This window comes from Haliotis asinina, chromosome 1 (genome assembly GCF_037392515.1).
Source record: "Haliotis asinina isolate JCU_RB_2024 chromosome 1, JCU_Hal_asi_v2, whole genome shotgun sequence".
Taxonomy (NCBI): Eukaryota; Metazoa; Mollusca; class Gastropoda; order Lepetellida; family Haliotidae; genus Haliotis; species Haliotis asinina.
The window spans coordinates 74379781-74495655 of record NC_090280.1 but is presented as its reverse complement, the minus strand read 5'-3'; the positions used below and the strand labels follow the sequence as shown (position 1 = coordinate 74495655).

At 40.8% G+C, this 115875-nt stretch overlaps 4 protein-coding genes across 6 annotated transcripts; 1 reads left to right on the top strand and 3 right to left on the bottom strand.

Annotated features, from left to right (window-relative positions):
• Positions 1–11074: 11074 nt before the first annotated feature.
• LOC137297085 (uncharacterized) lies at positions 11075–23793 on the bottom strand. Its single transcript, XM_067829070.1, has 20 exons — positions 23525–23793; positions 22844–23049; positions 22410–22748; positions 22141–22198; positions 21711–21969; positions 20989–21116; positions 20193–20401; positions 19801–19977; positions 18991–19205; positions 18059–18409; positions 17349–17454; positions 16825–17033; positions 16197–16278; positions 15382–15804; positions 13792–14120; positions 13601–13700; positions 12904–13085; positions 12506–12703; positions 12016–12206; positions 11075–11606 (listed from the first exon to the last, which is right to left on the bottom strand). The coding sequence occupies exons 1-20, from the start codon at positions 23702–23704 to the stop codon at positions 11334–11336; spliced, it is 4215 nt and encodes a 1404-aa protein (XP_067685171.1). The 5' UTR covers positions 23705–23793; the 3' UTR covers positions 11075–11333.
• Positions 23794–29819: 6026 nt separating this feature from the next.
• LOC137275073 (uncharacterized) lies at positions 29820–77925 on the bottom strand. The gene is made up of 52 exons (XM_067808152.1): positions 77697–77925; positions 72558–72648; positions 72336–72372; positions 71827–71947; positions 71239–71290; positions 71023–71123; positions 70718–70806; positions 70220–70263; positions 69318–69372; positions 68633–68699; positions 68121–68205; positions 63526–63809; positions 63141–63195; positions 62521–62664; positions 62013–62236; positions 61374–61504; positions 60749–60930; positions 59763–59908; positions 58875–59198; positions 58385–58527; positions 58101–58171; positions 57814–57956; positions 57116–57282; positions 56290–56458; positions 55140–55696; positions 54414–54676; positions 53795–53992; positions 52859–53059; positions 51887–52026; positions 50066–50225; positions 49408–49478; positions 48478–48635; positions 46745–47950; positions 46222–46316; positions 45263–45796; positions 44697–44874; positions 44165–44349; positions 43336–44033; positions 41755–43202; positions 38351–41610; positions 37462–37752; positions 36765–36881; positions 36029–36173; positions 35741–35880; positions 35493–35560; positions 34156–34963; positions 33869–33939; positions 33596–33728; positions 32857–32938; positions 32381–32514; positions 31782–31861; positions 29820–31005 (listed from the first exon to the last, which is right to left on the bottom strand). The coding sequence occupies exons 1-52, from the start codon at positions 77841–77843 to the stop codon at positions 30127–30129; spliced, it is 15372 nt and encodes a 5123-aa protein (XP_067664253.1). The 5' UTR covers positions 77844–77925; the 3' UTR covers positions 29820–30126.
• Positions 77926–79725: 1800 nt separating this feature from the next.
• Positions 79726–113637, bottom strand: LOC137282488 (spermatogenesis-associated protein 22-like). Of its 3 annotated transcripts, none has more exons than XM_067814244.1 (10): positions 113584–113637; positions 111469–111545; positions 103879–104026; positions 101192–101320; positions 99579–99738; positions 98061–98451; positions 97720–97864; positions 89890–89990; positions 81947–81987; positions 79726–80682 (listed from the first exon to the last, which is right to left on the bottom strand). In XM_067814244.1, the coding sequence occupies exons 2-10, from the start codon at positions 111472–111474 to the stop codon at positions 80538–80540; spliced, it is 1266 nt and encodes a 421-aa protein (XP_067670345.1). In that variant the 5' UTR covers positions 111475–111545; positions 113584–113637; the 3' UTR covers positions 79726–80537. The 3 variants fall into 3 exon arrangements, with proteins under 3 accessions (XP_067670345.1, XP_067670352.1, XP_067670360.1); XM_067814251.1 differs by lacking the exon at positions 113584–113637 and adding an exon at positions 113409–113457; XM_067814259.1 differs by lacking the exon at positions 113584–113637 and adding an exon at positions 113340–113437.
• On the top strand, positions 92933–94255 carry LOC137258596 (uncharacterized). Its single transcript, XM_067796304.1, has one exon. It carries the CDS (start codon positions 92933–92935, stop codon positions 94253–94255), a length of 1323 nt encoding a protein of 440 aa, XP_067652405.1.
• Positions 113638–115875: the final 2238 nt, after the last annotated feature.

Below are 115875 nucleotides of genomic sequence, written 5' to 3'. Positions count from 1 at the left end.
TTTTGATTGTATGAATATTTACTACAAACGTGTTAGTATAGTAACCGGGGGGATGCCAGGAATAGCTATACCCAGAATCGAACTCAGGTGTCTGGCTTTAGTAGCCAAACATTAAAAAAAACCTGACCGGGTATTAAGTTAAGCACTAAAGTCAATAAATCATTCACTGATTATTGGACAACTAGCTAGAACTTATTTAGGGCACACAAACATGATGTTCATCGAAACAACATCTACACAAAAACACTTTGACGGAATATGTTTTTACACAAGTCCAACTCACCTGGTGTTTATCCATAGAGCTTTTCACCCTTTTAAGTATGCTAACGTATTTCCATAGGCCATCTAAATGGTCCAAACTACAGCTTTACCTACACAGGTAGGCTGAGTTATTTCGGGTCAACGTACATACTTTATCATAGGCGTGAGAGGCTACTGACGGGATCGGGTGGTCAGACTCGTTGACTTGGCGTAGATCCATGCACGATAATTAATTGAAATATTGTGACTGTCAAGGAAATGCACACATCGTTGACATTTTGACATTGCTTGCTCGTGATGCCCTCTTTTCTTGATCTACCACGGTTGTTGGTCTAATTAACGAAAATAACAAGTTAGTGAGTCTTAGGTTTTAGGCACCCGTGGCGAGCCACCTCCTCGTGGTGGGTGCTGGGTAACGGCAAGAGCTCGCCAACACCCCGGAAGTGGACCCGGGGGAATATTTGGTCCACCAACCCCTTTGCCGTGGGTTGCGGCCCTGTGTCAGTGGAGGACGGTCGTCTAGGGGTTGAGGGCACTGGGGACCTGTGAGCGCGTTCCCTTTGCTCAACACACCCCTTCCACCCTTACTGCACCTAGACGGGAGGTTGAATGGGCCTGGTTCAACCAATCGGCTGGTCATGCCAAGCCCTGCATGTATGTCAATGCACAAATCTTATTTTGAATTGTTTGATTTTCGGACGTGGCCTTATTATTACAGTGAAATTATTTGGATTTTGAAATATGATAAAATGTTCTTGAACTTTGCCTAGAGTCTTATGCCCAGAAGGCGGTGGCTCAGGGGCCAATCTGGTGGATTAGTTATTTATAACTCTTCCGCTAGAGTATATCATCCGGGTATCCTTGGTGTGGAAAGTCGGAGAACCACTTGCGTTTAGCATTGTCCTTGTGATACTCCGTTGTGGGTGGGGAGCTCAGATGATGAAATCTAACTAACTAAACATGGCTTACGAAACCCCTCAATAAAGGAGCAAACGTCAGCTTGATACTGACCCCGTTGAAACTGACCACAGACTGCCCAACTCAATTGATTACTGGCCACGTTTTCTTGTTGTTGAGACTATTGACAAAATCCCTTTAAAGTTGAATCCTTTTGCCGTAGCTAAAGCTATACAAGGCATCGCCGGTGATGTTAAAAACATTACGCGATTACGTTCCGGTGCCCTTCTGGTTGAGTGTGCAAAAAGGCAGCAAGCCACGAATCTTATGAGTAATAAATCTTTTGTCGGCATTCCAGTTATTATCTCGGCCCACAAAACACTTAATACGAGTAAAGGAATTGTCAGGGACCGCGAACGTTTGTTTGCTGACATGTCAGAACTTGACGTCGCCTCAGAGATGAAGGATCAAGGTGTCCTTTATGTCAAACGTTTTACAACCCGTAGAAATGATGCTACTGTAAACACAAATACATATTTGTTCTCTTTCTCTTCTCCAAATGTTCCAAAATCACTAAAAGCAGGATACTGTAACATCAACGTTGAAATGTACATTCCAAACCCTCTTCGATGCTTCAAAATGCCAAAAGTTCGGCCATGGAGTTAATCACTGCACATTGTCTGTTTTTTGTGCTCACTGTGGAAAAAAGACACATACAACAAAAGATTGTGACAGTAACGTTAAGAAATGTACAAACTGCACTGGTGCCCATTCATCGTTTTCTAAAGAATGTCCTGTCTGGAAGTATCATATGGAGATCAACAAACTAAAATTCACCCGAAACATTAGTTTTGCAGATGCCAAAAAACTGGTCCGAAGTTCTGAACCTAAAGAAAGCTATAACAAAATCAACCGCAAGCTGTCACACTGACTTGACTTGGATTACATCAGAAGCTCCTCTGATTTTGTCTCCTACAATGTCTACTCAAACGCCAGAGTCACTTTCGTCTCAAATCCAATCAGTAGCATCCTCTGATCATGAGGCATCTTCTCAATCAACTCCAAAATCTTTAGAAACCGTTAAAACTAAACCTAAAAAGCCAAATCCTTTGAAAAAACTAAGTGACAGAGCCCCGAAAGGGTCACAAAACAAAATTCAGTTGTTCAACAAATATGGGTCTCTCGAGGACATGGAAGTTTCTGAAAACGTCCATTCTAGGGCACATAACTTGTCGCCCTCCAAAATAGTGCGGAGTAGATCCCCAATAAATCCCCCCAAAAGATAGTTTATTCCAGTAATATTGTACAGTGGAACTGCAGAGGATTGAGGACTAATTTACGTGATTAGTCCAAGATTTTACACATTCAGCGTTATGTATCCAAGAGACCTATTTAAAACAAACAGATACATTTGACCTTCGTCATTTTAATGCATATCATTGTTTTTCACCTACGGTTGATAGAGCCACTGGCGGGTCATCCGTTCTAGTCAGACAAAACGTTATTCAAAGCCCTGTTTCACTTAATACTAATATGCAGGCTGTTGCTGTGAGAATTACTTTACATGTAGCGTTTACGCTATGCTCACTCTATATTTTGCCATCTTCGACGTTTCCCAAAACTGATCTTCAAGCACTATATGACCAACTCCCGAAGCCCTGTATTATAATGGGAGATTTAAATGGACACAACCCACTCTGGGGTAGTGTAAATACAAACACTAAAGGTAAATTGTTGGAGGACTTTTGTTCTGACAATGATTTATGTATTTATTGTGATGGTTCCGACACATATTTACACCTTGGGACAGGGACTTATTCTGCTCTCGACTTGTCACTCACAAATTCAGAACTACTCAATGAATTCGAATGATCAGTCCACGATGATCTCTGTGGAAGTGACCATTTTCCTACTATACTAAAATCTGTAACTCCATTTGATGTTCCTCCATCATCAAGGCGGAATTTTAAAAAGGGTAATTGGACTTTATATGAAACACTGTGTGATGAAAAACTTAAACCTGAACGTTTTATTGACGTTCCTGATGCTATTAAGTGCTTTTCTGATGAATTGAATTCCATTGCTGATGAGTGTATACCAAATTCCTCTGCAGTTCCACATATTCGAAAACCATGGTTCAACGATGACTGCAAACAAGCTAGGAAGGCAAGGAAAAAAGCAGAACATTATTTCCATCGCCATCCTATGGTGCATAATTTAAATAAATTTAGAATTTTAAATGCTAAAGCACGGCGTACTTTTAAAAAGAACAAACGCCACTCTTGGCAAAATTATGTATGTAAAATATATTCTCGGACACCCATGTCCAAGGTATGGAACATGGTCCAGAAAATTAAAGGTAAAGGTACTAAATCTATTGTCCACCTAAAACATGGAGATCAATTACTTACAGAAAAATCAGATATTGCGAATAAACTGGGCGAAACTCTCGCTAAACATTCTTCCTCTTCTAATTATACACCTAAATTTCAACAATATGAAAAACAACAAGAAAAGAAAACTATTAATTTCATTTATTATTTTCTATTGATGAACTCCATACTGCTCGTCATCAAGCTCATGACACAGCTACAGGAGCTGATAACATGCATTATCAACTCCTGAAGCACTTACCAGAATCCTGTTTAGAGATGCTCTTGTATATATTTGATGATATTTGGACTTCGGGAAATTTCCTTCTTCATGGAGTGATGCTACAGTAGTACCAATACCTAAACCTGGACGTGATCATACAGATCCATCCAATTATCGTCCGATTTCATTAACTAGCTCTGTTTGCAAGACCATGGAACGCATAATAAATAACCGACTTGTTTGGTACTTGGAAACAAATAATCTTATCACAGATATACAATGTGGTTTCCGGAAAAAACAGAAGTACTGTCGATCGCTTAGTGCGTTTAGAATCATTTGTGAAAAACGCGCTGATTAATAAACAACATGCTGTGTCTATCTTTTTTGATCTTGAGAAGGCATATGACACAACCTGGAAATATGGCATTCTGAGAGCTTTTACATGATTTCGGTTTGCGGGGTCGTTTGCCTGAATTCATAGCCAAATTCTTAAATAACAGACAATTTCAAGTCCGCGTGGGTTCTACCCTGTCTGATCATTACAGTCAGGATCAGGGTGTTCCACAAGGCAGTATTTTGTCAGTCACACATTTTAGTATAAAGAAAAACAGTTTGTCAAAAGTTTTAAACGATTCAATGAATGGGTCGTTATTTCTGGATGATTTTAATATTTCTTGTCGTGGTAACATTATGCATACCATTGAACGGCAACTGCAGTTGTGTTTAAACAAGATTAATAAATGATGTCTTGAAAACGGCTTTAAATTTTCTAAATCGAAAACTAACTGCATACATTTTTTACGTAAATATAAACCATATAAGGACCCTGAACTATCTCTAGATGGCACGCCAATTAAAGTTGTTAAGGAAGCTAAGTTCTTGGGTCTAATCTTTAATTCACACTTAACGTTTTCACCGCATATTAAATCCCTTAAAACTAAATGCCTGAAAGCACTTGACTTGTTGAAAGCGGTTTCAAATTCTAAATGAAGCTACCCTTCTCCATCTCTATCGATCACTCGTTCGTTCTAAACTTGATTATGGCTCCATCGTGCATGGTGGAGCCCACAAAAGCAACTTAAAATTGTTAGATTCTGTCCATCATCAAGGTCTAAGACTTTGTCTTGGGTCTTTTAGAACGTCACCTGTTGACAGCCTCTATGTTGAGGCTGATGAACCATCTCCCGAGCAGCGCCGTATAAAGGACATACAATTAAACCCTTTCTTTCTGCTGCCGGCATTGAGCTGGAAAAACATAGCTCCCTCCCGTCTTCTTTCTTCTCCTCCTTGGCAGTTGGCCAGGCCCCAAGTAGACCTAACATTGACCACATTTTAAAAAAATAAGAAACTAATGAATTACAATATAAACAAGAATGTAATCAACTAAATTTACAGATGGGTCCAAGGATGGTGGCGCAGTGGCTTGTGCCACTGTCATTGGATCCAGAACAATATCTTCTAGATTACCAGATAACAGTTCTATTTTCACAGTTGAAGCTAACGCCATGTTAACAGCTCTTAAATATATTCAAAGACACCCTAAACGTAAACAATATATAATCTATTCAGATTTTCTTTCTTGTCTTCAGGCGATTACAAATTTATCATGTAAACATCCACTTTTAATTGATATTATTGAATTGTATAATAATCCTGCTACTGACCAATACGATATCGTCTTCTGTTGGTTACCAAGCCATGTAGGCATTTCCGGTAACACGATGGCCGATCACGATGGTCAAGGCAGCACTCAACAAATCTGTGACACCACTTCTTATTCCATACTCTGATTACAAAGCGAGCATTAGAACCTACATCCGTAGTCTGATGCAGAAGAAGTGGGACACCCAAGTACGTATAAATAAATTACATGAAATAAAACCCTACATTGGTTACACCTACTTGGGTTGTCAGTCCAGATTTGAAGAGGTTATTTTACGACGATGTCGTATTGGCCATACTAGATATACTCATGTGCACCTGTTAAAAGGTGAGGATCCTCCGTTTTGTATCCCTTGTGATGAGAGAGTCACGATCAAGCATATTCTGCTTGACTGTGTTGAATTCTCCATCATAAGGGATAAGTATTGTACAGTTAAAACAATGAAGGATCTTTTTACCAGCGTTAATTCTCATTTAATTATAGGTTTTTTTAAAGAAATTGATTTTTTGGTTGAATTTTGAATAGTATCTGCTGTAAATAGATGTATTTTAACGATTGGTAGTTTGAATTAGTAACTTGAATTGTTGATGGCTGTACCCTCAAAGGAGGTTGAAGTATTGTAAAATTATTGTCCTCCTGAGAGGGTACGTAAGTCCCAAAACATTCGATGTAGATTTAAATCTACCAGGATTTTAATCGTAGTGTCCATGTTGTTTTAATTTTGGCTAGCACTTTGTACACTCGCCAGCAGCTGAAGGGATGATGTAAATCCAGCTAGGGTCCATGCAGGTAGCAAGTCCCCATGGTCCCTAGTGTGGTGATCTACCTTCTGTTGTTGGCGATCTATAGCCTGTTTTTATATTGTATTGTCTAAATAGTGATATTGGTTTTAACTTTTCATGCTGGTTTCAATTAAACTTGTGATATTCTAGTTGTTTTACTGTCCTTCGTTGACAGATTTGTAGAATGTGCATATATTTCATTTAAGTGTTCATTTAAGTGTCCTCGTCACGATATGGCTGAGATATTGCCGATGTGACGTTAAATATTAACTCACTCACTCTCTCTTAGGTTTTAGCCGTTCAGCAATATGCCAGCAAAATACACAAAATACACACACACGTACACGGACACGCAAACACACGCGCACACATGTGGAATGGGCTGACACATAGCCATGTGAAGTATTGAACCATGGTTTTCGCAGTGATGATGAAACCACTGGGCTACCACCCCAGCCACCAGTTATATCAGTGCCCTTACAACAACAACAGCAACTACTACTACTACAACTACTACCACTACCGCTACTACTGCTACTACTACTAGTATTACTACTACTACTACAATTACTGCTGCTACTACTACAAGAACGCTGTTAACGCACAATTCCCCAAACTGCAAAAAGTTCCCTGATGTTGGTTGCGTTTAATCTGTTAATTAAAACAGATAAAATTCTATCTGTAATTACCGAGTTATATATAAGGAAACGCTGCTCCTTGAGCGAATGAATGAGTGAGTATAGCTTACGCCGCTTGAAGGAATATTCACGGCGATGAACACCTGAAATGGGCTTCACACATTATGTTCATTTTAGGAATCGAATCCGGGTCATCGGCACGAGGAGCGAACTCTTTAACCACCCGGCTATTCCACCGCCCTTACTTTATGTCTGTTCCATTAGGGACGGTTCTTACACGGTTATCGAGATAACCTAACAACGGCCAATTACAGTTATATACAAATAACACTCAGCAATTGACCTAGCTGGCATACAGTAAGATTGAATGTTGAACATAGTGTTTGGATAGTATTGAAACAAGCTGATTGGAAGAAAATCTGATTGTTAGACAAGCTGACTAAATGCTAATTAAAAGCGTATATTGATTGATTAGACCAACATAGGCTGACGGAATGCAATATTTCTGATGTCAACGAAGAGAGGGTTTGTGGCATCAGACATAATGCATGTTGGTGAAGATACATAATTTATCAAACTGAATATGATGGCTGGGTTCGTTAAGTGGTGGCGGTATAGGCTGTCTGCGTTGGTTGTTTCAGCCTTTTGCCTGACCGAAGGTCTTAACTCGCTGCTTCTTATCACAACAGACCCGAAAACATCCGGGTTAGCTTTAGTGTTCAGCAACCAAGGCTTGTCGCACAAGGCGATTAACGTGATCAGGTAGTCAGGCACGATCACTTGAATGACACTAGTCATCGTATCCCATTTGTGAAGATCAGTGCTCACGCTGTCGATCCTTGCGTTGTCTGGTCCAGCCGCGATTATTTACAGACCAACACCATATAGCATGAACACTGTTATGTGTGAAGTTAAACACCTCCCCACCCCCATAAAAATCATCTTATCTGTAGCATGATTAACTCTTGTCTTGAAGAGGTTAGCATTCACACACCCACTTTATGATGTTCATACATTCACTGCACCAATACTCCTTGAATCAGACCCATCAAGGTCCCAGAGTAGAATAGGCCTTCAGCAACACATGTTTGTCATAAAAGGCGACTCTGCTTGTCGTAAGACGTGACTAACAAGATCGGGTTGTCAGGCTCGCTTACATGGTTGGCACATGTCATAGGTTACCAATTGCGCAGATCGATGTTCATGCGGTTGATCACTGGACTGTCTGGTCCAGACTCGATTATTTACAAACCACCGCCATATAGGTGGAATATTGCTGAGTGCGGCGTAAAACTACACTCACTCACTCGCCCCTTGAATCAAAAGTGTCATGTCAGGGAAATTGTTTTGTAACTGTGTACAGAACTTGATAAACAAACCAATACATAAAACTTCAAGGAACCTTGGTGTGTCAACTTGGAGTGTTAACAGTGAGGCCCCATTGATTGTAGGGGGCAGGAACAGGGTACAAATACCCCCATGACGATCGATACAAAAGAAGACTTTACGTAAACACACGTCAAAGATAAAAACCCCTGAACTTATAAACACCTGAGCTCTTTGTTCCATTTCTTGACAATTCAAGACTGTAAATTGCCTGGATCTGATCAACCGATAACTAGGGTTGATACCAAGGACATTTCAATGTCTTTTGAACGACCTCTGTGACAATGGCGTGTTTGGACCAGTTACTAGTATATATGGTGCACCGACCTTCTATTTCTGCTACGAGGACAATTGTACGTTTTTCAAACAACAACCTTTGTGGTGCTGGACTTACTCCTTGCTACACAAGGTATCCCTGAAATGATGGTTGGTTGGTTTGTGGGTTAACGCCGCATTCGGCGCTATTACAGCTACACGGTGCCGGTGGTTAAATACCTGCCGACCATTCTGTCATTGATGTGACAAAATAGATAAACAATTTTCAAACCATTCCTTTATATGAATGAGTGAATTTACAATGCGCTCAGCAATATTTCATCTGTATGGCCGTGGTGTTTAAATCATCCAATATAGATCAAACAACCTAGTGATCAACACCATGAGCATCGATTTTCGCAAATGAGATACAATGATATGAGTCAACCAAATGAGCGTGTCTGACCACCTGGTCATGTTAATCGCCTTATTCCACAATCGCTGGTTGCTTTAGACCAATTCTAACCGGACCTTCACTGGACCCTGAACTTATATGGAAAGACATGTGACTGAATAATGGTGCATATATTGAATATCTATATTAAAAATATACATTGTAAAACAATAGCTTATGAAATAATCATTTGAATTTTAGTAATTCTATTAAAACATCTTCTGTTCAAAAATAAGAAATAATCTGAAAACCTTTTAACAAGGATACAAATCGTACACACTAACCATACTATCTGATGGGGAGAAACAAGAAACAGGACTGGATATTATTCATGGAAATGATAAAGTGTGATTGTAATGGATATGTATTGCATTGTATTGTAGGAATTCGTTCATTTTATTGTATTTATCTATGAAGGTACCACAGGGGGTGAGTTAATCTTTAACGTCATATCCGCAATATTTCAGCCATATCGTGACGAGAACAAATACGACGTTTATAAAGAATATGTATATATTATAAAAACAAATGTTGTCAAAGGACAGTAAAACAACTAGAATATTACAGTTCAAATTTAGAACTAGAGCGTGAAGTTAAAACTAACGGCACTATTTGGACAATGCATGATATAAAAGCAGGCTACAGATCGCCCACAACTGAAGGTGATCACCATACGTGGGATCATGGGAACTTACAGTACCACAGGTGTCTGCATGGGTCGAAGCTGGATTTACGCATTCCTTGCAAATGTTTGCAAATAGACAAAGCTAACCATAATTTAAAATAACATATATCCTACGGTTAAATACAATGGTAGACTGAAATTTATTCAAAATTAAAAAGAACAAGAAAATAGGTTCATTTTCGTGTACACGTGCCCTTTAATTTGGTCACGAGTGATCTGTGGCATTAGCGTCCGACACCCTAGAAATGCTCCTGCTGTTATTTAGTGTCAAGGTTGGGTGTGGCGATTAATGATATCAGATATGTTATTTAGTGTCAAGGTTGGGTGTGGCGATTAATGATATCAGATATGTTATTTAGTGTCAAGGTTGGGTGTGGCGATTAATGATATCAGATATGTTATTTAAGATCTACGTTAAAAATTTAAAACTTACCATCGAGCCGAATGAAACTAATGTTTTGAAGGACAATAATTACTACGACCATACCCACAAAAATGACTCTCGAATTATCGCACTTTTAAAAGCGTACAAAGCGAATACATGTTGTTTTGCTCGTTTTATAGCATTCTTCAAAGGGGCATCGCCATACCTGATGCGTAACCGTGGGCGTTATATCTCAATTGCACAGATATTTTGAGAAAATTTCGTCTCTAAATCGTCTCAAAGTACACATTATGTAAACTATTGCTGGAAGTTGAATATTAAAACTGGACGTATGAGAAGTATGATGTTCTACGAAGAGCCAGGTGTCTTGGGTTTGAACGTGTTCGGTTGTAAGTAACCATGGTAATGAAAATCAGATCTGACCTCTAGCTAACCTCCTGGTATGCAAGACGCATGGCATCCCCTCCTGCAAGTGTCTTAGATCGAATTATAGTCCTCTCCACCCAACAGTTAGTGAATACCCGGTAGAATCGTAGATGGCCATAGTAAGGTTGTGTCTGTGTGTGCGTGCGTGCGTGCGTGTGTGTACGCGCGTAGAGTATTCATAAATTATCCTAAGGATAAAGATGGCCGCTACCAACGACTCTCCATATCCCCCTTACATGCTATCCCCCTCACTTGCCCCCAAATACTGCCATGAAAATGAAAAATCTAACTGGTTGACCGGCATTCTTGAAGTTGGCGAGTAAACAGTGAAGTATACACGTTTACGGATAGCAACGCCTTGTTTGTTGCAAACAACAACGTCTGGCCTTATCCACTTATTATCAGTCACTTGTTGTCAACGGTACGGCTGCTTGTGACAGCATACTATGCATATGTACCTCTCATAACTCGGTTGCAGATACGCTTGTTATCTGTGTCATAGTCTAAACCAGAACTTTGCTCTATGCAAGAAACAAGCAGCACAAAACCTGCTAAAGCTACTACGTTAAATAACATACCGTTTTCACGATATATGTTGGATATCGTAAAACAGGAAAGTACTAAAACAACACAGATAACACACCATATTAGGGAATATATTTTATTCAATAAGATATACCTTGCGCACACTGACTGATACATGACAGCATTTCAGATTGGATATCAAAGTAACTCACAGTTCTATAGGTCACTGATCAGAGTCCAGTGTATTTCATTCATTATGTTCACCGTTTTCAAAGAACCAAGAAACAAATCGCACATGTATCACTATCACACAGGAATATCTAAAAAATATTTATTTGCTTAGAATACGTCCTAGCCATTAGCAGGTGTACAATATGTCCATCACATCTTCTTGATCCAGTCCAGCTCCCACTCCTTCATGGCTTTCTTCACCTTGTTCCTGCTTCTGCTCCTTTCAAGACTCCTCCTCCTCCTGTGATGGGGGATGTCGTGGACGCTGTACGCAGCAACAGCAAACCGACTCCACCGAGGACAGGCCGTCCCTGACCAGTACTCCAGCTTCCTCTGCAGGGCGGACATTACGTTGTCCTGGTCCACCGTGTCCGTCAGATGGAACTCCACCTCTGTCACGTCCCGGTTGTAGATCATCAGGATCTGGAACAAAATAACAATCTGCAACAGCGCTCCTTTAGAGAATCTAGCTTTTCTCAGAGCGTCCACTATTGGTATTGATACGTAGTGTGCCCGTTTCCGAAGCTACGTGATTGTACAATGCCAGGTAGTGTCAAATGAAATAAAATAGCATATTTTCGAAGAGTCAAAGGTATCTGAACTGTCAGCAAGAGAGTACCACAATCTAAGTTAGTGAAAGTATCGTGAAGACGTCTTGTATATGACATAGTACAACAGTGTCAACATCAAGATAACATAATGATTCAGGGCACTTTATGACTAATTCAAAGCTCATCAGATGTCAGCCATTTTATTAAATCGGATTCAAGCGCATTAATTTCTTATCCCTGATAACAGTCCAAAACGGAAGCGAAGTACATTTCTTTCATACCTTCAACACGTCCCTCATACTGGCCATGTCTGCCTCCGACTCTATGTACACTTTCACAACACCAGACACTTGTTTTGCAAACTCTTGTTCCACTAGAGATATCAGGGGCAAGGGGTTGTCATCTCCACTGTATAACAACTCCTCTCGGCTCTGCTGAGGGTTAGGTTGGTACTTGGAATTCATCAGAGGCACTGGAAGCACACAGGTAATTATGGTGCACTGTTTCGTACGGATTTGCAACGAATTTCATGAAATACACATCACGCAGAATAGACTACTGTCTCAAAGATAATGCAGATAAAAAAGCGGCAAGTATCCTGTACAGATCGTCAGATATTAATGGCGAATATTTTAGCATGAGGAACACAATTATTTCAAAAGTTGCCATTTCAGTGTCCCGATTTTCTTCCGAAGGTTTAAGACACGAAAACAGACGTCTTTGATATTTTTTAATTGACAGACGACGATGACGTATTTATACATCACTCACTTATTAGGGAATACAGTTGTGTATTCTCCAAACATACATGGCCGTCATGACACGCCAGGGAGTGAACGCTTGATTCGGCGTTGTCGATGTTGAAGAAGGCAGCCTTGTCAACTACGTCTTTGAACTGGTTCTTGGCAAGCCTCAGGAAAGTGTGAACCATTCCCACACATCCACTCACCTTTTTATTCCATATTGTTCCTAAGAATTATACATGTGCAAAACAAATTGAAATGTTTTGAAACATCTTTAAATTATCAGAATATAACGGCAACTCTCTCCCTAGAAGAAGAACATTTGAAATTGCGTTTAAATAGGGCAACAACAAAATTGTGCACTTGATGTGAAGGTGCTTCTTAGGAACCTTGGGGATAGAGTAACAACTTATAAATGTGTCCTACCCTTGCCGGGACAACCGCCACAATTGTCCAGAACACACTTTTGTAGATCCGACTCTATCGCATTCCTGGTCATCGTAGTGCCTGCCACTTTCATCAAGTCATCTCGGAGTTTGTCGGCTTGATGATGTCTGTATTCCCTGGTGTCATGGCAGAACTGACTCTCTCGGTCGTGGAAACAGAACCTAATGAATGTATGAAGAGTACACAGTAACCTGAACATACTAAGTTATGATAACTCACATTTGGATATAAATGTGTGGGGATTGCTCAGACACGACGGCTCAGACACGATGATGCGGTAGGAAGTGAACAAAGCATTCTCACACAGTGAAGGCCGGGGTTAGATTTCCCACATTGCTGTAATATCCGAAAGCCCATTCCTGTTGTCGATAGTTGTGATATCCAGGAATAATGCTAGAGCGGAGTAAAACAATATTCACATACACACATTCCTGTTGTCGATAGTTGTGATATCCAGGAATAATGCTAGAGCGGAGTAAAACAATATTCACACACACACATTCTCTATCGTATATGAATATACCATTCCACACAATGAATTCTTGAAATATTTAGTTTGACACTTATCAAGTTGAAACATATGAAAAAGGAAACCTCAGGAAAATACAAGTACCATAATTTTTAAAAATCATAACAGATAAAAGTGTCCTTTTAGCAATTAAGTTATGAAACGTACCCAAGTGAACGCGTGTTGAAGGAGTAGTGTGCATATTGTTCACCAAGCCGTGGTGTTTTGCATGTTCTCTTCTGGTTCAGAGGATTAATTGCTGGCCCGCCTACAACACACACACACAGGTATATATATGCAGTTGATTTTCCGATTGTCACCAAAGGCATTTGCTGACATATTCCACAAATGTTATTTACCTTTTCTCAGTTCGTCCATGGAACTGTGCAACTTGTCGAAGACAGCCTCATTTCCTGCATTCCACACATCGGCTATGTCTCGAACATCACCAGATGTCATCGGTCGAATGTCAATGTATAAAGAATCACCATGACAACCTATGCCAAGGCCACGTGCTTGCAGTCGAAGCGTTGGAGAACAGCTTCTCAGAAAGGATTGTCCAATGTTTACAAGGTCCTCTGTTGATTTGCCTGCGATGGGCTTGACATGCATTGCTTGTCCTGCTTGATACCTCAACTTTTCCTGGGAATGTCTATGGTCCATGTCTCGCAGGTTGATAGAGTGCGACCTGTTACAACGTGTTACAACGAGGAGATAAATTTGTGGAAAGACACGTAATGTAAAACAACGGGGAAAGGATATCTTCATATCATATTAAGTACCATATTCCACATATCTCTCCATACCGCGTTATAATGTTCTACCAAGTGCTAAATATAATAGTTACTATAAAAAAGGCAAACTACTGCTCATTATACGTAAGTAGATTACCAATCAAAGTTGATTATTAAATCTTTTGCAAATTCTACAATGATGCATCTTCTTTGAAAGACATTTTATATAGATGAAGGAAAACCAAGTTTTGTGAATAGTCAACTCCTTTTACTGCAAGGGGTGCGACATTTTTGTATAGGTACCAAGCAAGTGATACAAACAGTTGTAACATTTAGAATATGTTATGTACATAGCTGCCAGTGTGTATATACAAATAACGAGTTTGATATATTCTGGATTGCTGATTAGTGATTCGAGGGGAGTAGGGTGATGTACAAAGTAATAGTAATTTAAAAATATGCTGAATCAGTTTATGCAATAGATAAGTTGATAGTTGAAGAAAGTAGGTTGATGTACATATTAATTGATTCTGATTACAACACACAAAAGGGAGCATACAAGCCAGTGGACGAGGTATGGGTAAATTACTGGTCACGTTTTATTAGGTGGTGATGAGATAAAATAAACTTGATCCCTGTTCATGGAGGGGTTGAAGCGTTGAATTTTTATGGCTTGTAGAAGTTTCGTAATCGGCTATGGCGGATTTGGAGTCTTTTATTTTTGGGACTGAAGTTTTGTATTCTTTAATTCGTAGTGGGGGAGGGCGGGACGTTTCCCATATGTAAGACTCTCAACATTGGCAATTTATCTGGTAGACTATTCCTGTGGGGTCTTCTTTAGTTGTTGATGAGGGTTTGCCTGTGACTTGGAGGAGGTTTGGATGGACTTGCCTTTCTCGAACAGAACGCCCATACCTACTTGCTGCTGAAGAAGTCGTCTTATCTGATGGCTGACTGCTGGGACATATGGGATACTTATCACAAAGGGAGCTGCTTGTCTACGGGGTGATTCAACCCCACAATGAACTGGGATCAAGGTTTTTTATCATTATGAAGCTATGTACATATTCTAAATGTAACAACTCTATATATCACTCTATGCTTGATAACGGTGTTAGTATCTATATCGAAACGTCGCACCCATTGCAATAAAGAAGTTGACTATCAATAGAACTTGGTTTTCCTTCAAAAATGTACCCGTAAATATATACACACCTGTAAGCAGTATTTGGAACAACTCTGACATCTTGTCCAAGATCATTTACCACCAGCTCCAGACAGTCAACAAGGGATGCATCGAGTCTGAAGAACCTTCTCTCTGAGTGTTTGAAGTCTGATATTTTGAAGTGTTGCGAGAGTGCTATGTCCTTATTAAATCCATCAAACAGTAAAGACTTTCTGGACTCGCCAATCAGTGCTGGGGGATATGCATAATCTTCATCCTGAACCCCAACTGCCAACACTGTAGTTACCGGGAAAGGGACAATTGTTGCCTTGTAGCCGTCTTGGAGCTTGACATAGACGTCAATGTATGAGGACTTGGAGCTGTCTATGTAATCAAAGCCTGCACATGTCGCCAAAGAGTGAAGTTGGGCTGTGGTTGGTGTTGTGCCTGACTGACGAGTAATCTGGAGTTTTCTGTTGGTATAGTATATCCACTGTGACCGTGGGGTAACAAAAATCTATATTGATTGTTGTTTTTGAACCAATCACCTTACATTCACTGCACTCTAGCTAGAAATGCCCCTGATGTAAAGACAAACTTTTAGAACTAATGTTCCAATTACCGGTTAAAATGCCACTTTTGTACCTAAATCTGATCTTTATTTGATCTCCACTGATTAGTTGTTGGCACATAGTTAAGGAAAACTCGTATCATTGGTTACGGTATCAATGGTTTTGCTAAGGGTTTTCTCACTTACAATGTTACATATCTGATTGACATACTTCAAGATTAAATTTGAACTGTACTTCATGTATATGTGACAGTTTATATTATATGCGTGTTCTTTGAATTGCAGCACCTTTACCTCCCATTCATTTCAAGCAGGATATCGTCAGACGATCCTCTGTGAGCTGCTAGGGCTGGCTTTCCCACACTTAGTTTTGCACCTGTTGTGAGAAAACAACATAAATAATGCTGACGTGTATATATACGTACTGGGGCAGTAGAGTAGTCAGTGCGTGGTTCATACAAAATACATGTCTGTACATTAGTGTGTGTTCCTTCCATTTGTGATGTCCCTCAACGCCATAACGTCATACATCTGTGTTTCCGTTCAAGTTTAAGTAAATCTAATTTCAGGATTATTGGTTACACTCCTACATTGGGGGTTGCGTCAGGTAACCTATGATCGACCTATGACCGTCCAATTAAACGAGAGACGGCCGAACAGACTTAACCAAACAACAGCTACTGTCTAGGCTTTGGTGGGACCACCCGACCCCGTTAGTCGCCTCTTACGACAAGCACAGTCGCCTTTTAAGGCAAACATGGGTTGCTGAAGGCCTATTCTACCCTTTCCCTTTACGGGTAAGAAACAACCCAAGAAGAATGCATAAAACACCACAAAACAAAAAGAAGAAAGACAGAAAAGACCTCAGTAAAAAAGCCCCAAAACATTTACCTCATCTTGTACTAATATGAAACACAAATACCTGGATACTGGTGTTTAACAATGGCAGCCAATCGCCGTAGGCGTATTGCCATTCTAGGGGTCATGACCCTCGTCTGACACCAATCCCAGTGTTCCGTACTATCAGACCACTTGCACGTGCTCTTGCATCTCCTGGTCGACTGATAGCATGTGGCTGATGGTGATCCCTCGGGTTTGAAGATAACGTCTTCATAAGGATACTGAATTAATCTGAAGAAATGATTTAATTTCATAATTGTGTAGTAAGTCATACTGCAAAGAATTCACGTCTATCTCAAAAGATATCAAAGTTAATATGGCATCGATGAATAATAGAGTGAGTGAGTTTAGTTTTACGTCGCTTTCAGCAACATTCAAGCAATATCACCGCGGGGAACACCAAAAACGGGTTTCACACATTGTACCCATGCGGTGAATCGACCCGGGACATGGGCGTGAGGAGCGAACGCCTAACCACTGGGCTATCCAATCATCCCGACGATTACTAGAAACGCAACTGACCGGCACACAGAGATACAGACATACCTGTATTGTAAGTCATGTTCCATCAATGGGGGGTTGATGACATGGCCAAGAACATCACTTGGTTTGACACGACCAATCTTGCAAGCAGCAGAAGCCGACTTAAGCACTGAAAACAATTGATCCCCATTGTGACCCCAACATACGTCAACTGGGTTATGTTTAAGAAACGGCATTTCACCTGCGAAATTTGAGTTTGTGAATCCAAACCGAATGGCTTCTGTGATGCATACATCTTTAAATGTGGAGATTAAAGACCCTGTAATTTTTATCTAAAGTTGCTTTCTTGACATCAGTGTTATTATGAATGTGGTAACGAAATGCATACATGTAGCGTAACAAGTCCAGTGTGTAATACAGATGTACATAATATCATCATATCTTTCAGGTACTAATGAGAATCTTGGGAGAGGGACCCATAATTCCCAGTGGAAATCTGCCAAACGGTTTACTATAACCTATAAACGTTGGTTCGACTCTGAGAATCGCCTTCGCATTGCTACTTATTTTTTGTCAACTGGTGAAAGGCTTTTCTTCTAGAATACGCTGAGATATAAATGAAACAATGTTCAAAGTAGCTCTGAAACAACGTCTGAGAGGTTTATGTTCCAACAGCAGACACAAGAGTAACATGCCCTGTCTCATGCGCTTCCCAACTGACAATTATTTCTTTTGAACGTTCTCTTAGTTTTAATAAGCTTCCAGTTTCCTACCAGTTTCATTCATTGTTCTAAGAAACGACCCTTCGTCTACACTGTCTCCAGTTGGTCCGATTGGCGATCGCTTTGACCTTGTTTGGAGTGACGAACCATCATGGACGCAGAACTCAACATGACCGGAAGTGACATCAAAGAATGGGAACCCAGCGCAAGCACCAAGTTCTGCCAATCTCTTCAACAACGGGGCTGACGATTCCAACTGCAGTGATGTAGTTTTGTTAGGGTGTTCAGTTGTCAGCGCCACCTGGAGAGCCCTTCCGGAATAGTGAAGTGAAGAAGCGCCATGATTTCCTTGAGGGTGATCTGACGTTGGTTCATCCCATGCTTCAAGCACCACCAGTTTTCCTGAATTGCATGCAGATTGTAGTTTTACCTTGTGATAAAATGCACAAGTTATTGTTTATGCATTCTAGTTCTCCACTTTCCCAAATATGTGATACCCCTTTCCTGTATGTGTGTATATAAGCAGAAATATACGTTCACATGGTGTACTTCAGGTAGCTATTGTCTAAATGAACAACTGATTAAGAATCTTTATTCTCATGTAGGCACAACATGTCGGTCCGATTCCCTACATGGCTACAATGTGTGAAGTCCATTTCAGGTGTCAACACCGTGATGTTGCTGGAATATTGCTAAAAGCGGCTTAAAGTCATGCTCACTCACAAGACACTCTTTGGTACTTGTAAGTACTTATGCCAGTACTTATAAAACACTGGTGACCATTGTTATAAACCTCCTTTCGCCATCCCATCGATTTGAAGGGGCCTTCGTATCTTCAAGTTCGAATGTATTGAATATCATTGGCGTTCAGTCCATCATTGGCGTTTCCGTTTTTTTTTTCACTTCTTGCTGAAAACCTTACACCGACACCTTTGCACCTAACAATAAACGATGACGCAAGTGTTTCTAATACGAATTCTTACGGTTTGGCCATTCCTGTGCGGCAAACAGTCCAAGGGTAGTCAACGATGCTGCTGCTGTAGACGTCATTAATCTGTCGGCGCAGACATCGGCCTCACTGTCTCCGTGATCACTCCACACACATGTACGACATGGTCGTTTTGACGTTCCGCACCAGCTTGCACTGTCTTTTTCTTCAGACCGAAACAGGATGAAGTCTCCGCCAATCAAGGTTAATCTGAGAAGTATTGCCTTTTTAATTGCCAGAAATTCCACGACTACCTGCGCTCATTGATACTCAAGTTATCGAAATTTAATTGATGTATTCTATCAATCGCATTCCGTTAAAAAACTTTGATATAATGTACAGTTGCTGGACTGTTCCCAGGAAATAGGTGAGGTAAAGGGTTTAACGTCTTACTTAAGAATATGTCGCTCGCATGACGACGTGCATGCGTGTGTATTTGTGACTGCATGTACTACCTAGACGTAAGCCGGATTTATAGTGCTAGTTCACAGAGATCAGACTTTGTTTTACCTATTAATGCCGAGCTGCAGGAGCCAACAAGTTCCATATTGGAACATATTTTGGCATGACGCGGCCGTACTTCGGACCCTAGACCTCCCGCTCTACCACAAGACCGTGGAGGGGGTCCCCAGGAAACAAGTTACCCCAAGTTACAATAGGTCACACTGATACTCCAACCTACAACGTTGAAGTTGAATTTGAAAGCCCGCAACGAAATGTAAAGAGCCACAAAAAACATATCAGACATCTGCCAAGACCATACTGTAAGCTTATGGTAAAATGGCGAAATAGAACGTGATCTTACTTATTAAAATTGCCATCTCCTCTGACGATCGCTTGTCCCACTGCACCACAGACGGCTTCCATTGTCTTCCCATGGACATCGGCGACTGGAGCAGCACAGTTCGCAGAGCAAATAGTAGACAGTGTGTCTTCTATCAAAGACTTATGGATGACGTTGGTGTCTACTAATCCCAGATCCCTGAAATATAAGAAAATATATAAGACGTCAGATCAGTACAATAAGCATATTACCAGATGATGTCCAGCTGTCTGGATTTATTAATTCCTGTAAACAGCAACAATTGAATTATTAGATGTTCTATCGTACAAACATTACGTCTGGCAATGGCTAACATTAGGGATCATGTCGTGACATGATATGACAAAGTTAATGAATCAAGTTAATTAAATTACCATACGGTTTTGTGGAAAGCTTTAGCCACAAAATCCGACTTGTCGTAGGTAAACATCCCATCAACTATAAGGGAAGCCTTTTCGCATCGACTGTACTCATCCTCGGTAGTGCGAGCGTACAGAACAGGCCTGAAACTTGCAATTTCCGGTGGCGTGAACACTAGGGACACGTCATGCTGAGACCACTGAACTGAAGTTTGTAGAGTAACCTGACAGATAAGACAAGACACGTTATATAAAGTGAAACATGAGAGATAATTTATTCTATTCTCATTATTGCAAGTTAAAGAATGACGAAATGGTTCGCGTTCAATATTCTGTCATTTATGTAGCGACGTACATGTGCTCTGTTATGTGTGACTGTTGGTGCAAACTCCATTGGGCATTTGCTCCTGTTACATTGCCAGCCGACGGAGATATAACGCCGCACATACCATGGCTACACTGCTCGGACACAAACCCATGCTTAATCCGCTTAATGACACTGGTCATTGAGGGTGAAAGCTAAAACATATTTTAAAGTCGTTTGACGTAGCCGTGGATCGAACCATGAACCTTCTGCCCCCCTGTTACTGTAGAGATAGAGTTGCTACTGACACATACGGTCGGGGTTCATGTTATCACTGGTGTCCAGCATGTTGGCACCAACATTAACAGTGACTACCTTCTGCTGCCCTATTATTGTAAGTTTAGAACGATATGGAGTTGATACTGGCACTTACATTCGGGCTTCATGTTATCATATTGACTCCAATATTATTACATATGTCATAGTCGTAACAGCTTATGTGCTCACCTCTTGATAAAGAGCCATGGAAAAGTTATATCTTGTTACAGAATGGCTATTGAATGATTTGTCTGAAGATGACCAGTCGGCTGTGGTCAAGTCTGTCCTAGGAATATGTCCGGATGTTTCTGTCGAGGCTGAAAGGAAAACATGATTTGTTCAATCATGATATTACAAGGTTTTCGGTAGAAAATGAAAACCTAGTCTGAATTATAACAAGGTGCGTTATGGGGTGATAATTACATTTCTCTGATATCAAAATGGAAACTTTTAAAATTTATAGGATTGTAATGGCACAATTCGACTTCGGTAATCCATGATTGCACAATGCCATTCAGAAAGTGGTCAAATGTGACATATGTCATATTGGGGATTACACTTTCTCAGTTAAGTACTAATTCTAGTACTTTTTCGGTTGAGACCCATCCGGGATTCGAACCCGCACCCTCAGAGTCAGGCACCTAATCGCCAGCACACAAAGTCTGCCGTATAACCCGCTCAGCCACGGTTCAGCGACTGAGGATGAGGGTTCGAATCCCGGATGGATTCAAGCACAAGTACTAGAATCTGCACTTTGGAAAGTGTAATCACAAATATGACATATGTTCGGTAATCAAGTGCAAAGCTATAGCAATTGCCTGCTTCAAATATTCGTGAATATTTGTCTTGAAATATCTTTTTGCAAGGGTGCAGAAAAATGGTATACGGTAATGAAACTACAGTTTTCATACTCGCAGTATAATTCCCTTGCACATGGAATTTGCCATCAAAGTTGATTGGCCCATCAGATGTTGCGTTGACTTCCAAATACACAGTTCTGTCATATGAGATGACAAGTTGTATGGGTGGTAGTTTCTCGTTTACTTTTGCAACTGGAATAGTCCGTAAAACTGTTGCAGGTGTCTTGTCCAATATAAGTCTTTCCTTAACGCCAAGAGCTTTTCTGAAGTCCACGTCGAAATCAACGTTGTGGATGGTATTGACGTCACTCTGTTACATTTTTGAGAATTACTATAAACATCTTTACATGATTGTTTAACCCCTGAGAAAGTATTATTGCAAAACGTTAGCTTTAGGTCTTAAGTATTCATTTACGAATGACACATATTTCAGAATTCCTGAACAGCGATTTAAAATTATCTAAAAATAATCGCATACAACCTGCATAAGGAACATTTTAACAACAGCTGTCGTGTTTCGTCTCTCTACGTTGAGGTCCCTGTAACAATAGATAAATAATTTTAAAACAGTGAAATATCCGTAGGTGGTGTGCTATTTCTATATTTTCTGAATAAATGCATTCTGTACTTCTGCACTTATATATGTCCATTGTAAGATGGATAATACACAGTCCTCAATATGCCTATATTGTATCAGCATATGTGATTATTGAATATTGATATAATGATCTATTGCTTAATAACACTTACATTGTATGCCCAATATGTCGAACTTCGAAACAATCCTTGCAGGTCAGTCGAAAGTCAACATCTCGTGGAATGGTACTGGTTTTACCTTTGACGACTTTTTCAACCTTGACCTCCTTTTTGCCTTGCTCCTTATATACATTGTACGCATGGATTGCCTTACCAGTCTTTGGGTCAAAATTGAAATTGATGGACTCGTCAGCATCAATGGCATGGAAGCTGATTTTGTCCAAGACGTCAGAGAGAAGATTGGACACATATCTCTTCTGGCGATGACTATGTTTGTTGGTTATGTGGGGATATCTGAGAAACACCTGTGCTTCCTGAAGTAAATCCAAGGCGCTGAAAAATTGATAGACAAAAATCGCTAAATGAACATCAACTGAAATAACATTAAAACACATTGGTTTGCTTTATGACATTTATGGGTTGGTTACCTGATGTCGATGCCCTCAACCTTGACCTTTGTATGACTGACGACATTCACACGTTGTATTTTCCTCACAATGGCCACGTGTTTGACGTCCAATCCATGTCTTTGTCTGACGTTGGTACTTATCACATACCATCCTTTCTGCCATCTGTAAGCAACCGAAGTGTCTCGAAGATTCACGATTATCTCCCCTTTGCTGTTTTCGGCAACCTTTGAACAGTGAGAAAATACTTTTAAATTGTCAGATTGGTGTACTGTTTCATGGCTTCAAAACTGGAAACATTGTTAGCCATATGCGTTGATTCATGAAAACCGATGACATGAACATGTGGGTGAATGAATTTAGTTTTACGCCGCCTTTAGCAGTATGTCCGCAACATCATGACGGAGAACTCCAGAAATGGGCTTCACACATTGTGACCATATGAGGAATCGAACCCAGGTCTTCTGTGTGACGAGCGAACACTTTAACCACTAGGCTCCCAATTAATATATGATCAATTAAAAGTAGTGTATATCTTACGGCATAGAAATTTGTGAAACATAAAATGCTCCTAATCACACAAAGAATCATCAACTCCGTGAACCGTTTCTTTATGCAATATGAATGAGCTATTGACGATGTGACGTTCAACATTTACTCACTCACTCACACACTAGATATGATACATGAAAGAATACATACACTGACGTCAGGCAGGACATCGAGATTGACGATGTGTGACACGAGCCCTCTAGAGTTCAGTTCCCATTCAGCATCGTCGTCAACGTCGCTGCTTCGACTTTGGTGTTTAAATCGACGCCCGCCATTGGTAGTGCTAACAGAAACTACACAGAATACAATCCATACCGGTACAATCTTCATGATGTTCCTCCCTGTATGTGTTGTGGCTGTGGTTTTTCTGTTGACATCAATCTGGTTCTGTTTACCGGTTAAGGATTGTACAGCCCAACCAAACTGAGTTAGACACGCACCCATCAAAAGATAAGCTATTAAAGGGAGGTATAGAAGACTAGCGCAATGCTGTATACATTTGTGTTATAGTATAGTATATACATTTGATACATGTTTATTGGCAATACGAATGTGTGAAAACATTCTGGTTGAAACTGAAAGTGTATATTGAAGGTAAATCATCAGAAACTGTTACCATGACAAACGTAAGTCTTAAGTGGTGGAATGTCACATTATCGCCCTATCGAATCATATACGTCTTACCGGTAAACAGTACATCCATACATCATGTATTTAAAAAGGTTATCACTGGGTACATTATTCATAAAAGCATTTTTTGCATTATTAGTAAAAGACATTTTTACAACACAGAAAAGTTTATTGCCAATAAAGGTAAAGAAATATTACAATTTAACAGAAAACGGTTGTCACTGTTGCACATACCCGTATGAACTTTTGCCAGTTTCTGTACTAATTCTTCTGATTAAAGTATTGTTTATATTTGTACCTACTGATTTGAATTAATAAAAACAATAGGAAAATATGTCTCTCCGGACTGCTGTGATTTCCGACCTGAATTGTTGTGGTCAGGGTTTCTAGACTGGGGTCCTAACCAATAAAAATCGATGTAAATGTTTCTGAGTGGGACTGGAGTCAAATAGCCGATGTCACAACAGTCTGTCTTGCCTGGAATCTTATCAACATATACTCTGTTGTAGGTGCATTTTAAATTTGGTGTTCTGTATTTCAATAAAGACTGGCATGGGCTTCATGAAATCCCTGATCCAAAGATTTCAGTAATTTTATGAAATTTTAGGGAATATGTGAAATAACTGAGGGTTACAGTGATTTCAGGAAATAACTGACTATTTTAGGGATTACACGAAATCGCTGATTTCATGCATCCCCGGTAACATATGGTGTATGATGCACTGTAACATATGGTGTATGATGCACTGTAACATATGGTGTATGATGCACTGTAACATGGTGTATGATGCACTGAAACATATGGTGTATGATGCACTGTAACATATGGTGTATGATGCACTGTAACATGGTGTATGATGCACTGTAGCATGGCGTATGATGCACTGAAACATATGGTGTATGATGCACTGTAACATGGTGTATGATGCACTGAAACATATGGTGTATGATGCACTGTAACATATGGTGTATGATTCACTGTAACATGGTGTATGATGCACTGTAGCATGGCGTATGATGCACTGAAACATATGGTGTATGACGCACTGTAACATGGCGTATGATGCACTGTAACATATGGTGTATGATGCACTGTAACATGGAGTATGATGCACTGTAACATATGATGTATGATGCACTGTAACATGGTGTATGATGCACTGTAACATGGTGTATGATGCACTGTAACATGGTGTATGATGCACTGTAACATATGGTGTATGATTCACTGTAACATGGTGTATGATGCACTGTAACATGGTGTATGATGCACTGTAACATGGTGTATGATGCACTGAACATACGTAGAAGCTAATAAATGTTTCCTTGAAGCTGTATTTTCAGCATTATTCAAAATCTGATTGAAGATGGGCATCTTCTTTAGTTATCACATCCATGTTTATAGAATGTTTACTTGTGAAAATTGTCTGGAAGATTCGGGAGTATTTCATTGTGGGTTCATATAGGTACATGAGGGACTTCGTACCCATGGGTCTTACCGCATGCTTGAGGCCAGCACGTGTTTTCAAGGTGACTTTTATTCGTAAAGAGATAAAGAAACCGGTTAGCTCGGATCTAAGTCTTTAAGTCCCAGCCTGATTATCACATCGAACGACCTTGGCTCATTTGGTTCAAATCTTTAAGAGACAAATGACCCAGTTGGGCCGGCTGCGTTTCAGGGACGCATTGCTTAGTTTGAAATCAACCCTTTAAGATCCAGGTTAAAACTGATCGTCGGACTGGCGACTGACGGTCCCGAGAGGCCATTCTCACTGACTTGGTTGGCATACGTCATTTTTTTGTTGTTGTTTTGTTTTGTTGGGGTTTTTTTCTGTTGTTTTGTTTGTTTGGGTATTTTTGTTTGGTTTTTTATCATGGTTTTGATCATGGTTTTGGTCCTGACTCGAATATTCACAGGCAGCCGCCTTACAGCTGGAATACTGTGTGGCGTTAAACAAAAAACATAAAACTTCGAAATCATTAAGCACTAGTCTGTGTGTTCCTGCCATACACGGTTCACACGTGTATTTTACGTCCAGTGAAATATGTTTTTCCGAGATTGATGATTTTCTTGCGGTGACGTTTAATACATACTTGAACTTGGTGTACTAGTTTCATCATGATGCATATAAGAGATAAATTCGTAAGTACATCCATAAGAAATCTTTGCTGAAAGCAAAGTCGTTTTGGAACGCAAACTCCATAAAGAGGATGTGTTTTTATGAGTCAACATGAAATAGTGATGGCATCAGGTGTTTGCGAAAGGATGAGCATATCCTGACTCACCTGTACAGGAGTACAGTTACACTGAAGCAAGAACAAAGGGAACATATAGATGGGAGACTGTGTGTTACAAAGCGAACATCCTTGAAGATCTACGTTAGAACTGATCTTCAGCCCATGCTTGTCGTGAGAGGCGACTAATGGGATCAGATGGTCAGGCTCCCTGACTTGGTTGACATGTGTCACCGTTTCTCAATTGCGTAGATCGACACTCATGCAGTTGATTATTGGATTGTCTGGTCCGAACTCGATTGTATCACCTTATGACTGGAATATTGTTGAGAGTCACGTTAAACAACAAGCACACAAAACATCGATTTCTTGGTGTTGATATTTGGGCGCAATCATGGCCACTTTTAATTATATATTGCTAAAGTGACATATCAAACTAGCATTGCCATAAACAGTAAGATGTAGCAGGACAATGCCATCATTTCGATCTATTCTCTTTGTACATGTTGACGTTTGTGGCGAGTCGACAGTGGTTAATGTACAGATACCCATATTCAGTTGTCCTGACGGCCTCTAAATATTCGAATCAGGGCAAGGTCTTTTCGGGATTGAAACCAATTTAAGCTGTATCAGGTGATGCCATTATTTTTCCAGCAACCATTGAATGTGATAGTAGTGGTGTGATTTAATGTTGAAAAGGAACTTGTTTCTTGAACCCCAAACCTAGTCTGCAATGCAGGGTAGCTATGTGGTGAACAGCAGTGAAGGGCTTTTACAAGGTGATAAAGAAATAACAAGTGAGGTGAATTAATGTACCTGCTGTCACAGTTTATTCGGTAATCCAGGCAAAGAAATAAATTGAGAACAGACTATCAGTGGCGATTGCACTGTTGTTGGGATCACTTTGCAAGTCACGTCATTTGAAGTGCTTTTGTAGCAAAGATAGAAGTTAAACAAACACTTGGAGCCATAGATATTATCGGTATTGTCTGACACAGTGTAATTTGATCACTTATGTCCTGATCTAAGAAATGTAGGACAACGTCAAGGTTGTTTGATGGGAACATGATCACGCCGAGTAAGCTCCTATGTGCCAACCAGTCCACCAGCGCATACAGAGCAGTCTTTATTCTACTACCACCGATTCTGGACGAGGGCAAATCACGCCTACAGTGCTTGACCTTATGTGTCCACTCGTTCACTTCCAAAGCAAAGCAACTGGTTTAACAACAGTGTCACAAAGAAATACGTCAGTTCAGCCAAGTATTAGTCATGCCAGTGCAAGAACAAAAACGGTCACGGTAGTCTGGAGGTAGAATGCATTATTCGACACATATATATATGCAGAATATTTGCGAGAATAATATGGGTTACTGATATTGGGGAAAATACGGTCACGGTGGTCTTGAACTGCGGAACGAGTTTAGCTCTCGGTAATTGGATGGTTTCTTCAACACTGATTTTAAGATTCGATCGTGTTATAGTCCTTTATTTGTCAGGAATATTCTCGTCTTTGCATTTGTCAAAGTGGTGACCTGGACGCGTCCCGGTATATCATAGAATTAGCTTGGTGAGAGATAAAAGCACACTAATAATGAAATTGCTATAGCATCATTACAGTGCCATAAACTGAAAACTAATATAATTTAAACAGAACGTCTATTTTGTGGGGCTGTGGTCTATATATTACATATTATATGAATATATTAAACATTTAAATAATAGTGTTGTTTTTTTTACTTGTGCATCAAGGGCATCATAATGTACACTGTAGTTTCACGGTCAAATGGGAAATATACAGACTGCGATGTTAATTTACAAGGCATAATCTTAATATTTCGTTCATGTATTGCATGGTACTTCTGCACGTGCTATATGACTGCACCAGTTTATTACTAAACTTCGTGTACGTGTGCGATCAGCATGATGTTAGCGGGCGCAAGAGCGTATTCTGAACAAAGTCTGACTTTCATTTCTGCTGTCCCGTCAGTCGAATCCGAAACATATTACGGCAATGGGTAGAGAAGATACGGAGTATAGAGCCACCTTTAGATCACTGTAATGTTTTGTGAATATGAAGGTAGGTCCAGTTAAACGTCAGTTAATGTAGACTTCCAATGCTCAAAGAAACTAAAACTGATGTCAGTGAAACCTCAGTTTTGGATCAGCCAGATATTCAGTCATCTACAAAACCATCGCCATCATAATTAAGATGAAAATTAAATCACTTGATTTTTGTCCTCTTGTTTATTATTTAATAAGGATGTACATAACAACGTTTAGAACGAAAGTTTTGAAGAGATTACCTCGTGTAACCACCGTGTCTCCAACTTCATGCTTTGCTTCTGAACCTGAAGAAATATACTTTCAAAGAAACTTTCGTGTTGACTGATACAAACGCTTGCAGGGATTGACGGTATGAAATTATAACGCATATGTCGAGTGTTAGTAATGTACTGAAGGTACCGGGATAGAATAGGCGACCCTTCAGCAACCCATGCTTGCCATAAAAGGCGACCATGCTTGTCGTAAGAGGCGACTAACGGGATCGGGTGGTCAGGCTCGCTGACTTGGTTGACACATGTAATCGGTTCCCAGTTGTGCAGATCGATGCTCATGTTGTTGGTCACTGGATTGTCTGGTTCAGACTCGATTATTTACATTTACATATGGCTGGAACATTGCTGAGTGCGGCGTAAAACTAAACTCACTCACTCACTAGTAATGTACTGTAAGTTGGTCTTTTCAGTTTTCGTTCGTGTGTTGGTGGTGGTCACATCGACTCGGCTGACACATGTAGTCTTATCCCAGTTGCATAGAATGTTGTACATAAGTGAACCATCTGGACCGATCTGGTCAAGGCTCGAGTATGTGCAGACCGCCGCCATCTAGCTGGAATACTGCTGATTGTTCCGTAAAACTAAACTCAGTCAGGATATGATTGTCTTATATTGCTGGGTTGTTTTGTGCCTATCTCTGCTTCCCATCCTTTATGTAAAAACTTGATTCCTAACTATTCAAAGCAAAGGTTGATGGTATGAACACATATCCAGGGAGTTTAGGCACGATGACCTGCAATCAACCCCACGTTAATGAATCGGGCGTATGAGTGAGGTTTTACGCTTTATGTTTTACAATATGAGTATGATTTCATGCCAGGAATGAGCTTAATACAATGTACCCATGCAGGGAAAGAGCCACCGTCGGTCAATAGTATGCATGTGGGTTCATTCAGTTTGTGCGACACAAAGTTCATTCATTTCTCATTTGGGACATTGGAGAAGACATTATCTGCAAAATTATTCAAACCAGTACCACTTGTACGATCGTTGTTATACCAATGAGGGCTATGGAAACCACAAACCCATACACATATGCACAAAGAGTGAGCGGGTATGGATTTTCGCTTCGTTTAGCAATATTCAAGCATTATCACGGCGGGGAGCACAAGCAATGGGCTTCACACATTGTACCCATGTGAGGAATCGAACTCTGATCTTCACGCTAACCCGCTAACAGGCTAATGACTAGGTTAACCCGCCGCACCAGATCTATAAGAACAAATGCAAACTTCGAAACCTTTCACATGCAGAGAAAGCTTTTATTCGCATTGGTTATTCAGTCACATTCAGCATATCGATGAACATTTGCAAATCATTTTCACAATAAGAAAACGTGCTGATATATTTGAATATGTAACACTCTTCATTAAACAGGACAACAGTGTTGCGAGTTTGCATGGGCAGATTCCCGCCGCTTTATTCATTGGAGTGACCAGTTTCAACTAACTGCACACTGCTATTACTTCAGGCATAGACTACACATCTAAAAATATTGCATGCCATCCTTTATAATCAATGCAAAATACACCCAGGCGAATGTGATCTTTAAGAATGGGGTTCGTTGTGGAGGGTAGGAAGTTTCTTAGCGCTGACATGATCAACGCAGACTGTGTCAGGCTGACAGAACTCGTAGGAAACCCTGGCATACAGAACAACTTGCACGCCCTCTGCAGCCTTGCCCTTGACCTTAATCTTGTACATGAGAGTCCCCTTGAACTCAGACAGGAAGTGCATGGTAATTTGGGAGACCTTCTTCTGCGGAATTTCCCTGATTTCAGACAACTGGGTGCTCCATATCGAATCTGGTAACGCTGCTGGTTTGGCGGCAAAGAAATGAAGCGTTGTGTTCAGGGGCGTCAGTTCCAGTCCGATATCGTCTCCGTTGTTCCAGTATGCTGCGACAACGTAGCCGAGATCAACAACTGCTGTCTGGTAGGGCATTGGTCTTGTGATGTCGAGCTCCACGTGGTCATTGTTGTCAACCCGGAACATGTCACTGTCAGGAGGAAGGTAGTACAGGACTGGTGGTCCGTCCACTGCAGTGATCATGATGGTGAGCGTGTAGCTCTGAGAATTCGGCTTGAACCCTTTTACACTGGCTTCCACCAGCTCTATCTCAACATGATCAACACCACTGAAGTGAGGTCTTGGTGTGTAGTCAAGGACGCCTGTGGCAAGTAGGTGAACAGTACCACGAGTGCGGTTGGTATTTACCAGATGGAATACAAATGCATCTCCTTCAGCATCTTTAGCTTTGATCTGATGGTGAAGCTTCTGTCCTTCCTGAATGTATATCACCTTGTCCTCCAAGTACGGCGCGGTGTTCACTAGATTGTTCTCCATGGCAAGCATCACCAGTTTTGTCGACAGGTCACCGTTCCTGGTTTGGGTCAGATTCATCTTCCCGAATAGATCTGGGCATATCTGAAATAGAAACATAGTCCATTGTACAAATACGTCTAGATGTGAAAGTGGTTGTAGTCAAAATGTATCAATACTGGCCATACAGCGTTAAAGAAATATAAAAATAATATGTAAAGAAAGTGTAATTTTATGCTAATATTTGGTGATGTTTAGTGATGTTACAATAAAACCTTTAAGCAATACACATATTATGTAATGATCATTATTATGTGACTCTTCTTTGACAGCTCTCCCCTCTATATGGGTACAATGTGTGAAGCCAATTTCGTGTATCCACCGCGACTGCAGGAATATTGCTAAAAGTTGGTTAAAGTTAATTTTCCTCGTGGAGTACGTCAGGGCACAGTCCGTGACTATACACGGCGTACTGATATCATGGTTGCCGTTGGCAGCCGTGTACGATTAAAGTTTCTTGTTTCTGGTGAGATTGGCATTCCACATACACACAAGGAAGCCAACAGCATCAGTGTTAACGCAGTGTCATTTATACTGGCTACTGTTTAAAACGTACGAAAGTACTCTTCAGTATTCCAACTATGTGGCGACAGTCTGTCAATAAACAAGGTCTGGGCCAGTGATCAACAGCATGAGCATCGATAATCGATCTACGCATATGGGATGCGATGAGAAGTGCTAACTAAGTCAGCGAGGATGACCACTCGACCCCGTTACTCGTCTCTTACTTCAAGCATGGGATGATGACGTCCAATTCTAAACCGGATCTTCACAGGTCGTATGAAAGCAGGAAGCAAGAGCAGGCTATGTTCTATACTTACAGGTACAATGTACTGGTCCTCACTCAGTAGCAGTGTCTGCGATTTGTTACAAATGTCCGGTAACTCATGCCATACACCATCTGTGGAAAAAGGACAAGGTGTCGAGGAATTGATTAATGGTGGTTGTTTACAACACCACGTGCAACCACTGATGCTCTATTCAAAGACAGTTGTACCTTATTTTGTAGGCAATACGCCACTCACTCCCGACAAGTACTACTTATATTACGGGTCACTGATTTTCAAGAACCTACGGTCTAAAAAATGCATTAGTCTGTTTTCAAGGTGCTTTAAACAACATTACATGAAAGTGTGCCAGCTAATGCTGTTTACCACCTTGGTTAAATGCTCACCCGATGGGATTTGTACAGAGAAGCAGACGAATAGCTTCTGGAGTGCCCTCAGGATACTCCAATTGGGCAAGTGGGAAGCCCATGACTCACCATTTCCAGTTCCCGTCAAATGTTGCTTTGACTCAAACATGTTTATGCATATAGTATAATGACTGCAAATAGTGGCCTGTACGTTATTCCCAAAGGCAATGACAACAATACGTATATGAAAAATAAGACATTGGAAGGACGTTGAAATGTTCTTACGGCTGTCATTAAAGAACACTTTGATGCTGGTGTTCCTGTCGTGATCTGATTTCACTTTTATATCAACATGCACGGTTTTGAGGTCTTGCGGCTTGACGCTGATGGACAAAGGCTGGCCGAGCTGGTCCACCAATCTGTAACACAAGGTGTGAATAATAAACACCGAACAGATCGCTTTGTGCTCTTCGTAGAAATAAGCATGCAATATAATTTTTATCGCATCCCAATGGTTTTAAATTATACACAGTGAAACCTGAAATATATGTAACGCAGGCTACAATTTGCTTTGCGTTTATGGATGTATGAACGTCCAATCGGTGTCCACACTTTGTAGAATACAACATAACTTCGTTAGCCACTCCACCGCTACGGGTATACTTGTTTGATAGTTGCTTTTAAAATAGAAACATTAACGTTAAAGGGTTCACAGTAACACTGATTCTATCATACAAGATCGTATTGACAACTATACCAACCTTCCTCTGTATTGCCTGTCTGATAGAATATTCTTCTGTTCAAAAGGAGTCAATGGTTCGCTTGCTGTTAACTGTAAATTCCCTGAAAGATGTGTGTTATGGTTTCACTATGATGTAGATTGTGTTTCAGTTACTGGAAGGATCCATCTTGATGTTGGAAAACAACGACTGATTGTGTTGGGATCTACGCACTAGTCCATCAATATTACGATGGGGTCGCTTGCAATGTGCTTTATACACTATACTCATATGAGGAATCGAACCCGGGTTCGAAGGCTTTAACCACTAGGTTACCCTACCCTAACATATTATTGTGGATGCAGTCACTGCAAGTTCAGATGGAAGCAATTGTTATATTTGGTCTCCGAAAGGCTGAATGAGGGAGTTGAGTAGTTATATCATGTCGGGATAAAGACCAATGTGAAGCGTGTGTTTGACAATTGCTAATTTCTCTGAAAACAAACGGAGCTATTGCGCTGACCCAAACAGTAACAAAAATAATTACGACTCGATGATCGAGTTCTTAATTACCAAAGGAACGTAGTACCGCACAGCGTGTTCTGTGGTGGCTTATATTACTTGGCCAAGCGTTTACACCACATAAAACAAAACTGCGAAGGAAGACATGCAAATCATGTCCTACACTCCAATTAGAACCGAAAGTGCGAACACAGACCATGTCATCGTCCCTGTATTGCGATCGTTGATTATATAACTACCTTAATAAAGATTTTCAAACCTTTTGGTGTCACGATCATGAACTCCTCTGTGGCGTCAACAGTATCTATAGTGAGGGAGAAGATTCCCTCTCTGCTCAAAGATATGTCCCTCCCCTCCAAGCCTGTAGTCTTGATAGATCCTTTGCCAAGGAACTGTAGAAATGCACCGAGCAGTGTTAGGAATATACATATGTATATGGATTTGTGATGTATTTTAACATGAGTCATGAACTTCATTTTCAAAGGATCAGAATTGCATAAAATGGCATCAAGTGAAATAATTTACAACTCACGTCATTCCTGAACATCTGTGCAGGAGGTGCATTCATCTTGTCATGGTCGTGGTGCTCAACGAATTCTTCAGCTGCAGTAAAACATAAGGGTAATCATGTCATTTAGGAACAAGAAAAGCAACTTTATTCTTTTAAGGTGTGTTAGAACATTGCTTCTTTGCTAAGCCCTAGCTCACCTGCTCCACCCAATAAAATGGTCGGCTGTTGAGTAGCAATAAGCACTAGAAATGGCAAGGGAGTGGACTGATTTACATCGCATACCATGTAATCGGTTGGCCATCACTTACCATGTGCAGCTTTTAGAATGTACGTCTTGATTACATCACATGCTGAGCCTTGGCATGTCGAGTTCACAACAGATATGTTCAAGGATATCATATTACTGTAAGTCATGTTGTTTGTTGCTCGGAAGTTGATGGTGCTTTTGTGCCGTGCATTTGGCGAATTCACGAGCGACACATTATACTTGAACTCCGTCATCGCCTTTTGGTCACTGGACTTGCTCAGTTCAACAAGCTGCATGTGCAGCACCTTCACCGCGTCTGTATCATATACTAGACGAAGTTTGCCAACATCAGGATCAGTGATAACAAAGGTCCCAAGGAAAGGTCTGGTGACTGTATGTGCAGACGATGTGGCCTCAATGCAGATAGTTTCTGCATCGTACTTTTCATTATTAGCAGTGATGAACGTTAGTTCTGGTGGGTCGTCTTGGCAGGTGACCTGGATCAGAATGTCCTTGACAACACTATGTGGATTCGGAACTTTCTGTTCATTCGCTTCAATTGTAACGATGTCCTTTCCACAATAGTTCAGATCTGGTCTGTAGATAAGGTAGCCATCAGTAGTGACGGAAGCATTGCCATATTTTCCTTGAGCCATGATGGAAAAGGAAATAATGTCATCTTCTTTGTCTTGGACATCAATGTATTCGATTAGCGGCTTGTCCTCGACGGCTGTTACTGTCTTCGTCAAGACTACTGGTGGTGTGTTGTGAATCTGTTTGTCCACTTCAAACAGGCTCAGCAGCAGAGGTTCAGTAATCCTGATAAATTCGGTTCCTTGTATGACTTGGTTTTGACCAGAAAGGCAGAGCTGAAAAAAATAATAACTTTCTTTGTGAATACGAGTATTCAATAGCCGTGTTTCAACCACGACATTTACTTTACACCTAAATGTCTTCTAAAAGCCCCATAACATTTTGGATACAGAAAACGTAATCAGTTTATGTAAGAATCTGTGGCTTACGTTGAAAAGAGTTAAAGACAGAATGTTTGTGTCAAAACGTATGTCATTTAGTCTTTGAATCTGAACTGTTAAATGTAGAAACAAACGCTTTATTTTGAAAAAAAATAAACAAAGAGAAATTAGTGAATTTGATATAAAATGAAAATGGAATTGCACCAGAAGCATATCACACAAAACCTTCTGACTGACACATGTAATAAGAAAGGTTGATGTTTCTTACATTTTTTAAAATAGTTTCTTCCCTATTTTGCATAAAAAATACAACTTGTAACCCTCTTGTCTAAACATCTTGTAGACTGACATTTTTTAAAATACAAATACGAATAAAAGACACAAAATACACACATCCGATTAAACAAAACAGTGTATCATTTACCTTTCCCTTCGCGATGTCGATGGGGAGAATCTTCGAACAGCTGTCAGGGAAATGCCATTGCTGTATATCTGTCGACATATGCAAATACATAAAACATTCTTATACCGATATAACTGATGTTTCATTTTTATGACTTTGTCATTAAAATGTACGATGGACAAAGTATTGTAGACAAAGGATAGTAAACAAACAAATTGTGTCAATACTAATGAGAAAGAGTTTCACGTAAAATAGAATCAAATTCAGACCTTTGTTCCACGCCAACAGTGAAATGGAACTGTTGACATTTATAGGAATAAATCCATGAGCACTGATGTTCAGCACTGGTTCCACCAATGCCTCTTTGGCTGGGGAGATGTAGAATGACAGTCCAAGTGGTTTTATCAGCCTGAAGCATCATAGGGGAATACTCAATAACATACTCAAAACCAAATCGTCAAATCTCTACACTAGTCTTTGAGACTTTAAAGAATTAAAGATGGAGGTGACATGCACCTACATAATACGTCCCTACCTTTACTACTATGCGTTCTTACCTCCCATATAATATCCTTGATGTTGACTGCAAAGACTCCTCTGGATCGTGAATGTAAGGGATATATTCAGCCGATGCTGCACTTCCATAGATTTGAGACAGGTCGGTTGTGTTTAAGGCACCAATCAGGAGACTTCCATTGTAGCCTGTGTAAATACCATCAATTAATAGCTGCAAGGCCACGTGAGTAGGTCATCATTTCCTTTCTGTAATATATTTACACGATGAAGCAATACGACAACGATATAATACATAACTTCTTTAAGTAGCAGTTAGAAGGAGGAATTATGAAGAGGAACTCTTTTAATGGATAGACAATTTCTTAACTGCAATATATGTGACGTTTCGGGGTAGGACCTACCACCGTCATCAAGTGAATGATACACAATATGTGAAATATCTGGCTTCAATCAACATTTCAACATACAGTAGATCAACTCTTCAATTGTATAAACTTAAATATATTTTATATATAAATGTCTCCTTGGTGCGCATATTGTGTATCACTTACTCCATAACGGATCTAGACCGAAATGTCGCATCTGTTGCAATGAAGAGATTGTCTATCATAAAAATGTCCCTCTTCATGACGCATAACCCTTTTGTTCAACCGATGCAGTTACTTGTACATATATGTGCAGAAAATTGCATGCATTCACACAACAGTTAATGTAAATAATACTCAGATACCACGATGCCCATGTAGCTGTACACTGTTTCATTCCTTGAATAATTACCTTTAATGGACAGGGACAGAGACCTGTTGTGATTGTCCAGTGTTGGTTCAGCATGTATTACATGTGTTTTCTCGACGTTGTAGTGTTCTTCAAATTCCATCAAAGTATCACCAGTTCCTGACATGAAAATACAATATAATCAGCTTTACAATTATATTACTATATATATATAGCTATTATTCACACCTTGAAAGGAGACCCTCATCTATCATCTTTAAATAATTTCGAAAGATGGACTACCATTCAACGATGCCTGCTGAGAATACTTTATTAGAACAACACAAAGAATCAAGTTCACTGACCCAGTCAAATACCCATTGTCACTGAACAGCTACAATCCTTTTGTTGTTCAATTTTGGTTTCAGAATTCTATATGTTTAACATAGCGATTTTGCCGAAAACTGATATTAAAACAAGTCCTGTCTCTTGATACTGATGGAGTACGGTAAATGATGACTCTATTTTTTCTTATTTTATGGACTATGAAGGGCGGACATATGATAGTACGTGATATGACTTCGCTAACAATAAAGCAAGTCAGATTTTTCAATTACCCCCTTAATGTCGTGAAACAGCTACTATCCTTTGAGTTTTATGCACCTTCCGGATTTGTTTAATCATCAGGAATAATTTTCCCCATTTAAATAATGATACCAAAGTAGCAACAGCCCCTGACATGACATACTGAAATACATACGTCTAACGCAGACTGGTTGTGTGAAAACAGGAACAGAAACATGGGACAGCCCCACACCATGAAGACTGTGGTAGTAACATCTTCCTGGCTCCAGCACCAGGAAGGACCCGGCTGCTTTGCGGGTATTGGTGTCTGTGTCGTTAGTGTTGTAGTCACTTAGTGAGATGTTTGTAATTCGTCCATCGACCATAAGCCGTCCTTCTGTGATAGCAATTTTGGATTCTGATCGTGTTGCCACTTTGATGACGGGAAAGACGTCATCAGTTGAGGGAACAGTGCCAATAGTCCATTCTAAAACAAAACAGGTTGCAGTGTAATACACAACGTCTGCTGTGTTGATCTCTTCTCTATTGTTTTAATGGTCTTTCGTTCATAAAATGTTACAATTATACGCCATATATGGTTTCTATTTGGAAACGTTTGTTTGATGTGTAGGGCCCGTAAACAGGTCACTTCACTTTGCGAGACCTTCGTACTTCCGGTGACAAACAACGTTTTATGCCTTTACGAATGGTCTCATGGTTGTACGTTGACAGGAAGGGACCGATAGTCATTGCTGGAATAACAAATTTGCAATCGAACCATCCCCAAGTTAGCCTTCTAATGCGAATGTCAGCAGCTGTGACAGTCAAGCATGGATGTACACTTGCTCCGGTCTAGTAAAGTCATATTTGGCGGTCGCACAATTTGGAACAATAACTGGTTCTTGATTATTCGTTTGAAATCTGGTACCGGAACTAAGCTGGGCCATGTTTCGCATATCGCAAATTGGCGCTCGCAAAAGGAGAGCCGGGACCCAGCTAAGTATCGGAAGTAGCGTCTCGCGAGACTTCAAGGCCCTATAAGTGTGACTTGTCCATATAACGATAGGATATATTCATTAACTCACCATAGTAATCGATTCCATTTCCACCATGTACATTGAGGCCGATTTTGTGCTGCGAAGGTGTAAGTGCCACACCATGCTTTGTTAAACCTGAGGTGAAGAGACTCTGTGTGTAGACGCTAGAAACAGCAGGTGCGCCCACCAGGACCGTCACATTACATGTCGTCTTGGCAGATATTCCTGCTGAATTTATAGCTGTCACGGTCACATAGTAGGTCTTGCCATCATCCATAATCGCATGCTCCAGTGTCAAACCAACCTTTCTCTTTAATCCAACCGATGTCGCCTTCAAAATATCGTTCCCGCCTTCCTTACTGCCAATCTGCACTGTGTATTCAGCTATCTCACTAACATCTTCATTGCATTCCCAGAATGCCCCAACACTGTTATTGGAGCCTATAAAGGTGGTCGGTTCGTCCAGAGAATGTTGAGGATCAACACACATCATGTATTCGAATTTGGGAGGAGTGATGTCAACTTGGAAAGCATTTGAAATGGCCACTGTTGACTCATCTGCAAAGTTCACAGCCTTCACGCTGATATAGTATGTTGGAGCTTTATACTCCATCAGTTTCGAAGCGTCAGAGTTATTATTCTCAGGTAGTTTTTCACTGTGTTCCAATGCTATATGTTTTAGTTCAAGTGATAATACATCCAGTGTGTCAAGATTTGAAACAGTGCAGTTCGGATCACACACTTCCATACATCTATCATTACAAGGAAGACAAAATGTTGATTTCAGCTGAAATGGGATCACATTGTCCACAGAAGATGCATTCGATCCAACTCCCATCCATATTTCCTTTATTCCGCTCTCGCCATCAAAGAATGGTTTGCCATGTAAACATTCTTTATCTGTTGTGTCTGGTACTGAAACATAGCTTAACAGTGACTGGGCGAAGAATGGATGAAGGGGATCCCGTACTGGAGGCTTGTATTCATTCAGATTATGTACACGGTAGATGATGCTTGGTTTACCAGAAAATGCATAACCCTCAATATCTGCTTTGCGATGACCTTCAAAGAAAAGGGTGGTCCTCCATGTGGTTTTGACATTGTCTATATTTCTTTTGAATCCAAGGGAGATTTCATAAAGGTAGTCTGACGGATCTTGCGGTAAGTCAAACCAGGAATCTGTTTCCTTATTGTCATCCCGTAAACAGATTCGTCCTTTCCATGTATGAGTATCGTCAGCGTAACCATAGAAGAAGACTACAACTCCGGGTGACGACAGGCACTGTAATACGTCGTCAGTTTCATTGGATGTTGCATTGGCTTCTTCGGGCACATCGTTGTCATCAAGACTTGGTATTTCCTTCAGGACTGGGGTTTGATACGTTTCAATGTCGGAGAAATCAATATGTAGGGATGTGATGATGTTCTGTCCCCTGGCACTTACTAACATGAATGTATAATTTCCTTCCGATAGAGAGTCCTCAAGGTTAAGGAAAACACCACCACGTATGATATTTTGCAAGTCCTTATCATACGTGACAGCAACTCTTGCAAACTGATCAATAAGAGCAGAAGAGGGAGACATATCCGACCTTGCAAGGATATTCCAGTGTTCTCTACCTGAGGGTTTAGGGAATATTTCCTTACTCCTTTTGCATTCTGAAGCCCTCTTGTCTCTTGCAAGTGCAGTTTCCGCAACTACCATGTCATGTTCACTTTGGAAGGTCCTTGATGTGTGCCAGTCTCTACCAACTTTCACAGTTCCTGCTTGTGGCCTTGAGACATCGATGAGGATAGGTACTGTTGCAGCTGTGGTATTAAGACCAGCTCCATTGATGGCAGTTATTGTAAATGTATACATCAGAGTAACAGTTAGGTTCAAACGGTAGAGCGTGGTGTGTGTGATGTTGTAAACATCCATTTCTTTGATCAGTTTCTTCTGTTGCTGCAAACAAGGCTGTTCCGAGTACAGTTGTAAGTGATATCTTTGAATACCACTTTCTCTGTCCTTAAAACCATCCCATTGTAGGGTCACCATATCACTGCTGCTGATGTACACAACCTTTGTACTGTGACCCCCTTGTACAGATACATGGCCTTGTGTAGGCGGAGTTGTGTCAATGGTAACTGGACCCTGAGAAACTCCAGTGCAAGAGTCAACCTTGTCATGGGCAATGACTGTCACATAATAGGAGTTACCTTGTTGGAGAGTAAGATTGTGTATATACACTACGGTGTCAAGTCCCGCGGATTGGAACGATGCATTATAGTTGTTGGAAATGGCCGTCATCAGCGATTTACAGGTAGTAGTATTACCCGGAAGAGCAATATTGTCCTTGCTGATTCCAACAGTGTATTCTGTGAGTCCAATATCAGAGTAGAAACCGCTCCATGAGACCTTCAGATCTTCACGGCTATCACTGTACTTGCTTACGTCAATGCTCCCGGGAGATATGTCCAAATCATATCCAACTTTGATGCCGTCAGAGTAAGCTTCTTCAAAACTCCCAGCCTTGCTGTAGGCACGTACCGTGACATAATATGTTATCAGCTTCGCTGTCAGTTTCAGGTTTTTGAATGTGTACGATGTGTTCAGGTGAGCGGTTTCAAAGAAATGGACATTGTACCGTGAAGCTGGGTTCTTAGCATCATCACCAATTGCAACTTCATAGCGTTCGATCTGTTGACTGGCATCTTTACTGTTTAATATACCGAATGGATCCCAGTTAGCTGAAAGTTCAGTTGTGGAAGTCTGGTAGTCCTTGTCTTTCCCCGTCCCATCCCTGACTGCCCCTGGGTGTGGTGGTTGTATGCGAACAGTCACACCATTAGAGTATGCGACGTGAACTCTTCCTATGGCATCTGTTACACGTATCACGTTGATGTAGGTAAATCCGGCTGTGAGCTGGAGTTCATCATTGTAGAAGGTTCCGTGAGATTCTGAGATTGGTATGAAGTCTTGGAATACATCCCAGCTAACTGTCAGAACCTTCCACTCTGCCTTAATAACAGGACAACCACTAGTGTAATGCCAATGTCCTTCTATCGTCGTGAGGCCTGTCAGGAATTCGGCGTCGTTTTCTTCAGGTCCATCAGTAACTGACAGGTGAGGTAATGGACTAACAACTACTGCCTGAGATGTTGCAGATGCAGTGAGACCAGCCATATTCGAGCACTTTGCTGTTGCAAAAACCTTATCTTCAGGTTGAAGAGACAGCCCTCCAATGAATATAATTTTATCTTGCTCAGCTTCCATCATTCCATGAATATCCGTTGATCCTGGCTGCCGACCAAGACCAATTTCACATCTAAAATGAGAGAAGATTGGTTTACTCACAACCCATTACGTCAACAACAGACGATACAAAGCAGTTATTACGGAAATGCGTTGATGATTTAGTTTTAAGTATTTAGGTTAAGTTAAGCAAAACATGTTATTCTAATCATTGTACCTTTCAATACCAGTGTCAGCGTCTTTAAATCCTGTGATGATGACCTCAACAAAAGACTGTGGAACCTGACACTGCTTACTTGTCCTGCTTGCGTGTAGCCTGTCATCAGTAACAATCATGACATTACCACCTGTAGGAATTGTAGTGTCAATGAAGACCTCTCTGGTCAATACGGTCTTCCTCTTCATGACATTTTCAATGTAAGCTGTGACAAAAATCTTCTGACCATGAATTCCTTTGATAACTCTGAAGATATCCGTTTTCCATGACCTCACTTGGAGCACTACGTTTTCAAAGGGGGACAGAGAACATGGATTGTCAGACACACCGATGCACATGCGGATAGACTGTATATGACTCTCATGCTCCCGTGCTTCAGCCCAAGTACATTCTATTCCAGACCTCATGCTGGATATGTCGTTTGTACATGTGAAGTTCACCAGTTCGGGTGGAGTTGAATCAGGAATCAAGGCAATAGATTCCCATGTGACACTGTTCTCAGCATTGTCCGTTGCCTCGATAGTTATGAAGACTGATGCTCCTTGCTCTAGAGATAGTCCCTTGACGCTCTTTTCATTCTGAGGACTACATTTGTGGATGTCATCCTCATATGGGTAGGATCCCAAGCATACATGGCTGACATTGACTCCAGAGGGATCAGTGATATCAGGTGTTACTTCAACTATGTCGGTTTCCTTCTGGAACACAAGACCCCAGGACTTAACATCTGGGATCGTGTGTCCTTTGCTATTGGATGCCTTGATTGTAGGCCCTTGTGTGTCCACAAGGATGCCATCAGATGTGGACACAATGTGTTCTTCATGACCACCATGTCCGGTTCTTGCCCTGACTGTTGTGAAATACTTGACACCTTCAAACAACTGTATGTCAATTTGCCCAAACCCTGATGATTCATTAGTCTTGACAATCCCAAAGCTCGTGAAAGGCACAATGTCTGTCACATAAGGCTCAGTCCCAATACCCCACTCATAGGCCACAATGCCAAAAGCAATACTTTGGAAGCCAGCAAAGGACATTGCAAAGGTAGATTTATCATGGAGGAAGTCTGCATCAACGAAACGCTTCCTCCCATCATATATGATACCAGGAACATTTCCAGGTAGGACATTTATACGCATGGAAACACTCACCGGTGATTCCACACCAGCGCCATTCTTTACCTTGATCTGGAAGTAGTAATATTTTCCACCAGTCTTAAAATCAACAAGGTTCAGATGTTTCAGTGTGACTTCACTTGTATGTTTGAAAGTGAGGAACCCTTTAGTTATGGATTGGTCATGTTCGGAGGTACCCAGAGCTACATAAGCTTCACTGATGCCACTTTCAGGATCAATTGCCCTCCATGAGATGGTCATTTTGGAATGGTCTGTGTGGATAAGTGCCTGATTTTCAATTTCCTCATCTTCTTTCATTGGTCCAAGGTGAATCTGGAACAAATCAAGACGATAAACGTAATTAGATTCACACCTACAAACTACATAAAAGTGAGGATGGATGAATTATTAGAAATATTTACGCAAGAATTACTGTTAATGGTTATTAAACTTATAGTACATCAACCTGTTGTATTTTTGGTGGAGTTGAGTCGATGAGAATGCCAGGGGAATCGACTGTCTTGGACAATCCGGCTTTATTGACAGCTATAACCCTGGCAATGTAGCGTGTACCATCGCGAAGGGCAAGAGGTACATGGTATGACACCTGTGTTGAGGGTAAGTCCGTGGCCTCCTGAGGGTCATATGGCGAGGGCCATATTGTTTTCTTCATACCATTTATCTCCTGAGACACTGAAACCATATACTTTTCAATGCCAGATTCAGAGTCTTCAAACCTCCATGACAGATGAAGTCCTGTCTTATCCAGCTGGTACCCTCCTTGCCCATCACTGTCGTGGACAAAGTAAGCTACTGGTGGGGTCAGATCCACTATGAAGCCATTGGTTGTGGTTTCTACACTCTTCCCTGCTCCATTGAATCCTCTGACCTTAGTGTGCACGTTATCACCGTGCTTCAGTTCTAGTGTCTTCTCGTTCATGTAGTGCAGCTGGTCATCCTGGTTTGCTAAGATTGTGTTAGTCTTCCTGTGCTGATTATTGATATAAATGTCTACTTCATACTTGACAATCCCACTCTCGGGATCAGAGAAACCTCCCCAAACTGCCTGAATCAGCGCTGCTTCTGAGGTGTAAGAGACATCAAGTGTTTCATTGTCACCATCTTTGATCCATCCCTTCACTGGGTCAGTGAGGTCCACCAGGACTGTAACAGAATGGTAGAATTTAACATCGAGTGTTTACAAAACATAAAACTCATAGTTTGTATTTACAGAGGCATACATAGGTCCTGTATATTACCCTCTGTACAAATTAGTGTAATACATGTTCCGGTACCTCCATTAGAAGTAGTGTTGACTCTCATCATGTTCAAGGCTCCATTAAATGCCACGATAGTTGAGTAATAGGTCGTGTTGTGACTTAGAGAAACTGTGGCACAGTCATCATGGATTATCCGGTCCTCATCTCTGAACTTGACAATGTCGTCTCTGCCAGGTTTGGTGCCAACGCCCCACATGTACCTGTGCAAAAAGAAACAATTACATAAGTCGGCTACAAAATAGAAATAAATGTTCATAGTCACGGCGGGATATTCCATTCGAATGAAACAACTGACTTGCAGTATCTTTGAAATATGTTTTCCCTAATAATACTAAGTCAAAATCTGTATGGATAGAAACCAGAAATAGATTAAGACAAAATGTTATGGATGTCAACTTCGTCTATATATAAAGAAGGTGACATCCATAACATTCCTGAATACCAACCTCTATATGCCTTTCAGGAACACAAACAAGTTGATTGTAACGATGCTAGTCCTTTGCCGAAACAAACGTGGACAGCAAATTAGAAACAATATAATACTTGCGTCTTAATGCCCGACTCCGGGTCGAAGAAATCTTTCCATTGCGCGCAAATGGTATCAGCCTGTGCCTGGTAGTCCATATCTGTGCCGACAATAGCCCCATCGCTGATAACGCCAGCTACTGGAGGCGTGTTGTCAACGACGATGGGTTCATTTGCATGGCCACTTGTCGAGAGACCCACTTGAACAGGCGGAAAGAGAAGAAGGACAACGGGTTTTCATTTACGCTAGGTGTGACAAAGTAAGAAAATCAGGTTCTGTCCTCTTATCGGGATTAGGACTGCGATTAGGATATATATTTCAGACAAGTGTGTATTTGTTTATGGTATTGTCCAGATGTTGGACGGTGGCTTGTAAATATTTTGAATCAGACAAAACATGTTTTGTACTATGAGAAGAGCATTGGTGTGTATGCCATGTTAACAGCCAATTCAATCGCCAGACCATACAATCAGCATGGTGACCTCTTACGACGTGGACTGGTTGCTGAGATACAATTCTCATCCAGAATAGCGTTCGGGAAACTAGTACATTTTGTTACAGTTTTTAGACACATTCTGTCTACATACCGTTGTTGGTAAGTCGGATTCTTGGCCAAGCAGCAACTCCAGGTTCCAGGACAAAATCATCCACTAACACATATTGTTTCGGGTTAGCATAGCTTTTATATTCTTCATAGGGTCGCAAGCTGACATCATTTCGAGTTAGCCCAAGGCCAACATGGACGTGAGCAATTTTTGAGAGAGGATCAGATCCATTGAAATACAGTCCGAGAAGCTCAAAATCGCCATCAAAGAAGACGTCATCTATGCCATTGAAGATAGGAGGCGTCGTGTCTACAATGAGGGGTGTTGAGTGGCAAACTGTAGTGACAAGGGCACCTCCATGTATGATGTTGTTGACAGCTTGAACTGTGACGTAATGAGGCCCATCAGAGAGGTGAAGGCCAGAGGTCAGCCCGCTGTATGTCCACTCATTTCTGTTGGGTATTTTAGCATGAGGGTCGTTGTAGTCAACCACGTTGTTTGAACATACAGATGTACCAGCTGCCCAAGTGTAACCATAGATGTCGGTCTCGTTGTCATGAAAGCCATCCCAGTTTCCTGTGTGACATTAAGAGTATTTTTGAGTGACCGAATAAGGTTTCACGCCTCTATTAGCAATATTTGTGTAATATCACGACGGGGGGCACCCCGCACATTGTACCCATGTGGGGAATCGAATCCAGGTCACCGACGTGACGAGCGAATACTTTCACCATTGGACTACCCAACCGCCCAAGAGTACATGTGTAGCAAGAGTAGGTGGATGTGGTTTTATGTCACGTTGAGTGACTGTAGGCACCAGTAATTTGTCAGAAAGTACTTGGCTATCCACAGTCCACCACCAACAAGGCACAAACAGTACTTTGCCAGCAAGTATTTGTGTGTACCAGACCCAGTTAGCATGATGAGATTCAGGAATAAATACACAAGATTACAATGTGTCAAACTGGTATTCGAAGAGTAAACTAATAATGTTCTTTTACCTCCAATGAGATTATTAGAGAGGGTGTACTTTTCATCAAATAGGCGTTTGTGGCCATTGAAGACAGTCTCGCCATCAGCTCCATCGATTATTTTCCTTGATTAGGATAGAAACAGGAAATGTTAACAAGACAAAATGAAACAGAATGTTTAACTGGAAATTGGCATTTCTGAGTTTGGCAGCATCATACTCGTGTGTTTCACTAAAATACTAAACATATATGATGTACATCGCTTCAGATTTTCAAACCACATTAAGCTGACAAACTATGTTACAACTAGAATACCTTCTGAAAGGCATTCGGAACAACCAGCCCTCTCACTCATTCGCTCGCTCACTCACTCACTCACTCACTTAGAAGTGTCAATGGCAGGAAACTGCGTAATGTAGGTTAACAAATATAGGTGATATAACTATTGAAGAATTGATCATTGTAACAGCCAAACACTGAAAGTTTATATTCACAATGACGAACGCCCACAATCAAATTGTATTTCTTGGACACATGTATACATTGTACACACCTGTGGTTAGGAAGTTTTGACAGTTCCTTGCAACGCTGGAGAATGGACGCCGAGCATCCATCGAAAGTGGTCTCATCCCTCGTTGAGTTCCCGACAGGCCCAGGACTTGGAGGCGTCAGATCTATTAATGTTCCGTGCGAGGTCAGATGGCTCTCATACCCAAGTTCATTGGTAACATGGGTGTTCATGAAATATGTCTCCTTGTGTGTAAGGTTAAGATTTTTGAAGATCTTGTAATGATTCTGACCTACGCCGAGTCTCTCAAAGGATTTGTAATTGCCTTTGAACCGGAGTGCTGCACTTGGGCCTTCGCTGACCGAATGAAGATCACAGGTTTGCAAATTGTATTCAAAGTCAAATGAAACACAGTTCTGGCCAAAAGCAATGCACTGCTTCGCACACTCATAGTCAAATCGTGTCGTGAGGGTCTTCATTGGTTTAGCAGTCAGGCTTCCAGTGTTGGGCAGGGAGAAATACTTCAGATCGGTAGGTTCCCCTGATCTCATGGTTGTTCTCTCGAGAGACACTGGCTCCCAGGATATGATCTCATAACCCTGCGCTCCAGGGCCGAATCCAAGCGCTATTTCCTGTTGAGGATCGACTACGCTATCATCAAGAACTACCACTGTGCCACCAAGTTCAAACGGATTACTTGATATTCTGAAATCTTCATCAACTCTACCATCTGGAGGAGTGTTGTCGTATGTGTGCAGCATGCATTGTGTTAAAGCCTCACCACCCTCACTATTCCTTGCTCTTACTGTCCAATAAAGAGGAATGCCTTGTGTGAGCTTTGCAGGCATCGTAAGTGTGTTCCCGGACATTTCTGTCCAATCAACAACATTGGTTCCACCGGAGTATGTTCCAATGGCATAGTCCACCTTGACATCGCTCACATCGTCGTAGGTCGTGACTTTCAGAAGGAATGCTGTGTCTGATGGAGAGCGTCCTTTCAGCTGCTTCACCTCGCATCCTCCAGAACCAGTGGACCTTCTGTTCCTGGTTCCAACAGCGTTCTTCGAAAATGTTGGTGGTGAGGAGTCAGTGCCTTTGTACGGATGTGTGAAAATATTCCTTCTTATTGTTGGCGTTGAATAGTGCCATAGTCTTCCTCTGTATACCGTCTTAGTTGTAAAAATCAGTCTGATTTTTGCATATGCCGACAGTTCAAGAGTGAGTGGCACCATCTCCATGTCCATCTTTGCTCTGAAATAATAGAAGTCTTTATAAGATTTCACACTCGATTCATCAGAGCACTAGTATGCACTTGGGACCGATAATAAATCAAGCAATCAGTGCTGCAATAAGAGTCAGAGGTTGATTATTTGTTACTGAAATATAATTTAGCTGAAGACCAATTATCTACATTATCCCTCTACATCAGCGTAATACATTTTTAGGCATGGTTAATGACTGACATTCTGATGTTTGCATACATAATGTACGTCCGTAAATATATTATCAATAACAGGATTTTTTAGACATACGATCTTAAAAATAACTCAAGCTGTTATGGAACCTATTTCAGACAATGAGTCCCACACAGGCCAATAGAAGAAATATACTACACAATATGTTCCCCGGGGAGTTGAGATTCATATTAAGATGCGTCGTTGAAATAGACATCCAGTGATCGAGGCATTAAACACCACAACCTTGAGCTGGGACTAGTGAGTGGATATGTGCGCTATATAGATATCCAACTATAATAATAAGTAATAATAATATCCTACGTCACATCCAGGGGGAACTTGGAAAATCTTAGGCCGCCGATCACTGGAAACTTGGTCTGCATGATGTAGCCAGTCAGTTTAATTCCTCCATAAGCGAATCCTATGTCCACCCCAAGACTACCCCATACGTTCAGGGAAGCACTTGGGGTAACAGTGGCCTACAATGCAGAGGAAATACTAGTCTACATTGACATCCTTCCATTTTGCAACAGGAAGCACAATATGCACAGAAATATGAGTGGGTATGATTTTACTCCGTTGTTAGCAATATCATGGCAGGGGACACCGGAAACGGATTTCATATACTTTTAAACCCGTGAAGAATAGGTCATCCGTGGTAGAATAGGTCATCTGCAACCCATTCTTGACACAAAAGGCGACTATGTTTGTCATGAGACGACTACCGGGATCGGGTGATCAGGCTCGCTGACACTTGTCACCGGTTCCATTTGCGCAGATCGATGTTCATGCTGTTGATCACTGAATCATCTGGTCCCGGCTCGATTATTTACAGACCGCCGCCATATAGCTGGAATCGTGCTGAGTGCGGTGTAAAATTCACTCACTTACATGTGTGTTTAGTGTGACTTCCACGTAGTCAGTTTGCAGTTACATACACATAAAAACATTATTGACATGCGCTCGACAGAAAACGATGTGCAGCCCCACCCCTCTGTTGTGTCATGGTAGACGTGTAACCTGTATGTAAATCCTGATCGGTCATTGAAACAAACTTAAGTAAATGGAATAAATATAAAGATAAAAAGAATATCTTCACTGGAATTCTGAGGGGTGATAATTTACGTCTATATCAGGAACGTACAATATGACTATTGTTATGATTTTAGTTTCAGTATTTACACTCTTAAAGCATGGGGATTAATAAATTCAAGAACCACGTTAAATATAAGCAAATATGGAAATTGTTACCTCAAGACTCATGCTCATGAAGCAAGCACCAAGTGCAATCTCAACTCCAACAGAGCCACCAGCTCCAAATCCTGAAATCAATGACGATAGTGACTTTATCAGTAAAACGGGTTTTACATTGCCCTGAAAGACAAAAATGAGGATCCTGTGAAAGCGATGAAATAGTGAGGTGTACTAATTTGTGATTTCTAATAATTACCTTCAGTGTATGTGTAATGTTAAGTTTAGTTAAACGCCGCACTGAGCAATATTCCAGCTATATGGTGGCGGTCTGTAAATAATCGAGTCTGGACCAGACAATCCAGTGATCAACAACATGAGCATCGATCTGCGCAATTGGGAACCGATGACATATGTCAACCAAGTCAGCGAGTCTGACCACCCGATCCCGTTAGTCGCCTCTTACGACAAGCTGAGTCGCCTTTTATGGCAAGCATGGGTTGCTGAAGGCCTATTCTACCCCGGCACCTTCACGGGTCTTCACCTTAATACATACTCCCAGGTATATGACAGCGGTCTGTAAATAATCGTGTCTGGGCCAGAAAATCCTGTGATCAATCAAGTCATCGAACCTGACCACCCGATCCCGTTCAGTCGCCTGTTACGGCAAGCATTGGTTGTTGAAGACTCGGATCTGCACGGCCTTTCATATTCTTACCTAAGTTCATTGGAATTGGCCCAACCATAAAGCGGTTGCGTACAGCGAAGAAGGTCATATCTATGGATTTCACTGGGATAACTTTACGAGCACAGCTGTCTTTCTTCACCTTGAACTCTTGCTGCAATACCTCCATAAAAGTTTTCTTAGAGTCAAATAGCTGCAAGAAAGAAGAGTTATTTGCAACACTCCCGTAAAAACGAGTGAGTTGGTTTATACGCAACATTTAGCAATAATTCAGCAATGTCGGCACAGGGGACTCCAGATATGAGCTTCACACACTGTGCCCATGTTGGAATTGAGCTCGGGTCTTCGGCGTAATGAGAAAAAAGCTTTGACCAGTAGGCTACACCACCACATCTCAGTGAGAAACGAGTGAGTTTGGTTTTATACCACATTTAGCACTATCAAAGCGGGGAACACTAGAAACGGGTCTCGCACAATGTCCCCACGTGAGAAATCAAACACGGGTCGTAGGCGCGACAAGATGATCAATGATCTTTCCCACGCGCCAGAATGCACATTGTAGTCGCTTTACTAATATAATGGGAAATAATAAATGAACACAGTACATACTCGTGTGTATTTAAGACATCATAACGACAAGCGTTGTAATGGTGAATCCGAACTATCGATGGATTGCATTTGTGGGGTCGTCGATAGCAATTAATCGATGTTAGAAACGAAAACCTATCGTGTGACTATCGATAGTTTAGTAATTGCCTCCCGTTGATAAATGCAGAGCGCACAATACAATATGTTTGGGTGCAGATTTGTTTCTTCATTGAGTTTGTTTTAACAGTTTACTTGATTTGGATTTCCAAGTTTCTAGTCCGTCATTAAAAGAGACTGAAACTACTGCAATTTGGTTCTGTTCATATGAAGTATATATTCATGTTGGAAATTACTTCAAAAGAGCCAATATGAAGACAGGAGAAAAATATATATTGCAATAGTTGGTCGAATACACTAACGCTGTCGCAATAGAATGTTGGAATAGACTATCGCTATGGCAATAGTTGTTTCTCCCCAGCAATAGTCATCCCCAGTAACGACTGCACTGCACATGTGCTAGACCCAGGACTGTCGTTTCCACCTAGGACTGCCGTTTCCACCTAGGACTGTCGTTTCCACCTAGGACTGTCGTTACCACCTAGGACTGTCGTTACCACCTAGGACTGTCGTTTCCACCTAGGACTATCGTTACCACCTAGGACTGTCGTTACCACCTAGGACTGTCGTTTCCACCTAGGACTGTCGTTACCACCTAGGACTGTCGTTTCCACCTAGGACTGTCGTTTCCACCTAGGACTGTCGTTACCACCTAGGACTGTCGTTACCACATAGGACTGTCGTTTCCACCTAGGACTGTCGTTACCACCTAGGACTGTCGTTACCACATAGGACTGTCGTTTCCACCTAGGACTGTCGTTTCCACCTAGGACTGTCGTTACCACATAGGACTACAGGTTTACTCTTTGACATTCACCGTTTCATTTTGTTGCGTTATTGCTTTGAGTGTTCGTCTTATATTTGTGTGGAACTTAAGGAAAGACCGGTCTTGGGGTTGTTACGTATTTAATCGGTGGAATAGAGGTATTTCCTGATCGAAAGTCAATTTGTAAACAAAAACTACCATGTTTAGTGAGAAAGGAGAGCTGAATGTTATGTTAACAAGTGCGATACATGTACCCTTGGTCAGCGTGTAACGACAGTCTAAACTAAAAGTGCAACGATTAAGTACAAGAGAAGCCCAATAGAAGGATAGCCAATTTCTACTTATCTACGATTTTAAGCAAGTTAAGTAAACGACGTGCACACCTCGTGAAGGATACCTCCTCTGATGTCATTCAGCAGCCCGACTACTTTGGGAATGTCCAGGTGGCACTGGGACATCTTTGACATCCACATTCGGACTGGCATGGTCTCGACTTGGAACTCCAGGCTGGCATTTAGTTTGACTGTGAAATACAAAATGCATCAACTTGACGTATTATAAAGCGGAAATCCCATATCTATACATAACAATTACCTAAATATCAATATATTTCGGCAAATGTATGCTCTCATTATTCAACATACAGTTGCAATAAACATTAACGATATGTTGTGTCATGATGAGGGGAGGGACTGCGCATGACAGGCGATCAGATCTGGTCATCGTTAATGAATCCTTGACTGGTCAGTGATACGTTGACGAAATGTCGCGTCCTGTCGTGGCTCCACAAGTAGGACCATCGGCAGGAATTTTTAATTCCAAGGTGATAATGCCAGACCACATTGGGCCCAAATTATCACAGCTTATCTCCACCGAGACGGCATACAGACATTGCACTGACCCTCAAAGTCCCTAGACATGTCCCCAACTGAGCATCTATGGGACATTCTCGGTCGAAGGGTGTACGCCAGGAACCCTGTTCTTGGATCAAGGGAGAATACATTTACACGCAAAAAGAGCTATCAGACGCTCATATCTTAAACCGCTTTCGTACATCCGGTGCTTACTAGAGGAAATACGGTAATTCTGTACGAGTAAAACGGTACGAGTTGTTTCTTGTTTTTAGCATGTACTGGGCATTGTTCCGGCTATTCGACGAGAGCCTATACAATATGGATCAACCTAGTGCCGGACGCTGAAACAGCGCTCAACGCAAGTCGGTGTACGTGTAAGATGACTCGCCAAGTCATCAAGTCGAAACAAGCCATGCTACACATGGACATGCATTCTGTTCTCAGACAAACAGATTTGGCGGAATATTTCCAGTAGGGACTCGTCATGGAGCATGAGGTTACCTGGAGTGCACATAGGGTTGTGGAACTTTGCTCCTCTTATGATACCCACAGCAGGCAAACAGGAGCCAAACTCGGTTGAACATAGGCTGCCCGTGAGGTTCGCTATCAAGTCCTTTCCATCTTGAGCTGTACTCAGTTGGAAAACAATGTGCATCCCTTCTACAACGTCGTCCAGCAGAGGCACGTGGATCTCAACGCCACCTTGAACAAAATCGCAAAAAGTCATGATTCAAACTCAGTAATTCCCTCAGTCATTATGTAGACTAAGTTTTACCCTGCTTTCAGCAATAATCTGGCAATAACACGGCGGATGACACAAACGGGAAGTTCACACATTGTACCAGTGTGGTGAATTGAACCCGGGTCTTTGGTTTTAACCCATTCAAGGTGTCAGAGAATGATTTGACCTCAGCTAATCTGAATAGTGTGGTGAGAACATTATGATAATATGATAACATACTGATTATCCTACTAATGAGGTCGATTGCAACAATAAATGCAAGACGCTCTGATTTCAAAATTATTTAACCGACGAATCACTACGATCATCATCTTGAAAACGCATATATTTTATTATCAAAAGATTAGGGCACTCCTAATGTTAAAGTGGAAATGTCGATGGAAATAGACAGACAGACAGACAGACAGTTTATTTGTATATGTGGCCCTAAGGCCAATAATACATTTGAGAAAAATCTTTACAATACATATATACGTTACCTGTAATTTCGTATGTTGCTGTTACATGAAAAACATCTATAGACACTCATTTATACTTTACATTGCTTTCTCCGAACCTAAGTATGTGGTACAAGGCAAGAGCTACCTTAAACAATAGGTCCGTATCTTCTGTGCGTAGCAGCATACAGAATTTTTGTCTCGTGGTTATGAAAGAAATTAGGCAGATATTTTTTTTCTGATTAAGAAATAGCATACCATGTGTATCCTGTACGTGTTTCATCCCAGGGGCTGTTAGGTTTAAGGTAGAGCCACAAGTTCGGATGTGCACCTTGACAGACTTGACGTAGTGAGAGTAGGGAAACACTAGGCCACATGTCATGCCATGGCAGTCAGGGTCAGGGGTACACAGGTGCCCGAAGGCAAAGGACATTCCCGCCTTCAAGTTTGGACAAGCTGTAGTTAAAAAGATGCCGTTTTATTCAATACGGATATGACTATCCATCAAATCGCATTTGACCTGATCGTGCAGGGAAGCGTGTAGCAAGCCAATTTGTTTTTGTGCAAATCTAATATGTTGCAAACTGTCATACTGAGATAATATTGAGGGCTTGCCCCTGACATTATGTACACAGTCAGAAGCAGATATATCAGTTCGTGGCCGTACATGTCGTGGCCGAGATGTCTCCATTTCAGCTTTCTTGGGGTTATGTTTTAAAAGAGAAAATGAGAATGCTTCTAATAATATCACGATATCATGACACTAAAAACTTGGCCACTTAACTACATCCAGAAGTAAATATGGATTGGAAAAGATTGACGGAAAGGTCATCACACTGGGTCACAGAGTTATAAATATTCCAGAAAAGGTCATTACCATCTAGGCCATTGGTTATTAGAGATGCCAGCATTTCAGCCTTGTCTCCAATTGCAGGTATTTTGTTCAGGGTCAGAAGCATGTGCATCTTGAATGTGGAGAAAGACATCGGTTCCTCGACGGGTTTGGACTTAAGACATTGGGCAACATCGGACACCAGCTCGTCGATACCCTTCACAATGTCCGACCTTGCCTTCAATATATCTTTCAGCTTGGAAACCGACAATGTGTTGATGTTGAAGACAGACTGAATACTGGGTATTCTGTAACAGGTGGAAAACAACAAGTGATGAATCCAGGGGTTTGTTTCTGTTGTATACAGACGGAAAGGAAATTTTCTGACTTTGACGTACGTAGGAATAGAATAACGAGTGAAATACTTTGGTCGAGAAGGCATCTTGCTGAACATTTCTGACGCTTTTTCATTGATTATTATCAGTGAACTGAATTGTAAACCTCAAAAATTCATTTTCTAGGATATTAGTTCTGCTGCGAAAATCCTAGAAACTCAGTGTTCTTGTCATGTTTCAGCAATATCACGGCCATGGACACCAGAAATGGGCTTTCTACACTGTGTTTATGTGGGAATCGAACCAGGGACTTCAGCGTGGCGAGCGGAAGCCTTTACACATATGCTACCAAATCCAAGAAAGAAACTGTAAAAAAGAAAGTGTGAGAGATGTTAGGAATGCCTACGTAAAAGCAGTCCACACCTTGCGTACTTACTTGATAGCCTTCAACATTAGACCAAAATTCTTCAGCGGCGACACGAGCTTGGAGAAAGAGGGTGCGAGAGACGTGGCACTGGGGTTATTCACTCCAGCAGGTTTGAAAGGAGGGGATGTATCGGGTTGGACATGTGCTGCAGCAGTCATCTTAGGGAAATGTGCACCCATGTACGGGTCTTCCGAATCCTTGGGCGGTCCATCCGTAATTCCGTTTGCCTCGTACGTCTTGCCTATGTACTTGAAGATGTGTTCGTTGCATTCTTGCTCCCAGTGAGGTATGGGCAGAAGTCTGTCGAGATACTTAGATGGGTCAGCGTATTCTCCAGTTTCTGTGACACGAAGAGCTACGTGGATGAAGTTGGGAACGCATCTGGTGTCTCCAGCAGTGCCGATGGCCTCCCCGGAGTCCATGACGACGCCTGAATCTCTGACGTACTTGTTTGGAACGACGTTGTTGATGACGATCTGGTATTCGATGAAGTTGTCATCTGTTGGGGTGATTGTGATTTCATCACGTCCTGTTGCATTGACAAGGCCTGCCACTGGGTTGACGATCTGTCACAATGTAAAGACATACAATATGAATACATAATATACACGATACAGCTAGTATGATACAATACACACATGAGTTCTTAAAGGCATGAGACACTCGTACCGGCTTAGAGTGACTAATTGAGTGAGTGGACGTGCATAGTGTTACGCCGTTCTTAGCAATATTCCAGCAATATCACGGAGGGGGACAGCAGAGACGGTTTCACACATTGCACCCACGTGGGGAATCAAACCCAGGTCTTCCGGGTGACGCGCGAACGCTGTAAACACTAGTCTACCCAACCGCCCCCGAAAATGGATGCGAGCGTCTATGGTGACCAGCCTTTATATCACCTAGGGGGACACCTATAACGGGCTTAACACATTTCACCCATGAGGGGCATCGAACCAATGCGAAAGCTTTCACCTCTAGGCTTCCCCACCACCCATGCACCGGCAATCTCACACTGGATTATTTCCCGCTACTATCAGACATGTGTGTGCGGGCGTGGCGTTAAGCGAATGTGCGTGAGTGTTTGTTTCAGTTCTTTCACTGAATATAGGCTTTACATATGAGTGAACGACCACGAAATGCACATATGCATGTTACGTACAGTCAGTCCTCTCCTAGCGCTGACATCAACGCCGATAGTGTGATACTTGTTTCCGCCTGTGGATGGCCACACAGCATCTGTGCAGGATCCGGAGTCTCTCTCAGCTGGAAACCTGCGGTGGAACTTGCTTCCAAATATCTTTTGAACCAGTGACTTTCCTACGCTGATCCTGTTTGAATATGGGACATATGAAAGTACTCAAGTCTCACCAGGATGTTTCATTTCACATACCTGTTTCGTACTGTATTAAATACGGTGCATTGCATTTATCAACACATTGCCTAAGAAAATGTTATACCTTTTAATCTCTATAATCTCTAATTACCTCGTTGCAGCTTTAAAGGCAAGCGTGTTTACTGAATAATGCTATCTCAAAAGCAGTAAATGTTACTGAAGAGCATCGTAAACTGGGTGTACCTACAATCAATCACTTATCAAGCACAAAGGCAATCTTACGACCCGTGAAGATCCGTGTTAGAATCGATCTTTAGGAACCAGTGCTTGTCGTAAGAGGCGATTAAAGGGATCGGGTGGTCAGACTAGCTTACTTAATTGACACGTCATCGTGTCACAATTGTCCTAATTGTCCAAAACGGTCTTCAGCAACCCATGATTGTCGTAAGTGGTAACAAACGTGACCGGTTGTAGGACTGACCGGTTGTAGTACTTCATTGACAAGTGTCATCGTATCCCAGTTGCGTATACCGATGCTAATATTGTCAGTCAGTGGATCGTCTGTTCCAGACTCGATCATTTATACACCATCGCCTTATAGCTTGAATACTGCTGGGTGCGACGTTAAAAAGCAAACAAAACAACATCTTACACTTCTTTTACGGTTTCGTATGCTTCCTTTACTCCCTTGACCACTGTCATGACGTCCGAGTATGCCTTGAAGAACGGATCTGCCATGGTCCGTACTTTGGACAGCCTGTCTGTGACGATGGCTAGAAGCACTCGCGACTCGTTGTGGAACCATTGCTTCATCGAGTACTGAAAGAGCAGGTACAACGAGAATCAGAATGTTTCACTAGTACATCTGTTCGTTTGACGTATAATGGTTCATTACAGTTTCCGCTCGTCACCTTCGATTCGATTTCCGACATGGGTACAATGTGTGAAACCTATTTCTGGTGTCCCCCTCTGGAACATGGCTAAAAGCGGCGTAAAAGTATACTCACGTATTCCTTGAATTTTCCTCACCTGATTTTCCTCAAAAGCGACATGAATAACGTTTACACTTATAATGACGGTGACTAAAGTGTGTAACAGAGAATACAGAAATCACGGTTGTGTTCATGACTTTGGTGAATTAGTGAGTTTTGTTTTACACCACTAGCACTATTCCAGCAATATCACGGCGGGGGACACAAGAAATGAGTTTTCCACATTTGACCAATTTGGGGAACCAAAACACACATGTTCACATTGACGAGTGAACTCTCTAACCACTAGGTTGTCGCATCGCCGGCTTCATGCAGAAACATGACAGTGCATGAATGAAGATAGGGACAATATACTTACAGGTCCCATGATACCGTCCGGTCCTGACAGCTGTGGGTGAATTGTCATGTTCACCTTTTCCTCCACCATGTCCACCAAGTCTTTGATATCATCTGTTATCCCGGTCACCTCTTCATCGATATGCATCCAGAATGGACTTGTTCCTTAAACATAACCATAGAGAAATTCAACACTCCCTTTAATCCAATGTCAACGAATAAAATACATTTCAAAATAGATATCGTTATCTGGTACAGAATATTTATATTTGATAGGTATATGCACGTATCTCATACGTATGACCATACCCTTCATGAATGCACAGGCATCGACTATCCTGTTCTTGGCATCTATTACCATGGTCACAGCAAGACGAACCCTGAAAACGACATATAATATACCCGGCATTATATAGTATATGTGTCATTATACAGGATATTGTGGCATTATACGGTCTATTGTGGCATTATACAGGATATTGTGGCATTATAAAGGATGTCCATGTTAGGAATCAAACCTGACAATTCTACGGCTTCTGTCAATCTGATAAAGGATATGCCATTGATAATATCCAGTACAAAGCTATGAATACCTCAAAACAGATAGACCAAGTTTGGAGAAGGATTGTGCTGGACTCTTGAAGAAGTCCTTGAAAACTGCGATGATGTCATCTCCAGTTTCTTTCAGCATCTTGCCCACTTCAGGCAGCGTTATCACCACGGCGTCAGCTATACTCTGGAATAGCAAAGGTGTGAGTATAAGGTGGCAACCAAAATACTGGAGAGCAAATCTCAGTCCGTGTTTTAAACAACATTTTCGAGTTCTCCTTGAAATTTGCAAATTCTCTTACTGAGACTAACAACAAAGTGTGCACAGCCAGAGACATTATCAACAGCATAAGCATCAATCTGTGCAAATGGGAACAGATGACATGAATCAGACAGGTCAGCGAGCCTGACCACCCGATCCTGTAGCCGTCTGTTACGACAAGCAGAATCGCCTTTTTTGGCAAGTATGGGTCACTGAAGACCTGTTCTACCACGGATCTTTAGGGGCCGACTAATACTGATTGAAGAACTCACGTGGTAAAACTCCAGGGCGTCTTGTTTGATCTCTTCAGCGAAAGCCTTGACCCTCTGTGCGATCTGCTTCACCTTTTCCATGATGGGATCCGTATGGTATCTGATCACCTTCTTCACAAGCATCACAAAGTCGTCCACAAACTGGACAACCAGGTCGGGAAGGCCCTTCACAAAGTTGATGATCTCTGTCAGCATGTCTTTAATATAGCCTGGCCGAGTGATCTTCTTGAACATGTCAATTGCGTCCTTGATGCCATCTACTATGGAGTGGAATATGTCATCCAGCTTCTGAAGGAGGTCCTTGAAGTGGTTAATGTCGTAATCCTGAAAGGAAATGTGTTTTCTTTATTTACATGTAAACGGCTAACATTTAACATTTGGAGCGTACTGAAACCATTAGAGGCAAGTACGGTTGAGCCTTTGGTTCGTGTGACACACTCCGTAATTCAGAGTTTCGAGAACGTTACTTTGAACGTCACTCCCTGACATTTTCATAAACCATGTTAGAAAAGATTTAACACTAACAATTTTGTTAAATACAACGCCACACCCAATGGTATTTCTAGTGGTGTTTGGGCGAAGTGAATATGAAAAAATATGGATGAATTGCCAACATTGTTAGTAAACTTCACTGAAGTCAGTCTACTTTTTCGCGTGACGGTATTTATTCAATATTCAGACGTTATTATTAAAAAATGCCGTCATATTGAGGTGACGTCAACTTTGATATGTAGCCGTCGACTTTGGTCGAATGGTTTTATCTGATAAATCAGCATGGACAATCGAGCAAATTTCGGCACGTTACCACGTACAATCAATTTCTCCTTTAACGTCACTGAAAGTGCCATCCTATATTTATGTCACACTATGGATGTTGCTACTATGAACCTTTAAGATGTTGAGGTCGTAGTTGATGTGTCCAGCATAACACAGCGACGCCCTGATGATGTCCACATGTTTGCCAATAACGCCGAGGTTCGCTGTCACCCATGCCGCATTGTCAACGTCGATCTTGAAGAAACTGTGCAGTGGATCTAAAATCAAGACGGTCAAGTATGTAACAATTCCAGTGGTAATTGTAAAAATGTTTATATTCTTCCAAATAGATTTCATTGTTTAAACGAGTATTAAAATAAAAGCCTCCGTGGGGTACCAGAATAGATTAACTTTAGTTAGTATGATCAAATGTATCTGGTTGTCAGGCTAAGGGTCATGTTTGATTTTATGTCATCGTATCACGATGCAGTTGTTGCTAATATCAGCTGACCTTATTACCAATCTATTGAGTGAGTGATTTTAGTTTTACGCCGCACCCGACAAGATTTCAGTTATATGACGGCGGTCTGTAAGTAAGTAATCAAGTCTGGACCAAACAATCCAGTGCTGAACACCATGAATATCGATCTGCTCAAATGGGAACTGTCAGGCATAGTCAGCGAGCCTGACCACCCGATCCCGTTACCGCTTACGACAAGCATGGGTTACTGAAGATAAATTCTAACCCGGAGGTTCGCGGGTTTACCAGTCTGTTGTGAAATAGACGTTTGTGCTACCATGTGCTAGCCGAAAGCCCCAATGAGGTATAGGCCATTCAACTGATAATTCACCCCGAATTAGTATACGAATGCCGCAACTCATAAAGACCTATATAAACGCATTTTTCGTCTCCTGTAAATGTCCTGTAAAGAAATAGATCGGCTTGTAGCAATCACAGTGAATGGATGGATTATTTTACACTTTGATCTATACACGTCATTTATTGTATAAACTGAAGGTTAGCTCTCAAAATCCCGTCACAATGAACAATACTGATGTTAGGTCGGTATGTCACCGTTTATGGTCAATGGAGAAATTAGACAATGAACAATGCATACGGAGCTTTAGATCCAGCATGTTTATCATGCGAAGGCCGAGACTTGCGCCTATTTTGTTGGTTCCGAAGGTCTTGTCATACTGGAACCCAGGCACCTTAATGGTGAGACGAATACCGTCGCTGAAGTCGATGTGGAAGATCTCACGACGTACTCGGGACACGGAGTGGAAGGTGTAGTCACGACTGTTTAAGAGAATTGTTAAAAGTTTAAGATATTAGTTGATGCTGTTAAAATCAAACCACGCGAAAGATTGTTTTCGTGACATGAACGTTAACGTTCTGCCACCAATAGCGCCATGGTTGTTCTACTGTTACCAATGGAAACATATATATTGCCAGGGCTTTGAACTTTCGAAGTTCTCTTAGCGCTAAGGTAGTCGTAAGTGCGTACTTTATCAATAACTTACGGCTATCTTCGCACTAAGAGAGCTTGGAAATTTAGGGCCCAGTATGTAATGTGCGGAAGGTGAGAGGCGATATAATGGATGCCTAGATTATAGATTACTTGTCAGCATAAGCTGTGGGTTAGAACAGCTGCTTATAGCCACTAGTCCAGACCCACAGGCTATATAACCTACAGCTAGAAGTTTTTGACTCCTGTGTACACAGAACAAGGCATAAGTTACCTCAGCAGAATGTTCTCCTTGTCCCTCCTCAGGCCCTGTCGCTGTGGATGTTTCAGGTACACTTCTCTCGCCTCTTTGTGCACCTTCTCATTCTCCTCGTGAGCGAGGATGTCAAACAGCGCCAGTGCACTCTGATAAGTAGCTTGTGATTGATTTATATATTCTCATATATAATCATAATATAGGGATGGGGTCAGAGTTTTGTTCTGGGGAGTCATCTGGGCAGTGTGTGTGTGTGTGTGTGAGAGAGAGAGAGAGAGAGAGAGAGAGAGAGAGTGAGTGTGTGTGTGTGTGTGTAATGTACAGAAAAATATATCAATAGTATGTTTAATAATTATGGACTGGGCGGTGGAACATTGATGTCGTTTATGACATGAAGATATCTCACTTTGTACATACATTTCACGGGGATCATTCACATTGTACATGCCTCTCCATAAAAAATATTATTAAACATACCCCTGACCAAAAAGTAACACAGGACATCTCTGATGAATATTTTATAAATTGTCATATGATTGTAGGATATTAACAATACTAGATAAACGAAATAATCCTGTCAATCAAAAGAATCAAAAGAAAGAAATGAAATCAAAGAGGTACAAATTGTATAGGGTTCATGTTTGTTGTTTGTTGTACCTCGTTACACGTATACTGTCGGAGGCTGTTCGCTGCTGCCCTCCGCCATGTGGAGGACCCCACGTTGGGTTGAAGATAGGACCGGATATGACGTAATGATCTTGGCATTCCGGCATTCCCAAGACTGTGTAGAAGAACCATCTTGGACACGATATGGTGATGTTGCTCATGGTCAAAGTCGTGGATGGATCGCTTTTTGCGCTCCAGAATAGGGGAGGAGAGAGCTGAAAATATAACAATGCTAATAAACCATCGCCCAGTGCTTAAGAACAGATAATCTGACACAGTTTATAATTTCCGTTATCTGTTAATGTAACTTAAGTACAGGAAGCGTTGGCTTCAACTGATACTGTACAGATCAACCATTGAATAAACTTACACGCTGGCAAACCTGTAGGACGATGAGCATTAATATTGGACAGGGCACAGCCAGAAGAACTGAGTGTTCTGAAGGAAGAAGAGTGTTCTTTGTATAGTGCATAGGTCTTAATATTTACACAGAACTCACTGTTATTGTAAAAGCCCAGTTTATTCTCCAGCTTCTCCAGGACGTCCTCGGCTGCTGCGTCATTACCCATGTCAGCGAGGGATCTGGCCAGAGCACCCAGTGTCAGACAGGCACGCTTCTGGGTCAAGGTCATCTCAAGTGTCGCTGAAAATATGGATTTATTGCCTCAGCATACGTGTTTAATATCGTAAAGGAAGCTTCATTAAACCCTGAACACATTTTGCCCAAAACTCCAATCAGGGACATGAACCAGATGATCAGGAAACAGGTCGTGGTCAAATTCAGTTTGGTTCATTATCGGAACAAAAAAAATGTCTCAGCTAAATATGATAATGTCACTTACAGTCAATGGTTTTATTCAATTAGAAGTAGTTTATGTTGGTTGTCTTATCAACAGATCCGATAAATATCGCAGTTCTGTGTTTAAAGTATCATTGCTATATTTTTTAATTAGCATCAAGGCTCATTAGTTACTCATGAACGCTATGATCTCAGAAGAACTAAACAAGTGTTGGAATACGTCACCCTTAGCAACGCGAATTGCAAGACAGTTACAGTCGTTTTTCTGAATATAAGCATGATCTTGACAATACATTTCAAAGAACCAATAGTACACTTACGAATGTGATCATAGTTGCCAACAAAGCACAGTTGTTCAACAGATTTGATTGTTTCCTGTAAATAATAGCACAAATTGCTGATGCTACCATATTCAAATCAAATTATTGAATTAATACTCACCCCAGTATAATATTCTGGTGATGAAAAGCAATTATATTGTACAAGGTAAAGTGATATTTCTGCATATCAATGTGAAATATTATTGGTGACTCTATGTGCTGTTTCTCGTTGTTTGTAATCAAGTTCACAAACAGTCTTCTCAAGTCCACATGAATGGTTTTTGGACAAAATCAGAGATGGGTTATCGAGACATAATTTTCCATTGCAGTAGCAGTGATCTAGCACATTTAAAAAGTTCATTAGGGAAAGATAAAAGTTTTGTACCAGGATTGGTTCCGTCAGAACGACGTAATGAAACAGAGGGCGTCTGAGATCCTCCTCGGTGGCGTTCTTGTTGTTCAGGACATACTGCAACACCAGTTTCTGCGAGTCCTCGTCACCTCTCCGACACAGAATGTCCAAGAACAGGTACCTCTCATCTCTACACTTAGAGCCGTTAGTGGTGCACTTGGCCAGGTATTGGTGGCCGAGGGCGACTCTGTCCGTCTCAGTCAGGTTGTTGAAGAGATGCATGAGGTCTTGGACGCATACAGTCCTATTAGCTGCGACTGGAATTTGGAGAGAAGAGGTGTATTAGCCCCTTTGGAATTATCAGTATGGCTTTATCTTCACAGGTAATGTCCCTCGAGAAGGTTCGTTTATAACAATACTTAAAGGAGAGATTTATGTCAAGGGATAATACCAAGATCCAACTGACTCATATTTGAGTATAGGCATCTGATCAAAGGTTTAAAAATAGCTTCGAAGGGCTGGTCATTTTCTCATAATATTGCTTAAATTTCTAGGTGAGGGTCTGTCCCTATTACCATTTGAGATTAATGTGCTGAACATTGATTCATGAATTTCTATCCTATCTTTGTTCAGCAGAAGAAACCTCTTGCTGAACAGTTATTATAGAATATTATTATTGTAGAATATTTATATGGCGCACATATCCAGGCAACTTACTCAAGGCGCTGACATACATTTCCCTCGATCATTGGATGTCAGTATCAACGGCCCATCATATTACCAGTTTAACCCCCTGGATGCCGAGTTTTTTTTCAGGCGCACATTTTCGTAAGGTTTGAAAAGTGAACGTTGTGCGAGAATTGCGCTTGCGTGGTCCTGGATCTGCGTACGGCCATAAAATTGCACAGAAATGTAGAATATTTAATTTCCTATGCGTTGGTATAAATATAATTGTGATTACCTCAGGGGTTTGAGAAATAGACACTGCTAAAAGCTGTCCAAAACTTTTGTGTGTGTTGAAAAACAGTAAATTTCTCCGTTTCTTATCGTGCACCAATAATTGCACTCTGCTACGACTTTTTTAATTTGGCATCTTTACGGAAAGTGTGAGCGAAGAAAATACAGCTTGATATCTGAACGACGTAAGTGTATATGAAATGGATGTATGTGCTAATGCATAACGTCATGCTCACAAAATAAAAAATGACCCGCAATAAATGTCAAAAATCGATTTTCTACTATGACGTCAAATGTCGACAGAGAGGTCATGCACGTATAAAGATAAGGGGGCATAACTCCGCTATGGTTTACATTAGGTCAATGTAACTCCGATCACATGGAGAGAATTTGCTGTGGATATGGACAGTATATTTTCGTGATGTTTTGTTCACAGTGAACCAAACTATTCCAATACAAATTTCCCCAATGTGACAGAATACCTTTTGGTAGTTTCACAATTTGTAAGAAAACATGCAAATATACTACATCAAAAAAACAGGCAATAGCGATTTGGATGTCCCTGTCCGATACATATTTTAGTTCTTAGATTCCCATATTCTCCTGTTTGTGTATATGTATTTTTATTAATTTTCCATCATTATTAACGGAGTAACAGCCACATTTTCAAACGTAATGAAATAACTGAAAATAATGCGACATTTTTTAGTTGACGTCACGGCATGTTTTGTGCATTTTGTGACGTCGGAAAAAGACTACTCTGGTTGCTGATTAGTATATATCTAACCTAATTTCTACTCAATGTGTAAAAGATCTCGGCTTCTGTGTCAGAATTCAACACTTTTTAGCCAAAATATGAAATGAATGGTTTTATCACTGAAATAGTGTCCTGAATATATCAACAATTACACGGTTTTACTACATATCTTATTGTGAGCAACACGCGCACCTGTCTAGCATCAGTTTAGCGTAAATGAAAATTTCACAACACCTGAATATTCATTGAGTATTCATTTAGAAAAAAGACTTTTCTTCTCGTGATTATGAAATCAATTCCCTTCATAAGTATGCAATGAAAGGTACAAAGAGATCGCTTTTTCAGTAAAGAAGTATTAGAAAATGGACGTAAGGCTTGTTATGGAACGTAATGGAATTAAGACTTGACCTGATTCATATATTTTTAACAATTTCCGTATAAATATTGTTTGAGTTAGACATTCTGCCATCAGATATATTTTAATCGCATTTGAATTGACTTTATTATCGAAAAACAATGATAATGAATCATGAAACGTTTTGACAAAGTCGCACCTGGTCAATTAATATTCATAATAGTTTTGTCTATAAAAACGACACAAACCAATACAATGAACAAGACAATTCCTTTAAATAGTAGTATGTGTGCCCCTACATTTAATAAAATGTACAAATCATTTTCATTAATATTATCCGTTTTACTTATAAGTTGGAAGTAAATCGCTGTTTATTTGACCTGTTCATATGAAACTGCGATATTTGTCCCAACGTATTGAATATTGCACATGACGGGAACTAAAGCATATGTTGCAGTAATGGCTACGTGTGATCTTCTAACACTTGTGTAGAGGCTTAAAATGTGGTGTAATACACTTACTGAGTCAATTTCCCATGTAAATATTATTCAAACAATCAAAAGCTTTCAAAGAATAAAAACGGATACCTTATATCCACACATGATATGGTGTTGAACATGGATATATGTAGATACTGAAATCAATTTCATGAAAAAATATCTGAACGATGCGCAAAATATACATCACAATACTAAAAGTGCAATCGGAATGGTATGGGAATTGTGTTTACTCTTGTTCAACCGACCTTCACCTCAAAGAAATTGCCTAATATGTGCAACAATGTTGACGTGTGACATCACTACCGATGACCGATTTCTTTCAAAATGGCGGCTTCGTTGAGAAGGGTACACAGGATTTTGCGACGACTTTTTGCTTGATTCAGGGATCTTTTGTATATAAATGTGAGATGTAAGTAATCAGAATTATTCTGAGTATCTGTGTATTGTTATATGTTCTTATCGTTTACATTGTAAATGACGGAAGAAGCCAGAAATGCCGATAAGTACCGTTGTCGTTCTGCGTGATTTTGCGTCAGTCATGGCGTCACGCTGCACTAAAAGTTTGACAGTTTCTTATGAATTACCAAATTATTTCATTGTATCTATTTTCAATTTGCTATTTTTTGCCACAATACTCTTCCCCTGAATATACTAAGCGTATTGAGCCATTGTAAGCAATGATTAGAGAGCTGGATGTTGGAAAATTTCCGAAAATGCTAGGCAGTGTAAAATTGGAATTTTTCTTTGTTTACATTTCAGTCAAGCGCTGTCTTTCGAGCACAGCGTTCGTTTTCATACAAAGTATATTTCGTTTCGTTTTGTCTAGACAGTTGGTATTGGTGACAAAGACCATTTCTAATTTGATTCTAAGATGCTTGGGGAATTCAATAATGCATTTGTCGTAGCTAACTATGAAGTATACATGATGTAATAGGCTTCTCAATACCGGCCTTCTCGAAACGTGATTTTGTAAACACTAACCAATATGGCGGAAAGCGCACTTCGGCGTTCGTGTAAGTGTATTTTCGAAAACATCCCAACCGATTCTGGGTACATCGGTGACGTTTCAGAATTATCATTCCTGGTTACATGAAAACTTGATATCAGTGATCATTAATATGCTATTTTTGAAATTCATTACTCCCAGTAATTATCCGATTTTCACATTTCAAAACATACTGCAAATAACGCTGTGAATCTCGATTTTGTACAGTTTGAAAAATGGCGACATTTACGATGAAGCCTATTTTGAAAGGCGATTTTAAGCACTTTAGCTTGGTCTGAGGTAATAGCGGATGGTACCAAGAAACTGGGAATTTTCCGCAGAATTCAAAACTGTGAGGTGTTTATATATGCGTGGTATATTTAGAATTTTAATGGACTTCCAAGTAAGGTATGTAGAGGAAGGACATATATGTCCCTGTGGCATCCAGGGGGTTAAACACCCTGGGGAATACGCAGCTCTTGCTGCCTCTAGGAGCACCGAGTTATTTGTAGTGGTCTCATTCTATCGTGGTACCTATTCACAGCTGGGTGGACTGGGACACATAGTCACAGTACTTTGACCAAGTCTACTGCACATTGCTGCACCCGCAACTAGGTGTTTGCACATAACCATGTGGCCACCATCTGGTCATTTACCAAGAGATTCGTGGTTTCTTACAAGTGCACAGGGTTGTGTACTTCACACTAGGGGTTGTGACAACACGGAAAGAGTCTGCATACAAAGCTGACGCCAAGGCTTTTACATCCGATCATAGTTGGGCTCGATCCTTGCTGAACCTTGCTGTATAACTAGCCTGGGGCTTTCGTCAGCAGGTCCATAGATAGACACAGTAACGTAATCTCTGCATTGTATATAGAAAATATGCCGAGAGTTAAATCTGAAACTTGAATCTGGGTACACGTAACCCACGCTGGGGTATATCTCAACACAAGATCCCCAAAACACATCACAGGGTTAGAGTGAGTATGGTACCCTGGCCCTTTTGACCTTGTTGCAGCAATATGCATCACACACACCAAATGGCGTCCTTTCTCAGTATGCTCGGAAACTTACATTTGTCGTCGTATGACTCTATGCAGTCCAGCAGATCGTGAAACTTTGTCTTTACTTCCTCCAGGGCTTGCTCCTTTGGTGCTGGCTGCGTGAGATAAACATGGCAATAAACCCGTGTCAACGACTACGTCAACTGTAACCTACGGAAGTGTATTAGGGCCACGGTGAATTTTTTTAGTCTCGTTATCTCCTACGTAAGAGTCCTACGTAAGAGATACTAAGTCTTACGTAGTAGATACTAAGTGCTATTTACTACGTAGGACTTAGTATCCCCTACATAGGAGATAGTGACACCGAAAAGATTTTTCACCGTGTTTGAGCCGACTCAGCAAATATATCAGCTGACTCAGCATGTTAGGATGATCCACACTGACGGAAAACATGAGCAATGATCTGTCTTCCATGAAACACTGTAAGCTCTAACATAATTTTATATAGTGTTTGTTGAGTTATTTGCAAGTGAAGACAGCATAGCGGCCGGCTTCCTGATGGGTTTGATGAAAGAGACCGACCGCCGTAACTTGGGGGGTGTCCTCCTTGAACTCAGACATCAGTATTCCACTTGCTGGTGACATTCGCCTGGATAGGTACGAAGATAAAATTCACGTGTAAGGTGAAGATAACATTTACGTGTAAGGTGAAGATAGCATTTACATGTAAGGTGAAGATAACATTTACGTGTAAGGTGAAGATAGCATTTACGTGTCCAATTAAATGTGTACTTTTAGTGTTGAAAGTTTGAATGATTTAGATACATAAAGTAAGGAAAATCGAAGCGCCAGTGCAAATAAGCAACGTTGGGCTTGGACTGGGTAGCACCTCACAGGCAGTTTGGCTTATCCGAGGTGCTAATAATCAGATTGTAGCATTGAGTGTACCACTCCGTGGTACGCATTTCGTTACAAATGCCCAAATTATTTAAAATACTATTTAAGAGTTGATACTATGTACGTTTTCACTAGGGAGGTTGTTTTGCGTTTGAGTGGCCTCACTGAAACTAATCTTGGAAGCTAATTCCACTCCAACAATTGATTGCACAAATAGTATGTATGGAATATTTCTTCTACGCCGTTTATACACAGGTTCGATTAACCACATGGGTACAATGCATGAAGCCCATTTCTGGTGTTCCCCGCCGTGATATTGCTGGAATATTGCTAAATGCGGCGTAAAACTATGCTCACTCCACTCACTCACCTGCGAGCTGTAAGCTTCACTACACAGTTGGCGGTTGAAGACAGGGACGGGAATTCTGCAATCACAACAACATTATGTTGCTCACATCAGCATGATTCCAGTCGCAGTTTAAGTGTATATAAGTGTTATATTTCGTTGGGTCTCAGAGATTAATACTAAGATAACAAATGAACTATCAGGAAGTCCGTATTACACATATTTACCAATGTCTGGTGAAACTGGTGAATATGGTGAACTGGTTCTATATAATCGTTTGGGTGTCAAAGATTAATAGTAAGATGACAAATGAACTATCAGAAAGTCCATATTACACATATTTACCAATGTCTGGTGAAACTGGTGAATATGGTGAACTGGTTCTGAATAAGTGTTTGGGTGTCAAAGATTAATAGTAAGATGACAAATGAACTATCAGAAAGTCCATATTACACATATTTACCAATGTCTGGTGAAACTGGTGAATATGGTGAACTGGTTCTATATAAGCGTTTGGGTGTCAAAGATTAATAGTAAGATGACACATGAACTATCAGAAAGTCCATATTACACATATTTACCAATGTCTGGTGAAACTGGTGAATATGGTGAACTGGTTCTATATAATCGTTTGGGTGTCAAAGATTAATAGTAAGATGACACATGAACTATCAGAAAGTCCGTATTACACATATTTACCAATGTCTGGTGAATATGGTGAACTGGTTCTATATAAGCGTTTGGGTGTCAAAGATTAATAGTAAGATGACACATGAACTATCAGAAAGTCCATATTACACATATTTACCAATGTCTGGTGAAACTGGTGAATATGGTGAACTGGTTCTATATAAGCGTTTGGGTGTCAAAGATTAATAGTAAGATGACACATGAACTATCAGAAATTCCGTATTACACATATTTACCAGTGTCTGGTGAAACTATTATGACTTCCCCTGTTTGTGCGGAGCTGTAAAATAGAACATGTGTGTGTTAACAAAGATACCATAGCTCCCTCACACTGACCGTCGTCTACCGTGACTCTCATACCTGATCATCACAGGCTCTGATGCTTCGTCACTGAAAGTTATCGGACCTATTTAGACCAGGATCTCCGGGCAATGGAAAGCATTCATGAAACACCTGACCTTCCTCTATATTATTATGTTATACCCATCGTTTTCTAACTGTAACAGACCGATTTGATCTTCTGTAACCCACTCGGGCCACTAGACAAGTGGGGTCAGTTTGACATTGGACAGCTAACATATGCATCAACTCATAAGCATGTTTCTGGACCTAGAGTTTCTAAGCTCTCTTAGTGTTAGAATAGTCGTACGTTAACGTTAATGCTATGTGAGGTTATGTAATGCACTTTCGACTCTCTTAGCGTTAAGAGAACGTCGAAGATTCAGGCCTTGTACCTTTGGGATGGCGCAGGCTCGTCTCTGAGAGTGATAGTGTCTGTACACTTTACATGCTGGATGCGGCCTTTCCTGTCGTATTCAATCGTCTGAAAAAACAATACCAGAAAAAAACATCTATAACATTGCTTTGGAGTATACGGTGGACCGGGCGCCAGGGAAAGGTTTTCTACTTGCTGCGTTAGGGATCAATAGCGGGTCTGTCATACCATGCCATCGTCCATACCTTAGCAGTATTGAAGCTACTTAAACATTGGTACCTGGGTCATAAACGAACACTCACTCACACAACATCACACACCTACCTTTTCGTGCTGTCTGTGGGTTTCTGCTGTGCTTTCGTGTCGTCTGCTCACCATACTTCCGGTTGGTAACCGTTTGCCGTAATACGTGTGTAATAGCCTCCCTTGATGAAAAAAACGTGAGCAATTATGTAATAGTCAAATCTAAAGGTACCGGGTACATTTCCTTTCTATATTGAGAATAAAGAATGGATATTGAACTTCGACTTTATACATTACCGTGCTGATCTGTCTCCCAGTCGCTGTACGTCCACGTAGTCTTCAGGGAATCCTGAAAACAAACAGTACAGAAATGTACTACATGAGGTTTCAAATAAACTGTATGTTTGGTGAGGTGAGGTAAGGTGAAATGGGGTTTAACGTCGCACTCAAGAATACAATGTATTTCAGTCATATGACGACATGCATGCGTGTGTATGCGTGGCTGCTTGTACTAGCGCAAACTGAAGCAGGTTTAATAGTGCTAACTCACTGAGATAAGCTCACAGTTCAAGCATGAATACCCTCCTCAGACACATTATACGGACCAGTCCTTGTTGTTACCATTAATGCCGAGCGCCAGGTAGGGACCAGCAAGAACCATATTTTAACAATGTTAGGTGTGACGCGACCGGGATCTGACCTGCGACCTTCCGCTCTCCGGCCGAATGCTCTCTCGGCATTAACAAGTCGCCAGTTAAAGAGTCATGGTTACGTACATTGTCACGTCAAAATAGAATTAGTCGTCCTGGCAGTATCTCGGTATTCTTAATGACATTTGGGAACTCATATACTACCAGTCAAGGCCACCCCTGCGTACAGTCATACCTTTTTGTACATGGAGAGAGTACCGGCCAGTAGTTTCTTCAAGGTCACCACCTCATGATCCTCCTCCGGGTGATGGAAGATCTGCGTCACTGCTCCATCCCCGCCCACGTGGAACAGGAAGCTGTAACACCCATGACATTGTGGATCAGGTCTTAGTTAGGGGGCAATATTGAAAAACGATTAAAAATCTCAATTTGCACTTTCGATTGTTTGTTGTTTAACACACGGCGAGGTATATTCCAGTTATATGGTGGCGGTCAGTATATAATCCAGTCAGGACCAGACATTCCAGTGATGATCAACATAATGAGCATTGATCTATGTAGCTGGGACACGATCGGTGAGTAGAAGAAGCAAATCTGCGAGCCTGACCACCCGATCCTGTTACGACAAGTATCACGTTCCTGAAGACTAATTCAAACACGGATCTTTAATGGGTGCACTTTGACATTCAGTATGTACTCATCCTCTTTGAAAAATACATGCAAAAATGATCATAAATAGCTTACTTCCGTGTCAGGTCCCAGTGCTTTGGGTTGTTGTCCACTGAAATTATTATCAGTATGATATTAACAATCATCATAAACACAATGGCTTGCAGATTTGAAATAGCTTACGATTTAATTTCAGACCATTATAGATAAAATTTAGCGAAGGCTTTTACTGCATACCATGACGAAATAAATACCACGCGCGTTGGCCTGTTTGAATGTTTGAAAGTATACTCATACCATATCCTTTGTCGGAATGTTGTACGAAGCTGTCAATCATCAGAAGGTTCATGCTGCCATCTTCCGATTGGTTCACTGGTGTCACGTGGAACTGAATGCAACATACAAAATTGCTAGAGCGTGTATTATACAACCAACAACATTATATCATAAACCAATCTGATGATAATCTGATAACGCTTAACGTACTGTATGTGATGTCACATTTCAGGATCTATGGATCATAAGTCCTCGTTCGTGGGTCATTTGGGAGCCGTTCTACAAAGCGCGTTCTCAGGGATTGTAGTTCCCACAATACAAGTATATTATATATTATATATTACGATCTTTTTATACTGCGCCGAGTTCCAGATCGGCTGCTCAAAGGCGCTTTGTTTTCCCTCGATCACTGGATGTCAGTCTCAAAGACACTTCGTATTATCAACCTCAGCTCCCTGAGGAATGTTCAACTCTTGCAGTGCACTTAATTAATGTAGCTTTGCCAACCTTACGAGGAGCCCATTCACAGCTGGACTGGGACACACAATCCTTGTCCACGTTTACTGCACCCGCAACTAGGTAGTTGCTTGTATGGATTCACATGGCCACCCTCTGGTTATTTACCAGCGGATTCATGGGTTCTTTTAGGTGTACAGGGCATGTGTGATGTACACTAGGAGTGACAACACTGAGCGAGTCTGCACACAGGAGTCTTACTTCAGGCTCAGTAGCCTGGCGCCTTAGACAACTCGCCCGCCAAGCCCCAATCGACTACAACGGTTGCACTTCTACGATGGTTTTGTACAACGGGCCGTGTGTCATTTATCTGGAACCAAGTTTTACCAAGAGGACTGTAAACTCCCATAATTGTCAGTCGTTGCCGTCTGTCAGGACACAAATTTGTGTGTTCATGTAAATGCAGATTAGCTGTGACAACTGGGTGTGTCTAAGGTGCGTAGGACAAGATTCACTCTTTTGTCATGAGTCTCAATATCTTACAGAGCTTTCGAAATATTCCTGCTAAATGCCCATGAAAATATGCTGTATTGGGGCAATTGCTCTAATCACCAGACTCAACAACCGAAAACATTTGGAAAAATCAAACATATTCCACAGAGGCCTTACTGACCGAAATTTGGTCGTATATACACCCAATACCTAGGATGTAGAAAAAACTGAATCGATACTGAACAACAAAAGATACGCAACTATTTTCTGGTCATTTTTAAAATAGAGGACATAAACATGTACGCTGTTCATATATAGAGGTTACCTTTTCTTTAACGTACAAAAGCAGTCACAGCAACTGTGGTGAGAGGTGTATGGCTGTAAGAACATGTTTTATGTATAGGAGAAAAAACGCCTCCGAAGTTTTGGTAGAGAATGTAAACCTGAGGGGTAGGGAAATCCCGAGGGGCGTAGCCCCGAGGGATTTCCCGACCCCCGAAGGTTTACATTCTCTACCAAAACTGAGGAGAAGTTTTTTCTCTTGCTTATAAACCGTCATTTTAAATATTGCGTTATAAGGAATTAGGACCTCACTATACCGCGAACATTCGGAATGACAGCAATGTCGCAACTCTAATGCACAAGTTAGAAAACGCACGGGATTTTCACGCAGTGCACGTGTTTTTTGTGAGTGAGTCAGTTATATACCACGTGGTTACTTGAATCCGCTCATTGCTAACCATGGCAAACCAGAGCGAAGACGAAATGTTTTTAACACAGTCGCAGTTTAAGAAAGATGATGACAATGCTGCTGCTGCTGCTGATGATGATGATGATGATGATTTTCTGTTCCGTTTCGCGGCACCTTTGACTGAGGAAGATATTGAAAGGAAATTATCTCGATGTGTTCCAAGAACGACAAGGTACAAAAATGATTGGGCGAAAGGAGTATTCAGGCGATGGCAAGAAGAGCGTCGGACGAGGTCAATGGATGCAAACATCGCGCTGTCGTCGTCCGTCTTGACTGAAGACTTGCTGGATATGACTGCTAAAGATATAAATACAGCCCTAAAGTATTTCCTATTCGAGGCGAGGAAAGTGGACGGGACTTGCTACCCAGCTGTTACTGTGTATGGGCTATTCACGGCAATAGCGTCACACTTGAAAGCTAACAAATCTCCTTACAATCTGATGGAAGGCGAAGAGTTCCAGGACAGCAGACAGGCACTGGACGCATGCATGCGTGAGAGATCCACAGCTGGTCTTTGAGCAGACGTGAGAAAACCTACAGAGGTGATAACTCGAGACGAGGAGAACACTCTGTGGGAGAAGGGGGCTCTTGGAGAAGGCACGCCGCAAAAACTCCTGGACACAGTCCTCTACTTAACTGGTGAGTTGCATTTTGCATTTGATTTCCCTGTCGAAAAGTCGGATATTAGCAATTTTGGCATTTACAATCAAACCTTCACATCGAAAATAAATGTGATTAACTGGAACAAAATGCCCGACTTCACTTTGAGGCAAACCAAACCAAACAAAGTTTGGATGGATATTTTGAATCCCGTGTTAAGACCAAAATAGATAAACATTATATAATTGTGTACGGAATTTTATTTTCCAGGACTTAACTTCGCCTTGAGAGGTGGAAAGGAACATCGGAGTTTAAGACTACACCAACAACCTCAGATTACAGGCCCACATACAGACCAGAACGGCCGCAGGTACCTGCAGTATGTGGAAGACGTCTCTAAGACAAATGCCGGGGGAGTGAAAGACAGGAAACTGCAGAAGAAAAAGGTGCGAGCGTATGAAAATACCAAGAACCCGGAACGATGTTATGTGCGCCTTTTCATGAAGTACAAGTCACTTTGGTATGTATTAGATGTTTTCTGATACATTTCTGATACATGTTATACATTCTTTAGATATACCACTCATTTAATCACATCATGCGGGTGACTTGACCCATACTGCATGTAAATTGTCTTATAATTTTACTCCCTGATGATGATTGCACGCATTGGTTTAGGGGCATATAAATGACAAATGCAAACATTTCATACTTAATTGATTCTATGTCAACACAATTTAACTTTCCAGCCTACCATCTTCAACTCGAGCAAATGCGTTTTACTTCACCCTGATGAAGAAACCTAAGGATGGAAAATGGTACCTAGAGTCGCCCATGGGCCACAACACAATCCAGACAACGGTGAAGAGAATATGTGCTGAAGCCGGAATTGAAGGAAGGAAAACGAACCACTCGCTCAGATGCACTGCTGCTACCCGTCTCTACGAGGCAAACATAAGCGAGCAACAGATTTGTGAACAAACTGGTATGTAACTCAATGAATATCTGCAAAACACGAATGAAACTTGAAGTGACTGGGCCAAATTGCAATTTGGCGATTTTAAATGCTAGAACTTGTGATGTCAACATGTGTTATGGTTAACATGCCAAGATCCGGGTTCGAATCCCAATGATGGCCCCAAGCAAAGCGATTACAATATCATATAAATTGCTTTTCAAACGGTTATGTACAATTTGAAATGACTTATCAAGATGAATTCTTTTATTGTAGGTCACAAAAGCGAGGCAGTGAGGGTTTACAAGAGAACCAGTGATCAACAACAAGCAATGGCGTCAGATGTTCTCTCATGTTCAGCTCCAAAGAAAACTCAGACGTCTGCGACAGTGTCGGTTCCTACTTCAGAGGGAGATTCCGGTACAACACAAACTGTCGCTCACGGAAGTGTTACAATGACGTTCAATTTCAATTAAAACACTGTTGTCAGAGTTTTTGTTTTTCCTTTCCTGTGAATGCAGATTTCGGTGGCTGATCGCTCCAAACCGGTACTTTCGGGACGAGGGTTTACTCCTAGTAAAACCTGGGAATAGGTTTTACTTAAATCTAGTTAAACCTATTCCCAGGTTTTACATTGGGAGTAAAACCTCTTACCGGGTATTGGTGCAAGTAGAAAGGATAATGACCATTAAAGGCAGTGATCAGAATTAGGTTTATAAGTAAAAATACAACTTTATAACTGCTTTATTACAATGACTGAATGGCGACAATCAAAGCGCTCGCTCGTCACGCCGGTAACCCGGGTTGGATTTTCTACCTAGGTACAATGTGCGAAGTCTAATTCTGATGTACCTGGCCATGATATTGCTGGAATATTGATGAGGGCTTAAAACATATCCATACACTCAGACTTGTCGCCACAGCACTCGTACAGGGATAAATAAGCTTTCCTCATAAATATTTCACCTGTCAACACTATTCCATTCCAGCAGTATTACATCGGTCTGCTCTTAAATATCTGCTCCAAACAAATCAGTGATTGATACTGTGAACAACAATGACAGTTTTTTTCACGTCACAACGGCAGCGTTTACGATGGATTCAACGTTTTCAAACTCTCTTCGATTCAAATAAACGTTTCAGGGTTATTAGAATCGCAAGTTTTCACGGTAAACAGATATGCACATATTCGTGTATGATGTCTCAAAATCAGTCAGGTCACACATTTTTTCGATATGAAAGAATGTTTATAACACACAGTTCTATGAACTCTATGCGTACACATACTCTTCTCAGATTTTATCAACACTGACTGAATCAGCTTCAGAGATTGGAGAAACTCAAAAGCACCTTGCTGCCGCATTTCTACACACAAAAAATAATAATAAAATAAAATAAAATAAAAAAAATCCTCAATGTTGATGGTTCGAACATAACTAAACAAATATATATTTTAAACACAGAAGTTTTATTTAGCGATTTCAGAAAACATTGCTACTACAACAAAAATGATGAAACAAAATTGTCTTTGGCGGCTTCACGAACAATAACAATAAGCATCTAAACAGAACTAGTTAAAATGTTGTTGATTCTACCGTAGGGGCAAAATCCGAGAACTATTAATAAAATAAGTACGTACAAATGCCATATTGAGTAAGTGAATGACTTAGCTCTTCAGCTGCTTTAAACACGTAATTGCGTGATCAACTGTCCGCTTTGTGAGAGAGGAAATGTGGCGTTGGGTTGGGGGTGGTGGGTAGTGGCCCTCGGAATTTTTGTACTGTTTACTTTTTATGCATCAAAGAATTGATATAACACTCCTTCAACGTTGAAGTGCCACGGAGTTTCACGGCCTCGTGCTCTTTATCTGTATTATTTGTTCCGAAATAAAACCCTTAAAATGTACCTTAATGATCGTTGACAAGTTGTGTAGACCAAGAACTTGAGACTTGGAGGAGTAAGTAAAGTAATGTCGATGTCCATCTTCAAACGGTGCACCTGCGGCATTGGACACCAACACAAGCAGAACAAAACACAAGTCCGAGCTGACCATTCTGCTGTCTTCGGTGTCTTACATGTCTGCAGCGCAGGAGTGATATGTGGAGACTCAACGGTCTGAAGGACAAACCACAAAATGACACGTTTGGGCGAATACTTGAAGCAATGAACACGTTCTCTGCTACGAAAACATCTACTTATCGGGGTACAGCTTTGACCTTAAACTGGTTTTGGAAAGCAGCCATTTGAGCTACTGATAAAAGGGTAAGAACATTGGACCTTCGACAGGGTAAACACCCCACTCAGCGCTCTAAATCAAGGTGACCTCAGTGCACAGTGTGCACTAGCCCTGCGATAAAGCAATGCTTACAGTGAGAATGTCTCAAAGATTCTCTGACACCCGAGATAATGTGAAAAAAGAGAACGGGTCTGATCTCATCATGAATGTTGTTTTCGTATGGCCCCTTTGTCGAAATGCTTTAAATTCGTAGTGCAGTTTTGTCGGTTCAGTTTTCAATACTTCGGCACTTCAAGTACCCTTTAATGCCTTATCTGTTTGATGTTTAATGAAGTTACATAGCAACAGTTTGCATATAATCGAGTCTGGGCCAGACAATCCAGTGATTATCCGTATGGTGATTGATCTACGCCATTGCGATACGTTGATGTGTCAACCCTTCGATCCCATTAGTCCTCTCTTACGACAATCATTGGTTGCTGAAATCCAACTCTAACTCGGATATTCACGGGTATTCTTGCTGTCAGGTTCACGTAACCATACTGTGTTAAGTGTAACATGAATATTGTGTATGTAAAGTATGGTCAGTACATTTGCTAAGATGTGACATCTGATCCTAGTTCACAGTCTGACATATCATTGAACATGACTGTCACCTGGCAGGAAAACATTAATCTGGATACAGAAAATAGATCACACATTGGTGCACATAACCTATACAAGAGTTAACATCACACTTGGCGAAATGGAAACAGCACAAGGAACATCTGTAGGTCATGAGTAACATGTGCATTACGTTTGGTAAACCTATCGATCATAATAATAATCAATCACATTTTGCACCCAGTCATGTCTCCGTGGAAACAGCAGAGATTCAAGTTCTGATAAACATTTAAATAGCCAAAAGACACGTCTGTGGGTCATGAGTAAGATGTGTATTAAGTCTTTTGAACCTATAGTTTCGATGATGTGGTCTAGACAAGATAATCGTCAAACACACTTTGCAGAAAGTCGTGTTTTCATAGCAACAGTAATAAAAATTAAATTCTGATAAAAAAATTGTAAATCAAAAGTCACACGTGTGTTGGTCATGATTAACTTGTGTGTGAAGATTGATGAGCCTAGTGTGTAAATTTCATGACATGTGCTCCAGACAAAGTTCGGGGTGGAAGGACAGAATAAACGCTATAATATCCCACCCCTGTTACTTCGTAAGCTGGGACAATCCTAGTACGCAATTGGGCAAATAGTTCCGACGTTTGAATGTCAAGCGGTGTTTTAGCAGACAAGGCATCATGTGTTACTTCCCTTGCACCGCAAGCACTGCTGCGTCACTTTCTCAGTGCACGTTTGCTTGCATGGACAGAGACAGGCAGACAAATTTCTATTTTCACACACCTAACATGGTCTTCTTCATATACTCAGTGTCTTTTCATCCCATTGTATCATTGTCAAATTTATATCTGCAATTTTGGACTGAACTTTCTGTTGACTGAAGCTAAAATTTGAGACCTAATGTATTGACAACACAGGTTCTGGTTAGATCTTAAGCATTTAAAGAGTGGAAACAAAAATCTTATCATGTAGGTTAATAGTGACCATTTGTAAATCTGGACAAAACATATGACACAAATATTTGAATTTATGTATGTTTAACATTCATAATATATCTACTGTAAAATATGACAAAATATGTAGAGACCTTAGGTACAACAACTTTATTTTCTGGTAAACAATAAGCAACATTTAATAACAATAAATAACAATAAGTGATGAGTCACACATAAAATAACAATAGGTGGTATTGTCTGAGAAAATACCTCAGGTAAAAATATATAATTATTTTCAGATAACACGGAAATGAAATACAATTATATAAATAATCAAGTCTGAAGAGTGAGTGAGAGTGTGTGAGAGTGTACATTTGATGCGTGAGTGCGTGAGGGTGTAAATTTGATGAGTGAGAGAGTGAGTGAGAGTGTAAATTTGTTGAATGAGAGAGTGAATGGGTGAAAGTGTAAATTTGATGAACTTATTCAGGAGATCGCATTTTTCTTTCTGTGAATCCCAAATGTGTATGGCGCTTACTGATCACAATAGAAGGCATTCTGCAGGTGGAACTCATACACAGCAGATCCTGGAAAGATAAAAGGTTGCAATTCTGTATAGTTCATGAACTACAGCACCTTAAACAATGGGATGTTTGCATATTAATGTAATTAGAGCAATATGCCACACAATATAATTCATAGTAGTGTTGATCCAGGTCACTTTAGACGATCCTAAATACGCAACTACTGACGCCTATCTAAGAGGCCAAAACATGATCATGTTTGAGAATTACTCTGTATCATGTGGTAGATACCACACAGCAATCACTCAAAGACTTTTCTTTTTAAACCGGTATTTCAGGCTGCATGGTTTCAATTTGTGCATCAACTGCCTTGTACTAGAGTCGTGGTTTAAACTGGAATGTATGACAACATGTCCACGCCTGTCTGTGTGGCACATTCACTCCTCTGTGGTCCGCCCTGTTGTCATCAGCTGTTCAGTGAGATGCTCAGAAAGTTTGGCCAGATGCTTTTCATCAGGACCAGCTGCCCTGACAGACACACACTTGAGTCTGCCACTCTTGTGTTCAACTGTGCCAACACATCTAGATTGAAAAGCAGAGAATTTATTTAACTGGTTTATTAACACGGCTGTATGGAAAAAAACATTTGCTTGTTGCATGTTTCCTTAGAACATGACCTTTCTCTTGGAGAAAATGAATAGACACAGAGTGACTGGTGAAATGATCATAGCTTACACTAATGCTGTAGCAAAGCAGGCACCAATGGTCACTCAAAAATTGACGCATATCATCTGGTCAAATGATGTTATTGCCGGCTCATGAGTTTATGGGCAATCTGTGACACTAAGATCACAACTCACACACAATCATCGTCATGTTGTAGCAAAACAGGCCAAGCCAGTCAGTCAAATCGTGATGCACATCATCTGGTACAATACTACAATTGCTGGCAAATCATTTCCTGGGCTGTCTGGGACACCGAGTCAGGGAGTATGGTTTTACACTGTTTTTAGCAATATTTCAGGAATACCACAGCAGGAGACACCAGAAATGGGCTCAACATATATACCCATGTGGGGAATCAAACCTGGGTCATCAGAGTGACAAGCAAACTCTTTAATCACTAGGCTATCTAACCAACTCCGGTAACACAGAGAGTGGTACAACAATCATAGCTCACAATAATGCTATTGTGATTGTAATGAAGTTACCTGTCCTGACTAATTTTCCACTTACCCTGATTTACATAACATAACCTTGATGATGTAATTGAGAGAGAATAAATCAACATGGTATGTGATGTTAATGTTTATAGTGAACTATTTATTGAGATGTGATAAATAGCAAAGAAAGATAATACTACTTTACTATCACTGTTAAACATAATAGCTACATTTTGAGCAGATATGAAATGAAATCCAAGTTTATTTGCGGTTTGAAACCATAAGCAGAAATTATGTAATAGTCCATGGACAAGGAAGATACCATTATTTGATTGCCCGAAATGAAAACTGACTTGTCCCCGGTATCTGGCCATGGGATTTTTTAACCTGTGTATTGTCATGAATCATAGTTTTAATATAAACATACAATACACAAAGTCACATGTGCTGCTTCTAAATTAGGTTCAGGATGTTATTTTTATCAATAACCTACAAATAAACAGGCATATCTATATCCATGTGACCACTCTTCAGTGACACTAAATATGGCTGGTTCTGTTTTATCTTGTAGTTACTAAATCGCCTATATATGGATGATTAATCAATAGTAAGGAAACAATGATCAATCTCATTAAATCTGTATCAAAAGTCAGGAACTTGGTCCCAACCGATGTATAACATACCTCTGCCACTGTCCTCTTATCAGTCGAGGTAGGCTTCTATCCTGAAAGTAGAGTGAGTAAGTGGGTTTTAAGTTTTTATCAATATTCAAGTTGTTTATAGCTGTTTTTATCAACATTTTGTTATTATGGCAGGGGACACCAGAAATGGCTCTACACATTGTACCCATGTGGGGAATCTATCTCGAGACTTCAGCATGACATGCAAACACAGTAGTAAACTAGACTATCACTGTCCAAGGACCTGTGAAGATCCGGGTTAGAATTGATCTTCAATAGTCCATGCTTATCTTAAGAGGATCTAAGATAACAGGATCAGGTGAGACATGCAAGTTGACATATTTCACAGATGTCATTGTTTTCCCATTGATGCTATGGTGATCACTGGATTGTCCAGAACAAGTTGTTTATAGCTGGAATATTGCTGAATATTGAACAACAAACCAACTCACCAACCAAAGAGCAAGTGAGAAAGGTTGAGTGTATGAGTGAGCAAGTGAGGCAGTGAAGGCTTCAGCTCTTCAATTGGAGAAAACAAGAGAGTATACTCCATCTTAAACACCACTTAACTTACAGCAGTACTACATGGTGCACATTGTATTCACTGATCACTTAAAGAAAATGAAAAGAGTTGAAGTAGAAATTATGTAGGTAGGGGTTGGGGAGAAACATGCAGGGCTGTTTCATTAGGCTTTCCTGTACAGGCGTGCCCCTTTCTTCATTTTTTACTCCATTTTTCTTTAATAAAATGAATGGAAAGTTCATTTTCTTGTATTGTCTATAATTTGTGGAAATTGGAACATCCTGCCAGGAACCTTGCACAGAGCATGTTGGCAAGGTGTACTGACTACATGAAATAGGAGAGAGAGAGAGAGAGAGAGAGAAAACACAGCAAAGTTAACAATGCAACGCATCCACATTCAGTAGTTATTGGACATTTGCCATATAAATCTCCCTTGTTCTGCTGTCACTGAGCATCTGTCTAACACACCTCGTGCATCTACTACAAAATGTTAGCAATTATATTTGTTTGTAAATGTGTACATCTAAAGGCATATTTTATGTGATGTTACCTATCAGCAAAATTCATAATTTGTCTAACAAATACTTCACAATTGTTTTAGGCTTTAAATAATTTATGAGAAATAAACATGCCAATGCAGACAATACCAATGTCACCAAATAAGACTTGATTTCACCTAGAAGAGCAGCAAATACAAAAATGTACATAGCAAGATACTTTTTGCACATTCAATTTGCAAAACCCTTATACGGCCAGACCAATTTTATTTCTTGTTCCACAGATTCGCCTTCCATATTTTTTAAAGACTATAAAAAAATGTATTTTCCTGCTCTTAAAAAAAGAAAAATAAGAAAAATGAAAAAAAAAAACCCCAAAATTCTAATGTTTTAGTTGCCAAAAAAATGTAAATTGCCAAAAGTAAAAATACTTTGAGGTATTTGGTATTTAGATGGAAAATTATTAAAATCTAAATATTTTAGATATTTAAATACTTACCTTACCATAGGTCTTATGCATATGCATATTACCTCAAGCTTCGCTAGAAGAGATCAGACAGTCGTTGATTCGCCATTCCCTAGATGGCTACCTCATGTAATCTACGAATGTAGTCACGGAAGTGACGTGATCTCCCCACTCGCGCAAGCGGGAACAATCCAAAAATCACTTTTACTGGCAACAGGAAGGTCCGAAGAGTCCAGAGTGGGGAGGAGCATCCAGCGTTGGGAGGGAGTCACCGCCCTATGGTAAGGTAAGTATTTAAATATCTAAAATATTTAGATTTTAATAAATTTTTAACTTACCTTACCATAGGTCTTATGCATATGGCTTCGACAGATGGATGGTGGTGTGGACTCCGGAGGACCATCCCTCAGCAACCAGTGCACATGCATTAGGAGAACCTGGGAGACCAATGCCAACAGTCACAGGACAAACCTGGAAGCAGGACAAAGAGTAACCCAAGGGAACTCCAAAGAAAAACCGACGCACCCTGAGGGTGAGGTTAATCTTAAGACCAACGGTAAGTAACAGTGTTATTACCTAATGGGCGGACGTCCGGGTAAGTTGCTGGGCAACCACCAACGGACTGAAAGACTGTAGTCCCTCCATGTCCTCAACTGCCAAGTCCCTCAGGTAGTGGGAAGCGAAGGCAGTAGACGACGACTTCCAAAAGCAGCCTTCCATAGTTTGTGGCACTGTGCAATTTCTATGGAGGGCCATGGTAGATGCCAACGCTCTGATCTCGTGTGGGTTGTCCGCCACCGGATGAGGTAGACGCTTGGCATCAAAAGCCGCCAGGATCGTAGATCGAAGCCATAAGGCGACTGTGTTCCTGTTCACCTCCCCTTGCAGGTAGTCGAAAGCGGGATGAACAGTCTTTTAGGGGGAACGTCTCTTAGAAGCCAACTTCCGGATGTAACATCTGAGGGCTCTAACGAGACACAGCAGCTCCCCCTCCATGTCCTCAACTGCCAAGTCCCTCAGGTAGTTGGAAGCGAAGGCAGTAGACGACGACTTCCAAAAGCAGCCTTCCATAGTTTGTGGCACTGTGCAATTTCTATGGAGGGCCATGGTAGATGCCAACGCTCTGATCTCGTGTGGGTTGTCCGCCACCGGATAAGGTAGACGCTTGGCATCAAAAGCCGCCAGGATCGTAGATCGAAGCCATAAGGCGACTGTGTTCCTGTTCACCTCCCCTTGCAGGTAGTCGAAAGCGGGATGAACAGTCTTTTAGGGGGAACGTCTCTTAGAAGCCAACTTCCGGATGTAACATCTGAGGGCTCTAACGAGACACAGTAGCTCCTCCTCCAAGTCATGTTGTCCCAAGACTGCAGATGACAGAGGAATGGAGAACAGCCTGTCTGGCTGTCCAGGGAGCTGATTCTTGGCCACAAAATCTCACAGGAGACCCAAGTGGGCTGGTCCATGCCTCGACTGATCCAAACAAACCTGCGTGACGTCCAGGGCATGAATTTCACTAGCTCTATCTGCGGTAGCTAACGCTAGAATGAAGACCGTCCTTTTTTTTTTTTTTTTTTTTGAGACAAATACACGAAGGAGGCTTCCTCTAAAGGCTTATACGGAGGTCCTCTAAGATGTTGTAGGACGATGTTGAGGTCCCAAACTGGAGGACGAAGCTTAACTTTCCGGTCCTCCAATTTGCAGGCCTTGAGTAGCGCAATAAGATCTGGTACCTTGGAAATCTGTTTATTTGCTTTAATCGAATAGAGTTCAAAGCCGACAGATAAGTCCCCAAGGTACTGCCTCTAAGATGCTTGCAGTTATGCAGGAACAGGAGGAAGTTCGCTAAATATTGTGGAGAAGCTGTCATAGGGTCTTGCGATCTTTGAGCGCAAAAACTCTCAAATGAGCGCCACTTGTCGTCATATAAGGACCTAGTGGACATTCGATGCGTACAAGCTAGGACACTTGCCGCGCACGAGGAGTAGCCCTTAACTCTTATTGCCTTCTGCAGATGACCCAACTGTGAAGATGAAATCTCAGTGGGTCCGGATGCAGCTGCCGACTGTGCGGATGTCGAAGCAGACGTAACTAATCTGGGAGCTGGTACGACTCTCCGCTGGCGAGATGACGCAGGTCGGGGAACCATGACCTGGCTGGCCACCAAGGTGCGACCAAAAGCAGTCGCAGGATCGTGTCGCTCGCCCACGCCTGCAGGTCCATAAAGTGACTGAGTGGAAACCCTGTGCTCCAGGGTGATTAATTTCGCCACTTGAGATGAGTACCCCTTGGCCCTCAAGACTATCACAGATGGTCCAGGCGCAAAGATGAAACCGTGACGGATCCAGGTGCAGTGTCCAATTGTGAGGATGGTACAACAATTGGTCCCACTCTGGAAGCCGATTATTTGAAACGTCTCTCGACACAACATATTCTCTGTTGGAGATAGACGTAGGGGGCGAGATAAGGCGTCTGCCATGAAGATGCAGGCTCCTGGTATGTGAGATACTTTTATTTGGAGGATCAGACTCGACCACGTCGAAGGGTAGAAACGACAAGTGTAGTAGAGGTCGAGGCCTCCTTGACCCTTGTTTACCTAGAGGGCTACTATTGAGTTGACCGTATGGATCATCAGTAGCTTGTCTCTCGGTGCTGTCAACCAATAATAGACATGCATCACCGCTTTTATCTTCAACTGGGTGATGTGAAGAGATAGAGCTCCACTCCCCCAGAATCCTGCTGCAACCTCCTTGACTAGATAGGCACTCAATCCTGGTAGAGACGTGTCAACCTAAAGATGGTTGTTGAACGACGGCTCTAATATGCAAGTTCCAAACACTGACCAGCGAGTCTACCACTGGTGTGGAGTCAAGACGTCCAATGTCGTAAACCTGTCTTGAAATCATGATCAAGAAAACGCTGTCATAGACGTAATAGTAGACGTCTACGTCTGATCATATCCTAAGGTGACGTGAGCAAATCGAGTAGACATTATCACTGACATAGTGATAACGGACAGAGTACAGCTTGCTTTTAACATCGCCTTGAACTTCGACCCCCGAACCTGGGACGGCGATGTGATGAATCAAATCCCGTGGAGTTAGTTGAAGCTGACTTAACAGCCTGATAATGAAGTACAACTCTCTCAAGATAAGCTTGTATGCCATAAAAATGCGTCATTCTTCGACTTCAGAACAACCACGCTGTACATTATGAATGTGTTGACATTTCAAGAAGTCTACTTATAACTGGCCGTCTGTCCGATCAGAAACTGCCATACATCGCTGCACGCCTCCTGATAAGCAGCGTTGAGACTACTGTTAGAGGATTTCTATGCCGACTAGAGAAATCCAATGCCGCTGTAGACTGCTAGTCTAGAGTGTAAACGACATCTTTCCATTGTAAAATGACTGTAAGTCACTGCAGACAACTTCCTTACACTAAAATCATAACAACACATTCTGCGCAGGGCGTTGTCCCTCGATGACCAATCAAATTGTAGATGTAACGACCCTGGGATCCTTTGCAGGGCGTTGTCTCTCGGGCACCAATCAAAATGTAGACGTGACGTCACCGGTGTAGCAGGTAACTGATCATCATGAAATCTTGTAAACGGTGATACCCTGCTAGCTTATAGGCTTGACCGTAACCATGCTGTTTGCGAGCACGTGTCCAAATGAGTAAAGCGCGCGAAAACCCTTCCGCCGCTTGAAACTGACGTAGACAAATTGTTTTTCTGATAGATGTGTTGGAATTTCCCCCGAAGATAAATGCCGTCCTCACTTGTAATAAGAGGTGTAGTTAGGCGTGTCACTTTGTTGTTGTCTCGAAAAATCTTCGCGACGAAATGAGTAAAGCACGTGAAAGAAAACTTTCTCCGCTTGAAGTATATGTAGACAAATTGTAACGTAAGGATCTACGGGGATGCGACCAGTCCCTCCCACCTACCGGCGTAGGAATATCTGGTACGGTGATCGATCCTCGAGGCGTTGTCTTTAGACAAGTCCATCGCCGCCGCCGAGGTAGCTGACGCCAGCGCAGACAACGGCTTAAGCATCCGCTTGAGTTCAGTCTCAATGGCCACCTGCTTAGAATCCTGCACTCTATGAGAGAGCCGCGAGGAGCCCAATAACCGCTACAGAGATACAACCAAGACAGCCACGCTGTCCGCGAAAACCAGGCTGTCTATCTTGTAATCTGACTTCCTCGACTTACACGCTTAGAAATTCGGATTAGTTGACAATTTCGCATAGACCGCATGTAATACAACCATGGCGTCCGCCACCATAGGATGAGGCGGGATGAGTAGTTCCGGTGATAAATGAATTGCTGCAGGGTTGCTGGAATCAGCCGAAGGCGAAGGGCAGTCCGGTAACCTGTCAGCAATCCACTCGAAGACGACTGATAAGGGTAGTCAAGTGCCATCACCATCGCCGTCGCCTCCTACTTCCTCGTCGAAGTCCGGGCAAAAACCTTGTACCTCCAGGTCCTCCCAGGACATGGAATTCGAATCACGCCGCAGTGTAAGAGACGGAGTCGATGCATGAGCAGCAGATTCCTTGGACGGGATCCAAGGTGGTTCCGGTGACCGCAAACGCCGAGTTCTAGAGGAACGTCGAGGTGATATGGACTGGGAGAGCAAGTAACATCTTCACCTGGTAGTAAAGCGAGAGTCCACATTCAAAGGGCGTCGCGGGGACCGAGAACTCCGACAAAGACTACTGTGGAGGGTACAGGATCGCCGACTCCCAGGGAACCTGGAGCGCGATCTGCGCCGAGAGCTCTCTGCCTCCAAGCGCCGAGCGCGCCCTTCATCAAACTGTCGTTACAAAACCTCTTCCCTGGACAACGTATGCAACACCCTGGGTATACCTTAAGACGCAGGTGCTGGCGCTGGCACAGGGTCCGGCGTCGGCGCTGGTGTCGGGACAGGCGCTGACGTAGACATAGGCGCTGGCGTAGGCATAGGTACTGGCGCAGGCATAGGCGCAGGCATAGGCACTGGCGTAAGCGCTGGCGCAGGCACAGGCGTAAGCGCCGGCGTAGGCTTAGGCGCTGGCGTAGGCATAGGCGCTGGCGCAGACATAGGTGCTGGCGTAACCACAGGCGCTGGTGTCGGCATAGGCGCTGGTGTCGGCATAGGCGCTGGTGTCGAGACAGACGCTGGCATCGCAGCAGCACCGGGTGTGAGGAGGGAGCGCAGGAACTTCTGGACCTCCGGATGAGACAAGCCTCCGGACGAAAACAGATCCAGGATGGAATCCGAGCGAGGTGGTTCAGGGGACAAACGTACAGGCGTCATGGACGAACGCCCCATCCCAGGCGTCGGCACAGGCGCTGAAGGCGGTTGTAAGTCAGGGTCGTCCGGCAGAGATCCCAACGACGACGCTGGAGACGACAACCTTCTCTTCCGCTGTGAAAAATGCTTCCTCTTAGCCGCAAAAGAAGCCTTGAAACCAGCAACGCCTCGCAGTACTGGCAGCGTCCGTCAAAAGAGCAGGCCAGAGACGCACAATCCGGGCACCAAGGGTGGGGAAATTCGCCGATTCCTGCCCCTAGCAGATGGTGCTAAACTGGCGAGACATACACAGTTAAGTGCAACATACAAAACATAAAAATGCGTTGAAACCAACGCTAGGCGGTAGAAAAAACACCCCTATACCAGAAATGCAGCACCAACGCACCCCCACTATAAAGTAGGCACGCCCGTAAGCTCGTGACAGCGAAGGGCAAACAACCAAAAAGGTTGCCTGCGTACCTCGCAACGTGGCACGAAAAAAACATATAAATGCAGTGAAACCTGGCAAAAATACTAATCGACATGGAAAACCACATGGAGGGAGAAAACCAGCAAGATATAATACCCCCACGGACGCCATGCCGCACTCACACACAACGCGGGCGAACCCACCCCGAAGTGAGAGAAAAAACAACACGAGGTAGCAAAGTAAGTGCAGTTAAAAGATTAAGGTAAGGTAAGTTAAGGTAAGGTAAGTTATGGTAAGGTAAGTTAAAAATTTACTTTTATTGGTGATTTTATATTAATTTTTTTCCCCTCCTGCCATTGGGTTTTCTGAGAACAAAAATCCGTAAAACAAGAAATAAAATTGGTCTGAAGCAATAAAGCCTAATGAAAAGCCAAGATATATGTTCAACTCTTTTCACTGCCATGACACCGAGTTCAAAGATTGCACATTAAGATGCTAATAGTAACTAAGATGCACTCTTGACAACTGTTTAAAAATTACTTTTGTTGATTTTAATCATCAGTTTGGGACACAATGAGATCAACCAATTCAGCAAACCTGACCACCTGATAAGGTTAGTCACCCAAAAATGACAAGCATGTGTTACTGAAGGGGTTAACAAATCTTCACAGGTCATTGTGCCAACAACATCTGGATTGCCCGGTCAGTGCTGCAAACCTGCAAACCTGCAAACCTGCAAACCTGCAAAAACTTACTATTTCATAGAAGATGCAGTGTATTGTATCAGTTTCATCTCTGAGGACAAATTCCTTCCCTGTTCCAGTCTTGTCAGAAACCACAGCTGAGTCCAGCACACCTGTAACACAAGAAAACATAACAATAATGCAAAGCAGTAAACAGTTACTGGTGTGCAAGATAACACAAGTTTTTGTCATATGGCATACAAGCAATGCCTGTCATGCACAACAGGTAACATGCACGTGATGAAATTTGTTCATAGATGAACATGATACAATTAATGTCCAGATGTAACATCAGAACTACTACACAAACTACAAAACACAACCATCATGATGCATTAACCTCACTGTCAACTTGTGCTATTGCTGACACAGTGGCAGTTGGGTTGCCTAGTGGCTAAATGTGTTCTCTCATCACTCTGAAGGTCCATGTATGATTTGCTTCATGGGAACAATGTCTGAAGCCAATTTCTGGTGTACCTCGCCATGATATTGGTGGAATATTGCTAAAAGCAGTGTGAAACAAATCTCACTCACTCATTACTGGACAGGACCAGTGAAGATGTGACTTGGAATTGATCTTGGGGGACTTGGCGGTCAGACATAATGCTGTAGGTGACGTATGTAATCCCAGCTGCATCACAACTTGTTCCCTGGTGATGAGGGGACCATGGCTTGAGGTATCCTCAATACTTGTTTATGTTTCCTGAGCCCGAAAGGTGATGGAAACATAAACAAACATTGATGGTAGCTCAACCCATGGTCTCCGAGGGACCAGTGAACAATGTATTATGTTATCGATCACCTCAATGTTAATTTTGAACTGTTTGAAGCATGGGTTACATCAAATTGTACACTTCAGCCAACCTGTGCGAATCAAACGATTCCAATCTTGCATCTTGCTGTTTTTTCTTGTAGGTATTGTCTTAGTAAAGTCTCTGCGATGTAATTCCCGTTCTTAATATTCACAGGGACTACATTTGAATGTCAAAATTGTCAAAATTTATGTATTGGAAAGAGATTCAAATGTTTTTTGTAGCCATTGCTAGATTTTGCACTCAACACAAGAAAAACAGACGTAGAGTTATCTCCCTTCCATCGATTTCCATTTGCAATCATTATCATCATCATGCATCATTTAATGTTATTCGAGATAAAAAAGTAACTACCACGAAGTACCGAATGAGTTGCTGTTGGCAGCGGGGTGCATTGCAAATAATAGAACAGTGCTCAGCCAATCAGACAGCGCCATTTATGTGTGAGAAAAGATAAAGACTGATGTCCACACTGTTAGCCACTGGAATGCATGGTCCAGACTCAATTACCAAGGCATTCACAGGCCACAGCCATATAACTTGAATATTGCTGAGTGCTTCACATTGCATTGTTGTCACCTCTACCCTGTGCCCTCTTTCATTCCATGGGCCCAGGCAGCATGACGGTAATGGCCCGTTGCCGGTTTCATGCTGGCCGCTACCGTCAGTGCCGGCAGGGGATATACAGTACAGGTCCAGCACTGTGCCAGTGCCTGGCTGCCAGTGTCCTACAGTTTGCCCAGCTAGCTAGCAGAGATTGAAATGCGATATCCCTTGTATCCATGTGTATCTAAATATAACTGGCCATGCTTGCCACCTACAGCCATTCTGACCGCTCAGTGCTCCCTCCACGTTGTGCATTTCTTTGTCTCAGAATTTAAGTCCTGTCTGTAATACTACTGAAAAAGTCTACCAACAACAGTGTCATACTTACGAGGTAACTATTCTTCCATTCTTACTTATCACAGTCTTTAAATCTGCAAGAAATTGACCTTCTAACTTTTGAAAACATTGTTTCAGTAATTTGATATCTCAGTGCCATTTTCTCAACCGTCTCTCTCATACAGACAGATCTAGTTTGAACAACATTTCTTCTGAATGTTATTTGACATTCTTGTATCAGTTTGCATACTTCACGTTCTGTTTAATCTTTATGAATTATTAGTACAGAATAAATATAAATTCATACCAGTAATTATAAGCATTAAATAAATGTCAGCTTTATAATAGGCATCAGCTGGATTTCTAACAAACCTTTTAAATGATGTACAGATGCTAATTATGGCCGGTATAACGAAATTGTACTAGGGAAAAAAATTGCATGCTTTTGATCCTGAATTCATCATTCATCTCATAGGAGTATTTATAAATAGAAACATTTATCAACTGTAGTATGAAATAAGTTCGGGAAATTAATGATACATCAATAGTATTAAGAAACACATAATAGACTGGTTATATAAAGCGACCATGAACGATTCTAACTGGACAAGGCGTCGTAAAATCAGAGAAAGAGTTACTAAACATTTAGAAGCTATTGCAGCAAACAGTTGTGATTCTTATGCGACTCCACATGAACATATTCACAACAAGAAAAACAGATCTGAGGATCTGACTACTGACGAAGGTTCACGTATATCTGATGATGACTCAAGATCAGCAGTTCAGTCAACTAGTCAAATCCATAATTCATTTGGTGAAGATGAAAAGGATACCAACATGTTCCCTCTACCGGTAGAGGATACAGATGAACCTGATATACTACTTGACATACAAAGTGATATCAGTTCAAATGATAGCAAAGAGACAGATGATGACATAATGCGTGTTAAACTGTCAGAATGGGCAGTGAAATATCAAGTTCCACATGCCGCCCTTTCTGCTCTATTGGAAATACTCCGGAAAGATTATACGTCACTACCGAAAGATCCAAGGACATTATTATGTACCTCTGTAAGTTATGATATAAAAACATTGTTGGTGGAAAATACTACCATTTTGGAATTGCAAATGGAATTTTGCAACGAATCGGTGATATTGAAGATGTTGATATGCGAGAATCCATTGCCATACAAGTGAATATAGATGGCCTACCCGTATTTAAAAGCACTTCAATGCAGTTTTGGCCAATACTGGGTAGAATTGAAGGGTCCAAGGCACGAGAACCCTTTATGATCGGTCTATTTTATGGTGACTCAAAGCCACAAAATTTAGATCAATATCTACAAGATTTTGTAAGTGAAATGAAGACATTGCAGACAGAAGGGATGATTTATCATGGTGCCACTATAAAAGTTATTCTGGCATGTGTTATTTGTGATACACCCGCCAGGGCCTTTGTTAAAAGAGTTAAAGGACACAGCGGATATGGAGGATGTGACAGATGTACACAGAATGGGGAATGGTTAGGTAAAATAATATTTCCAGAGACAGATGCTCCCCTGAGAACAGATGTTCAGTTTGATGAGATGACTGATGATGAACATCATCTCCCTGGTGTTGGAAAATCTCCATTTACACAGTTGTCAGTTGGAATGGTGTCACGATTTCCATTAGACTACATGCATCTTGTGTGTTTAGGGGTTACAAAGAAACTACTTATGTTGTGGATGAAAGGTCCTGTTGGCATTAAATGTCGGATTGGCTCAACTGCTGTGAATTTACTATCAGAGATAATAACATCTTACAGCAGCTATATCCCACGAGAATTCCACAGAAAAGGGAGATCACTCCGTGATATTGACCGATGGAAAGCAACAGAGTATAGATTGTTTCTGCTATATACAGGCCCTGTAGCTTTAAGTAGTGTACTGTCTCCTGTACTTTATAGAAACTTCCTGTTATTTTTTACAGGCATCACTTGCTTGATAAGCCCCAAATTATCTCGGTATTTTTGCGATTATGCTCAGGAACTGCTTTGTTTATTTGTTCACAATTTTGCCGATTTGTATGGGCGTGATATGCTAGTATATAATGTCCACGCCCTGGTGCACTTGTCTGATGATGTGAAAAACTTTGGACCATTAGATAACTTTTCGGCATTTGCATTTGAAAGTTATTTAGGGGAGATTAAAAAAATGCTCCGTACACCAAATCAGCCACTTCAGCAAGTGATTAGAAGATTTTCTGAAAAGCAGTCTGTTGGTCACCCGCAGAGAAGAAAAACTACCAGGACAGAAAACGAAAATCTAAGATGTAAACATACAGATGGTCCCTTACTTCGTGGAATGGATGCCGTTACACAGTATAAGGAAATTCAAACACCCGATATATTTATCTCAAGGTCAAGAGGTGACAATTGTGTAAATATAAATGATGAGGTTTGCATTAACCGCAACTTAATTCTTCAGTCAGATAATGAAAAGACCGTTATATATGAAAAATTCATTGATAAAAAAGACTTTTTTACATATCCCCTTTCTTCCTCAAACATTGGTGTATACAAAGTTTCTCAACTGAGTAGACATTTAGAAATTACTTTGTTAAGAAATGTTAAGAATAAATATGTCTTATTACCCAAAGACAATGAATACATTGCGCTACCACTGTTGCACCGTGAAAACTAGTAATGTCGTGACGTTTTGGAAAGTCATAGATATATGTCATACCATTACACTATTATAAGATTAAATACAATTTGAAGTATGCTGCATGTTTTTAACCTAACATATTTAAGGTCTTGAACACGTATTAATTATGTTTAGCAATAAAATTTGTTATGTCACAGGAAGAATGTATCTTGTCGTGGAGTTTTCAAGCACAGGTGACATTGGCCTGATCCCTGAGTCATGGCTCGCAAGCAATGGCAAGCAATGCTACTGGCCCACAACTAAGAATATTAACATGCTGAACAGGGCCGTAAAGACTTGCCAGCAACCAAATGAAGAGTCATGGGAGCTTTATGACATCAGAATTCTCTATAAGAACGGTAAGCGAGTAATACTTTATCATGTGTTCTTTTAGGTTTTGTGACACATTTTGTCTATATACATGATGCACATTTGAAGAGTTGTGCGTTACAGGCCCTGAGTGAAAAGTGGAAAGAGGAGCTCAAGCTGTGAATCGAACCAGTGTCGTTTGGACTCTGATTCCAGTGGTGTACTAACTGAGCTAAAGGGTTACCCCATGTTAATTACATTAAGAGTATCCATTTTTGTTTATAATTACATCATTCACTTTGAGTTATGAGTATCATGAATACTTTGTGTTTATTTGCAGCATCCTATGATAAAGCAAGAAAGAAGCTACCTCTTGCAGAGGAAACGTCAGATCTATATACAGATGTAGATGATGGGATCGATGGCATAAGAAAGAAGAGGTTCTTGGATTTAAACATTAAACAATTAATTATCATACACATATAACTTATGTATGCAAATAATTGAAATTAATGGTTGAAGAGAAATCTTCTTGACTGAGAGGCTATTTCAGTCTTTAGGAAATGGTTTCTTCGTATATTCTTACTGACTAAGAAAGTAACTCAAGCTCTTAAATTAAGAGTGACTCTTAATTGCTAAATGCATGTATCTGACTGTTCCAAACACTAGGTTACTTTCTATCTTCTATAAATCTTTATAAACACAAGCAGTTATCGAGTTTTAATGCTCTTGCTTTAGGCCAAATAGAAGATACCTTTCGACTTCAAGCGAAGATGAGGAAGAGAGGGATCCACCAGCAAAATGTAAGAGGACTGGGTCTCTGTCTGTTGGAAATAGTACACCTATCAGGTCACCAACACCCCCACCATTGCCGCATCTGTTTTCAAACAGACAGCCTGCATCACCTGCAGCAGGGGAATCCTTGCAGTCTTCCCCACTCACACCCCTTACGACTCAGACGGAGGCTGTACGACGTTCACCTAGAAGGTTATACTCAGCAACTGGTATCAGACATCAACCAGACTTCAGACCACCATCACCGCTACAGTTGCCCCATCGTGCTTCTACTCATGGTGCTTCTACAGGTTTGTTTGTTTCCAGTGTTACAGTATAACAATTATAACACTGTGAGAGTGATTTTGAATATTTCCAGATTTGAATTTTCAAGAATGCATTAAATGTTACATGACATGGATGTTTTACAATCATCTGTTTTAATTGCAGCTGAAGTATTACAACTTATTAGGGCTGTGGAGGAAAACACAGCTACAACAAAGACAAATAACCAGCTATTGCACCAACTCCTAAGGGTCGTTACAGCCCAGTCAACCCAACCAAGTGCCGAGCAAAGAAAGCTGGACCTTCCCTTGAAGTCACTGAAAGAGCTTCATGACGCCAACACGGCATTGGATGATGCCATAGCATTCAGAAGTGTGGTAAGTTATTTCATGTCTATTGTCCTTACGTGATCTATATTCTGTTGAAACAGTAAACGCATAGAGAATGACATTACCTCACTTCCTTTCTATGCAGGTGATGCAATTAGGAGTAATTGGGGGATCAAGTTTAAAGCACACCGTGTATAACATCCTGGAAGCTGCTTTTACCACCCCACTGGCAAGAAGTGTCAACTGGATAGGCAGTGGAACCAAGGCAGCTTTTAAGGGGATGAAAATGAAGGATGCAATAGTCGGTATGTGAAGCAGAAACAAAGGGTTCACACTGCATTCATAATAACTTAATAAGTTCGCAGGGCTTTTTTTAAAACTTGGGTTAGTGCGTTTAAATTTAATGAAAACATAAACGTGAAAAGGGAAAGTAATTTATCTCTCGAATGAAATTATCATTTTTAAAAAGTGCAAGAGAATTTAGTTCAAGATGTAAAGAAAGTGAAAAAACGCTCGTAATATGCCGAGGGGAAGTTACTCCTTCAACAGACCAAAAATTCACGAGAGAATGATGTCAGCTGTTGCTTTGCAATGAAAGTGCTGTACCAGTTTTCATTTGCTCACTGACACGACTATTTACCAAGAAAACAACATTTACTCTTATTGTTAATGGACACAACAGCAACATTTAATATAATGTCACTATGAGTTTTATTGTTGTCTAATAAAGCGCGTTTTGTGGAATTTCAGAGGCTACAAGGAAAAGTCTGGTGACCCAAAAGGCATCAAACATTGAAATCGAAAGCTTTATAAAGCTGTGGTTCCGCAATGCTGCAGACAGAGATGGTGGCAGAAAGGAACGAGAAAAGAAAAAGACTGCAGCAAGCACTGTAACGGCACCCAATGACGACACATTGTGATGTTAATTCATCAATATCACTTGAATGCAAAGCCTAGTAGAATGCTGTGACGGCACTCTATAACACATTGTAAATGAAAGTCCTTTCAGGAAGCATTCATGTAATACCAATGTATATTTTTGTATATAAACCATTGAAATCATTTAACGACTTCATTGTCATTACCACCATGAAATAACTAATACTGCGGAGAAGTCTATACCAACACTCAACCTCGTTTTCATGTATTTTAAGCATTCTAGACAATTTCCAGCAATTTGGATATGCTCAATTCCACTACTCGTGTTTTATAAAAACGACGGAGTGCGTTTGGTTCAATTGACGACTGAGAGAGCCCATTTTCACTGACTTTGTTGTATTGGTAATTACATTAATGTGAACAATAGCTTGGCATGTTAGGGGCTGAAAAACGATATAGTGTAACAGAAAAGCTACGTACAGCCGGTAGTTTCAGTACAGGCACGGTGCTGGTTTAGTGCTGGCCCGGTGCTGGCCCAGTGCTGGCCCGGTGCTGGCCCAGTGCTGGCACGGTGCTGGCCCAGTGCTGGCACGGTGCTGGCCCGGTGCTGGCCCAGTGCTGGCCCAGTACTGAAATGTCATGAATGGCCCATTGCTGACCCAGCGTTGATAAACGGTACTGGCCCGTTGATGGCATGCAGCACTGGGCCAGCATTTAGTACAGCACTGGGCCAGTGGTGGCCCGGTGACGAATTGCCACCTGGGGGGCTCCTATCAATTTGCAAGGAGGAATCTGTTTGTATCCAAATTATGTATACATATATTCAGAGACTAAGTGTTAGTCTACACAAGAACTCCAATAAAATTTAAAACTACTATTACTCACCAAACATTTCAAACAGGTGAGGCCCCAATGGATCATTCTGGAGAACAGACCTCTTCACCATTGCCACACTTGAACACAGTACTCTCAACCCTGGCTGGTCTTTACCCTTAGTGCCAGATTGTCTTGAAGACTTGATGTTAGAGGCCTGACAGAATGAAACGCACAACATCAGCCAATATGAATAAATACACCTAAATAAAATACAGATTGCTATTTCAGTCCAGAAACTTTACTGCATGTAAAGTGCAGTAACAACAATGTTTTGAAATGTACTGTAGATCTGTCAGAATGCCAACATGAAAACAACATGAAAACTTTGAAAACAAAGTAAACACATTTACCTTTGAAACATCCTTAGATCTTGTATGAGTTGAAGTAAACTCCTGTCCAAACCCTCTTGAATTCATCAACAGACTCCCAGGACGAGGAGGAGATGCAGCCAGGAGTACATTGGGTGGAGGTGGAGCTCCTCCCCAACCCTTGGAACCACCCCTGCCAGCTGGCGCTGCATGCTGACTGTACTGGTGTAAACTCTGGCCACAGTTGCTTCTCTCTGCATTCCACACACCACCACCTTGAGGCTGGTGATCATAAACTCCCTGTGTGTTCTGGTTCCTGTTCTGCTGCTGTGTATAATTACCTCTGGCTGTCTGGTGGCTGCCCTGGTACTGGGGCTGGTTGTTGATGGAGGTGGACTGGGTGGAGAAGGAATTACTTCCACCTCTGCCGATCCTATCAACATTATATACTGATTATATCGTATGCTTTACACATAAATGATTATATTTCCTATGTTGGGGAATGTGACATGTTGTCACAATTCGATTAAAATTTATTGAAAGTTGAATCTGATATCTTAGTTTCGACTTTCGATAACCATTTTCATAATTTTGATTCAATATTTTAATATCTATTTCAGTTGTTGCCACACTGTGAAAACGTAATATTCAATCCAACTCGAGCAGTTTCAAGAGCTGAAATGAGGTGAAATTGATCGGTTGACATCAGGCTATTTATCCAATTTGCATTATGGATGATGGATTTCACATTAAAAATGCCAACTTATTTGAACTCTGAGAGTTCAACGAAATCTTTTTATTTGTATGAAGAATTGAATAAAAAAATATGGTATCAAGGGTGCACTATCAAAAATCAAATTGAATCGAGGTCTGGGTGCATCATTCCAGCCCTAGTGTACAGTATACAACCCAGTGTAGTTATAAACCCACAGATCCATTGGTAAATCACCAGATGGTGGCCACATGAGTACGTGCAAACACCTAGTTGCAGGTACAGCAACATACAATAAAACTTGGACAAAGTATTGTGACTTAGTGTGTCCCAATTCACCCAGCTGTGAATGGATACCTCATAAGGAGGGGAAAGCACATAGTTGTATGTATGGGAGTTGAGACTGATGATAAGATGTGCCATTTGAGTTTGACATCCAATGATCAAGGAAAAATAAAACTGCCTTTGAGAAGCTGAACTGGATTGGCGCTATACAAATACATATTAATATTACAAATGATGGCACTTTCAGTGGTTAGCTCAAATTCTTGTGGTAAAATGAAAATATATGCCATATTGATTCTGCCTGTATTGTCTCTAATGATTTCTTCAGACTTCAGTAATCAAGGTCCCTCAGCATAATGAAAATTTACACCTGGAACTTATGTAGTGCTTCATGATATCCTCTTTTGACAATATTATGTAGGCAGATAGTGGATCTAAAGCAGATAACTAGGTGTGAACGAGAGAATGTTATTTTTTCCTGTTAAATGTGCAAGTGCTTGGAGAAGACATCTTAACACACATTGTAATAACAACACTCTGAGTATGGTCTTTTCTCATGAAACCTGTTTCTCTGATCTTTGGAAGGAACAGCTGCCTGACTGCCTTGGTGTCCCCAACCGACTCTCACTGCATTGTTTGTGTTGTTGTTGTTGCTGCTGTAGTTGTTGCTGCGGCAACTTTGAGTGGGGGCTGATGAAGGTACCCTATTTCCTCCACCAGCAACTTGAAAAAGTCCAAAATATTTACCCTTTGCTGTAGTATGTAAAGAATTCTCTTGATTTTGCAATTTAGTTACAGCAATCATAAATTGTTTTATAGCTAAAAATAATTATCTACAACTCCAAACTATGCAACTGCCCTCATCAACAAATATGGAAAGAAACATTTTACCTTTTCGAATATCAAGTAACTTATTGTCTGGTGTTGGGAATTGGTTGAAATGTCACAACTGATGACTGCTTCATTAACAACGAACAATCATCAAAAAAAAATTAGCTAGAGTCATATTTCAGATTTCCCTATGTTATTGCAGATATGTATAACATGATGCAAATTACTACTTTAAAGAGATGACTAATGTGTCATAAACATTATTTTCCCAGAGTCTGCAAGAAATATTCAGTCATGACTTTTTAGTTAGTGAAGTGAGTTTTCTAAGAAATAAACATGTTTTCAGGCCCTGAAAACTTCAAAGATATGTTTCATTGGCAAATGTTTCAAATCCTAATACAGTACTTCCAAAATCGTTTGTATTCAATTATGAGAAAATGTAATCAACTGCTTGGTGATTTCGTCAATGCGAACAATCTTCGATTATTTGAATTAATCAGAACACAACTATTATTGTCACAAAGCAGCAGAAGAGATGAGAGTAGTATTCTGAAGTGATGCTGAAATTCTAGAGTAATGCAGAAATTCTGGAGTAATGCAGAAATTCTGAAGTGATGCAGAAATTCTGGAGTAATGCAGACAATACTGAAGTAATGCAGAAACTCAAATTTTGAGTGAGTGAGTGAGTGAGTGAGTGAGTGTATGTTAATATATGCTAAGATGCAACCTCAACACAGGGCTCAATTTATGGGATGTTAACCAACTTGCACCAGGCGCAACCTGAGATAAAAACCTAGTTGCACCAACCAAATTACAGCTGCAATGTAGAGTGTTTAAACATCAGAGATTCTGGTGCACATAAACATAATTCCGTGGTGAAGTACCGATGAAACTATCATGAAATATTACATACCAAAATTCATTTTTAATTGCAACCAGTACAAGCAATACATTAGCACTCAGATATTAGGAAAAATATAAATACAGCATATTAGTTTCAGCATGTACCAGTAACAGCTTTGAGAAAGACACCTGTCAAAAGTAGTAAAACTCATCTCACCATAAAAACGCAGAGATGCAGCTGATCCCTCTTTACAAGAGCTATCACAGCCGAAACATGTCTATAAATAGCAGTGTTCGGTGCCTAAGCTATTAAAAGTTTAGATGAAAAATGAGTTGACATACTTATAATCTTAGATTTATTGTTTATTTCTTTCTTAAAACTTGACATGCACCTGGTTGCAGTCTGTAATATTGAGTTCCACCAGAGCAAGTAATAAAACTCTAAATTTAGCTCTGTCAGCATTAGTTGAAACTTTGCCCTCTAATCTCTCCATGTTCCTACCTCTGGCACTGTTGGCACCACAGCTTCTCTGTTTTTGAGGTGTGTAGAAAGAGCCTACTCCATAGGCACTTGTTGACTGGGCCTTTTGTCTGCTTCCTTGGGTCTGGAATCCCCCTACTGGCATTAAATCTGTGGGACGAACATGAACAGAATGAAAGGATTCATGCAGCAAGAAATATTCATGGGCTTTGTCGGAGCATGTTAGCTCAGTGAAGGTGATACTGAGATGCCAAGCCCAAAGTGTTGCAAATACCGGTAGTAGTTTCAAGCTTCTGGATTAGTAGTCTGATTCTAAAATTAGTGGTCAACAAAATACTATAAAATCATGATGAATTCCGAGAAAGATAATATGACACCAATCAAGAGTGACACTAATTTCACATACCTCCAAGAGCAGATTTCCAAACTATTACCGTTACATTTCTACTTGACTCCATTTTTGGAAAAAAATAGACCTAATCAATGGAAATATACATGTATGTTTTTGTCTGTATATCAGAATCGTAATGAATTTTTTTCAAATTTCTCAGAATTTCCAGTGCAATCATACAGGCGCAATTTGAGGTAATAATTCGTATTGAGTACAATAATATCACAGGTTGGCACGTCAGGGTGGTAGCTCACAGTAATCCAGGATAAAAAGTACTCAAATGAACCCCATCAGACAAGACATCATAGTCAGTCAGACTCATGATAAGCAGCCTATGTAAGGTACTTTTGCTAAGCTTTTACTAGCGCTGGCTGTAAATGGTCTATAATTGGAAATATCATCAAGGGAAAAAGTGATTGTATTTGAGTCATGTATTTAAGGACTATTGGAAAAAAGTCCTTGACTAAAAGTACTGAACAGAAGTCCTCCAGAAAAAAGTCATATTACTTTCAAAACAGATTAAATAGATGTTCACATCAAAGATATTGTAAACAAAACATTAAGTGACTGTGTATAAAAGACATGGATTCAAGTAGTTGCAAATTTTTGCAAATTTTGGTCCGTTTACGTTCTTGTATGTGAATGAAGTATTAAAAACATAAATAAGTTTTTCCTTGACATTTGTTATGAAAAATTAAAAGTGGGACTTTTTTCTGAAGGAGTTTTTCTGAGGGAAATTTAGTACTTTTTTACTGGTACTTTTTTTTTCCAACACTTATTTGAAGGTCCCGCAGTCTCATACTCTAATCTTCAGGACATAAGGTCCAAAAGTATTTGGACTTTTTCTGCATACCTATGGAACGCTTTTAAATTTCTTTGTGTCCACTGTCAATTTCTATACGTATGGGATGCAGGAGTTCGCATCTTGTAAATCACTGATGATTATCGATATGAGAAATGTGCTATCGATAATATTGAACAATGACTTTTGTGATACAAATTTGTTATTTTAATCATACAGTACGCAAAGTTAGGTGGACTTAATTTTCATGGGGAACTTTCTCAGTCAAATTCGGGACGTTAATATTCCATGCATAAACATGTCACCACTCACCAGTAATGTAAAATGTATTCGTTACTTCTTTTGCTCAAAGTTACTCCTCTGATAATCATTGACAATTGATCAATATTTATTTCATGATTATCAATCTCCATGATCTATATCAAAAGGCAGTCTCAGTTTTCACTTTGAGACACTCGTATGTACTAAATGACACATAAAAAAACTGGATAAAAGTCCTTCTTGACAAAACCCCTCACTAACTTCAGCACCCCTATCCAAAGCCCCTTGCGTCATGTATTTCATAAAAGAATAAGCATTTCTCATGGTTCTTGTATATTTTATACAGCATTTTAAGTGGAAAAGGGCTTTTTGATTCATAATATTTATATATATAGTACATGATTGATGGCCTTGCCTTCCATCCACGTAGTGGGCAACATTTTTCCAGGAATGCAGTACTGGAGGGACAACACCTGTGAAGGTTCAGAGCAACTAGTGTCCAATTTTGATGTGACGAGTTAGCAGCCACTACAATCACATCCAGCATCCACGTGCTTATGCTGACAATGCAGTCCAGACAGTGAGAATGAGAAGGATTCTTCCCTCCTGAATCTGATTTAATTATGATGCAATACAGTTTTTCATGTCAATAATCACTTCTTGTTGATTTGTTACCTTTTGTTTGATCATATGTGTTTCTTATTCATGAAAGTTGATCACTGGATTGTCTGGTCCAGACTCATTTATTTACACAAAGCCATATAGCTGTGCATAAACCTAAATTCACTCACTCATTCACCGAAATTATTCGCTAATTACATTTAACTGATACATTCTTTAGGGGTATTCTATTATGGAGCAATCTTATGTCTTTAATCAGTTCTTGTCTTTAATCTTATTTTCTCATAAATACATAATGTGAGGGGCTTTTTGGTAATTTTTGTACTTAGGGTTTTTGTTAACCTAGACTCGTTTGACTGTATAAGGTCATGCAGATGTTATTTTCCCTCACCAAAACACTTCTAGTGCTATATATACACAATATTAACTATATTAACGGTACATCGAAATGCCAAACTGAAATGCCCCCGAAAGGTATGACAGTCATGCAGGAGTTTCTTCCACTAATTTCAGTAATAGGGATTTAATGAATAATGCAGGATAAACGCTTGACTGAAACCAATCAAACTATCTCACCTTAGATGGTTAATATTGTCGAAATGACTAGAATTCTGAAATATTTATGACAGTTACCTGGATAGCTTGCTTGGGCTGGTGTTGGCATGGAGGGGTTGTTGCTATGGTTACTTATGGGATCAGCAAACATAGCCTGTCTTTGTCGTTTCCTGTGGTTGAAAATGGGGGTTGGAGTAGGCCGAGAGGGGCCACCATGATGATCTCTCTGCAACAAGCCAGAATTTCCTAGTCATAGAGTAATAGAGAGTATCATTAAAATCAAGTCTTTAACTTTAATTTCTTGCTTAAAGAGGTTGGATTCTGTGGTTTGTGCGCATACCGTGTGCAACTGGATGTGACAGTAGAAGCTCCTATTTATGTTACAGTTATTTCCCTTTATCTTCTTTCTAATCATACTTCATGAGTGAGTGAGTGAGTTAATATTTAACGTCACATCGGCAGTATTGCAGCCATATTGTGACGAGAGCATTCTTAAAAATGGAATCTATGCACATGATAAAAACCTGTCGACGAAGGACAGTAAAACAACTAGAATATCACAATGAGAAATAAAACTAGCGTGAAAAGTTAAAACTAATATCCCTATTCAGACAACACAATATAAAAACAGGCTGTATAGATCACCAACAACTGAAAGTAGATCACCATACTAGGGGCCATGGGGACTTACAGTACTTCTGCTACCTGCATGGTCCCTAGCTGGATTTACACCATCCTCTCAGCTGCTGGTGATTGTATGCAAGATTAGCCACAAATTAAAATGACAGAAATACTACGACTAAAAAACAGGAAGATCAAATTTGACTTGAAATGTTTTGGGACTTACGTACCCTCTCAGGAGGACAATAATTTTACAGTGCTTTAACCCCCCTCGAGGATACAGCCACTAACACTCTAAGTTCCTAATTCGAAATTCCAAGCATAAAATATTTATATATTTACAATTCATTTAGCAAATCTAATTCTTTTAAAAATTCAATAATTAAATGAGAACTAACTTTATTAAAAAGATCCTTCAAAGTTTTTGAATTAAAATATTTATCCCTTGTGATGGAATATTCAACACAATCAAGCAGGACATGCTTGACTGTGATTCTTTCATCACAAGGGATACAAAACGGAGGATCTTCACCTTTTAATAGATACTCGTGAGTATACCTCGTATGGCCAATGCGACATCGTCGCATGATGACCTCTTCAAATCTGGACTCACAACCCAAGTAAGTATAACCGATATAAGGTTTTATTTCATGTAATTTATTGATACCTACCTGGGTGTCCCACTTCTTCTGCATCAGATCACGGATATAAGATCTTATTATAGCTTTATAATCAGAGTATGGAATAAGAAGTGGTGTCACAGATTTGTTGAGTGCTGCCTTAGCAGCAAGATCGGCCATTGTGTTACCAGAAATGCCTACGTGACTAGGTAACCAACAAAGGACGTTGTCGCACTGGCCAGTAGCAAGATTATTGTACAATTCAATAATTTCTATTAAAAGTGGATGTTTACAAGAAATGTTTTTAATAGCCTGAAGGCAAGAAAGAGAGTCGGAATATATTATATACTGTTTACGTTTCGAGTGTCTTTGAATATATTTAAGAGCTGTTGATATGGCGTTAGCTTCTGCTGTAAAAATAGAACTATTGTCTGGTAATCTAGAAGATATTGTTCTGGATCCAATGACAGTAGCACAAGCAACTGCACCACCGTCCTTGGACCCATCTGTAAATAAGGATTTATAATTGCTGTATTTATGTTTCAATTGATTATATTCTTGTTTATACTGTAATTCATTCGTTTCTGATTTTTTAAATGTCGTTAATGTTAGGTCAACTTGTGGCCTAACCAATTGCCAAGGAGGAGAAGAAAGAAGACGGGAAGGCGATATACTTTCCAGGTCTATACCGGCAGAAGAAATAAATGGTTTAATTCTGTGCCCAAGAGGTGGAACAAGAGAAGACTTTTTGTCATACAAATCCTCATAAAGCGGATTGAAGACACAGTTATAGGCAAGGTTAGATTCATTAGAATATAATTTAGTAATGTATTGTAATGACAATTTTATACGACGTTGAGTAAGAGATGGTTCATCGGCCTCAACGTAGAGACTGTAAATAGGTGAAGTTCTGAAAGACCCAAGACAAAGTCTTAAGCCTTGATGGTGGACAGAATCAAGAAGTTTAAGGTAGCTTTTGCAGGCTCCACCATATACGATGGAGCCATAATCAAGTTTCGAACGTATGAGTGATCGATACAGGTGTAAGAGGGTTGCTTGATCCCCTCCCCATTTAGAATTTGACACCACTTTCAACAAATCAAGTGCTTTCAGGCACTTAGTTTTCAGAGATTTAATATGGGGCAGAAACGTTAGGTGTGAGTCAAATATTAGGCCCAAGAATTTGGCCTCCTTGACAACTTTAATGGGAGTAGCATCTAGAGATAGTTCAGGGTCTTTATGCGGTTTGTATCTACGACAAAAATGTATACAGTTAGTTTTCGATTTAGAAAATTTAAAGCCGTTTTCAAGACACCATTTATCTATTTTGTTCAAACACAGCTGCAGTTGCCGTTCAATAGTATGCATATTTTTCCCACGACAAGAAATATTAAAATCATCCACAAATAACGATCCATCAATTGAATCGTTTAAAACTTTTGATAAACTGTTTATCTTTATACTAAAAAGTGTGACTGACAAAATACTGCCTTTTGGAACACCCTGATCCTGACTGTAATGATCAGACAGGGTAGAACCCACTCGAACTTGAAATTGTCTGTTGTTTAAAAATTTGGCTATGAACTCAGGCAAACGACCTCGCAAACCGAAATCATGTAAATCTCTCAAAATCCCATATTTCCAGGTTGTGTCATATGCCTTCTCAAGATCAAAAAAGATAGGCACAGCATGTTGTTTATTAATCAGCGCGTTCTTCACAAATGATTCTAAACGCACTAAGTGATCGACTGTACTTCTGTTTTTTCGGAAACCACATTGTATGTCTGCGATAAGGTTATTGGTTTCCAAGTACCAAACAAGTCGATTATTTATCATGCGTTCCATGGTCTTGCAAACACAGCTAGTTAGTGAAATAGGTCGATAATTGGATGGATCCGTATGATCACGTCCAGGTTTAGGTATTGGTACTACTATGGCGTCACGCCATGACGGAGGAAAGTTACCCGATGTCCAAATATCATCAAAAATAATAAGAAGAGTTTCTAGGCAGGATTCTGGTAAGTGCTTCAGGAGTTGATAATGTATGTTATCAGCTCCTGTAGCAGTATCATGAGCTTGATCAAGAGCAGTATGGAGCTCATGAATAGAAAAAGTTTCATTATAATCTTCCCCATTATCTGAGTTGAAATTAATAGTTTTCTTTTCTTGTTGTTTTTGATACTGCTGGAATTTAGGTAAATAATTAGAAGAGGAAGAGTGTTTAGCGAGGGTTTCGCCCAGTTTATTTGCGATATCTGATTTATCAGTAAGCAATTGATCTCCATGTTTGAGATGATGGACAGTAGATTTAGTACCTTTGCCTTTAATTTTTTGGACCATGTTCCATACCTTGGACATTGGTGTCCGAGAATTTATTTTGGATACATAATTTTGCCAAGATTGGCGTTTGTTCTGTTTAAAAGTACGCCGTGCTTTAGCATTTAAAGTTTTAAATTTATTTAAATTATGCACCATAGGATGGCGACGGAAATAATGTTCTGCTTTTTTCCTTGCCTTCCTAGCTTGTTTGCACTCATCGTTGAACCATGGTTTTCTTATGTGTGGAACTGCAGAGGACTTAGGTATACACTCATCAGCTATGTAAATCAGTTCATCAGAAAAGCATTTAATAGCATCGGGAACGTCAATAAAACGTTCAGGTTTAAGTTTTTCAGCACACAGTGTTTCATATAAAGCCCAGTTAGCCTTTTTAAAATTTCGTCTTGATGATGGAGGAACATCAGATGGAGTTACAGCTTTTAAAATAGTAGGAAAATGGTCACTTCCACAGAGATCATCGTGGACTGACCATTTGAATTCATTCAGCAGTTCTGAATTTGTCAATGACAAGTCAAGAGCAGAATAGGTCCCTGTCCCAGGGTGTAAATATGTGCTGGAACCATCATTATAAATACATAAATCATTGTCAGAACAAAAGTCCTCCAACAACTTACCTTTAGTGTTTGTAGTTACACTACCCCAGAGTGGGTTATGCCCATTTAAATCTCCCATTATAATACAGGGCTTCGGGAGTTGGTCATACAGGGCTTGAAGATCAATTTTGGCAAATGTCGAAGAAGGCGAAATATAGAGTGAGCATAGCGTAAACGCTACATGTAAAGTAATTCTCACAGCAACAGCCTGCATATTAGTATTTAGTGAAACAGGGCTTTGAATAACGTTTTGTCTGACTAGAACGGATGACCCGCCAGTGGCTCTATCACCCGGAGGTGAAAAAGAATGATATGCATTAAAATGACGAAGGTCAAATGTATCTGTTTGTTTTAAGTATGTCTCTTGGAGACATATCGCTGAAGGTGTAAAATCTTGGACTAATAGCTGTAATTCATGTAAATTAGTCCTCAATCCTCTGCAGTTCCACTGTATAATATTATTGGAATAAACTATCTTTTAGGTGGATTTATTGGGGATCTACCCCGCACTCTTTTGGAGGGCGACAAGCTATGTGCCCTAGAATGGACGTTTTCAGAAACGTTCATGTCTTCAAGAGACCCGTATTTATTAAACAGTTGAATTTTGTTCTGTGACCCTTTAGGAGCTCTGCCACTTTGCTGTTTTGAAGCATCAGGCTTTGGCTTCGGTTTACTTTTCACAGTGTGTTGACTATCAGCTGTCGATTGAGACTTTGAGTGTGACTGAGATGATGATTTGTGATCAGAAGAAGACTTTGATGTACTAGGAAGTGATTCCTCAGTCTGTGATGATATAGCAGTGCACAAAGTCTGTGGAGAATCACAATTGACCCAAGTCAAGGTAGTTTGGCACCCTGTGGTTGATGTTGTTTTAGAGCTACACCCCGATGATGTTTTTGTTACTGTAGCATAACTTTGCGAAAGTTCAGATCTCTTTACCAGTTTTTTGGCCTCAGAAAAAGAGATATTTTGTGTAAATTTTATTTTATTGATCTCCATTTGCTCTTTCCAAATAGGACACTGTTTAGAAAATGACGAATGGTCGCCTGAGCAATTGGTACATTTTTTATAGTCACTGTCAGAATCTTCTGTTGTGTGTGTCTTCTCACCACAGTGAGCACACACAACAGACAATGTGCAAGTATTTACGCCGTGTCCATATTTCTGGCATTTAAAACACCTGAGCGGGTTGGGGATGTAGGTATCAACTGGAATGTTACAGTAGCCTGCCTTCACTGATTTGGGAGCATTAGGACATGAAAAAGTAAACAGATAGGTGTTCGTTTTGATGGTTTCACTGTTTCTCCGAGTTGAAAAGCGCTTGACGAAGAGTACACCTTGATCCTTCATTTCAGATCCTATATCAAGTTCCGACATATCATCAAACAATCGGTCTCGATCTCTAACGATACCTTTGCTTGAATTCAAGGTTTTGTGTGCAGAAACCGTGACCGGAATACCCACGAAAGATTTGATGTTCAGCAAATTAGTTGCTTGTTGCTTTTTTCCGCACTCTACTAACAGGGCACCTGAACGTAAGCGTCTTATGTTCTTCACATCCCCTGCAATACCTTGAATACCCTTGGATACAGCAAAGGGGTTCAACTTTAATGGTGTCTTGTCAGGAGTCTCAATAACAATGAAACGCGGCCAATACTCAATCGATGCAGACGGTCTATGGTCACTATCAACAGGGTCAATATCAAGTGGACGTTTTGTTTTTTTTGTTGGGTTCTCATAAGCCATGGTTAGTTTAAATGGTTCATCATCCGAGCTCCCCACCCACCACGGAGTATCACAAGGACAATGCTAAAGTAAGCGGGCCTCCAGCTTACAGCACCAAGGATACTCGGATGATATACTCCAGCAGAAGAATTAAAACATTAATAATTCCATCAGATTGGCCCATGAGCCACCGCCTTCTGGGCATACGACTCTAGGCAAAAATATGAATTAGTAAAATTTGAAATTCAGAAGATCCAAAAATCGGCCAAGACCTAATAATATCCATCTTACGATTCTCAAAATTTTGTGTAACATTACATACAGTAATGCTCAGGGCTTGGCGTGACCAGCCGATTGGTTGAACCGGGCCCATTCAACCTCCCGTCTAGGTGAAGTCAGGGCCGAAGTGGTGTGTTGAGCAATAGGAACACTGGTCTTGCTCCCATTGCCCTCAACCACCAGGATCTCCTCCTCAACCGACACAGGGCCGCAACCCATGGCAAACGGGTTGGTGGACCAAATATCCCCCCGGGTCCACTACGGGGGTGTCGGCGAGCTCTTGGCTTTACCCAGCACCCACCACGAGGAGGTGGCTCGCCACGGGTGCCTCATACTTCATGATATTTTGACCACACAAGCATTTATCCTGAGGTAAGCCTCGGCAAGAGTTATCTCCACTTATTAAATTTGGGTATGTTTTTTTCTATTGGAGATAATGTTGATATCCCCTGGAAACATATTTTTGGGTTTTTTTTAACATTAATATACTGTAAATTTACTATCTAGAAATTCACGTTATATAAAATCTTGTGATTATAAAAAACCTTTTCTCATTGATGAATCAATATTTTTTTTAAAATTCCTGCTTTTCAGAAAGCTATATGAATGTGTCATATTCTACATACTGCCATGAAAATTCATTTTCCTGCCTTATTTAATATAACACAGATTGAATAATTAAGGTAAAACGATTAACTTTTAAGAGAATTATTACTTTTTACAGACAGTGCCACAAGGGGACGTCACTTGCCAAACAAATGCTGTGGTCACTTGCTATTTTTATTACATAATGTTTCGACACATTTTTTTACCAAATGTGACATTTTGATATCGTGTGTCAAACTTGCTTAAAAATTTAACTACCCAGGTTACCCACCATAGATGAAGCACTCTTTGTGCAGGTGTGGCCAAGAAACCCAGGCAATAGTTAAACAATGTTAAAGGCAGAAAGTCATACCACACTTCTCTAAAAACATAATAATGCATTTCTTTTATGCCCTAGGCATAAATACTCATGATCGTGACTTCTTGGTAATCATGGGAAATCAACTTCAATCTGGAACTTTAATCAAGACATCAACTGTGAGAGTTTAGTCATGATAAAACCAAGGCAAGGCAGGTTGGGTATTTAATCAACAATGAACAATTAACTGGCAATCATTAAACTTATTAGTTTTAAACAACAGCAAATTAGAAGTTAAGATTATCTGAACTAAGGGCCAAGTACCATTGTGACAACAATGACACAAGCTTCGAAATTCACTACATATTTGACATAAACATTTTGCGTCAAACATGCAAATTTTCTGCATCAGGGCAAACACTGCTGTTATCACTTTGATTATCACATGTATGAGGATTACGATCACTTTAGTCTTAGATCACTCCAAAAGAATACTGAAATACATTTGCAGTATGTTTGAAAAGTGTACTGCAATATATTAGTGCTACCGTGGAGTCCAACTTATGAAAAGTCAGCGTATGCTTACCTGCATGGTGGAGTATGTGACTAACAGGGACAGGTGTTAAAAAAGGATCAGCTCTCCCTTGACAAAAGCTGCTTCACCTGCAAGAGATAACAGACACAATACAACAAATTGTGTTTGCAATAACTGGACAATTTTTCACAATAAATGAATAAATTTAGATCACATAGATGCAGCCTTTAAATAGTTGTAAAATATAGGCTGAATCACCTATGAAGATGGAAAAAACATATATTTTAGTGTAGTATGGGTAATGGTAACTTTTTATTGCACCAGGTCATAAATTCCGACTCATGGAGATCCCGGTTAGAATCGATCTTCAGCAAGCCATGCTGGCTGTAAGAGGTGACCAGCAGGATCAGGTGGTTAGGCTCGCTGACTTGGTTGACGCATGTCATCGTATCCCAATTGCGTAGATTGATGCTCATGTTGTTGGCCACTTGATAGTCTGGTTCAGACTCGATTATTTACAGGCCACCTCTATACTGCTGGAATCATCTGAATGAGTGCCATGTACGATCTTTACTTTAATCATAATGTGCTTTGCTAATGAGAACCTGGGTTCCTGAACTTTTTCAGACATGATCTTCATCCACAGCAGTCTGTCAGAGATTGAAATAGAACTTAAGTTGCCTGCCATGGCACAGTAAATATTGAAATGGCATAGATGAAATACTTTCACTGTGCCTTGTTGGCATGACTACAATTGTGAAAACAATGCTCACCATGATTCATTAAAAGAATAAATGAAAATGAATAACTTTGGCCAAGTAAAATGATTCAAAACCTTTTTTTGCACCCTTTGAAACTGTTTATCAGTGACACTCTCAGTCTTACAGTTTAACATTTTGAATGCCAGTGTACATAATAGAAAATCATCTTTTAGATAATAACATAGTCCATGAGATAGTTTATGGGTCTGGGACCAATGAAATTGACCTATTCTTGTATTCATGGTACTGTTCGTGAAATCCAATGCTTAAGAATACAGGTTCACATGATGTTCACTGAATTATCAAACAATAACTTGAAGTCACAAAATTGTTGTGATGTGTAGAGTTTAATTGGATTATCAAAAGGTATGGCCACACATACTTCCACAAAGGTACTGCTGTATTATGTCTTTGGTTCGTAATGGCACCCTAAAAAAACTTGCATTTTTATCCATATCAAAGAACGGTTCTTTATTACACAGAACTTATAAGTCATGACTCATTTCTGCAAATGGAAAACAAGCAATGGCACACACTTTTTTTCACCCCATAGTGTTTTTGTGTTAGAAATGTTCAAGGGATTGTTGTTATTAAAATGTTCGCATCATGAATTTACCCATGTTCATCTACCAGGGGTATCATATCTGATACGCATATACCCAGACTTTACATCGATGCTAGTGTGGCAGACATCCAGTCAATTACACAGTTTTTCCATAATTTATACAGCTGGCATTATTACCATTTCTCATCTCATGAGACAGAGTGGTGTGCCCATACAGACATCACAGGAATGTCTGTTTGCATTAGTACTTTGCTTCCCTTGCAAGCCCATTCTAAATTGGAAAAAGAACCCTGTTAACTAGTCACATTGTCTTTACTTTACTTTACTTAGACCATGGCAAACGATCATCAAAACAAAACAAAACATTTCAAAGATAAGATGATTGACAATGGGTCTTTATCAATCATTCAATGTCCAGAAAAACAACAACTTAAAACCTGCCACTTCAAGAGATAATCAGAAATTTGAGAAAAAACAAACAAACGAAAAGCACACACCACCAAAACACAACCCACTAAATACTGGCCTGTCGCTATGCTACATATGAATGGCAGATTTATATTCATGATGAACGACAATTTATCATCAAATGGCACCTAAGGAAATTTGTGAAATTGGTCTACAGAGTACAGTATTCGACAATGGACTTCAACTTGTGCAATCACCGAGGAGTTGGTGGTATGGAAGAATCATCACCTTCTCCGCAGTTTCGATATTCAATAAGGTCTGAATCCAACTGAATTCAACTGAATCCCTAAGATTATTAAACATACATACGTATTCCGATTAATTCAGCATCTATGATAATTGAAATCAATTAAAAGTTACGAAATTTCCTACCACAGACTCAGTATCTTCTGCCGTGGTCAACGAGTTGCCTCCCGTAGAACATTCAGCGTCAGTCGGGACACTTTCGGAACGTCATTTCATAACGTTGCACAGTCGTCACCGCTCGTCTCTTTTCGGAACCGTGAACACTATGTACAGTGGCATGGAAGTAAGCTACTTCGATTAGTTGCGGTCATTTTTTAGAACGTGGTGCGAACTCTTTACGCGTTCGTCGACAACATAATGATGAATTTGTCATCACAAACTTACCACCATGACGTACGGTGAAGAATGCTTGATGAGGCGGTCGGCTGCAAACCAAAACATCTACAATATTGGTCAACAACGAACGCTTCAGTTGATCGAGGCCCGGCATGTAATCGATGCGCTGATTGTTCTAGAGTAAATACGAGAGTGTTCTCAATGTATGGGTGATTTAGGCATTTTAGTCACATCGTCGGTCTGTGTTTCAGTCACATCGTGCCTAAAACAGCACATATACAAACATGAATTATTTAAAGTATGGTTTTATGCCGCAGTTAGCAACATTCCAGCATTAGTATTCATATCACGACGGGGAACACCAGGAATGGACTTCACACCCATGTGGGGAATCGAATCCGGGCCTTCAGCGCGAAGAGTGGACGCTTTATAACCAGTAGGCTAGCGTCCTTCACACACACACACGCATAAACTAGTGGACAAAGGACAGCAAAATAGGAAGGCTGTTGGCGATACAATATGTAACCGTACCCGGGAATATCCCGACTTATTACTTTTGCTACCTGCATGGACCCCAGCTGGACGTATACCATCCCTTCAGTCGTTGGAATACATGTGTTATTGATCTCTTACAAATTGAATACATATTTAGCATCATAACATTATCAAGAAATTCTATTTTTTTAAAACAAATCCAACAATTAAATAAAAATACCTGGAAAACACAAAACTCCCAAACAGTCAAGCACATAATGCTTGACCGTGTCATTCTTTACATGGGATATAATGGAGTATGTCACTATGACAGAGACCAGGGAAAACTGACTGTACTTGTGATCAATGCATTTCTATTAAGCGCAGTGAGCAAATGATGTCATTCTCAGCTTCACTGGAGCCGGTAGGGTAGCCTTGTGGTTAAGGCGTTCGTATCGTCACGCCAAAGACCCGGGTTCGATTTCCCACATGACAATGACCATGTGTGTGTGAACTCCATTTCAGCAAGGTGTCCCCCTCCGTTGCGTATTGCTGGATATTGCCATAATGCGGCGTAAAACTAAACTCGCTGACTCACACTCTTATCTTACAAGCTACCCAACCACATGCAAACTCGTGCACAATCAATAAAGTCATTTACCTACGAAGAACTGCACATATTCTTTGGAACAAAGAAAGGCCAGTGACCTTGTGTATGTCAAGGATGGAGCGCATCCCCATCCAATGATTCTCAACGACCATTGCTTGAATTGTGCTTTGTTTTGTTTATTGTTCAACGCCGCATATATGGCGGCGGTCTCTAAATAACCGAGTCTGCACCAGACGTCGGCAATTCAGCGATCAACAACATGAGCATCTGTCTGCGCAATGGGAAACCGATGACATATGACAACCTAGTCAGCGAGCTTGACCACCCGATCCCATTAGTCACTTTTTACGACGAGCAAAGTCGCTTTTTGTGGCAAGCGGGAGTTGCTGAAGACCTATTCTACCTCGGATTATTCGAGAATGGAACAGATATGAAAATTTGCGACTTATCAACTTCGAAGAAAGCTCGTCGATGTTGTCACTTACCAGAAACATCTTTAGACTTATGTTAGCTCTCTCTCTCTCTCTCTCTCTCTCTCTCTATCTATCTATCTATCTATCTATCTATCTATCTATCTATCTATCTATCTATCTATCTATCTGTCTATCTATCTATCTCTCTCTCTCTCTCTCTCTCTCTCTCTATATATATATATATATATATATATATATATGTATGTAATATACGCACGTACGCACACACACTTATCCATATATATCCATATAAACTTAGTCATACTTTTTTTTATTCAATCTGGATTTTTATCGTTTCGATGGGTCAGTCAACCGCGTCCCCTGTATTATCATTTAAGTGGTACCGAGTATCGATATACTGGCGGGCCCAAAAACAAATACCACCGTGTTAGCGATATTACATCCACGACCTCCTCTGGAGCTGAATCACAATCAAAGAACACATGTGTATTGTTGTAATCTTTAAAATATAATGTGATTTCAGACTTGAGTGAGTGAGGGAGCTAGGTTTAACGCTGATTTTAG

Bases quoted from the DNA above. Each gene is read 5' to 3' on its own strand.
- LOC137282488 (XM_067814244.1), bottom strand. The intron at 99,739-101,191 runs GTAGGAACATGG...GACTTTTTCAAG, and splicing joins TGGTGCCAACAGTGCCAGAG to TTGCTGGTGGAGGAAATAGG. The intron at 89,991-97,719 runs GTGAGTAATAGT...CTTGTGTTACAG, and splicing joins TCACCTGTTTGAAATGTTTG to GTGTGCTGGACTCAGCTGTG.
- LOC137275073 (XM_067808152.1), bottom strand. From the start codon at position 77,843: ATGGTCAGCTCGGACTTGTGTTTTGTTCTGCTTGTGTTGGTGTCCAAT. The intron at 68,700-69,317 runs GTGAGTGAGTGG...GTACCTATCCAG, and splicing joins GTGAAGCTTACAGCTCGCAG to GCGAATGTCACCAGCAAGTG. The intron at 54,677-55,139 runs GTAAGTACGCAA...CACCTGTTACAG, and splicing joins CTAATGTTGAAGGCTATCAA to AATACCCAGTATTCAGTCTG.
- LOC137297085 (XM_067829070.1), bottom strand. From the start codon at position 23,704: ATGAAGATTGTACCGGTATGGATTGTATTCTGTGTAGTTTCTGTTAGC. The intron at 22,199-22,409 runs GTAAGTGTTATT...CTATTGTTACAG, and splicing joins CGACATATTGGGCATACAAT to GGACCTCAACGTAGAGAGAC. The intron at 12,704-12,903 runs GTAGGACACATT...TATAATTCTTAG, and splicing joins TGGCGGTTGTCCCGGCAAGG to GAACAATATGGAATAAAAAG.
- LOC137258596 (XM_067796304.1), top strand. From the start codon at position 92,933: ATGAAGACATTGCAGACAGAAGGGATGATTTATCATGGTGCCACTATA.